General features: G+C 47.8%; 4 protein-coding genes and 1 long non-coding RNA gene across 13 annotated transcripts in view; 2 read left to right on the top strand and 3 right to left on the bottom strand.

Moving 5' to 3' along the window:
- Window positions 1-1,616, bottom strand: part of IER5 (immediate early response 5) — a 2,161-nt gene extending 545 nt beyond the window's left edge. The window contains exon 1 of the mRNA XM_028168026.2: window positions 1-1,616. This exon is cut by the window's left edge and continues 545 nt beyond it. Coding sequence (XP_028023827.2) covers window positions 421-1,401 — 981 coding nt within the window. The 5' untranslated portion in view covers window positions 1,402-1,616 and the 3' untranslated portion in view covers window positions 1-420.
- A 7,996-nt stretch (window positions 1,617-9,612) lies between these two features.
- Window positions 9,613-24,594, top strand: LOC103011004 (uncharacterized). Of its 2 annotated transcripts, XR_451527.2 has the most exons (5): window positions 9,613-9,734; window positions 14,088-14,211; window positions 19,959-20,249; window positions 21,526-22,055; window positions 23,209-24,594. It is a non-coding gene; the product is annotated as an uncharacterized LOC103011004 (long non-coding RNA). The 2 variants fall into 2 exon arrangements; XR_009009723.1 differs by lacking the exon at window positions 19,959-20,249.
- A 279-nt stretch (window positions 24,595-24,873) lies between these two features.
- Window positions 24,874-32,345, bottom strand: LOC103011479 (major histocompatibility complex class I-related gene protein). The gene is given in 7 exon segments (XM_028168041.2): window positions 24,874-27,108; window positions 27,220-28,637; window positions 29,244-29,412; window positions 29,414-29,487; window positions 29,490-29,519; window positions 31,127-31,404; window positions 32,088-32,345. Coding segments are annotated over 6 exon segments (765 nt in total). The 5' UTR covers window positions 32,201-32,345; the 3' UTR covers window positions 24,874-27,108; window positions 27,220-28,536.
- Window positions 32,346-49,736: 17,391 nt separating this feature from the next.
- Window positions 49,737-125,389, top strand: STX6 (syntaxin 6). 6 transcript variants are annotated; one of them, XM_028168016.2, is made up of 9 exons: window positions 49,737-49,973; window positions 65,817-65,986; window positions 67,709-67,803; window positions 76,799-76,861; window positions 80,149-80,274; window positions 81,527-81,633; window positions 85,404-85,498; window positions 106,788-106,997; window positions 125,299-125,389. In XM_028168016.2, exons 1-9 carry the CDS (start codon window positions 49,939-49,941, stop codon window positions 125,364-125,366), a joined length of 969 nt encoding a protein of 322 aa, XP_028023817.1. In that variant the 5' UTR covers window positions 49,737-49,938; the 3' UTR covers window positions 125,367-125,389. The 6 variants fall into 6 exon arrangements, with proteins under 6 accessions (XP_028023817.1, XP_028023818.1, XP_057407557.1 ...); XM_028168017.2 differs by lacking the exon at window positions 125,299-125,389 and adding an exon at window positions 111,947-112,121; XM_057551574.1 differs by lacking the exons at window positions 106,788-106,997; window positions 125,299-125,389 and adding exons at window positions 94,420-94,546; window positions 94,877-95,518 and having other exon boundaries at window positions 49,738-49,973.
- On the bottom strand, window positions 103,472-140,879 carry KIAA1614 (KIAA1614 ortholog). 3 transcript variants are annotated; one of them, XM_057551552.1, is made up of 11 exons: window positions 140,131-140,747; window positions 139,750-140,015; window positions 137,482-138,428; window positions 136,741-136,804; window positions 126,532-126,675; window positions 117,644-119,139; window positions 115,322-115,478; window positions 113,382-113,643; window positions 110,273-110,400; window positions 109,384-109,568; window positions 103,472-104,699 (listed from the first exon to the last, which is right to left on the bottom strand). In XM_057551552.1, exons 3-11 carry the CDS (start codon window positions 138,392-138,394, stop codon window positions 104,506-104,508), a joined length of 3,543 nt encoding a protein of 1,180 aa, XP_057407535.1. In that variant the 5' UTR covers window positions 138,395-138,428; window positions 139,750-140,015; window positions 140,131-140,747; the 3' UTR covers window positions 103,472-104,505. The 3 variants fall into 3 exon arrangements, with proteins under 3 accessions (XP_057407535.1, XP_057407540.1, XP_057407529.1); XM_057551557.1 differs by lacking the exons at window positions 139,750-140,015; window positions 140,131-140,747 and adding an exon at window positions 140,754-140,879; XM_057551546.1 differs by lacking the exon at window positions 139,750-140,015.
- Window positions 140,880-141,876: the final 997 nt, after the last annotated feature.

Below are 141,876 nucleotides of genomic sequence, written 5' to 3'. Positions count from 1 at the left end.
CCCCGCCAGCCAACGGGGAACTCCCCGGCCCCGGCCTTCCCAGCCGCTTCCTTCTCGGCGCTGCCGGCGGCGGAAAGTCCCTGTCTGCCCCCAACCTCCCAAGCCCAGGGGAAGGGGGGATGCACTCCAGAGACACAAAGTAGTCCTAATTCAACGACACAAACTGACACACACAGACACAAAAGTCCACGATCGTGCTCTTCCGATAAGCCTCACACTCCCCAGTCTCAAGAAGAGACCCGAGAGGCTCCGCACAGCCGGCCGCCAAGCCCGAGGGCAGTCGGTGCCGCCCGGCGGCACCCGGTCTCCCCCTCGCGCTCGGCGCCGACGGTCTCTGGGGCGTCCTCGCAGCCGGAGAAGCCCAGCCCTCACGTCGGGACGCCCGCTGCTCAACTTCTTCCCGCTCGGGGATCCAAGGGCTCAGAAGGCCACGATGGCAGTGCTCCAAGAGTTGATGTCTCTCAGCACCGGCTTATCGCAGCAGATCTGCCCGGGCTCCGCGGCTTCCGGACCGCTCTTCTCTCCCTCCGCTTCCTCCCGGCCGCCCCCGGGGCTTTTCCGTAAAAGTCCCGAGAAGCTGGAACCGAAGATGCTAATGAGGTTGGCCACGTTACCGGTCTCCATCTCCTCCTCCTCCTCCGCGGCCGCCCCCGCCGCCGCCCCGCCCGGCTGCTCTTCTGAGTTCCGGCGGGGTTTCTTGAGTGGGGTCGAGCCGGGAGCCGGGCAGTCCGCGGGGCCGCCGCCCACCCCCTCCGCGCCGCGCTTCCTGGGGCAGACGGGGGGCGGCACGGGGGGCTCGGGCCCGGCGGGGCGCGGCGTGCGGCAGCCGTCCACGCGGGGAGATGCGCTCATCTTGTCCTCGTCCCCCGGGGGGCAGCCGCAGGGGCGGCGCGCTGCCCCAGGTCCCTGGGGGAAGACGTCTGAGCCTCCGGCGGGAACCCCGGCTCCTCCGACCGCCGTCTCTCGCAGTCCCTCCACGCGGCGCCAGGCAGCTTCCGCCGCCTCCGCCTCTCCGCCCTGAAGGGTGTCCCCGGCGCCCGTCACCGTGGCCGCAGGCTCCGCGTCACCCTCCCGTGGCACTTCTGGGACGGCAGGGAGCTCCATCTGGGGCTCGGGCTCCGGCCAGGCGGCACAGGCGGCTGGCGGAGGTGGCTCCCCCCAGCCCGCGGGTGGCCCGGCCACCGACTCCCCAGGCTGCTGCGGCAGCGCCGGAGCCCCCGGGTGACCGGTCAGGTAGAGGCCGGGGCACGGGTCGCTCAGGTAGACCTGGCGGGCGCTGCGGAGCACCAACGAGACCAGGAGGTTCTTGTGCAGCTTGATGCCGCCGCGCTGGACCCGCGAGTTGTAGATTTTGCCCAGGGAGATACTGACGATGCGGTGAGCCTCCAGTTTGAACTCCATCCTGCCTCGCCTTCCCAGGGCTGGCGCGGAGGTGAGAGAGTGAGCCCCAACCCACGTTCCGAAGCTGAGATGGGAACGATAGGCGTCAACGAGTCCGCCCCGGCGGTGGACTCTGGATCTCTGAAGACTCCGAATAGAAACGGCTCCGGCGACGCGCTCGGTAGCTCTTCCGCCCTCCCCACCTCAGCTTCGCAGCCAGGTTGGGGTCGGGTCGCTAACTGAGGGCAGGCTGGCCTCCGGGCGCCTTATAAAGGCCTCCCGACAGCCAATAGCGAAGGGCCGCCAACCGTTCCGGGGCCGATCGGCGCGCCCTCGTGCGCCTCGCGCGGCCAATCGGAGACCGAGGAGGGGCGCCAGGGCCATTCGAACGTTGGTCCCGCGGAGCAGGCTCTTAAAGGGGGCGACGCGCGCGACCGCTGACCGGCGGGTCGCGGCCAGTGCTCCGAGCGGCGGGGGACCGGATGGCCACGGTGTTGCTTGTACTTAAACTTGCTGGCCTGTGCGCTACTTGCCGCAACCAAAGCGAACTAAACCATTCGAACTTTCATCCGAGTATGGTGGTGGACTTTGCTCTGCAATAAAGTCCTGATCCTTCTCTGATCAACACTCCTCCCTCCCCCGCCACCGTTTGCAAGGCGTCACACACCCGTAAGCTCCGGGGCAACCCGACAGAAATGGAGATGATGGCAAAACGTGGCACAGGATACCCTTGGATAACAAATAGTGTTACTACAAGATATTTAGCAGATATTAATTTTGGATAAATCCCTTGCCTTCTAGAGTCACATACACTCGTTAGCACCTGTCAATTTTAACACCGAAGAAAGAAAAAGGGAGTTCTAAAAGTTCCAAAGTTTCTGACTGCTTATGAAGGCTTTGTGTCTATGTACAAAGTTTTTGGTTCTCCACTAAAGCTAGCATCTATCACTTTGTTCTCCAGATTCTAGAACCAACACAGTTGTCAGATCAGTTACAATGAAAGGTGGTACACGTTCTCCACAGTGATTTTTCTTCAACAGGACTGACCAGTCCATCCTTGGAAAAATCTAACAAGTTCTAAAAATACAAATAGAGAAGTCCTGTATTCCCATCATGATGTCATAATTTTATTTTGTGTCAAGGTAAAAATATAGGGGAAGAGTGTTCCGGAATTTTCTGGTCAATCAACAACTTAGTCTATTTACTGAGCCTTACAGCACAGGGTTGTCCAAGGTCCTAGACTGGGTTCCTGGAGAGTCAGTTTGAGTTAGTCCAACCTAAGCTCCACCACAAACCTGCCTGATGACTCTGGTAAATAACCTTAGGATGCTTTAATTTATCCAACTCTAAAAAGGAGAAATCACATACACATCTGCTGTATTATGCAGCATCTTCTGATGAATGACAACTCTCAGCAACAATCTGAGTTATAAAACTAAGCACAGTTTTCTTGGAGTCCACGTGGAACACTGGCCTGATCTTGTATCAGGGTTTGGCCAAGTAGTGTATTTAGTTAGGAAAAATATTAGTGAAAGGTGGGCTTGATTATGGCTAATTCATAATCAGGAGGCCCCCAAAGGATGTGATGGCTCAGTAATTATCTATTCCCCCAACTTAATGACGATAACAGACACCAGTTCATGGGACCCAGAATTTCTCCCCTCTAGGAATTTTCAGCTCGAGTAAAGAAGGAGATAAAATAACAGCACAAGTAATTACAAAAGCAAGCCATGTGTTTTGAGTAATAACATGAGAAATTTTTTCTTCTGTTTTCTCTTTCTTTGAGAGCTGGCCGTCACTATAAAACACTAAGAGCTCAGGCTCTGAAGACAAGCTTCCTGAGTTGGAATCCCAGCTCTACTTTTTACTTGCTGTGTGACCTTTGGAAAATTACTTCACTTCTCTGAATTGGAAAATTACTTCACTTGTCTTGGACTTTTTTATCTTAAAATAGAGATGATAATAATAGTGTCTACCTCTTAGAGCTTTTGTGAGGAGAAAACAAGGTAACACATTCAAAGCTCTTAGAACAGCCTGACATATAATAAACTAGCAATGGACGCCAGCTATTAGAACACATCACTCCTCACATGACTTGGGGTGGAAAAAGAGGCTGGGGAAGGCAGGAACATAGATGAGAGAAAGAAGTTGTATTTGAGGTGGGTGTTGAAAAACCCTGAGATGGGCTCCACAAGTTCCAACCAGCAGGAGCAACAGAGTCCATTGTAGGGAACACCTCATTTGGCAGAGATGCCAGGCACCTATAGTAAGTGGAAAAGACTGGGAATAGAAGCTGGGGTTACATGGTAGTGGGTTGTGGATGCCTCAGTGAGGAGATGGGGCTTCCTACAGGGAGCTACTAAAAGTTGTTGAGTAAGAGAACCTCAGAATGCATTCTAGAACGGTCAGTACACTTAATTACCACTTAATTATAAAGGGGACCACTTAATTATAAAGCTCTTGCGGGAGTTTAGGCAAAGAGTAATAAAGGTCTGAATCAGGTGGAGGTAGCAAGAATGAAAAAGCCGAGAGACAAAAGGAACTTTAGTGTAGTGATGATATGGGATGCCTTCACCCACCCAAACAGGTCACTGATAGAGCAAGCCTCGGGGGAAGACTTCCAGACCCACCTGAGCTGGGCATTGCTCCATCCTCCATGGTGGAAGCAGACTCCTTCATCACTGTCTTCATTACTTTCTCCTGTCATGCCCAGGGCCCCTCCCAAACTGTGCTCTCATCAAAGGCAGGAGCCCATCTCATATTTGTAGCCAGGAGATAGTGAAAATATTTAACAACTGTAGGATACAGGCACTGACCATCAGGACAGAGTCCTGGAGGCCTTTACAGTGCTGGGGGTTATGGGCAGTCTCCTACAGGAGGGGCTGCGTGGCCTGGAAGGGGGGCACTCATGAGATTCTGCCAACTGGCATGGAAGCATTTCAAGGTTTTAACACTTGGGATGGCCATACCAGGTGCATACTGAGTGATTATGCACTTGAACTAACGAATCCCTAATAATGATATGGTCTACCAGGCACTGAGCTAATCACATATAGGCATTATGTATCATCCTTATAAAGTTCTGAAAGTCCATGTCATTATCTCCATCTACAGGTGATGAAACTAGGACTCTGAAAGGTTAAGTAATTTACAGCTGTAGGTGGAGAGGGTGGGCTTCAACTCCAAACCTATTTAACTCTAAAGCTCGAAGTTCTGGGGCTAGATTACCTTGTTCCACTTTTTACCTGTTGTGTGACCTTTGGAAAGTTATTTCACATCTAGGTGAAATAAGAAAATTATGGGGCTTCCCTGGTGACGCAGTGGTTAAGAATCTGCCTGCCAACGCAGGGGACACGGGTTTGAGCCCTGGTCCGGGAAGATCCCACATGCCACGGAGCAACTAAGCCTGTGTGCCACAACTACTGAGCCTGCACTCTAGAGCCCGTGAGCCACAACTACTGAGCCCATGTGCTGCAAGTACTGAAGCCCGCATGCCTAGAGCCTGTGCTCCGCAACAAGAGAAGCCACCACAATGAGAAGCCCGCACCCGCAACAGAGTAGCCCCAGCTCGCTGCAAATAGAGAAAGCCTGCGTGCAGCAGCAAAGACTCAACGCAGCCAAAAAAAAAAAAAAAAAAGACAAAATCTGTATTTTAGGGGGAAAAAAAAAAAGAAAATTATGTTTTGTAACACGGGCAAGTTATTTCATCTTTCTGTGCCTCAGTCACCTATTGTGTAAAATGGGAATTATAAGAATACCTACAGTGTTTAGTACAGTTCCTAGTGCCATTAAAGCATTTATTTATCGTGATTGTTATCATTATACCAGTGCCTAGCTCAGTACTAAGCACATAGTAGGTGTGCTGTTAGCATTTGTTGAATTTTGAATGCTTTTTCTACTACACCAAGTAATAGATGGTCAATAGATGTTTGCTGACTTGAAATTGAGCCTGATTGCTCTTATTATCAGGAGTTCCTCTAATCCTGAGAACAAAACAGAACCTTGAGAACTCATCTCTGGAGGACCTAGGCTCTCATGATCAGCAAGCTTCACCTCTGCCTATCGGAAAAAAAAAAGGGAAAGTATAGAACGTACTCTTCTAAGCTTTAGAAAGCAGAGTTAGAATTTGCTGTCATCCATCTTTAGGATTCTCTCAGTTTAAAAAAAGTTGGTAGCACGATGAGACACAGTGGGGGTATCAGAAGGACAGAGGAAGCAACTGCTCTGGAAGAAGTGGCCAGAGGATGTCCATCAAGTCTGTCCTGCCCTTCCACCCCCCATCTTCTCCACCGGGGCACGAGCAGATTAGCGCACTGAGTGCTGGCCACGGCTGTCCCCACTCAGGCACTGTCTAGGCTCTGGCCTGAGGATTCCTTTTAACACAGGGCCTGTCTGCCCACTGCTGTTGACTTTCTCGTTTGCATGACGAATTGAAGACTAAGTATTACTATCAGATGATTACAGAGCTTATATTGCCTTAAATGGAGTCTAGTCTGTGTAAGAACAATGCAAACCCACTATGGATCATGCACACAATAGCTCTGTGAGAAGTAACCATGGGTGAGAAGTGGGTGAGTGAAATAACGTTCTGTCCTACCTTTCAATGTTAGGACATTTGGAAATTCATTTTGGTCAAAGTTGCTTATGTAAGTGAATAATCATTTGCATGGCATCCTGAGTTCTTCAGGAGGAAAACTCCACAGAAATATATTATAAGCACTTTTATGTAAATAATAGTCCTCTTGCTCTTCTGAGAACAGGCAAATCCACCTTTCAACTTTTTCTCTCTCACTCTTCTGGCATATTTTACATCTTTTTTTTTCTCTTGGCGGCTTGACAACTATAGAATTTCTTTATCGTCAAAGAGCATTTGGGGCTTCCCTGGTGGCGCAGTGGTTAAGAATCCACCTACCAGTGCAGGGGACACGGGTTCGAGCCCTGGTCCAGGAAGATCCCACATGCCACATCCCGTGAGCAACTAAGCCCACGAGCCACACCTCCTGAGCCCACGTGCCATAACTACCGAAGCCCATGCGCCTAGAGCCCGTGCTCCACAAGAAGAGAAGCCACCACGATGAGAAGCCCACACAGAAGCCCCTGCTCACCGCAACTAGAGAAAGCCCGCGCGCAGCAACGAAGTCACCCAAAGCAGCCAAAAATTAAAAAAATTAAATTAAATTAAAAAATAATAGCGTTCAACTAGGGGTGGGCACCAAAACCTGCCTGTCTTTTTTTTTCTCCTCCCCGTTTCCCTTCCAAAACTGTTACAGCCCCACCCTCTGTCTTGTCCTAAAGTTTGTATGTTGGTTCAGAGAAACTTAGGATGTTTTTATGATCATCCTTGTCATACCTCATCTCCTTTAATACTCCGAAGAAAAACAAATTCCCTCAATAAGTAGAGCATTCAAACTCATTAAAATGAGCATGGTACCCTCTCAAGCCACAGAATGAAAAAACACCACTACAGAAGACCCTAGACCTGCACTGTTCAATACTGTAGCCCCTAGGCCAATGTGGCTAGTGCAACTGATGAACTGAATTTTACATTTTATTTCATTCAAATCTAAAAACTGAAACAACATAAAATCCTTTTACTGAAACCCAACTTGTGTCATATTTTTGAGGTTTGAATGGTTAGCATCCAAACTGATGCTGTAGTTGTAAAACACATAGCAGATTTCAAAGACTTAGTATCAAAAAGAGAATGTAAAATATCTCATTAATGTTTTTAAGATGGTTACATGTTGAAATGATAACATTTTGAATATGTTGGGTTAAATAAAATTATTAAAATTAATTTAACCCATTTCTTTTTACATATGTGGCTCTAATTATATTTCTATTGGACAACACTGCCCTAGGGATAATAAAGGGATAGGGAGGTGTGGACATATAAATATGTATGAGCATATTGTGAGCAATTAACAAATGTCCTTGATTGGTGAAGAGGGAGAGCAAAGGAAAGACAGAGTGAAAAGGAAGTGAAACATGAAACACTTAGATGGTTGTAGAGGTGAGGAGAAAATCAAAGAAAAATGTAAAAAACAGAGCTAATTAGCCAGAAGAAAGTTCTTTCTAGAACTGAGAAGTAGCCACAAAGTTAGAGAAGCCCAATTCTACGTATCTGAATGTGATAACACATAAATTATCACAATATTATTTTAAAATCCAAAATACAAGCATGAACACAAATTTCAGAGAGGAAAGCCTACTCACTTGGACAGCCTCATTCTCAGGCATTCTTAGGGTGCATTGATTCTTTTCAATTCTGAAGTCCACCTGGAATTGCAGGACCATTTGTTTTCAATGGGCCATTTTCCTGCACAAAAACCTTCAGTGGTTCCCCATGACCTTTATGGCAAAAATCCAACCCTCTGGCCTGGTCTTCAGAGTACTACATACATTGTTAAAAACAAACAGCCTGGAATGGAATGGGGGAACAGAGCCTGGCTTCTTACCAGCTGTGCATGGGCAGATTTGCAGGTGGTCCTTGTCTTGTAAAATTGGGCAGTTGGACTAAATCGGTGGTCCTCAGAAGATGGCTGCATATTAGAATCAACTGGGGAGCCTTAAATATCGAGTCTCCCAGACCTCACCCCAGATGACTCAAAATCAGAATCTCTGGGGTGAGACCCAGGCAGTGGATTTTTTAAAGCTCTGTAGGTGATTACAATGTGCAGCCACGTTTCAGAACCAGTGGCCTAGCTGATTGTTTTAGGATCATTTCAGGTCCAGAATTCTATGATTCAATGAATCTAGGCAAGTCTTTCCAACCTTTCTACTACCCTGAGCAACATAAATGCCCCACCTCTTCCTCAGTTGGATAGGTCTAATCAAAAGTATATGTCTCATCTGCTGCTTCCTCAACAGAATGCACTCTCCCCTCCTGCCCAAACGCTGCACCACCATTTCCTGCAGGAAGCCTTCCATGCCCACTGGTATTTACAATGTGTTCACTTGGGCACACACACTCTCATAACCTAACATTCATTTGTTACTTAAAACCACAATACCACTTGTTATCTTATGATACCCTTATGTTTTTGTTTTGTATTTTATTTACTCACATGTTATTTAACTTTGATGTGGACATATTTATTTCCCAATAACAATGTAAAGTGCTGAGAGATGCTCCATTACACTTTTTTGCATCCTGTTTCCACTACACCCAGAACCCTGAGTATCGCTATGTACATATCAAGGGATCAGTAACTATTTGATAAACCAATTAATGGGTTCCCAAAATTTGAGGCTAACATATTTGAACACAGCCAACTAGAAGGGGGAAAAAAGAGTACTTGACAGATTATTCTAGTGGCAACAACCAAACTATCACCACAAATGCATTTTATCTTACCCTGGCTCATAATTATTCATGACACTAAGCTCTACCATTTCCCTATAAAAGCCATTTTTCACATAAAATAAGGGGTGTTTTTTTTTGATAGACGGTTTGCTTTTGTTGCCATGCTATTTACAAATATGTGATACTATTACTGAGAGAGTAGTTGCTTGCCTACTCTGTTCTAATTAAACATTACTGGTTATGATGTACTGAAAACCCTACTGGCTATCAGCACCTCATTTAGGGGCAAGCGATATCTCTTTCAGCCAATAAGAAAGTCTTGCCTCATCTCCCCACTCCTCTTCTAATTGCTGTAGCTAATGGAACAAATTCTAATTCATCAGTCAAGTCCATTTTAGATCAACACAACTGATCTAAATTTCAACATGAATGCTCATTCAGTTAGAAAACCCCAAATCACTAACCCATCTCATGCTCATTTTGACTAAGCAAATTCTGAGTAAGTATTTATACAGACACCTCCTCCAGTGTAAAAGGAAGTTTCAGATCTGCTGTCTAACCAGGAGCTAGTGTGTGCATTAGCAGATTTATGTTTATAAGGCAGTCTGAGCTCTTTTGAGGGAAAACGATTGTAAAATAGGCAGCACTCTCATATCCATCCCCTGAACCATTATCACTTATAAATTTCTCTGAGTTCAGCTCCTTTCTTACTGAGATAATTCCTTTTGGCATTCCTGGAAAATACCAAAAAGATCATTGTGAAAAACACAAGTGTTCTTTAAAAGTCAAGTAAGTCTAGACATCATTCTTAGGAGAATTGGTCAAGGAAGAAAAAACAGTTACAAAATGTTTTTGTGGCATTGCCCTTTTAAGAAGTGTAACATTTTGGTTCCCAGTCTTTTCGTCCCCTTTCCTAGTAGGCTGATGCAATGCTTAGGAAGTTTCAGAGTCACGTGGGGGACCCTGCCTGAGGTCAGAGTCCTGAGGAGCCCTTTCTCAGTGTGGGTCATTTTCTGTTTGATTTTGAATTCGTCCACGCTGTGATGGAGTAAGTGCGTGTCGCCGTGGGTGTTCTGATTAGTGTGCCTGGGTAGAACTGTTTTCCAGTGTGTCAGTGGGTGCTGGCCGGGGTGGGGGCATCTGCTTAGTCATTTTGGCCGCAGTGGTTTGAATAAATGCTGTGGTCCCACTGGATGGCAGAGCCCCTGATGTCTCTTTTGTTGTGATGGGATTTATGTTTGTTTGGGGGGTTTTTGCTTGTTTGTTTGGGTTTGTTTGTTTGTTTGTTTGTTTTGAGGCTTGTAAATGATTTTAAAACTACTTTTGTTCTTGGGCCAATATTATGTTTATGTGTTTCCAGTTGGCTAGAAGAATTAGTTTTTTTTTTTTAAACATTAGTTTGTGTGCTTTTGCTTGAGGCGGAAAGGAAGCCAGTTATCCCACCCCCACCCCCACCCCGGCCCTACCCGCACCCACCCCTCCCCCGCTTTGGGAGAGTAAAATAGAATGAAGGAAGGGGTATGGCTTTGTTCTTTTTTTTTTTCCTTCCCTGAGATCTAACTAGACTGGATGGGTTTGACAAACAATTAACAATCCTTCCCACTCAGCTGCTGTTACCCAAAATAGCATCTCCTTGGCTGCCAGGGTAGATGGGAGCCTTCAGGGGAGGAAGACACAAAGGTGCCCTCTTTAGGAAGCCTGAATCTCTGTGAGATCTTGAAGGCAGAGGGGGAAGCCCAGGGGATTAAATTAGCAGGCAACCCAGGCTCCACCTGGAAGGGAAATAGATAATAGGCATTAAAGACAGGAAACAGCTTGTGCTCCAAAATAATAATTTTCGAAAGCAACACATGATGGATGCTGGGAAGGTTTTCTCCCCACCGCACACCCCCAGTTCATAATTTTGAAACAAAATCTCCGTTTAAGATGCGACTCAGTGAGTCAAGTCTTCTGGTATTCCTGTAATTCTGCTCCCACCTCGCCCCCGTGTTGGGAAAGACCGTTCCAGCCAGGTTTTTTCTAAACCTGACTCTCAGTTACAGAAATTGCTCAACAGCAGGTCTGGAGAGATCTGATTAGGGCTGGTGTTGCTATTTTTTTCTTTTTTCTTCTCTGCCTTGTCCTCTTTCTTTTTTCTCTTTTCCTTTTTCTGCTCTCTCAGCCTGCCATTTTTACCTCTTCCTCTTGCTTTTTTTCTGAAAGACGGCATCTCACACTCCCACATGTCAATTTGTTCTGCCAGCCAGGGCTCTCTGGGGTCCTGAAATGTCTCCTGTCATGAGAAGGGATGTGGATGGGAAGAGAAAGCACACAATGCACTAAACAAAGGGAACAGACCAGCGACCTGACTTCGAGAAGGTCGGGAGCCTGAAGGTAAAGGAGGGAGGCGGAGAAACAGAAGGACCAAATATGCCCCCAAAGGATTAAAAGATTATACATATCAAATTGGATTCTAGGTTTTGCTGTTTTTAAATTTCCTTGAAAATATACCCAAAGGGAATTAAAGCAGCTATCAAAAACAGAAACCTGTTCCATGAATTAACTCACAATGAGCCTCAGCCGCTAGAAACCATGGGCTTGGTTCCTTTTGCATTGAATACATGCTTCCACTCTAACAATAACATTCTGGCTCATGGTCTGATCATACAACCATGTCCCTCTGGACTGGGACTTCCCTGAGGGCAGCAGACAGGTGTACATCCTTAGTGCCTAGCACAGCACTTGGTCCAAAGGAGACAACAGAATGTTGGAAGTGTTGGGGTGAGTGGATAGATGGATGGATGGATGGGAGAATATATAGTAGAGGAAGACACTTAGAATACTCATAAATTATCTCTTTTTCTCCTGATATTTTAGAAAAGGGAATATACAATTGGCAAACTCTTTTAACAGATAAACAAAATAGAGAAGTGATATGATTCACTTTGATGATCCAACAAGAGTTGTTCCTAATATATCCTCTTCAGCACCTAGCACTGTACATGGCATGCACAGGGTTACACTCAGCACATGTTTGTTGAATTAATGATTTAGAAAGGAGAAAAACAGTTATCCTTCCTTGAGGGAAAGTTTTCCCGGAAAGAGAATGGAGGAGCGGTATATAGCGCCACAAATGTAAAGTGTTTTATGACATTATCTTTCCCAACTTTGACTTTGTGAAACATCTTAAAGAAGAAAAATACCTCATGAAGAGAATGGATATTTTGGAGACCAGAGAAGGGTTTTCAGAGTAAAGAGAGTAATGGGTGTGTGTATGTGCTGTACTATTTCCAAAGGACCCTCCCACAAAGTCGTCTGTGGCTGACTCAAATGTTAGACGTTAGGATCCAGAGATGCTTTCATTCTTTTTGTTTTGGCAAGGACTCTGCATGGTAGAGGGATGTTAATTAGAGAGCAAGGTTGGTGGCAGAATAGCAGTCAGAATACTTGCAGCCCCGAGAGCATGACTTCTGCCCTGACCCAAATTGGGGTTGGAGAAAGGCTGTGTGAATCCATGAAGGACCGCTATGATGCTAAACAAGTACACGATTATGCTGATATATAACCAATATTTGGTAAAACAACAAGGTAACTCAACCTGGGATTTATCACTCATCTAGCTATAGGTCATTCATTTTCAATTCCTCTCCCACTCCCCAAGTCCTGCAAAAAACAACAAAAAGCATAGGAGGGCTGAGATTTACATAGGCCAGGGGCTTTACCAAGCTCTGAACACAGAATATGCCTGGGAGGTTTTAGAACGGGCAGTTAATTGGTTGGCTCCGGAAAGTGTTAACCCTGAGCAAAGCTGTGTTACTACCTCATTAGCACATTAATTCTACTGACTATTCTCTGCAGTCCTGTATCACTTAATATCCTAGGCATTTCTGGAGGTGGTTTTACAATATCAAGTTGTATTGACTAGAATTTCAAACTAAGACTATTGGCTCGAAAGCCCTCGTTTATGAACACTGTAGATTAACAAAAGATAAGGGAGTAAGTATGTGGCTGAAATACTGAGCCTGGTTCTTTCTCTGCTCAGAAAACCTGTGGTTGGCCTGGGCATCGTCATGGTTCCTGGCCTCTCCTGTGAGCACACAGTGAGCGGTGGGCAGCGTTCCAACCCACCAGCTGTGCGGGAAATGGTCTCTGGGACCAGTGAAGGATTTGACGTCCCCGCCCCCATATCCACACACCCACCACCACTCTCCCTATGGAACAGAGTGGGCACACTTAAGATATCACATTCGCCCCAGAGTCTTCTCCAGTCCTTCAAGTTGAAGTTCATTCCCGCATGGATTTTTCATGTCACTTATTTTTGCATGTATTTTCTAGAATTTTCCACATACATGTCTTTCCTTCTACTTGATTATAAAATGGTTCAAGATAGGGACCTTTTTTCAACCTCTGTCTCTCCAGTAGAAACCAGCCTACTGTCTTGTATCTAATAGGCACCCCACAAACATCTGTTGCTTTGAATTTTTGAGAGAGAGCAGGGGATAGTGGAGAGAACACTGGATGAGGAATTAGATTCTCCCGGGGTTCTGCCACTAGCCAGTCAGGTGACCCTGAGCAAGCTGTGGGACTTCACGGTTCACAAGATCCTAATCTGTGAAATGATGAGGTTCATCTAAGGTCCCTTCGAGATCCAACACACTAGAAAAAGAGGAACGAAAAAGACTTTGTGTAGCCCAATTTTATTTGCCACGTTAGTGGCAGTGGAGAAATATTTTAAGGAAAAAGGAGTTGAGATGTTTCCTAAATGTTTCCAGGGTTTATTAAAATCTCTGCAGTTTGGGCTCTAAACCAACAAAACATAGGAGGACAGAAACAGCCATCACAACATTCTAGTTAACTCTTAAAAAAAAACTATTTGATGTCATTTATCCAATGAAGATGCTCTGTCCACTTGTACTGGGCCCCAGACTGGGCCCTGGGAACACCTGGATGAGTTTGGCCCCATCCAGACCCAACATCACAGAATACACTTTCTTTGTTGAAATCTCCTTCCTTGGCTTCTGGGATGTCACCGTGTAGCATTCTGAGCTGATCAAAAAAGTCATTAGGGATAAAGTGAACAGAGGATGTGTTTAATGTATTCTTTTTTTTTTTTTTTTTTTTTTTTATTCTTGGCTGTGTTGGGTCTTCGTTTCTCTGCGAGGGCTTTCTCTAGTTGTGGCAAGTGGGGGCCACTCTTCATCGCGGTGCGCGGGCCTTTCACTGTCGCGGCCTCTCTTGTTGCGGAGCACAGGCTCCAGACACGCAGGCTCAGTAGTTGTGGCTCACCAGCATAGTTGCTCCGCGGCATGTGGGATCTTCCCAGACCAGGGCTCAAACCCGTGTCCCCTGCATTGGCAGGCAGATTCTCAACCACTGCGCCACCAGGGAAGCCCTAATGTATTCTTTTTATTTGTTCATTCAGCAGCTATTTTTTGAACACTACTACGTGCCAGCTACTGTCCTGGGTGCTAGAGATACCTCAGTGAACAACACAGACACGTGCGGTGCCCTAGCACACTTCGGGGGCAGATGCTGCTTCATTAAAGGTTGGTTGATAGCTGGAGCTCTTCCACTCACTCCCATCTTTCTGTACCTTATCCTCTTCTGCAACTAGTAGAAGAAAAAGTAGCTCAAGCCTCTTTCTCTGACACCGTGAGCCTTGGTCCTCAGTGCTCCCCTTGCCCACCCTCCCCTCGCCCTTCATCACAGAATTACCTTTGCCCTCTTGGATCCCACCTTTGTCCTTGCACGTAGTCCTGATCACGATGAATTTCTATTGTATTCTTACCTATCTGTCTCCCCTACAAGGAGGTGAGCTGCATCACACCTAACCACACATGTGGATCAATTCCATGAGGAACTGCCCCTAAGGAACTATGCAGTTAACTGAATTTCAGTCATTAGGTTGACCAGTACAGTCATAACGGAAAGCATTAGTCACACCCCTTAGGTCACTAAGAGCCCCAGAAAACAGGTGATGTACCAGACTCAAGGTACAGCTGTGAACAAGTAGAAAACGGCGGCTGCAAGGGAACCAGCTTGATAACCCGACAATCCGAATGGCTGAAGTATAATCAGTCTTAAGAGGTAGCCCCCCTGCCTCTGCAAAAAGAGGCTTAACATCCAAATCATCTTGAGCTGCTCACCACCAAGTGATGAGCATTTCTGGTCACATAGGTCGATGATGCTTACCTTACCTTAGGTGGGGACACCTTCAAATTGTAAAAGACGGTAGCAGGATCCCGGCACCAAATACCTTACGCTTTTTCTTCTATAGGGTTTTAAAACAGTGGAAACGCTCCCAACACTCCCCAAACAAATTATTTTAATATTACAATATGAAATTACCAAACTCTAATAAGACAGCCTTTTCAGATTATTCCATTGTTAACAGGTCCCCTTAAATATCTTAGTTTACAATCTGATTGCAAATGAAATGGGATTTTTCTAAAAAGGAGTTTGGGGGTAGCTGTGATAACAGGCACAGATCACTTTAACAAGCTAGAACTATCAGACTGTTCTATTATTTGGCCAATCTTTACGCGGAACTCGTCTCATATAAGCCAGATAATTACAAGTATCATAAAAGAAATGAGTTGCTGCATTGTCCTTCAGTTAAAAGAAATATTTTATTTGTAAATAATTAGAGATTCACAGGAAAGTGCAAAGATAGTACAGAGAGGTCCCAGGTACCCTTCACCAAGTTTCTTCCATGGTTACAGTTTACATAATTATGGTACAATATCAAAACCAAGAAACTGACACTGATACAATATGTGCCTATAGTTCTATGCGATTTTTTTTTTAGTCCCCTAATATATATATATAGATATACTTTAAAATTTTATTTTATTTATTTACTTTTTATACAGCAGGTTCTTATTAGTTACCTATTTTATACATATTAGTGTATACATGTCAATCCCAATCTCCCAAGTCATCACACCACCATCCCCACCCCGCCGCTGCTTCCCCCCTTGGTGTCCATACGTTAGTTCTCTACATCTGTGTCTCTATTTCTGCCCTGCAAACCGGTTCATCTGTACCATTTTTCTAGATTCCACATATACACGTTAATATACGGTATTTGTTTTTCTCTTTCTGACTTCACTCTGTATGACAGTCTCTAGGTCCATCCATGTCTCTACAAATGACCCAATTTTGTTCCTTTTTATGGCTGAGTAATATTCCACTGTATATATGTACCACATCTTCTTTAACCATTCGGCTGTCAGTGGGCATTTAGCTTGCTTCCATGACCCGGCTATTGTAAATAGTGCTGCAATGAACATTGGGGTGCATGTGTCTTTTTGAATTATGGTTTTCTCTGGGTATATGCCCAGGAGTGGGATTGCTGGGTCATATGGTAATTCTATTTTTAGTTTTTTAAGGACCCTCCATACTGTTCTCCATAGTGGCTGTATCAATTTACATTCCCACCAACAGTTCCCTTTTCTCCACAACCTCTCCAGCATTTGTTGTTTGTAGATTTTCTGATGATACCCATTCTAACCGGTGTGAGGTGATACCTTATTGTAGTTTTGATTTGCATTTCTCTAATAATTAGTGCTGTTGAGCAGATTTTCATGTGCCTCTTGGCCATCTGTATGTCTTCTTTGGAGAAATGTCTATTTAGGTCTTCTGTCCATTTTTTGATTGGGTTGTTTGTTTTTTTAATATTGAGCTGCATGAGTTCTGTGTCATTTTATCACATGTGTAGATTTGTGTGACCACCACTGCAATCAGGATACAGGTCTACCATCTCTCACATGCTACCCCTTTATAATCACACCCAGACTTTTCTCCGCAACCATCCCTAACCTTGGCAACTACTAATCTGTTTTCCATCTCTCAAAATTTTGTCATTTTGAGAGTGTTATAGAAATGGAATTATGTAGTATGTGACCTTTTGAAATTGGCTTTTTTCAACCAGCATAATGCCCTTGAGATTCATCCAAATTGTTGCATGTGTAAATAGTTTATTCTTTTTTATTGCTGAGTAATATTCCATAGCATGGGTGTACCATTGCTTTATGGAGGGACATTTTGGTTGTTTTCCATTTCTAGCTATTACAAATAAAGCTGCAATGAGCAATGTGTACAGATTTTTATGTAGACATAAATTGTCGTTTCTCTGGAGTAAATTATCAGGAGTATAATTTCTGGATAACTATATACTTAGTTTTTAAAGAAATGGCCAAACTATTTTCCAGAATGCTTTTAGCATTCTGTGTTCCTGCAAACAATGGATCTAGTTTCTCTGCATCCTTGCCAGCATTTGGTGTTGTCATTACTTTTTTTTTTTTTTTCATTACTTTTTATTTTAGCTGTTCTTATAGGTATGTAGTGATATCTGTGGTCTTAATTTGCATTTCCCTAATGACTAGTGACGTTATGTTATAAAGATAAGAAGTTTGTAATTAGTTTTAGATTTTCCTTTGGCAAATCATTTTACTCTCTCCAAGCCTCAATTTTCTCATCTGTAAAATGAGAGAATTTAACTATATAACCCCTAAATGACCTCCCAGTTCAAAAATTCTGTGTATCACTGGATCTACCTTGGGTGAGTTTGTTTGCAAGGTGAGGAGCTTTTTTAATTTTCCCTTTGTGCCTCAGCTATTGCCATCTGCCAACAATTGCCAAAGAATGAATCTTATCCATGGGCTTTACTGACATTTCCATGAAATGTGTGACAGCTCCCTAGGTGTTTCATTTGGCCCTATTCAGCATTTAAGTCACATCATCAAAGCCTGAGCAAAAAGATCCAGCCTTTCACAATTTATAAGGGACTTTATTAGTTTCTAATTCATTGTTAAGTTGTTTTTATTCATTTGTTCCCGAGGTTCACTATGGAACGTAGTTTAGGGTAGATGATACCTTATAATTTCCATCAAGCATCGACTGAGTGCCTACTGTGTGCAGATAGGGTGAGGTACTGGAAAGAGCACAGCTGTATATGGAGAAGGACTTGGGTTTGAATCATGCCTCTGCCATTTATGAACCGTGACCGTGTCAAGAAATAGAACTTATCTGAACTTCAGCGAAATGGGAATGCCTGCTGCTGAAGTTATGAGGAATTAGAGATAATACATGCGAAGTGCCCAGTTCATAGTAAGCACTCCATAAATGGTAGCTATGATTATGCAGGACATGGGGAGTAGTCCCTGGAGAAGACCTAGAGGAAGAGACACCGCACATGACATGCCCTGCGCCATGTGTTTTCCCACACTCACGTCTCCTTCAACTCACACGTCAGCACTGGGAAACAGGTACTTACCTGTTTTTATAAAACGGAGGCTAAGAAGTTAAATAACTTAAGATCACCCTGATACCAAGCGAAGGAGATAGAATTCAAATTGTGTCCCTAAGCGGTGTCCAGTCTAGCCAGACAGATAAGCTGTGCGGAAACAGATAAATTCCAGCACAGAGTAGCCAGTGTCCATTGTGGGGCAGAGCCAAAGAGCACTGAGGGGTTGAGAGAGGGAGTTAATTCTGAGGACTGGACAGCTGGGGAAGGCAAAAGGAAACGAGAGGATTAGAGCTTACTCCGTCTCACTGGACATTTCTGAGTTCCTAGATGTCACCATCACAACTGCCTGTTGGCCCTGGAAGCCCAGCCCAGCTGCTGCGGGGAGGGGGGCAGCCCTGGTTTTTTCCAGTCCTCCCCTTTCTCCCTCCTCCCCTTCATTAATGCAATATTCATATGCAGGCTTTCCTGTCTCCATTAGACTCTAAAGTTTTATCCAACTTGTGTTGTTCAGCATTATCACACAAGGTCACTGTCAGAATTGTATTTCCTCTATTAACATGAAGCCCAGGGTCTATTTTACAGAAATACATTCCAGATTACCTTCCCTAGAATCATTCTGTGTTATGTGAGCTTGACTTGCTTACAAGCACAGGTCTGGGCCATCTCTGCACTTGCTAATTTTCAGAACGTCATTGGGCACTATTGCCTGTGTAGTCTGGCTCGTGGTAGGTATTACAGAAATTCATTTAGTCAATATGCACATGTATTGAGTGCATGCTATGTGCCAGGCACTGGAGTCTCAGGCCTCATGGAACGTACATTCTATGAATGGCTGGTTAACTAATGAAAGACATAAGAATTTAACTTGAATATCACTGTCTGTGGCAGATTATTAGTGAGAAACTGGAGTAAATAAACCCTGTGGCTTTAATGAAAGTATAGTGTCTACAGTGCCACACAGAGAAAAGACTAATTCGTGCGGCAGAGGCCAATCCTTGAAAATGTCATCATTGGGCCTATAAACATGTCATCTTGTAGACCGATCGCAGGTCTATGAAGCTGGGCAATTTACAAATCTTTGAAATTTGATCGCAGTTTCAGTTGCAAAGGCCTAAATTGGGTTAGAGCAGCTTGCCTTTCGTCCTCAACCCTCCTTGATCCTCAGGGATCAATGACTAATAAAGTTTTTTTAAAGTCAGGGGGCAGGCAGCCCAAGTTCTCAGCCTCTGAGGGTTACATCTGGTCTGGCAACTTCCTGTGGTACATCATACAGGGCCCATGTATCTGTAGCTGTTATGTAATACGCAGAGTATATGCGTTGGGGTCTTTTAAGTACATCAAGGGGTTGTATTTCAGTAGATGATGGGACTCCAAATGTTTTACTTTTTATTATTCCAGATTTTCCTGGAATTGTCACCTTTTAGAGTTTGTGTCTTTTCTGGGTGTTCCCAGAATTCTCTATTTAGGCTACTGTCGTGTTGCTTTAAAAAAATAGAGAGCTTTTACTCAGTTCAGCTAACAAATTCACCTTAGAATCCACACTGATTCTTCAAAAAGGGAAAAAAGCAAAGACAGCTTTAGCTTGGGGTTAAATGTCTCATTTTTCCCTTGGTTTCACTTCCTTTTCCATTCTAGTGGCTTCCCATTTCGTTCTGGAGCCTCCTGTTCCCTGAATTTCTTTTCCATTTAAAAAGCTATTTTCTCAGAAAACAAATATCGTATATTAATGCATATATGTGGAATCTAGAAAAATGGTACAGATGAATCGGTTTGCAAGGCAGAAATAAAGACACAGTTGTAGAGAACTAACGTGTGGATACCAAGCGGGGAAAGCAGCGGGGGTGGGGTGATGGTAGTGGGATGAATTGGGAGATTGGGATTGACATATATACACTAATATGTATAAAATAGATAACTAATAAGAACCTGCTGTATAAAAAAATAAAATTAAATTAAAAAAAAAAAGAAAGAAGCTATTTTCTCAGAAGTTGTTTTTCTCCTTAGTTGTTGCCACTCTCTGGCCCCTGTTTTGCTTCTTCGCAGGTCTGGCTGCCGCCACGGCACTTGCCTCAGCCCCGGCCTCGGCTTGCCAGGGCTCCAGGCCAACCCAGCCTTCCAGCTGCCCCTCAGCTGTTCACTCCAACTGTCCAGCTCCAACCGACTCAGAACCTTCTGGTCCCAAACATTCTCTCACACCCAACCCACACCAAGGAACAAATGCAGAAGCTTCTGCTGGGTTCAACTAACACTGAATGGGAGGAAGGGGGAAAGGAGAACAAATACATGATCAATTCTCCTTAGAACAAGCACTTTCCTATACTTCATAGGTCATGGGTAAGAACTGATAGAATTTGTATTTCAAGAACTTTCTCTCTCTCTCTCTTTTTTGGCTGTGCCACGTGGCTTGTGGGATCTTATTTCCCTGACCAGGGATCAAACCCGGGCCTTCTGCAGTGGAAGTACTGAGTCCTAACCACTGGACCGCCAGAGAATTCCTAAGAACTTTCATTAGCTAAATACCCAAGTGATGATAGAAAAGAAAATTCAGATTATGTAACAGCTCTACTGGCCTTAAGAATAAAAAGATATATGTTAAGTATCAGATATTTGGGCCCCCAAAATGGTTGAGAACTCATTTCTCAGTGCCTCTTCTCAAAGCCTTCCAGAAAAAGGTGCCTCATGTAAGAACCTCTGAAATCTGTCCTTGTCCCTAACATGTGTGTCGGGGAGGAGGAGTGTGGTTAGAATGTTTGGGATCCCTAAGCTCACAGACAAGGCAATAACAAGATAAAGTATTAAGTAAAGAATGTTAATGCTGATGAAACCTTTAAAGAATTCAGATGAATCCTTGGAGTGTTCATCCTGGGCCCCTTGAATGTCATACAATCCTGAGTGGGATATTTCCCCTCTATGACTTCAGCTGTAACATGACACTGTTCTTTTGCACCAGTACATGAGGACTAGCTAATTAAAATACTGTACTGGTTCATTCAAGAAGTATTTACTGAGTTCCTACTACATACAAGGCCTTGTGCAAACAGACTGTCTAATATGACATAGAAATTTAAAAATAGATCGCCATAAATAAATTCGATGATAGGATTATGTAAAACCTTTCAGATAATTTTAGCTGTTTGTATCCACACACAGGGCTTCTAATTCTACCATTTTGAATGACTTGACCTGTATTTTTCCATCATTACCCCTCTCTTCCAAACTGATTCATTCATCTTAGTCTACAGCCAATTTCCATCCATTTTCTAAGGGTAGGACCAGAGCTGCCATGTAAAGTTGTGCTCTGTACAAGGACACCCCACCAAGGGGGCAGACAGGGCAGAAATCCACTCTATGTTCTGCTGGCTCAGCTCTGCGACCCGGCCTTAGTCAGTGTTCACCCAGAGGAAGGGAACAATTTTCTAATTTGCACAGATGTCCCTTATGGGTTAGCTGTGGTCCTAACCCACAGAAATAGAATAAATGGGCAGAGTTTAGTGTTGTAATCAAACAAGATTTACAACAAAGGTACATTTAATGGCAGATATGGTGTCTATCTAGCTACATGGTTAAGTCACTCATGTATGTGGCGGTATTTGGTGTTCTTTTCACTCAGCCAAGCCAACTATGGGGAAGCAAGAGAGAAGGAGAAGGACGCCTCAGTGAAAGCTTGGTGAGTTCCTCTGGAGTCACAGTTTGGGTTTCTTCCTCAGCAGGGGGTGCCCACGGTCTAAGTGTTTCCAGAAATCTTACGTCCAGGGGTCTGAACGCATATTTAACCTACTGAAAGACACAAGCATCCCCCCTCTGGCAGAATGTGACCTTCTTAAGAGAATCAAAGACAGCAGGCATCAGAAGCCTCAGGCTCTAGAGGAGAAGCTGTTGGGCAAGTAGATCAATGAGCAACTGCCTTCACCATCAGGGATAAAAGTTGGAGGTCGAGAACACCTTTCCTTGTCCTGCAGAGGTTGGGAGATGAGCCTTATAAATGGAGGAAAACCAAGTGCCCTGGTCCGGGAAGATCCCACATGCCGCGGAGCAACTAAGCCTGATTTAAAGAAAGGATTGCTGTCTCCCAAATTCCCCCAGAACCATAGAAAATTCTGCCAGATTCATTTGACCCAACTCTTCTCATGGAGAGTTAAGGTAAGGTGGACTGATTACTAGTCAATCTCACTATAGGGAGAATTCATTTAATTAGTTTGATTTCCTAAGTGCTAGCTGATTCACTGGAGCAAAAGGAGCTTTTGCTGGATTGAGGGGAGCCTGCAGAGGTTTGGTACAGGTGTGCTATGGGTTTAATTGTGTACACCCCCGATTCAAGTCCTAACCCCAGTACTTAAGAATGTGACCTTATTTGGAAATAGAGTAGTTGCAGATGTAGTTAGTTAAGATGAGGTCCTACTGGAGTAGCAGGGACCCCTAATCCAGTATGACTGGTGTCCTTATAAAAAGGGAAATTGGACACAGAGACACACACACAGGAGAACACCATCTGAAGACTGGAGTTATACAGCCACGAACCAAGGAACTACCAGAAGCTAGGAGAGAAGCCTGGGACAGATACTTCCCTAGAGCCTTCAGAGGGAGCACAGCTCTGCCAACACCTTGATTTTGGACTTCTGGTCTCCAGAACAGTGAGACGAAAACTTTTTGTTGTTCTAGAAGCCACCCAGTTTGCAGTACGTTGTTACAGCAGCCCTAGGACACTAATACAAGGTGGAATGGGGAGCAGATGGTGGGGCATGGCACTTGTGATGGGTTCTATCTTTACAAAAATGGCCACAACAATACCTCCCACCCACATGTTCTTCTCACAATGTGACTTTGACAGTCTTCCCATTGAGTGTTGGGATCTCTATACCCGCCCCTTGAACCTGAACAAGATTTTGTGATTTCTTTGACTACTTAGAGTAGGGCAAAGGTGACATTATGTGACTTCCAAGGCTAAGTCAGGGGAATGCTATGCACTTCTGCCCTGATCTCTTGGGATACTTGCTCTGAGGGAAGCTAGCTGCCATGTAAGCGGTCGCGCTGCCCTGAGGCCATCATGCTGTGAGGAAGCCCAATCTAACCCCACACAAAGAGACCACATGGAGAGCCCCCAAGTCTCCACAGAGAGAGAGATGCCTGACCACCCCCCCACCCCCAGCTCCTCCAGTACTGCACTGTTTTAATTCCAGCCACTATTTGACTTGAAACCCCAAGCCAGAACTGCCTAACCAAGCCCTACCCAAATCCCCAACCCACAGAAACTACGAAAGGTAATAAAGCCATTGTTGTTGTTTTAAACCACCAGGGTTTGAGATTTGTTACACAGCCTGCAGGGTTTGGGATAACCAGAAGATAAAAGGACTTTGGAGAGAGGGAGCCCAGAGTGAAGGGAGATGTAGAGATGTTACAGCGAGATCAAAGGCTAAAAGATGGCAAATGTCCAAAGGAAGAGAGGTGGTGAAGACATTTCAGGAAGGGCAGTGGAGACTTTTCCTCTGAGAAGGGCAGTGCAGTCAAGTGGAAAACACCTGGGCTGGGACACAAGCGACCCTGAACCCCTCCAGCGCTGCTGCCAGCTCTCCCTGGAGAATGTTCCGTGAATGAATAGTGTGTGAAAGAACAGCTAACCCTGGAAAGGGGGAGCTAAAGAGCAAGAATTGTCCCACACCGCCACCCCACCCCGTGCACCAGTTGTGGGACCACCACACAGAGCTCTGCCTGTGATTAGCTGTTCTCACGTAGACTCTGCTGCTAGAAGATGTACTGACCAGCTGAGACAAATATCTGACCCACTTGGCAATCGTGTTTCTCACAGTAAATGAATACATTGGCACTCCAGTTTATGCACCCGTGGGGATGCTTGACCTGCACATGTTAAGGCAAAGACCCCAGACACGGGCAATCAAAATAAGGTGTGGCCTCTCAAAGGGACCCTGCCAGAAAACGATCAACTGGCTTCCCTAGTGAATGACTATTCCTCATGGCCACAACTGTGAGAACAATCTCCTCTTAGGTCAAAAGTAGACAGAAGGGCTTCCCTGGTGGCGCAGTGGTTAAGAATCCGCCTGCCAATGCAGGGGACACGGGTTCGAGCCCTGGTCCGGGAAGATCCCACATGCCGTGGAGCAACTAAGCCTGTGCACCACAACTACTGAGCCCACGTGCCACAACTACTGAAGCCCGCGCGCCTAGAGCCCGTGCTCCACAACAAGAGAATCCACCGCAATGAGAAGCCCGTGCACTGCAACGAAGAGTAGCCGCTGTTCGCGGCAACAAAGACCCAACGCAGCCAAAAATAAATAAATAAATTTATTAAAAAAAAAAAAAAAGTAGACAGAAGAGGAAAAACCAAGTTCGTGTTCCTCAGAAATAAGGAACGGCCCAGAAGAACTTGAAAATAGTGGAAGAGGCAGAGAAGGCCAGCCCTCCGACGGGACAGCTCACCCCTACAACAGAGGAGCCTGGTCCAGGAAAACTTTGCCTGACTTTCACCCCGCTCTTCAAACTGCTTTTCTTCCCTCCCTGTTACACTGCCACTTAAATATACTATATTTTGGTCTGTATGTGCTTAAAAAGAAAATAGACAATAGAGTTAAAAAATATATATGATGAAGAAGAGAGTTGAACAGATTTCTCATCCAGTGTTCTTAATCCAAATATTAAGTAAAGACAATCCAAAGTCAAAACATGATTGTGGTGATAGCACAGTCCTTTGTTTTTAATGTTTAGATTACGTTATCAAATATTTCATAGTTTCCAATTACCAAGCATCTGTAATCAACAAACACGAGTTAATGAAGCAATACACGTAAAATTATTATTTATTTATTTATTTATTAACATCTTTATTGGAGTATAATTGCTTTACAATGGTGTGTTAGTTTCTGCTTTATAACAAAGTGAATCAGTTATACATATGTCCCCATATCTCTTCCCTCTTGCGTCTCCCTCCCTCCCACCCTCCCTATCCCACCCCTCTAGGTGGTCACAAAGCACCAAGCTGACCTCCCTGTGCTATGCGGCTGCTTCCCACTAGCCATCTGTTTTATGTTTGGTAGTGTATACATGTCCATGCCACTCTCTCACTTTGTCACAGCTTACCCTTCCCCCTCCCCATATCCTCAAGTCCATTCTCTAGTAGGTCTGTGTCTTTATTCCCGTCTTGTCCCTAGGTTCTTCATGACCTTTTTTTTTTTTTCCCCTTAGATTCCATATATATGTGTTAGCATACGGTATTTGTTTTTCTCTTTCTGACTTACTTCACTCTGTATGACAGACTCTAGGTCCATCCACCTCACTACAAATAACTCAATTTCAAGTCTAAAATTATTAAGAAATAATGTAATCTTGAGCCCCTTGTAAAATGAAGGTGCAAAATTTTAGGTATTATTGAAAATCATCCCTTGATATTATATTTATATGATAACTCTCTTTATATTATAAAATCCCCAAGGGAGAAACAGAGATGCTGCAATTGCACTACAGAAGGTCTCATCACCACATCCTTGCCCTTGCCTCTGCCTCCTCCTCTTCATCCATGTGGACATTTTTATTAGATGTTAAGTGTAGGGCAAGGCCCTGGGAGCACAAAAAGGCTTTGACCGTTCACGTCTTTGATGAGAGTACCAGGCAGTTGGAGAAGACATTTATATAGATACAGCATCTGAATCACCGTAAGTGTCCATCCAAAAATATTTTAAGTCCTAACTATTCTAATTGTAAGAAGAAACCATTCCAGAAATAAAGCTGCTCTCTGCACAGTGCAACACTGCTTAAAAGATGGTATGGCAATTGCCCATGGCAACCCTAAAAGCAAAATAAACAAACACGATTGTGCTCTTATGCAACTCAGCGGGCGCCAGTAAAGAGACACGGGGTGGGAACTTCAACCATGGAAGGAGGTGGGGACAGCGGAGCAAGGAATTGCCCTAGCACGCTGAGAATGTCTGCACCTGTGGCTGTGATGATTAAAGCCAGAGGGCAAATGCATTGGTCAAGGGAAAGCAAAGGTCAAGTCTGACATACATGTTCAAAGTCAGTTGTCAAAGTTGGGGCCACTGAAGCGAGTATCAGAGCTGACGTGTGCGGTCAGAGTCAGTGAAGTGGGACAGATGAATGTATAACTGATGGTCAACCCAGGGACCAGTGGCTACACACGGCAGGACAAGAGGTAAATGATGGTGAGGATTTTGGGGGGTTGGGAAGAGTAAGGAGGATCAAGGGGATGCTAATTCTCACGGTGGGGCTTTTATTTATTCCCAGGGCAGATGTATGGAGAAAAAGCACATGTATAAAGGGGAGTCGGGCCCATCTACAATAAGCCAGCGGAGGAAGGACAGAAATTAGAACTGGACGCTCTTCTGAGACACACTATCATTTTTACATTAAAAGATAGCAATTGGGTTCAAGTCTCTGTATTTCTCCTAAAGGTGATAATGTCCGATACTTATTTATCTTACTTTCTTACAAAAGACAGAATGAGATCACCTCCACAGATCTGACCAGGTATATTTCCAAGATGCCAAGCTACCAGGCAGAGCTGCCTGGCAAAAGAACAGGGCACTTTTTGCTTTCTCTCGGGCCAGGGAAGGTGTAAAATGATCACACCGGTGCACAGGCCATCGTAGAGACTGGCTGGCTGCTCTCACGGGGTGGTCCAACCTGTGTGTAGGGTCACAGTCCTGGCACCCACCGCTCTTGCCTAGTCAACACTCTCATGAAAGAAGAGAAAGGCCTTTTTTGACGAGGTGATGTGCACTGGTGGAATTCAAGTGGAGGCTAGATGCTCAAGGCAAAGGCATTGGAGAAGACATTTCCGGCCCTGGATTGAAGTTTTCTCCCAGCCCTGAGATTCTCTAATCTACCCGCAAACCACTGTTGACAAATGGAACCTAAGGAAGTGTTATGCCATGAGAGCATTCACATTTAGAGGAAATGTAATGAAGGAGTCCATCAAAAGAGCCTGATAGCTGACAGTCCTCTTGGAGCCAAAGAACAAATAACATTTTGTAGCTCCTATCTGTCTGCCATCAATAATTAATCCTATAATGTCCATGTCTGTTGTGGGTGTGGTCAAGAGCTTTGAGCGCTGGACTTGAGTCCATATGGGACAGAGGAGACCATGGTTCCTAGAGGAAAGACAAATGGAAAATAGCCATCTCCCATCAGTGATCTGGTGTAGGAAGGTAGACAACTCCATTTTGCTCTGAAAGGAAAAGTTTTTAGTCAGATATGTGCATTTTTCCTTATAGCTCAAAAATAAATTATGCAATGTTCAGCAAAGACTGAGAAGCTGGCATTGACATTTTTAACCTACTTGGTCAAGATTCTCTTAGTACTTGACAAACTTTAACTCAAATTCACAAACTCCGCAAGATGAAAAGCAGGAACTCACGGTGCGTATCATTCTTGAGAGAGGTGTGTCACTGTATAAAAAGAAAAAAAAATTTTTTTTTTGCTTCAGCAGCTATCACTTGCTGGATTGGGATTAGTGCTATACTTTCTAAAGAAAACATAATGGCCCATTAACTCTGAGTTAATTTTCTAGTAGAGGGTTGGTTTTACTTTGAACTAGTAACATGCTTTGCATGGTATCCCCTGAATCGAGGTTTAAGTCTGTGGCTATGAAACAAAGCCAAATTCCTGGCCCACACTGGCTTCAAACCCATTATCCAGGACTCATCAATATTATGCTGTGATCAACTTGAGCACCTAGTGAGGCCAGAAGTGGGGAATGACCTTACAAGACTAGACTGTAAGCTCTCTAACAGGGATCATGTCTGTCTTTTGCATTGCTGTATCCCAGCATTTAATACAGTGCTTAGAACATAGTAGGCATTTAACACATGTTTACTGAATGAATGAAGTTTTTTCCCCAAGGTACTAAGAGCCTATATCTCTCCCATTTCTCCTTCCCCTTTTTCTTACCCTGAATTCCATTTTCCAAAGGTATCTCTTCCACGTTTCATGGGTTGAAAGATGAATTTAGAAGAAAAGTGACTTCCATATGATTGAAGCAGAATAATGTTTGTCAAAATGGGAAAACTTAACTGAAGTTTTGAAACAAAGGACAAAATTCCCTCAAAAGTCGATAGTAATTAATAATAACAATATCGCTTGGAAAAAGACAAACCGATGTCACTGTATCTTCTCTGACCCAACTTCTAGGAGGACTGTCCACCTGGACAGGAATTGTGCTACTTTGTCGATGTCAGGCACCACCTGTGAAACAGACCACTCTCCTTACAAGCATCATCCGTGGTGTGTGTTCCCTATATGGTGAGAGAGGTGTTCTAGGTCCTGTGATTGCAAAGTGAGGCCCAACGCATTTCTAAATGGAGCTTAGAGTGGCAGGTGCAGAAAATAAAACTCAATGGAGGGGACTTCCCTTGTGGCGCAGTGGATAAGACTCCACGCTCCCAATGCAGGGGGCCGGGGTTCGATCCCTGGTCAGGGAACTAGATCCCACGTGCATGCCGCAACTAAGAGTTCTCATACCACAGCTGAGGAGACTGCCTGCCGCAACTAAGACCCGGTGCAACCAAATAAATAAATATTAAAAAAAAAAAAAACTCAATGGAGCTGTGGAGAGACAGTCTGTCAACTCCTAGGATCCTTCCACAGGCCTCTCACCTCAGGGCCTCCTTTGCCAGGCTACGACACCAACCCCAGAGAGGGCAATGGTGAGGACAATGAACCCAACAGCTTTCATTGCCAGAAGCATAGTTTCCGATTCTAAAAGCAAGCAAATGAGGGAAAATCCACAAGTGCTCTTCCTCTTCTATGTTAACCTTTGGGAACTTTTGTCCCTGCAATCATCAAGAAGCCCAACACTGTTTTTCGTACTGTCACTTCTTACTTCACAGCTCTGTGGAGAATAGTCTAAAACAGAGGAACAGCAGTTCCCAAAGTATGGTCCGAATGCCCCGAGGGTCCTCAAGACCCAATCAAGGTGTCCATGAGCTCTAAGTCATGATTCCCCCCCCCCTTTTTTTTAAATCTCCATCTCTCACATGGGCACAGTGCAGCTTTCTAGAGGCCACATGATGTGAAATGACATCATCACTCTGATAGCAAATAGAATATGTGCTTGTGTTTTCTAGTGTTTAATTTTTTTTTAATTTTTATTTTGTAATACAGTAAATAGAAACAGATGTAACCTAAATAAACAAAAGCTCTTTGGGTTACTCAATAATTTTTTTAAGAGTATAAAGGAGGCTTGAGACCAAAAAGAGAACCTCTGATTTAACAGACCCGTTCTAAAGCACGCAGTGATCCATGCTTCCCGCTCACCCCCTTTCCTCAGTCTCACTCCCCAGACAGCCACAACCCCATCTTTACCCTGGGAACCCTGAAGAACCACATGGACACCGCCGTGCTCCACATGACAGGAGTAAAGGTCGCTGCTCTGAGGATCCAGCTCAGCTGACACCCATGTCTTATAGGTCCCATCCCCACTGGGAAGGATGTCTCCATAATCCATTTCTTGGACAATTTCTTCCCCATTTTTTCATCCAGATCATGGAAATTTCTGGGGGGTAAAAGCCGTGAGCTCTGCAGTAAAGAGTTGCAATCCCTGGAAATTTTCTTTGTGATTTACTCTGACCAGTGGGGGCTCTAGGAAGAATAAGTTCAAGTTAAACAGAAGTATCTTTTTTTTTTTTATAAATTTATTTATTTTATTTATTTATTTTTTAGCTGTGTTGGGTCTTCGTTTCTGTGCGAGGGCTCTCTCTAGTTGTGGCAAGCTGGGGCCACTCTTCATCGCGGTGCATGGGCCTCTCACTATCGCGGCCTCTCTTGTTGCGGAGCACAGGCTCCAGAGGCGCAGGCTCAGTAATTGTGGCTCACTGGCCCAGTTGCTCTGCGGCACGTGGGATCTTCCCAGACCAGGGCTCGAACCCGTGTCCCCTGCATTAGCAGGCAGATTCCCAACCACTGCGCCACCAGGGAAGCCCCTAAACAGAAGTATCTTATGTACTGAGTACACAATATTAGAACTCAGCAACTGCATTTCCCAATTAATTTTCTTCTTTGCAGGAAACATCTAAAACCAAGAACAACCCAGAACCCTGGTTCGCCAACAACAACAAATTCTTTGTGCTAAAGCCAGTTTGAGTAGTTTTCTGTTACCTGCAACCATTAAAATTAAGATGGTTGGGGCTTATCTGGTGGTGCAGTGGTTAAGAATCCACCTGCCAATACAGGGGACACAGGTTCAAGCCCTGATCCAGGAAGATCCCACATGCCGTGGAGCAACTAAGCCCGTGCACCATAACTACTGAGCCTGTGCTCTAGAGCCCACGAGCCACAACTACTGAGCCCATGTGCCACAACTACTGAAGCCCATGCGCCTAGAGCCCGTGCTCCACAACAAAGAGTAGTCCCTGGTCCCACAACTAGAGAAAGCCCGCCAGCAGCAATGAAGACCCAATGCAGCCAAAATTAAACAAATAAATAAATAAACATACTTTAAAAAATTAAGATGGTTATTCAGCTAGTGAGTGGGACAACTGAAACAAACTCCAGTCACCTGCCTCCAAAACTGATGCACTTGGACAGAGAGTCCATATTCATACCTGTGGCCCAGATGCCTCCCTGAGGGGCCGCCGTAGCTCTGGAAAGCTCCACTATTAAAAATCACTCCTGCGGGAAAAGGCACACTTTGTCTGGGAGTTTCCCACAGCATGATGCAGATGTAATTCGTTTTGAATAATGAAATCGTACATGAAAAGTTCTGTGTTAACTAAAAGTTGACCAATTGAATCATATCTTTGATGTATAAGAGGAGTTTTACTGAAAGGAATATTATCCTAACTCCTTTAGTAAAGCAAAGACCCTCTTTGTCTTCTTGGTAATTTCAGATTTTCACTCATCCTGGTGTTGTGTGAGCCCTTGGTTACTACACAACTTGAAGAATTGCATCCCCTCCCAAAGTATTTCCCAACTTATCATTGACAGGAGATGGAAGGATCTGTCTCACTGGATCCCCCCCAAAAGGAAGTGTCCCTGGAGGTACTCCGCTCTGTCAAGACAAGAATTGCTGAATGTTGTCAAAATGCTGATAAAAAGTAACTAGGGAAAGTTTTCATGGAGAGTTACAGAACACGATAGTAACAAAATGGATTTCAGAATAGGGTCGCTATAACTTAGATGAGAGGAAGTTACGTATAAAACCATGGGTTCTGAGGATATGAGGACAAGGTGTTCTCCCTCCTCTTTACCTGTCCTTTGTAGGGTACCTTTCCCGTACTCCAGAAATCTCTTTAACCAGGCAATACATTCTTCTTCTAGCCAATTCTTTTGATATTGTAGCTCATGCTGACCGGCCTCCCATGCCCACTTGGTGATGTGAACCACATTATCCATAGCCATCCAGGAGACGGTATCTTTATTGAAGATAATGAAATCCTGTCCGTCATATGCATATTGGGGAAACCCCGTGGTGTTTCCATCCTCCAGTAACTCACAGCCAATCATTCTCTGGTAAGTGTGGAAACCCTGGAATACACATGCAGGCAGGAAGGGAGGGGTTGACATGGGGATGCGGAGGTGGGTGCCCAGGTGACGTGACAGGGGGCATGACTGGAAACATCTTCTACCCCAGAATACATCACTGCACAGTCCTGCCACGGCATCACTGAGTCACCAGGAAGTTCCTGTGATGTAAGCCCATTTATCTACAGATATCTGCGGAGTACCTACTGCATACAAAAGCAGTATGATAATTCCCACCTTGGGAGTGATCCTATATTGGGAACAACTAACTGATAAAGTTTTTAGTGCAATGGAGAAGGGAGAGATATGTGGGAGCCAGAAATATCCCCGGGAAAGTTAATATATTTAGTAAGTCATTGCGCATAAGCAAGCACCTCACTAAGCCTGGCCACTAGGAAATGAGACGCGTGCTGGCCAAATTTAGGAGGAGAAAGGAGAAGATACAGGTCAGCAGCCTAAATGCGAATGGGATAGGGATATGGGGGTAAAGGGCTCCTGGGGGAGAAACAGACAATTTGAAAGATGCACAGGACAGAGGGCAGGCACTGAACCCCGTCAACCAGGTCGTCCAAGCTTTGCCAAAAGAATGCAACTCAGCAACTGCTCACATTCACTGTCAGCCCAGGGACCTCTACCGGGTGGGGGGTTAGAGACGGAAAGCATTCATCTCTGCTGCCTTCACCACCTGAGTGATTGCAGTGACGCTGCTGCCGCTTCAATTCCAGCTTGAACATCTGCCGCCAGCCCCGCAGCAGCTGCGCGTACCTCTCCCAGTGATCAGACGCCAGGTTCTCCGCCATCCACGGGGCCTGTGGCTCCTTCTACCGAGAGACACTGTCATACGTGGTGACGGGATGAGAATCCACATACCCAACTGAAATAAATTCAGGGATCCCATAGCCGGGATCTGAGACGCCCAGGTGAAAATATCTCAGAGAGTGAGTCCCTGGGAGAGAGGCAAAGAAGGCAGATATTTAGAGTCACGGCTGATCGAGATCCATAAACTGCTGGATTCCATTTAATCCCCATGTTGGTCCTCCATGTTCAGTTGCACCCATTCTTCCTGGGACCCAGCTGATACTTCCTCTTATGGAATCACAGAACCCCAGGAACTGGGACCTGGAAAGGACTTTAGAGCTTTCACCAAGACTTGGAGCCTGGTTTTTCAGGTTTGGAAACCTTAGGATGAACTTTTACAGGTAACTCAACTTGTAAGTGAAGTAGAGTGTTCTGGTCTGTGGGAGAAGGGCCCAGGACCACTCACTGGGCCCCTGGAGGGGAGAGCTGTCCGAGGGACTCTGAGGGTTTGAAAACCCTGATAACCCAACCCCCATGTTTCACCAACAGAGGCTCCAGGTGGATAAATGAGGGGCCCCATCTCACTGCTGTACTTGCACATGTGTGTACACACACACACACACCAGGCCAGTCTGCTTGACTGACCCACAGTGAGAACCCACATAAGGACTCAGGCCTCCTGAGGAAAATTTTTAAAAAGCATAATGCTTTTCCTATTATACCAACCTAACTCCATCAACAATTTTCCTATTCCTTCTCTTTTTCTTCTGGCCAAACATCACTATAAGATCTGTAATAATCACTAAGCGTCAAAAGTAGGCTAAAATGAAATGTTTGACTTTGCCGCTTCTGCACTGAACTTCTCTCAGCTCAACAAAGAAGCTCCTAGGCTGATAGAGACAGACAGGGCAGTTTTGAGGTAGTGGGATGGGTGTTGTGATGGGGTCAGTGCGGGGCATGGGCCCTCAGGGAAGACTTTCCAGAGAAGGTATGTCTTAGGGGAGACCCTGGGACAGGTAGGAGGTGAGCAGGCAATGAGGCTGGGAAGGGACATAGGAGAGAGGACAGTGGGAGTAGAGTAGAAACCATGTGTGCAGACAGGGGATAGAAGAGCGCGGCCTGCTGTGGGAACCAATGGCCTAGGACGCTGGAGCACAGTGAGCGTCACAGAGGAGAGGAGAGATGACGCCCAAGAGGTAAGCAGAGCCAAGGCTGAGAAGGCCAAGGGCCTCCATGCCCTGCCGAAGAGCTGGAGGGGAGAAGGCATGCAGCATGGTGGCTTTCTTCCCCTGCCCTGCTCGCTGTTGTCTGGAAATGCCCACTTCTGAGCCTTTTATCTTGTTGCTTCCTGCCATCCTGACCCATCTACATCCTCCCCAGTCATCAAAACCCATCTCCAAAGACACTCCCAGGACCAGCACTGACATTTGCCTGGCTGAGTCAAGAGGACAAAGGAGGCCCACATTCCAGAGACCCAAATATTTTAAAGGAATAAATCAAGCTAACAAACTGTTAAATATGTTCTATCCTCCTACCTCGATAAATATTCCTTCATATGACCTCAAAGAAAGGCCACGTTCAAATTTAAAAATCTCAGACTTTGTGGTGGTGCTGAGAAAGTGGGCCTCCGGCCCTTGGTCTGAGAGACCGGTCTCCTTCTCTACCTACCCCAGCTCTACCTAGCCCTGCTAAGGGCTTTGTGCCCACGTGTAGACACCCCTGCTGTCTCATTCAGTCTCCGTACATAAACACTGCCTCTTTGCCACCTCTTGGGCTCGCAGAGGCCTCACCAGCAGCATAGTTCATCCTTAGGAGGATGGACCAAAGGAAGAGGCCTGTGTAAACCCAAGCAGCCCCGAGTCATCTGGGCAACGAACTACAGGTTCCAGATACCTGTGGTGTGGCGCTGACATGGGGCGAGCACCTCCCCTTGGCCTCATGGACCCCTCGCTCTGTGGAGAAGGATGTGGAGAAGGGAGGGCCAGAGCGGGGCCCTCTAAAGTGTGGGGCAGTATCCACGCTTCTCTTTACTGTGTCTAAGAGCTGGACTAGACACCACTTCCCCCAATTTTTTCCAGGTAGCCCATCCCATTGCTGTTGTCCCCTTTGTGAGCTCCCTGAGCACTCGGATCTTCGGACATAAGCTTTGTCACTGTGGAGAGCCTCAGATGGCGGTCAGGTCCCCATTCCCCAGCCTGAATGCCACTTAACAATGTTTACTCCTTCCTCTTCATTTTAAATATATATTTAAGGAAAAAAATCAAATTAAAAGAAAACCAGTTCACGAAATGGTTGGATCAGCTTCTGGGCATGTAAGTCTGTCTGTAATTTTCTTTTTTCTAAAACTGCTTCTGAAAGAATTCATAACGTGCAGACTGTCTTTTAGAACTGATCACCCCAAGGCCAGGGAACTCTTACCTCAATTATGAGGGGAGACAGGATTCCCTGAGACCGAACCAGGCCTGCTGGGTCCCTTCTGACTGATTGCAACAGTTCTGTTAAAGCAATGCAAACCCCCTTTCTCCCTGCTCCTCTAACTGGGGTTGGGGCAGCTTGCAGGGTTCAGAGCAGGCACGCCTGCCCCGTGGGCCCTCCCTGGAGGTTGAATCCTGCATGTCAGCTGCGGTGCTGGGTAAGATGGAGGCTGGTCTCCCCCAGGCCTGGGCAGAGCATAAGGGCCCCAGTGCCCCTCTGCACTGCTTTGACCTTTTATTTCCCACCCCTTTCCCTTCCTGTGTGGGTGGGGAGGCAACACAGTGGAAACCTCTGAGGTTGGACATAAGATCATCATAGAAGTCTTGGTTCTTATGAAGACAAGAGCCAGGGTAAAGCAGAAGCACAAATTCTATCCCCAGAACAACAGCTGCCACATGCTGCCTTCTATTCTCTTTGTCTTTGTTCACCTCCTACCCTCTTCTCAATCCTAAGGTACTTAAGAACTGGGACGGGACTTCCCTGGTGGTCCAGTGGTTAAGAATCCACCTTCCAATGCAGGGGACGCAGGTTCCATCCCTGGTTGGGGAACTAAGATCCCACATGCCGCAGGGCAACTAAGCCCATGTACCGCAACTACTGAGCCCGCACACCACAACTAGAGAGAAGCCCGTGCGCCGCAACAAAAGATCCCGCCCTGCATGCCACAACTAAGACCCGATGCAGCCAAAAATAAATAAATAATAAATTAATAAATAAATACAAAAAAAAAAAAAGCTTAAAAAAAAAAAAAGAACTGGGACTTACTTTCTTCCCTCTGTATTTCCTACAAGGCCTAGCATAGGAAGCCTGGCCCATGGTAGGTGCTTCGTAAATATTTGTCAATTAAATTGTTGGCAAAACACTTTATTTCTCTGCTTCAAAACAATTAAGTATGCTGGAATGAGTATGAACCTATTTCACTTGAACTTATACTTAATTAAAAAAAATTATTTTGGCCTCGCCACATGGCTTGTGGGATCTTAGTTCCCCAACCAGGGATCCAACCTGGGGCCCCAGCAGTGAGAGCACCGAGTCCTAACCACTGGACCACCAGGGAATTCCCAGGAACTTATACTTTAAAAAGTACTTTTCATAAAAGGAGCAGAGCTGAAATCTAATTTACATCCAGCCTGCAGTCTGCAAAAGGTGTAATATGGTTGAATCTGCAACCGATTTTGCAAACGGTTCTATTTCTCCACCTCTAGAAAGGTTTTGCAGATATGCAGCTGTTTTAAGATGGAGGCTAAAGGAAGAGCAAGTCAGGAACATTAGTTCTCACACTTTTTTAGTCTCCATCTGAGTATTCAACAAACATGTGAGTACCGCCTCTGTGCCAGGCACTGTTCCAGGCCCTGAGCACACCACAGACAAAACAGATAAAAATGTCTGCCCTTCTGGAGCCTACATCCTAATGGGAGGAGAGGAGGAAGGCAGACAATATAAAATAAATACATATAACATGTTGTTTAAAAAGTGCAATGGATCTAGAGACTGTCATACAGAGTGAAGTAAGTCAGAAAGAGAAATACAAATATTGTATATTAACGCATATACGTGGAACCTAGAAAAATAGCACAGATGAACCGGTTTGCAGGACAGAAATAGAGACACAGATGTAGAGAACTAACGTATGGACCCCAAGGGGGGAAAGCAGCAGGGGGGTGGGGGTGGTGGTGTGATGAATTGGGAGATTGGGATTGACATGTATACACTAATATGTATAAAATGGATAACTAATAAGAACCTGGTGTATAAAAAAATTAAATAAAATTAAATTTTTTTTAAAAAAGTGCAATGGAGAAAAATTCGCAAAGAGGGCTAAGCAAGATAATTCTAAACATCAATACTTAGGGAAGACTGCTCCGAGAAGGAGACTTCTGAACAAGTACCTGCAGGGAGTGAGGGAACCAGGCAGACATGTGGGGACCACAGTGCAGGCAGGGGTGCCTGTACAGAGGCCCTGAGGAGAGGTCAAGCTGACACATTCCAGCAGCAATAAGGCCTGCGGCTGGAGCTGAGGGGATGAGAGGCAAAGAAATAGCTAGGAATGGCTTCCACAGTTACTGATAGCAAAAAACCTCATAGAAATCAAATTCCAGGCAAAGAATGGGAGAGAGCAAGGAAGAAGGGATTTAAGAAGAGACTGTGTTATTGACGTATAGAACTTCCCTTGGAATCTCGGTTTCCTTTTATGACATCTGGGGTCTACATGCCTAGTAGATGCCAACAAACAAACAACAACAAAAAAAAAGTATTACCAACTTGGGGCATTACTGCTCAATGGGAGGATTTATTCTAAATGAGTATCACTGACATTATCTCCATACATAATATTTACAATTCATGTAATTTCGCTTTCTTATAAAAATGTAACTTCATAAAGATTTGCATTATCCAGAGTTTATAAGAGGTAAATAGAGAGGCACGTGGTCTGTTGCCAATACTGTCCAAGGACAGTGTAACGCCCTTTTCTCCAACCTCAATCTCAGCCTTATTCTTGGTTTTGGAGCAGTTTCTCTCCACTAGCCAGCGCTGACTTCAAAGGCTGCTCTGCCCCAAAAGGCTGGCCTCCATCTGCCAGTCATCTGCCCGTCCAGCCTCATGCAGCCATGGCATGGCTCTGCTCCAGAACATCACAGCCCTCTCCCCTTCGTTTGCCATGGATACAATTACCCACCTGGTGCGTCCACAGGTATGAGTCACACTTGCTTCTCAGTTGGGCTTCCAAAATGCTACCTCAGCTGTGATGGGAAGTTGGTTGACAGATGTTGAGTCACAGAAAAAATAGGGGAAAGTCCGTGGTACCCTTTCTCTCATGTCGCATTAGACCTTGTCATAAGTTATATCCTATGAATATGTTGCCTGGATGATTAGATTTCTACAAGAACTGTGAAGGTTGAATCATTTGAAAAGAGCTGTACTTGACTATTTTTGATCTACCAAAATGGCAGTTTCATATGATTCAATCTAACCTTCTGATCCTTTCTTCTTGCTGCAATAATTATGAAATTAGGTTTCTCTCTCCCTTTCCATGACCATCAATCCACTTATTGAACTGAAATCTACAATTTTGAATTTGGTCTTCTGTCCAGGCCAATCAAGTTGCTTCTCAAAGAGCATTTGCTGCTCTGTCCCAATAGCCTGTGATAGACATTGCTGAAAGTCCTGAACAACACAACCTAACAGCAATTAGACCAAATGCAGTGGTGACTTTACATCCTATATTATGTTCCCTTTAACCTGTAGATTAACTAGTTGGACCGTTTTGACAAAAGGCTGTGAAAATCACTAGATTATAAAATAATTGATAAAGTGTTTTCAGGTATTCCTCCATGGGGGCAAACACATGGCAGCAAGCAGTAAGTGCCACAAAAGAGGTACCAATGGGGTGTTGCAGCAGCTAGGAGAGAGATCCTGCTCTCACACAAAGGGATCCACAAGAAGGAGGTAGAAAACGTGCTATGAAGTTAGGCCTTCCGCGAGCCATGGAGGGCAGCAAAATCTGAATCATAACCCTCAGAACCGCACTTACTTCTTGAGCACGTGCCGCCATGTGCTAGTTACCATGCTAAGACTCTGATAAGCGTGAGTTACATTTATTCCTCACTGCAACCTTTTGAGTCTTAAAGGTCTTAAAATTCCCATTTCACAGGTAGAAAATGGGTGCAGAGAGTTGAAGAAAATTGCCCAAGATCATCCTTAGAATCCATAAGTGGAGGACCCAGGAATTACACTCTGACCTCTCAGGCTAGAAGCCCCTTTGCCTTAGACTGCCCAGCTGATCCGAAGCAGAGGCACTTCCCCATCCCAGGCTCTGTTTCAGGCTCCTCGCCCAGATCACCATTGCTCTCTCCCGCCCCCTTGTGTCAAGGATGACTCACTGTCCTGGATTTCCCAGTCCCTGGGGACCCGGGCTCCAGACCTTCCTACAATTGGCTGTGGGTCCCAATTGGATATCCAGTTCAACAAAGTCCCAATTATTTGTTGGCCCTCCCAAGTAGCCCGATGCCTTAATACAGTCAAAATGATTATGATTCCTGGGAACTACTCTCTGGAATTTCAGGCATCGTGGGAATGAGGGGGAGAAGTGGAGGGCGATATTTTTAGTTAAGAGGGCCTTTGGACACTTCTCAAACTATGCAGTGATGTAGGTAGTTCTATACGCATCAAGAACTGCCAGTCCATCTCCTAGCAACTCCTCTCACTACAGGAAGTCATCGAGGGCCCGGAAGTGCTGAATGCAACAGTTTGACTCTTTAGCTACTCTTTTGAGACTACCCTTTGGAGGTTACCAATGTCTCTTCTAAGTTTTATCCTTTTCTGAACTTCCAGTAGGCACAGTCCTAGCTGCTAGGGATACAGCAATGAACACATCAAATCCCAGCCCTCTGAGCTCCTTTCTAGAAGGAAGAGCGGCAGTAGGTGAAGATATAATACAGGATCAGCTGCTGATAAGAGTTGTGAAGAGAAATAAAGCAGGGAAAGGAAATACACACACACACACACACACAAATAATAATAAAGAAAAAGGGAAAAAAAGATAATGGAAAGAAAAAAAGTTTAAAAAGAGAAAAACAAATTTAAAAAAGAAAAAGGAAAAAAAGCAAGGAAAGGAGGTAGAGTGTGAAGAGGGCTGACCTTTTAGGTAGAGGGACCAGGAAAGGCCTTCTGAGCAGGTGGCATCTGAGCAGAGATGTGAATGAAGTGAGGAAGTGAGTCATAGGAGAAGAACCTTTCAGATGGAACAACAAGCCGGAGTCCTCAAGGAAGTTGCCTGTTCCATGTATTTGAGGAATAGCAAGGAGATCACTGTGGGCCATGTAGAACTTTGGAGAATGAAAGAATGTGCCCCGGTGGGGTTTTTTTCCCCCAGTATTCTCTGTATACAATGATGACCATATGTTCTCCTATTTCCCAGAAGAATTACATTTTTATGAATTTTATTCTTTTTAAATGATTCATTGAAGTTGTAACAAAATGTGATTTGGTACTTATACTCTTGAAGGGTTTTCCATAATAAATATAAATTTGGCTGTCAGAAAGAATGTCCTTTGTCATCTGTCTCAATTTGGGTTTCATAAAGCAAGTGTTTAAAGAGCCACTTGCTTGATCTTTAACCTAGGCCCCTTCCTTCAGGTCCTTGGCAATCCTCTGGAGTAACAGGATGACTGAGGTCAATGCGTTTTAGTGAGAATAGACAAATATTGCAACTAGTCAGAAGAAAATCTACAAATTAGTTGAATTTCTCAGATTTAGATAGATTCAATGTCAACCAAGAAGAAGAAGGCCTTAAGGGAGTAAAACAGTATCTTGGAGAAATTTCTACTGCATGTGCCTTGGCAACAGCTCCATGGAAACAGATTGAAGTCTAATAATGTCTATAGCAAATGCCCATATTTTCTCATGTTAACTCTTTGAACTCAAGGTCATTTCTAAGCAGATAATTTGCAAATCTGTCTTTTAACACTAGCCCAGTTGACAGTTCAGGGGACTTATCCATCATTACTCCTTGTCTGTGAAGGACTTCATCATTCATGAAGCAGATTGATATAGCAGATTGAAATATCCATAGAGTTATGAGTAATATCAAGAGACTGACCTTGGCTTTTTCAGGATGAAACACACAAGCCACATATGCCTCTGCAAGAGCGATCCCATGCATGCCCCCGCCCTGATTACACCCACCTGCGTCACCAGCTCACAGTCTCCCACAGGCTGAAATGAAGAACAGGAGGAGCTGTAAAGCATGAAACATCTTTCTTTTTCATACAAATTCTGCAACTAGAATAAACCACAGTTGTGAATTTAGTCATTATTGCTGACCAAGTTCTCTATGACACACGGTCAGATCACTTCAATATCTTAGGGACATCACCTTGGAACCTAAATTCCAGGAGGCATTTATTAAGTGCCTATTGGTCACTAGGAAGTACGAGGAAAATAAAGAAGAGAAAAATGAGAAGATCTCTCTCCCTGCCTTTAAGGAGAGCCTTGAAGGAAAGATTTTGGTAAACAGAAAGTTATAAAACTGTGAGCAGGAGCTATGGAAGTACAAAGGAAAGCACAGTCTACTGCAGGCCAGGGAGTCAATGAAATCAACACACTGGAAGTGATGCTGGAGTGATCTTGTCATTGAGCTGTGACCCCCATACACTCTGGTATCTCCTCCCTGCGTTTCCATGTCCAGAAGCTCCTACTCAGGGCTAGCATTAGGCCCAAATATCAAGTAGACCAAGACCTTTTTCATAACCCCATTTCCCTTCCCTGTCAGCACCCCTCAATGCTCAGAACACTCAGTCAGGATCCTGGCAGGTAACAAACTTCATCCCAGATGAGTCACATGAAGAAACTTTAATGAAGGGACTTCACGCAGGGGTATGAGCAAAGTTACAGGAACAGATGAGGGATGATAGGGCACCCATAAGCTAGCAACATAGGAAGCCATTACTACCCTTAGGGCTGTAGAGATTGGAGGAGCAAATAGTGCTCCTGAGGCCTAATGGGAGCTAGAACCATGAAGAAAGGGCTGTTCAGAGAAAACTATATTGCAGAGGGACACAGCTACCACCAGAGACATTAAACAATGAGGGGAAAGAGGAAGAAGGAAATACCCCAACCTCTCTTTCCTCTGTGACTGCTCTCCTTTCAGCATCTCCCATTGGGTGAACCAGAACAGAAATCAGCCTGCAAGAGAGACTGGGTGATGCCATCTGTAGCAGTCAGCCTCCCAGGGCACAAGACAGGCCAGAGAAGGATGGAGTGGAAGGAGTCAAAAGGAGAATAGCCAGCACAAAGCGACCTTCCCTGCCCTTTATATATGACTGGTTCTATTTCTCATTCCACCTATTATCGAAGTGCCAAGCGTCCACATCCAGAGGCGCGGTGATATTGCGGGAAAGCCCTGGACTGTAGGCTAGAAGACCCACGTGTACTTCAGACTCTGCTCGTTATGTGAGCTGAGTCCACCTCTCTAGGCCTGGGTCTCCTCATCTGGAAATGAGGATATTTTCTTAGCCTGCCACAAGGGTCAGTTAGACCATCACGTGAAAGATTATGTTTAGGGGATATTGTGGTCATATTATTGGAGAGTTCTTTGAGGATTAAATACAGGTAATATATAGGCTTTTTACATTCTAGAAATATCACTCCTTTCCTCTTTTTATCCTCTGTCTCTTACCCTCACCCTCAATCTTTCCCATTTCTGACTTGAATGGTAGGACTTTTTCTGGATTAAGTTTCTATAGAAGCAGAACCTTTGTCTGTCTTGTTCATGGTCATGTCCCCAAAAGTGCTGTCACACCAACAGCACTTTGGTCATCAACCAACATTTGTATAATTAACACACAGATGACTTGAAAGAGCCCCTTCCTATCATGCTCATGAATCACTGCCTATGGTGGTGGCCCAGACTGAGATGGAGACATTGCCCGGCAACCACCTGGGAGTGCTGGCCCCTAGCTGGGAAAGCAGTTGCTTAGGGCAGAGAAGCCTGGTGCTTCCAGCCCACAGGTCTTTTTGTGTATTGGGGGCAACAGAAAGCAACTGCTTCCCTAGTAACATAGGTTCCCTAAACAATGAAAAACTCCTTCTACTCAGTTGATATCTCTTACACCTAGTAAACAAGTCCAGAACCATGGTTTTATCTTTCTGGGATCTTGTGTTACATGTTGGGCTTGTGGTGAAGAGGAAAAACAAGTAAACCTGAACAATGGATCTGCTCTACTGTTCAATGGCCCTGAAACTCTGACCACATCCTCATGAGACCCACCAAGCTAGCAGAGAGGAAAAACAAAAGTAAAAGAAAAGACATGAGCAGAAAAGAAAGGGAGCAAATGCTCAGAAGGGAAGTAGGAAGTGAGGAAGTTACCCAGAGGGTCTTTGCAGAATGGCTTCCAACCCCTCAGAAGGCAGGTGACATCAAAATCCTACACACATGAACTGGAAAACTGTACAGCTAGTCCAACCCTCTGACAAGTCCTGGGTTTAATAAACACAATTTCCTGCCCCTGCCTTCTTAATCATTTCACCAGAAGTTTTAGGAAGACAAGCTCTTTCCCTGAGGCTGCCTCGGCTGAGGAGTTCAGAGCGAAGAGAACTTGGGGTACTCACGAGCGTCACTGTGCATCACTGCTAATGCAATGATGAGGGGCAACAGGAGCACCATTGGCCCCTCTAAAATCCTTCTCTTTCCGATTCTTTTAACCAAAACACCGACAGGTCCCTGCTGATCTTTCAAGAACCTGTACTCTACCGGCTCTTGAGTGATTCAGCAACTGAGTGACACTCAGGGTCCTCTTCCAGTAAAAACAGGGGAAATAGTTAGTGTCATCAGTTGCTAGGTAGAATAGAGAGAGAGAGAGAAAACAAAAGCACTGCCTGCCTTCCGCAGTGGCCTTTAACCCTTTGTTGGTCTCAGACACTGCTTGCTCTTTTTGCTGTTCCTGTCTTGACCCCGTTCCCAACTTTCGAATATTTATGGAACACAATTATGGGAAAGACACAGGGAACACAAAGATTAATCATATCTGGTCCCCCAGGAGGCTCAAAAGAAAAAGAAGTCTTTGCTTATTCCCTGGAGCTTAGATTTCTCCCAAGGTCCATGAGAAAGATTCACACAAAGTTCCCAGGACTTGCTCTGGCTTCCTATAATGCTTCAGTCCTTATGTCTGATATAATATGTATCATGTAGACTGTCCTGACATTTTTAGCTTAGGCCTATCTTCCCTGCTGCTCTAGCACCCAGCCCAATAGCTCAAAAAATGCTCGTTGAATAAAGGAGAGGTAGAAAAAAGCCTAATAGAAGATTCTGAGGGGCAGCTGGCCTGGCTTGGCTGATTAGCAAACCTCAGCACCAAGCCACAAGAGCATGATGAGTTGGGAAACAGAAGCTAAAGCTTGTTCAGGGAGTTGGAGGACAGGCCCAGACAAGAAAGAGGAAATAGAGGTGAGTGGGAGAGATGAGTGGAGGCAAGGCCACTAGGCAGGCTGGCTTGAGCTCCGGCTCAGGGACCCGGGATCGCATCCCGGCTACTGGACCTTGCGCAGAATCCCAAATTGTACTGAGGCTCAGTTTCCTCAACTTTAAAAGCAAATCCTGGCATATATTTCACAAGTCTTGTCGTAGAATTAGATGAGGCTCTGTTTACAATGTACCAGATAGGTAGGAGAACATACTGGTTTCCTTCTGCAGCAGGCTGAATAATGCCCCCTTCCTCACCCCAAAGATATCCACATCCTAATCTCCAGAACGTGTGAATATCGTACCTTACGTGGCAAAAGGGACTTAGCAGATAAGATTAAATTAAAAATCGTGAGATGGGGAGATTATCCAGGCTTATCTGGTGGGTCCAATCACAAGGATCTTATAAGAGGGAGGCAAACAGTCTCTAGAACTGGAAACAGAAGGAAAAGATTCTCCCCTAGAGCCTCCAGAAGGAATGCAACCCTGCCATCACGTTATTTATTTATTTATTTATTTTAACACCTTTATTGGAGTATAATTGCTTTACAATGGTGTGTTAGTTTCTGCTTTATAACAAATTGAATCAGCTATACGTATACATATATCCCCATATCCCCTCCCTCTTGCGTCTCCCTCCCACCCTGCCTATCCCACCTCTCTAGGTGGTCACAAAGCACCGAGCTGATCTCCCTGTGCTATCCTGCCATCACATTAATTTTAGCCCATGAGACCCACTTTTGGACTTCTGACCCCCAGAATTATAAGAGAATAAATTTATGTTGTTTTAGGGCACTTAGTGTGTACTAATTTGTTACAGCAGCAACAGGAAACTATACGTCTTCCATTTCCCAAAAGAAGATAATAATGAAATTAATATTTGACACCTTGTCAGCATCTCCTAGCACCTTCTCTTCTCAGATATTTGTATTTCTTTCTTCCTTTCTTTCCTCCTTCACTTCTTTGTTCTTCCCTTAACTCTTCACTTAACAAATGTAGGGCACCCTTGTGCCACTCCCAGAGCCCCCAATAGTCCCAGAGATCTCTCACTAGCACTGGAGTTCCATGGCAGTGTATTTATTTGCTCCTTTGAATTTCTGTTCGTATCTTGTTCCAAAACTGCATACTGTACTGCAGTCTGAGGCATTTACATTTAAAAGTGGGCATGATGACCACACTTTTTAAAGTCATTTTATCTTTTTTTTATTTTTAATTTTATTTATTTATGGCAGTGTTGGGTCTTCGTTTCTGTGCGAGAGCTTTCTCTAGTTGCGGCGAGCGGGGGCCCCTCTTCATCGCGGTGCGCGGGCCTCTCACTATCGCGGCCTCTCTTGTTGCGGAGCACAGGCTCCCGACGCGAAGGCTCAGTAATTGTGGCTCACGGGCCCAGTTGCTCCGTGGCATGTGCGATCTTCCCAGACCCGGGCTTGAACCCGTGTCCCCTGCATTGGCAGGCAGATTCTCAACCACTGCGCCACCAGGGAAGCCCTAAAGTCATTTTATCTTAAGTGCAAATTAGCAAAAACCATCCAGAAGGGAATTCCCTGGCAGTCCAGTGGTTAGGACTCAGCCCTTTTACTCCTGAGGGCCCCGGTTCAATCCCTGGTTGGGGAAGTATGATCTCACAAGCTGGGCTGCATGGCCAGAAATAAATAAATAAAATAATAATAATAATAAATAAAAAACAAACAAACAAAATCCAGAAAACTTCAAAATACACCAAAAAATCAGAGTACTAAGACAAAAATCACTCCTCAGAGAAAGCCACTGTTAACATTTTAGTATATGTCTTTTCAGTGCTTTTGCTATGACTATATATGCATGTATACAAACACACTTTGGGGGGTTCATTTTACCAAAACAGGGTTTCACATCCTAACATTATTTGGTAATTTATTTTTCACGTAACAATTTCCCAATACCAACATGCATGTTTTATGGCATAGCTTTAATAGTCCTTAAGTTTTTAAATAAATAGATTTAATAACAGTCAAGATCTTAAAGGACAAGTGAAGATGGCCTGCCTAAGCTGGGAAGCACTGAAGTGGGGAGCGTCCTGTGCCCTCTCCTTGGGAACTAGCTCTACGTCTGAGCAACTGTCTATCCTTGAATCTCAAGTTTTATTTTTCAGAGTGGCTTGTGTTTATCTTGTTTACTACGGATCCCTCTAATTATGTCTTTGGCTTTTTAATACCTGCTTTATTATATATATCTTAAGGCCCTTCTGAAGAATCTGACCCACCTACAAATGGGACAAGTCATCCTCAAAAACCAAAAGACAAATTATTAAGTTAGCAAAAGGGTCTTATTTGTTAAATATATTGTTTTCAATATACTGTAATTTTTTTTTTATCATGTTCAGTAAGTAGTTTCCTCCGGGCTCTTTTAAAAAATTCAATATGTGTGTGTGTGTGTGCATGTGTGCACATGCATGTCTGTGAAATCTGATTTGAGCCACTTTCTGTGCTTAGGTAAAATCCATTCACCAGTTTTGGGGCAAGGCTAGCCCTTATACAAATCAGCAGGAGAGTACTGCAACAAAGAACATGGGTTTAGGAGTCAGACAAACTTATTTTCAAATGGGGCTCTCACTTCCTACCTGTGAGACCTTGGGCAAATTATTAACCTCTCTAAGCCTCAGATTTCTTTTGTGGAAAATTGGGGTAATAAGCAGAGCTGTTGTGAGGATTCAATGAAATCAGCAGTGGTGGAACCAAGAGGTGACTTTTCACTTCTTGGGACTTTAGAGCACCACTATCATGCACATATAATCATGGTCCCAAATAAGCCCCAAATTTAAGAAAATACAGTGGATCTGCCATGCAACCTCAGTTCAAGCCTCCTAGCCCTGTTGTCCAAACCAGTTACATTCTAAAACCTGCCCCATGTAGAAATTTTGGAGCCACTTTTGAAGAGTATGCATGTAGATTACTTAGCATAGTGTATGTTACTTAGCACAGTGTATATTACTTAGCACAAACTTACATAGTAAGTAAATGTTAGCAATTGCTATTAGTATTATTGTTATTCACTAGTTTACCAAGAGAAATTGTGATTTTTCCTCCCCTGTGCACTAACAAATTCATAGAGGAGGGTAAAGGTCATACCTGCCCTTCTATGATGGTTCAAATTCACTGTTATGTCAAGAAGTTCACTGAATTCCAATAGTGTATTTTAACTTTTAGTACTCACTAATATCCATTCATTCATACACTTCTAACTTGAGTTAATCTAAAAAGGATTTAAAATTGCTAACCTTTGATGTACTTTTGCATATGTAGTCACTTGGCTTTCTCACTTATCTTTCTTCAATTTTTCTTTTCTTTTTTACTTTTTATATTTTTGATTATCCAAGTAAATAGTCCATTGTAGAAAATTGCCAAACTTTAAGTACATTTTCGTTTTCCTATGTATAAAAAATTTCTATGCATAAAACTGTTTCTATATATAAAAGTGAACAGAATTGAAATCATATCATATATACAGTATTGTCTTGCTACTTTCAATACATGTCATTACACACTTTTAAACATTTTTAGTGCCCATCAGATGAACGTTCCATAAATTTTTAGTCACTTCCTTGTGTTGGATATATAGATTGGCTAAAATTGGTTTATTTTAATCCAGTGTGTAGATAAGGGTGGAAGTGATGGTAACAACTAAGGAGAAGAAAGAAAACATGACCAGTATGTGGATATTTCCTGTGGCTGGTGCTGGAAAATGCAGACAGCCATAGCCAAGTCAATGGATGCCAACAAGAGCAAGTGTCTTCTGGAGTGTTCCAGAACAAGAACATGTATCTCAGGGCTTTTAAAAGATTGGGATAATAATTCACCATGTCTCCAGATTTTGCCTTTAAAGTATTTCTCAAATGTATCCCTCCTTTCCGTCCTCCAGTGAGCTTATTTCAGGACACCCTCATCCCTACTCTGGATGATGACCTCCTAGCTGATCTTTCAGCCATTGCTGCACCTGTGTCAAATGCCAGTATTATCCTGTCAATTCCCTCAGCTGCCATGATCTATAGCAGAGTGTCCACAGTTCTTGACAGCACAATCAAGGGCCCCCCAATAAACTGGCCCTGCCCCTTTCCAGCCTTAGTTCCTGCGGCCACAGTCTCATTCCTTCCATTCCGGCAATGCCCCCTGCCGTGGCTCCGCCCCCCCCCCGCCCCCCCCACCGCCTCCAGGCTGGGTTGTTTCTATGACAACCCATCAACCCATGCCCTTCTTTCATTGTGTAACTGGCCTGGCTCTCCCACCAGTCTGAGAGTTCCTTGAAGTCAAGGACCAAGCCTGTACATCTCTGTGTCCTCAGTGCCTAGCACATAGTAAGAATACAACACGTGCCAGCACTGTCCTAAGCACTTCTTAGACACTGATTCATTTAATCCTGATGACACTCTCTATGAGGAAGGTGTTATTATAGTATCCATTTCATAGTTGAGGACAATGAGAGACTAAGCAGCTTGCCCAAGACACAACAGTCAGGAAGTAGCAGAATTAGGATTTGAACTCAGGTAATCTGGCTGCAACTATGGCTCTTAATCACGATTCTCATCTTCTCGATTTCTGTGTTTATTGAATGAATGAAAGATGATCCCTTTTCAGTTCCCCATCTCAATATGTTCAGAACCAAAACAGTTCTCTTCTAACAGCTTCTTTTTTCCCCCATACCTGACCTCCACTGCTCCTCCAGGGTCTCAGAGAAGACTGGAGTCTTTGGCTTTCACCTCTCCCCTCCTTAACCCTATTCAATCTTTCGTCATGTCTAGGTGTTTTGTTTTTCCTTGGGAACATCAATCAGATTCTCCCTTTCCTCTCTATTTACAATTGCTGTCATCCTAGTCTGGTCTTCACCCCTTCAGACTAGATGACCACAGCAGCCTCTGGACTGGTTTCCCTGACTTCACTGCCTCACTCCGCTGGGGCTTTGGGGTTTCCATGCATTTTTATTTAACCTTCACAACAATCCATGAGCTAAATATTATTATCCATGTTTTATATATGAGGAACTGAATAATAGAACTCAGGTTCAAACAGGGTTTGTCTGGCTTTGAGGACTCTCTCATCTCCAAAAAGACTGGTGACTTTAAGCAAGTCACTTAACATTCCAAGAGCCTCAGACTTCTCACTGGTAAAATGGGGATAACAACAGTAATTACCTCATTGTGAGAGCAACTGAGATAACACTTAGCACAGTGCTTGACATACAGGAAGTGCTCAATGATAATCAGCAATTAAAGTTCACAAACCCCACAGCATATCTAGCGTATGAGTTTGATAACTGTTCTGGCCAAAATGCTTTCTGGAATCGCTTTTGAACCATTTAGTCTGGAAGAAGTTGCTATACCTGGCCCTTTCTTTGTCCCTCAAAAGTTCTCTCTCTTGGGAAGCACCGTATGCTGTATGAAAAGAACGCACAGCAAAAGAAAACACACCCCAGTCTGGAAGACGGTGCACAGATTCTCTGGCTCTGCCCTGTCCAGGTTGTGTGAGCACAGGAAATCTTGAAACCTCTCTGAAATTCTCCCATCTACTAAATGGGAATAGTAATACCGCCCCCCCCCCAAAAAATATTGAGATAATGCACATACAGCCTTCAGCGCATTGCTGGATATAGTAAGACCTACATAAAGGAGTTGTTCAATATTATCATAGTCAGATAATGTATACGAGCACGCTTTATTGTAAGTCGAGAACGAGATGGATTTCTAAATCAACATGTTATCAAAAATCAAGTATCAAAAGTAGAGGAAAGGTGAAAGGATCGCGCAAAGCAGGTACTACGCGTATCTAGGAAACCCGACGGCCTTTCCCGCAAGGGAACAAGCAGCTCCTCCCCCCGAATCCTGAGGGGCGAGGCGAGAGAAGGCCCGCCCTCCCCCACCACCCCCAGAGCCGCGTCTCCAGGGTCTTGTGACAAGGTGCCCAGGCCCCAATGACAAGGGGCGGGGCCAGGTCTGGTCACGTGAGCATGGGTGCGGAAGTGGGGCGGCAGACGGCGTTCATGACTGGCGGAGGCTGAGCAACCCGGGGGCGGAGCCAGGCGGCCGGACGCGCTGGGAGGAGCCGGGGGAGGGGGCGGCCGCGGGGCGGGGCACCAGAGTCAGGGATTCGGTCTGCCGTGCCGACGAAGTGCTGGACCCGCGGCGGGCCAGTGCACCCCGGCCTGCGCGCGCAGAGGCTCCGGGTCCCCCAGGCCGAGGCGCCGGCGGCCGCGCGAGGCGGGTGGGTTGGGCAGAGGGAGGTTCGCTGGGCGCGCTGTGCGCGGAGCAGGCGTGAGGCGGCCGGGGGCCGGGACGCCATGTCCATGGAGGACCCCTTCTTTGTGGTGAAAGGGTGAGTGTCGCCGAGGGCTCCACTGGAGGAGGAGGTGGCCGTGCTGCCTGCCCGCACCTCCCCGCTCTCCTCGCTGTAGGGGGATGGGAGACAAGCAGAGGCTGGCGGGGGGACAGTGGGGACGGCTTAGCCTTGAGGGCCGTGATCAAGCGTCCAGAGACATCCCCTCCCCGTCCTACCTGGACTTTGAAACCCGTGCCCCCAATTAAGCCCCTGGGGAGGGGGTCCCCTTTGGCCTGTGCGCTGCCCTACAACTTATTTGGAGGGGTGGAGGGGTTCAGCAGCTCCGCAGGTGGGAAGGGAGACAGGCGTCCCAGACCAAACTGCAGCTGTAGTGGAGCACGGGGCCCTGCTTCGAAGGGGGAAAAAGAGCATCTGGGCAGGAAAAGGGAAATGGCCCTCCTGAGCTTTGTAGTTGGCGAGGACGGGGGTGAGCTCCCATTGTCCATTGAGTTCGGAGCGCTGGCCCGCAGACTGGTGAGACCACAACCTACCCAGAGGCGTCTGAGCACGTTTGCAGGCTGGGAGGCGGGGGCGCGAGGCTCCGGAAGACAACTCAATTCAGTGGGGGAGTTTTTACTGAGTAATGGGAGGAGAGGAAAACAGCCGTTCAAACTCAGTGATGATGTTGGAAGGAAAACAAAATGAAATCAGCCAAACCAAACTTTCCTTAGCTTTCTGTTAGCACCGGGATTTTCCCACAGTGCTAAAGGAAATGAGTGCTTTCTTTTTAACTCCCTGATTTCATCCAGGCTATTTGACAGGTTTCCCCCATTTCTTCTTCTGCCTTTCAGACTAGAACAGCCTTAACTTATTTTTCCCTGTGAGCTGTCGTGACTCCATCTTTGATTGCTCAGTCGTTTGGAGATAGAAACTTTATTTGCACTGTTACGTAGGCTTTATAGCCATTAAACAAATTCAGGAAAGATCGATTCTGTTGTTGTTATAACTTGTCAGCTTTTGTTTTAAATGTCAAACAAACATTAAAATTCTGAGAACTGCAAAGTTCCGGAAAGATCAGTGCTGATAACCATAAAGTGTCCCTTTGCTTTCAACTAGTTGCTGCTAGCTTCCTATTTTTGTAAGGGTAAAAGCTGACCAGTTGCTTGAGTGTGTGTATGTGTTTTAAGGGTTCCTCTCAGAAAATTTAAGTGGTACTTTAGGTGAAATACTTTATTATCAATGATACAGTAAGATATATATATTTTTTAACATTTCCCTAAAAAGATTTTCCTTCACCTGACTTTAATTTAGATGGGAGAATGCTGAGTTTAGATTATTAGTAATATGTGGCTCTCTACCTGGAAAATGTGTTGCTTATTAGAAGGATTGATTTTTAGGGGTTGATTTTTAAATGTGAAAGCTGTGTGTTTTTTCTCTTGAATGAATGTCCTTAATGCTTAGGTTGCAAAGGTTATCTCTGGCAGTGGAGGCCACAGATAATCAGAATTTCGGGTTTGATTTTTAATGGAATTTGTGGAAATGCTAAATTGCTCTGCCATCTTGACTTTTTTTTCCTGCTAGTATCCAGTACAGTTTGCCAAGGCTTGCTCACTGATTAGATATCACTGCTTTATTGGAACATTGGCCTGGAGTGTTGGTTGACTTTTACATGGTTTTAGCTCATGTCGGTAAGATGTCAAAACCTTCTGCTAAGGAAAAGTAAAATTAGCTATACGAGTGTCTCCAGATTATGCGACGGAATATATGGGGAGCCATTCGTGTAGTTCTGTTTATTAAAAGTTTTGAAAGTGCACTGCACAATGTGGAAAAATTAAAGACGCCTAAATTGTGGCCCTTAGCCTAGGAGCTGATAGTCTAATCTGAGAAACAGCTCACTCCAGAATTAAGTAGAAATGACAGGTGGATATGATTAAGTGCCGAAGTGAATCCTACAGATGATTAACTCCCCCAGTAGTTCAGAGAAAGGCATCTCATTAGGAACAGTTATGACTGGAACAGCTTTGGAGGTAGTAGTAGGTCTTGAATTAAGTTTCGAAGACGGGGAGCATTTAGATAATTCAGGTCTGTGTCTCTTCTGGACTCATCAAGAAGAGTCTCTTATTGGTCTTCCTGCTTCCAGTCTCTTTCCTCTTGCATCTGCCTTGGTTCTGTTGGATGAGTGCTCTCCAGAATGCAGGGTGAGCCACACATTCCATTTTACATTTCCTAGTAGACACAGTAAAAAGTAAAAAACAGGTGAAGTTAATTTTAATGTCATTGTTAACCTAGTATAGTGAAAATGTTTCAACGTGTGATTAAAGATTATTAAAGAAGATTTGACCCTTTTTGTACTGTCTTCAAAATCTGGTGTGTATTTTTTACTTACAGCACATCTCAATTTGGATGCTAAATTTTCATCAGGAACACTTGATCTGTATTTAGAGTTCATTAAACTTACAGTTGAAAAAGTATTCAATAGATTCACATACCCAAATTGTTCCAAATATACTTTAAAAATTTTCGGTAACTGAATTGCGTATCAGTTTTTAAATTTAAAATTAAAATTTAGTCCCACAGTCACACTAGCACGGTTCACATGTGGCATCCATATTGGGCAGCACAGGTGGAGCTTTTCTAGAACCCAAGCAGGAGTTCCCCACTTAACATCACTGAGTGGCTGCCTGTTGCCTACAGAATAAAAGCTCAACACTTCCTGACCTCCGTGACGTGGCCTTCCTCAACCCTGCGCTCACTCTGCCTGCCCTTAGCACAGAGCTCCAGCTTCACCAGACTCAGTACAGTGACAGTGACCGCAGGACTGGATGCTCTTACCCCACATGCGTCCACTCTGCCTGATGCACCCACTCAGCTTTCAGGATTCAGTGTCAGCATCTCCACTGCCTACAGGAAGTGCTTCCCCTGGCACCTGTAACACATTATTGCACTCTTCCTCTGGCTGTCTTTCATTATTTGACTGTGAGCTCTGAAGGTTGGAACTGTTTGTTTTTCCTGTATTTCCAGCCCAGCACCTTGAATATGTAGCATAAATGTTGAATAAATTCTCTTTGGTGGTTGTGGTTAAGGAGCGGTGGTTCGTGGGTGGGAACACTCCCAGCAAAGGCAGGCATTGTGTGTTTAGAAATCATCAAGGAGCGCATCCCAGGTGCAGTAGGAAGTTTATCTGGAGAAGTAATAATAATAATAGCTAACATTTAAGGGATGCAGCTTCTATGTCAGGCGTCGCATGCTAAGTAAGCACTTTATAAGAATTTTCACTTTATAAGAACAGTTCTGTGGTGTGGGTATTAGCCCCATTTTATACATGAGGAGCTGAGGGAGCACAGAGGGGTTGAGTTACTTCCCCAGGGTCACACAGCTAATAGGTAGTGGACCCAGGGTTCAAAATTCAGCTGCCTAGTTCTACTCATACTGTTAACACTTCTACAGGTACATCCACAGGTACAGGTAGAAGAGGGTCGAGAAGAGTCTCTCTCTAAGAGGCCACTGGAGATTTTTTAAGCAGGGAAATGACATGAAATGAGGGTTTCGGGAATATTGATTTGGTAGTAGTGTTGGTTGCATCAGTGTGTAGAAAGATTAAAAAGGAGACCAGGGCTTCCCTGTTGGCGCAGTGGTTAAGAATCAGCCTGCCAATGGAGGGGACACAGGTTCAAGCCCTGGTCCGGGAAGATCCCACATGCCTCAGAGCAGCTAAGCCCATTCGCCACAACTGCTGAGCCTGCGTTCTAGAGCGTGCGAGCCACAACCACTGAAGCCCGTGGGCTTAGAGCCTGGGCTCCACAGCAAGAGAAGCCACTGCAATGAAGACCCAATGCAGCCAAAAATAAATTAAATAAATAAAAAATAAAAATAAAAAGGAGACCAGTTCGAAAGCTGTTTTAATTTACATATGCAATGATTAGTGCCTGAGTGTTCAAAGATCGTTTTGTGAGGTTTTGACACTCTCGATGTCTTCTTGTTCAGAGCAGAATCCCAGAACACGGGAGAAAACTACCACAATTGGGCAGATGTGGCCCTACCTGGCACAGACATTCACAGTGGTATTTTCACTACCAGAACCCCTAGCTCTACTGAATCAACTCAGGCCTGCCCCTAAGTTGTAGTTTGTCTAGTTAACCCTCTCCTGTGTGTTCTCACTGGGTGAGTTTGATTATTCCCATTGTGTCAAGTGGTCCCTGTGTATCTGTGCACATCCTGCACCCCAGTCACTCTGACCTAACTCTCTCCCGTTTGTTTTTCTGTGTTTTCTACTAATTGTTCGACATCCCCCATGCTATGGGGTAGATATCTTCCCCTTTTTTTCTTTTCCTTCCCCCTCCTTAAAAATGCCTTCCTCTTCTTAGCCCTCTTTACTCCTGACTCCGCACAGTCCTTCAGTCCCATGTCCACCTGGTCACCGGGGCCTATCAGTGCATCCCCTGGATATCTCTGGAATCTTCTCTTCCTCTCTGGTTTTGGTTCCTCCACCCTAGTTCATGTCCTTGTCCTCTCCCACCTGAACTCTTGTAAGCAGCTTCTTCAGCAAGCTTCATTTGCACCGCTGCCAGACGTGACCTCGGAGACGCGATCAGGTCACAGCTCTATTCGGAATCCTTCATTCTGAAATACCGAGTGTCTGTTTTCTGTGTGCCAGGGGCTAAGGGTACTGCAGTGAACAAATGACATCCCTGTCCTTATGAAGCTTATATTCGAGACAGACAGTAAACAAATGAACGAATATATGGTATGTCAGGTGGTGATAAATTCTGTAAGAAGAACAAAGCTGGGTGTAAAGGGAAAGGAAATGCATGTTCTGGGTGTAATTTTTCTTTTTATGTGACTTCCGGAGGCAGTGAGGTTTGGTGAAAGAACTGAGCTTTGTTAATCAAGCTGACCCAAGGTTGGGATCTCACTTCTGTCAATTACTTGGTGTAACTTTTGGCACATTAGTTATCCTCTCTGAACCTGTTTCTTTATGTACAAAATTGGCTTAACAATGCCTGCTTTATCGGTTATGAGGATTAAATGAGTTAATGCATGTAAATTGCCTCAGCACAGTTTGGAGCATATATCAAGTGCTCAGTAAACATTCTCTTTTAAATGTCTATATGTCTCCATCCAAACAGGCTGCCCTTTCTGAGAGGAAAGACCATGTCTTACTGGTTTTGTGTGTGTGTGTGTGTGTGTGTGTGTGTGTGCACGCGCGCGTGTGCGTGTGCCCGCGCTTTTTTTTTGGAGTAACATTTAAAGTGATATATGCTCATTTTAGAAAACTTAGGAAATAAAAATATAAAAAAAGGATTAAAAATTCATTGAAATGCCACCATCCAGAAATAATTAGTTAAAATTTTGGTGTTTTTTTAATCTGTTTCTATTAATAGTTTTATGTAATACTATCCATCAGTTTTTGATCTCTCTTTTTTTTTTGATATATAATAAATATATCAGTCACTGTCCTGGGAACATGACAGGGATTGTCTTTTTAATTCTTATGAAGTAGGTACTAGTACTATTATTATTATCATCTTACAAATGAAGAAAATGAAACTTAGTAAAAAAAAAAACAAAAAACAAAACTTCCAAGTTCATAAGCCTGTAATTGGAAAGGCCAGGATTTATATAAATGGGTATTGTTGTTATTAATCATTAAGAAATTGGGATTCGTCTTATAATCTTTTCATCTGTATTTTTTTATATCCTTAAAATGCCTTTGATGGGGAGGCTTTTTAATGGCTGTACTGTATTTTGTTATATAAATGTGATATAACTTATTACCCAGGACAAGGTTTATTTTTTATTTTTTTAATTTATTTATGGCTGTGTTGGGTCTTCGTTTCTGTGCGAGGGCTTTCTCTAGTTGCGGCAAGCGGGGGCCACTCTTCATCGCGGTGCGTGGACCTCTCACTATCGCGGCCTCTTGTTGCGGAGCACAGGCTCCAGACGCGCAGGCTCAGTGGTTGTGGCCCACGGGCCCAGTTGCTCCGTGGCATGTGGGATCTTCCCAGACCAGGGCTCGAACCCGTGTCCCCTGCATTGGCAGGCAGATCTCAACCACTGCACCACCAGGGAAGCCCTAGGACAAGGTTTATGATGTACCTAAGTTTTTCACTGTTACAGTTAATATAGTTGCCAGCCTGCTTGTCACAGGTCTTCATTGCTGCTCCTGATTATTTCCATAGCCTGTAGTCCTGTAGAAGATTTGCTAATTCAGAGGGGGTGCATATTTTCAAAGCTTCTGATGCATGTTGCCAAATTGCCCTCTAGGATACACCCCTAACTCCACTCGACTCGCTACCCCACCCCCAAAAGTTTGATGGGCCCATTTCCCTTGACCCCTTGCCTGTACTGAGAGTCTCCTTTTAAGAAATCTTGACTAATTTCCTTGGTGAAACATACCATATTTGAATCATGTTGTTTTCATCATTATGTTCAGTAAGGTGTTACATAGTATTTGTTTGATGAGTGAGCCCATTTTGAGTTTTGGGTTCTGTAGTTTTTTTCCCTCTCTTGTTTGCAACTTCTAATCAGAATAAGCCACTAAGAAATTGAGCGGTGGAATATGAGAGTATTTTGGTACCAAGTGAGCCTCTCCTATAGGTAAAAGGCACGAATGTTGTGGTTCTTTAATATTTTGCTGATTTGGAGGCGTTGTGTGCCCGAACAAGGACAGTTTTATTTCCAGATTCTTGGCTGTGGATCTGTGTTGAAATAAAGGCATAAGTAAGCAGTTGAGCAAGATAGTGTATGTTACATTGTATTATTCTCTAACCATCTCTGGTCTGTGTGTACAGCCTTTTAAACACTAGATTATGAGCTCCTTGAAGGCAAGCATTGTGCATTTCAGTCACACTGTTGAAAAAACTGTTTATTGGTAGTCACTGTGAAAAAATTATCCTTATTTACAGAGTAATTTTATCCAGTAGAATTGAATGTAAGTCAGGTCTCATTTTCTACTTTTTAAAAATCAACCAGATGTTTCTTTCTTTTTTTTTTTGGCTGTGCTGTGTGGCTCGTGGGATCTTAGTTCCCTGACCAGGAATCGAACCCGGGTTGTCAGCAGTGAGAGCAGGAAGTCCTGACCACTGTACCACCAGGGAATTCCCCAATCAGATGTTTCACTATAAAAACCACTTTGCAGGCATTTGTTATATTGAATTAGGCATTTATTGAATGCCTAATACTCTATTTGGCTCCTGAAATTATAGTCTGGTTTGGAGAACACTATGCAGGTATGTGAAACAGTGTAGGTGAAAGACAATATGCGTTGCGTCTAAGAGTTTGGAATAGAGCTGAGATATTGTGGAGACTGAAAAAACTTGGAAAGACCCCCAGGGGGAATGTTGGTCAGTGACACTTTAGTGAAGCAAGTAGGGCCTCAATCTGGGCCTTGAAGGAAATGTCTGCTTTTCATTTGCAGAGGTGTAAGGACTCTTCCAGCTGGGGAAGCAGTGAGTGAAAGTCTAGAGCCGGGAATGAGGAAAGGGAGGATGGGAAGAAGACCTGCCAAGTGAAACAGATTTTGTTTCAGTGAGAAGTCAGGTTGGAGATTAAAGTCAGCCAGTTTTGGGGTGGAGGAGGCGTGGAATACCCAGCTGAGGAGTTTAAAGTTAATGTTTCCTATTGTAAATTCTTAATCAGGAAGTGGTTTTAACTAGCAGTTACTATGCACTTGCCTATGGTCAAACAACTTCTGAGGGCTCAAACCCGGGTCTTCTGATTCCACAAAGAAAATAGATTTGTCTGGAGCCTTTGCAAAGATGGGATTGAATAGGTCTTGGTACTGGAAGGCCCCTCATGCTCTGGGTCAGCAGAACTAGAGGCCAGAAGACAAGAAGTCTGAGCCCCCGTTCTCTTACTTGTTTAATGAGTGCAGACTAGTTATCGTGAAAGTTCCTTCTAGATCTAAAATCCAGTGATGCAGCTTAAGCAGAGGTTGTGCAAGGTGAGAAGTAAGAGGAAGAGTCAAAGATGATGTTTGTCTAGACAAGTTTCAAATCTTGGAAAATAGTGTCACTGTTGACTAAAATGAGGAAGTTAGAGAAGGAAGCTTTTTTTTTTTCTGTTTCATTTTGTTGTATGAATATTTACTGTTTTGTAGGGAGGATATGATTGGTTTGGTTTTAGGCAAAAGGAATGATCCTGTAGGCAGCTAAAAATATAGGAATTAGTCCTGGGTGAGAGGTGAGGGTTGGAAATGCAGTGGGGAGTCATCAGCTTCAAGGGATCTTTTGAACCTGCTAGTGTTGATGAGCACCTAGAAGCTATAAAAATAGTGCTGAGAAATACTGGGACCAGGTGGAGGAAGAGGAAAGAGAAAATTAGTAGAAACCAGAAGAGCACAATGTCACAAAAACAAGGAAGTGAGAGTTTCAGGAAAATAGGCTGTAGTGTCAAGTACGCTGGAAATGAGGACGAGTTCAAGTCACCCATGACTTTGACCTGCAGTGTCATTGGTGGCAGTAGTGCTATTCCGGGGGCATTGTGGAAGCAGCAGCAGGTTGAGGTCAAAATTGTATGTAACTATAGGAAACTAAGTAAAGACTCTTTTTTTCCCCTCCAGGAGAATTATTGCGAAAGATATTATCACAGTGAAGTTGAATTTGGAAATGGCAGTAAGGTCAAGTGCAGGGTATGTGTATTTTTCCCCTTAAACACAAATGACGTGAGTGTGGAAGTCAAGCAGTAAAAAGAGCTTCTCACCTAGCCCAAGGGATTGGTGGTAGAACAGGTTGGTGGGATATGGGGTAGAAGGGTGATAGAGTTGCAGAGGCTTGCCCAGCCTAGGTTTTTCAGGTTTCATTAGTAGAGTGGAAACCATCTGCCTTCACTAGCCTCTCAGGGGTGTTGATGAAACAGGGACCCCACTGTAAAGAGACATGCAGGATGGGTGCTGCCCCAGATACAGGTGTTGTGGCTTATTGTGTTTTTCCAAAGGTGGCCGCCCCAATATATATCCTCTCCCATTTGCTTTTCTTAACTTGTGAAGCTGGCATTCTTCTATCAAGCTGGGGTCCTCATTCCTTTTCTTTGAACCCAGGCAGACCTTTGTAACTGCCTCGACTGACAGAATGAGGCAGAAATGACACTGCTTGACTCCTGAAGCCTTCGTCACAAAGGACAACCAACCAATTCAGCTTCCACCTGCATCTTTCTGACTTGGGACACAAGTCCAGCTCTACTGAAGCCACTCTGCTGGAGCACTCATGTGGAGAGACTACGCAGACACACAGATACCACCGAGAAGCACCTGCTTCTGCAGCCCCAGCCCGGCAGTCTTTCAGCTGAGGCCCCAGACATGGTGGAGCAGGGACAAGCCATCTCTTCTGCATTCGGCACGAATTCCTGTCCCACAGACTCCCCATAAGAAATGGTCGTTTGATGCCATTAAGTTTTGGGGTAACTGTTATACAACCACAGTAACTGGAACAGATGCCAGTTCAGAGCCTATCAGCATGGTCAAAGAAGGAAGGAGAAATCAAAAGGCTGATGGAGGTTGCAGCTATGGTTATCCTGCAATTCGTTGGCCCAACTGAATGACAGATTCCGGGAAACAAAAGCTCCCTAATGGCTAAAATACTTCTTCCTCCCATCTTACCAACAAATTTAGTGAGATCCAGATAAGAAATTATTTTATGGACATCTGGATGTATTGCCTGAAGCCCTAAGGTTGGTTGGGATGGTGAGCCTTTTACCATGGTGGAACAGACTGGAATGTTATATGGGAGGGGCTCAACTAGCAGTGACCAGGGGTTAGTGCTGGGCTGGCTTCAAAAACAAACTGGGGGACTTCCGTGTTTCCAATGCAGGGGATGCGGGTTCGATTCCTGGTCGGGGAACTAAGATCCCACATGCCACATGGCGTGGCAAAAAAGAAAAAAAAACAAAACTGGATTGGTTAGTCCTGCCAGTGTCAACTCTATATTTATAAGGAATGGAAGAATCTGGTTTTGAAAGCTTAGATGAAAGCTTTATTTTTGCCTGAAAGATACGTTCTTCAAAGATGTGGACTGTGTTTTCATTTCTGACAGTTGCTTACTGGGGAAGCAGCTCTGTGTTACAGGTGGTCCCTTGGGCACTGGCATGGCTTGCAGTGAAGGATCTTCATTCTGGTGGTCGTAAGGAGTTCATATCCATGAGGATATGATGGGTCCCATCATTTTGATGGGCTGTTTGGTGGACAGCAAGGGAAAGAGGCTCATCTGTAGTATTTCCAACGCTGTGACTCATGAAACGTGTAAGACAAAACTGACTTTGGACGCATCTGCAACAGATACAGGAGCAGAACATCTGCTTGACTGTTGTAGGAGATAGCCATCCCTCTCCTTCAGTGGACTGAAAGATTTCTCTGGGCCAGGAGCTAAACCTGTAATTCCTAGGAAAGCAATTAGCAAGTTTTTGGTGAAATGGTGTCAGACATGATACCCAAAGCTGTCTGTGAGCAGATTATTATTTACCAAGAAGATTGCTAAACTGAAGGGCTCCAAAAATTCAAGGTATTCATGGCCCCTCATAGAAAGTTGTGGGTGTCAGGCTTTAATCATTCCCATTACGCACTTGGAAGAAAAACCTGAAAAGAGCTGCACCTAACTCTACAGGAAACAGAGGCAATGTCTTGTGATTTTGACCTTTCTGGAGAGCACAGATGAAAGTGGATCACTGTTGACTAAGGAGTCGGCAGCTGCAGCGCTGCCCACAGGGTGCAGCATGCTCACATGGGCTCACTGTGTGGTGAGCAGACGATGCTGGGCATGCCTGTGTGGGAAGTGCCTCACTAGCCAATTCATGCAGAACCAACTCCCTTACCTTTCCTGAGAAAGTAGGTGAAGAAAATCCGACCAGCTCTTCTCCGTTGAAACCCTCACAAATATCAAACAGCTGTCGTGGTTATATACTCCTCTGTCCTGTTCATCCATTTACTTGGAATGACAGGTGATTCTAAATATTTAGCCCCAGATATTTACAAGTAGTTCTGAATTGAGCAGGTTTTCTCACTAGGTAGGGTCTTGTACATTATTACATGTGTCTTGTATTTCTTGAAACTATTCGGAAATTCTAAGTTCTTTGGGATATCCTGGTTACCATTAATATTTGGCTTAAAAATAGGTTTTGTTTGTGACACACGTTTTCTCTCCATTCATGCCTTCTTTTTTCAGGGTAATACTATGCTGAATTAATACTGGAAGAAGAAAAATTGGGAGATGTTTTAAACTTTGAGGGACCCCGTTAGTTGCTTTTAAGATAGGATTCCTTGACACACTGCATGTTCTGGTTTTTCAAGATCTGAACCATTGCTAACAGTTCCACCTTTGTGATCCCTTAACACGTGTCTTAGAAATGTACACTAAGACTACTTTGACTTTCTTATGTCTCTGCTACTACAGGAAAACTAAAAATGAAACCTCTTTTAAAAATAAGAGATTGAGAGTGGAATAAGCCAGGTCACTGGCCAGGCCTGTTGCGTTTTGAATGTCATCCTGGGATTGCTTTGCAGCATTTTTCTAATTCCTGCCATTTCTTTCATTTCTTCTTTAGGACATGCACAAGTTCTTGCATGCTTAAGGACTCGATTTCACTCTGTGCTGCTAGAATTTAATCTACCCACCTGCCCCTCCTCCCCCTCAAATCTGAAAGTGTGGCCCTTGGATCCCAAGGGGGTCTCAAGATCCTTTCATAGAAGAGCCCCTCAGCTTAAACTGCTTTTCATGATACTACTCAGGTGTTATTTGCTTTTTTTCATCATGTTGACAATAACACTGATGGTGCAAACTGCTGGTGCCTTAGCCTAAATCAAGGCAGTGGCACCAAACTGTACTAGTAGTCATTGTATTCCTCCCCCACAATGAAAAAGAAAAATGAGAATCATATTCCTTCAAGAATGTTCTTCATGAAACAGTAAAATAAAAAAAAAAAAAAAAAAAATTGATCAAATCTTGAGTCCCAAGAACACCTTTCCTCATTTTTCTAAAAGTTATAATTTACGTACAGTAAAATTGACCCTTTTTAGTGTATACTTCTGTGAAATTTGACAAATGCATATAGTCAGTAATGACCACCTCCACAAATAAGTTGCAGGACAGATCCATCACCCCTAAAAGTTTCTGTGTCCCCCTTCCCCCATGCCCAGCATCTGGCAACTACTGATCTATTTTCTGTCCCTATAGTTGTGCCTTCTCCAGAATGTTACAGAAATGGAATCATACAATGTGTGGCCTTCTGAGTCTAACTTCTCACATTTTGCATAATGCATTTGAGATTTGTCCATATTGTTGCATGTATTTGTGGTTTGTTTCTTTTTATTGCTGAGTAGTATTCCATTGTTCAGATGTACCACAGTTTGTCCATTCCTTAGTTGAAGGACATTCGGGTTGTTTTCAATTTTTGGCTGTTACGACTAAAGCTACTATAAGAATTTGCAGGTTGTTGTATGAACCTGTGTGTTTTTGTATCACCTTGAAGTGGGCTTGTTGGGTCATAATGTTAAGTGTATGTTTTGTATGTTTTTTTTGTTTTTGTTTTTTATAAATTTATTTATTTTATTTTTGGCTGCGTTGGGTCTTCGTTGCTGTGCACGGGCCTTCTCTAGTTGCTGCGGGCGGGGGCTACTCTTTGTTGCGGTGCATGGGCTCCGTATTGCGGTGGCTTCTCTTGTTGTGGAGCACAGGCTCTAGGTGCGCGGGCTTCCGTAGTTGTGGCTCACGGGCTCTAGAGCGCAGGCTCAGTAGTTGTGGCGCACAGGCTTAGTTGCTCCGTGGCATGTGGGGTCTTCCCGGACCAGGGCTCGAACCTGTGTCCCCTGCACTGGCAGGAGGATTCTTAACCACTGCGCCACCAGGGAAGTCCCTGTATGTTTAATTTTAAGAAACAGCCACACTGTTTTCCAAAGTAGCTGTACAGTTTTGCATTTCCACCAGTAATGAATGAGAGTTCCAGTTACTCCACCACCTGGTCAGCACTTGGCATTGTCGTTGTGTGAAGCCATTCTAAGTTTGTAGTGGTATCTCATTGTGGATTTACTTTGCGTTTTTCTGATGACTAATGATATTAGGCATCTTTTCATGTGCTTAGTTGTCATTTGTATGTCATCTCTGGTGAAGTGACTGTTCAGATCTTCTGTCCGTTTTTAAATTGAGTTTTCTTAAGTTTTGAGTTTTTTTTTTAAATATATTGTAGATACAAGTCATTAATCAGACATGTAATGCACAAATGTTTTCTCCCAGCCTTAGTACACATTTTAATACTCTGTGTCACAAAATGAGAGAGTGCATGAAACTCTTTTGCTGTATTGTGAGCTAAGATGGTGACTCCAGGGAAAGCACTTCTGTGATCCAGCTGTGAGCTGAAATAGCTCGTTTTTTCCTCCACAGAATCTCATTTTTTTCTTCAAAGAATGACTCGCAAACTGGTTATTGAGACTTGCATATGTTCACAAGTCTCAAAATTATCTTAAAAAAACTTGACATTTTCTCAAAAATGAATGAGGTGAACTTGTCACTTCTCGGAAAACAACTGACAGTATTTTTGTGGATGATGAAATTAGAGCCTTTTTTTAAAAAACAGAATTTTGGAAAGCTCGTATCAACTGTTATCATCTTACAGATTCCCAGTAGTTAAGTTTTTCTGATGGAATTGGTGGTGATATTATTATATGATTTTGGATATTGTATAATGAAATGGGTCAGCGTTTGGAAGATCTTTGATGCTCAGTAAACTAATACTTTACAAATGACCAGTACGTCATGCTGTAAAATCATATGTGGGTAAAACATCCATTCACAATACAGGATGGAGCAGTGGGTTGTAATGTATGAGAATACACAACGTCTTTGGTACAGTTTCAGCTTCCAAGTTGCAGCTAACCTTTAAGAAACTGCCACTTGTCGAGTTTTCGTATTGTGTCAAGAAAGAATATCCACAATTATCTGAAAAGACTGTTAAAATACTCCTCCCTTTTCCAACTACCTATCTGTATGAGGCTGGATTTCCACCATATACTTCAACCAAAACGCATGTCAACAGACTGAATGTAGAAGCAGATGTGAGAATCCACCTGTCTCCTGTTAAACCAGATATTAAAGAGATTTGCAAAAACGTGAATCAGTGCCACTGTTCTTACTAAATATTGTTGTTTTTGAAATTTTTGGCAAAAACATTAACATATCGTAATTTCATCATTATGTTTGATTAATTGGTAAATATTTTTAAATATCAGTTTGAATTTCTAGTACAGTAAGTGGCAATAGCTAAAGAGTCCACATCAATCTGAGTTCTTTGGAGTCTTCAATAATTTTGAAAAGTGCAAAAGAGCCCTGAGACCAAAAAAGTTTATGGATCACTGCTTAAGAGTTTAATTCCGGCATCCTAGTTGTCTGCTCGTTTGGAGAATGTGGTATGCCCTAGCCTGGGGCTTCTAGTTCTCAAAAAGGAATTCAAATTTCCTTTACAGAACTGATAATTTTCATATTCTTTAGAATGAGATCATTTTAGATACCTTTTAAACTCTGTCTTCTGTTGTCATAGAGGAAATTCAACACTTACAGATAAACCAAGTACTTCATATTATGGCAAAATGTATACCTCTTTCTTTACCAAATCAGCCAGAAACCTCAATAAAGAGTAAAAATAGCAGATTGACATCTCACTTACCTAGTCCTTCCTCTTTTTGTCTCAAATAGAGTTTCTCTTTAGCACTAAAAGCATACGACTGATGTGAGAGGAAAAATGAGGGGACTTGCCTAACCCATGAACTGGTTATGAACATAACCTTGGTAGATTCATTGTTGGCCGTGTAGCTCGGTGATTTATTCAGACGGGCCCAATGGCTGTATTCTCTATTTAACATTCAGCTTTTTAGCTCTCGTCAGTATTCATAGTCCAAGATATTGTAAGGCACCTTTCTTCATTTTGTTAGTGCTGTCTCCTGTGGTACTTGAAATGTCAGAGGGAATAGGATGCGTGCAATTTCTGTTTTAAAGCCATAGATAACGAACGCACTGATTGAACACCCAGAAGAATTGGTTAAGAAATCATAGAAGTTTCAAAACAGATCTCTTAGTTTAGGAGCATGAAGATTATAATCTTTGTACACAAGAGACCATGATTATAAAATGAGTCCTTTTTGGCTTTTATGTGTGGTAGTGTTAGATTATAATATTTAAATGGTGGCTATTGGCCCAATGGCAGGGGCAGGGGAGGAGTTTTTAAGACCCTGTGACTGTATCTAATCTAAAAGCAAAATAGGCCATAGCTCTTAATGGCCTAGTCTCACTCCCTAAACATGAAGCACAGTAATCTGCTGTACAGAGTTGCTTAATCCAGGAAAGTAGATACATTTAAAGCTAATGATATTTAGGAATCTTCTAATGAGATGTTGGATTTTAAAATGTCTCATTAAAATACTTGCCTTCTAAAAGACTAGCTGTGTAAGAGTAACCCTTCCTTCTACCCTTTTTTAACCCCCTTCCACACAAACCTCCCCAAGAAAAGGAAAGTTGTTTTAGAACCTTTTCTTCTGGATATAAATTACTTCACTCCAACTGGCAACATGTGTGAATGTTAACGGCCCTTTAGTTAATTTATATTATAGCTTCTTAGACTACTTTTAAGTACAGTCCGTTAGAAAAATTAAATTTTGTCCTTCACAAACAAACTTGGTAATTATAGCTGCTTAAGTAGTGGCTGTTTTATTTTGAAATCAGCTGAGAACATAATACTCAGACTATTATTTTAAAGTTTTGAACTTTGCTATTTGTCCATGAAGAGCCTTCTGTAACGACTTAAAAACACTTTGGGGAATGGTGGTTGCTGAGGATGGTGTCTGATCGTAAAGGTTCACCTAAGTCTTGTAAGTTGTTCGTGGAACATACTGTCTCATATCTCTCCTTTCCCTTCACCTGAATACAGAGAGGTACAGAAAGCAGTCAACACTGCACAGGGATTGTTTCAGAGATGGACAGAGCTCCTCCAGGACCCATCCACAGCCACGAGGGAAGAAATCGACTGGACCACCAACGAGCTGAGAAACAACCTCCGGAGCATAGAGTGGGATCTAGAGGACCTTGACGAAACCATCAATATCCTTTTCTGCAGTGTCTGTGCCACGTGAGGCAAGCAGACAAATGGACAAGTTTCATCCAGATGTCTCAAGTACATAGATTAGATATTGCCTTTTATCGTTGATTGATGTTGCCCTTATTCATACCATGACACACTTAAAATCATTGACCAGTAATCTAAGGTGGAGTAGTCAAATCCTGCAACATGAAGGTGGCATAGTGCAGTGATTTGGAGCTTGGACCCTGGAGTCAGACTGGGTGTTCAAGTCCTGGCTCTGCCAGTTACTAACTGTAACTTTGGGCACATTGCTCTTCAGTAGAACGTTAGGATAGCAGTTGTACCTAGCTCATAGGGTTGTTGAAAGTTTATGAGGTAAAGAGCTTAGAATGGTGTCTGACATACAGTGAACTTCTATGAAAGTGTTAGCCATCATTATTTCAGAGAGGTGTATACAGACTAGTGTTATACATTGGTAATTGGAAATCAAAAGAAGATCCTTCTCTAGACTTTTTCCTGTTCAATGCCAGTGTCCCTTAGAGAGGCATCTTGTACCATGAAACTGCATTTACTAAAGCAGATCTATTATGCTAAGTCATGCTATCGATGTTAAATAAGTCCACTAATCTGACTGATGAACCAGAGAATGGTAAAAGCTGGATTATATGGCCTTTCTTTTAACTGGAAAAATCCCATTTAATCAGAACTTTAGATAGAAGATATGCCATTTGCATGTTTTGAGTTCTGTTTTGTTTTTTTATAAGTGTGGTAAAACATAAAGGAAACTAGCTTTTGTCAGGATCACTCTGCAGTCAGCACACAGGTTCACATGCAGTTGATGTGTGGAGTGTATAATTTCTATTAATCACAGTGACCCCAGGGCATCTTTTAAATTATTAAAAGACAAATGTGTTCTCTAAAACTAGTGGAACAAAATGTGTGAGGGAGTGGGATCAAAAGCACAGTTGCAGGGAGATATGTCTTCCCTCAAGGTAGGAGGGAAGAGAAAAAGATTAGGGGAGATAGAGAAATTGTGAGATAAAGAGAACAAAAGTTTTAATAGATATCCGTCATGCAGCAACAGTTATTGAGTGTGCTATGTGCTGGACATTTCGTTAGTTACTGAGATTGGATTGATAAGCAAAACTGTACCAACCCTTGTAGAATTTACCGTGGGAGTATAGAGGGACTTGGGGGCGGGAGAAACAGACATTAGTCAAATATTGGCACAAGTGTATACTTGCAGATGTTAAGATAAGTGCAGAGAGCCATGTGAGTGACACGGGACAGCAGAACCAAGCTGGGGGTGAGGAGAGCAGGAAAGCTTCACAGAAGAAGCCTCGATCTCTAGGTTAAGAAGCAGAGTTTGCTTCTTGACAGAAGTGGAATGAGTTGGAATGGCAAATGAAAACAGCTTGCTGTTTCCCAGGACAAAAGCTGTCCTGGGAAAGGTGATCTGGAGTCAAAAAAGTGCTGGCAGGCATCTGGAAGAGCCCAGCTCAGCTGTGGTCAGACACCCATGGGTTTGCAGTGAACCTAGGCAGGTCATCTCTGCCTCGGGGCACAAGGATCCTCATCTAGCTGTGGGCAGAGAAAGTTTGAGAATGATTAGTGTCAAGTTGACTATGTGTTCAGAAACGCTGGGCCAGATTTTATTGCTGTGAGAGATTCTGTGGTTTCACATGATGTTGGTTGTTAGGTTTTCAATGATGAAATTGCTTTACCTTGACTTTTTGACCCACGCATAGTCGAAGCAAATCCTAGGAAATTCAACCTCGATGCAACCGAATTGAGTATAAGAAAAGCTTTCATCACAAGTACTCGGCAAGTCGTCAGGGTAAGGGATGTGATCTTACTGTGTTATTTGTGCAAGAAATAGTCAGACTTCTCCGAACTCTTTCCTTTAATTTAAACTAATAGGTCAACTCTGAAACCCCCTTTTTTTTTTTTTTTTTAAATTATTATTTATTTATTTATTTGGCTATGTTGGGTCTTCCTTTCCGCGCGAGGGCCTCCTCCAGTTATGGCAAGTGGGGGCCACTCTTCATCGCAGTGCGCAGGCCTCTCACTATCGTGGCCTCTCCTGCTGCGGGGCACAGGCTCCAGACGCGCACGCTCAGCAGCTGTGGCTCACGGGCCCAGCCGCTCCGCGGCATGCGGGATCTTCCCAGACCAGGACTCGAACCCGTGTCCCCTGCATTGGCAGGCAGACTCTCAACCACTGCGCCACCAGGGAAGCCCTGAAACCCCTTTTTAATATGAATTAAATGCCAGTTTTCTACATACTTCTCTGATTGAAAAGAAATCTGTTTTTAGTATCGGTCAGGCTTTTTTCTCAGAGCAAAAATGAGAGCGTAGACTGCTGGCTTTGGGAAGGTTACTGTAATCTTCCTGTCCATACCTCTCATTCCTCCAAACCAGTTATCTTTTTTCCTCTTTATTTCTTAGTATACTGTATTTCTAGACAAAAAGAGGAACTGCTATTGTAGAAACCATTTGCTTTCCTGATTGATTGGTAATCACTTTGCATTGTGAAGGGTACTCTTACTGGGTTTGGATGGCGGCCTCTTCCACCATCTGAATTGCTTCTGGAACTCTTGCAACCCATTTACTGACATTTCCATATACAACTGCTTGACAGCCTTTCGGGAGTTATCCAGAGCAAGCAAGCATCTATCAGTGTGTAAAAAATCAATCCAAGGGAACAAATCTTTAGTCTCAAATTACTTAGATAATAACCTATTGTTAAAAAAGCCTAAGAGAAAATAGCATTTAAGTGAAATCTTGTATCGTTAAGATATGTTTGTATTTTGAAACTATATGGCTAAGCCAGTTGATTAGCATAACTAGATGTAGGAGAACCACCTGTCTTTAACATATGTACTAGAAAGCAGCTTCCTTGAATAAAAAGACTTGGGATCATACCAGTGCTAACATATGGCTTTTTAAGAGTCATCTTAGGCGGGAACCTTGGTGTGTGCTTGCCAAAGACTCCATGTCATGTGATTTCCTTTTGAAATTATTTCAGATGGTAGGTTATCACTGCACTTTAAATATTCTTGTTCCTATACTCATTAGTTGCCTTTCTGTATCCATGTACCTAAATTGTTTAGAAATAAACCCACATTGTAATGGGGGCAGTAACCTTTTTAGACCTAGGTGCCCCATCTATACAATGAACATTTGGATTAGACACTCCTAGTCTCTAGCCAGTTCAGAGGCTATTCTGATAAGGAAGCCCTGTTGTTAGGTGATGTATTTTTTTGGTAAGGTAAATAATTTCCCAATTACTTATTTTATGAATGTAGTGTGTGCTTTTTTAATTATTTGTGATAGATTTTTCTGAAAATGACTTCTGTAGATGTTAGTATTTAAATGGTGCCTTGCAGTGAAGCGTATGTTCTTGACTTTAATCATTATATTTGTTTTTCTGCAAGGTAGTACTTGTAAATTCTGCAAATTGAAATTCAGAGGTCAACATAGTGAGTTAAGTGAGTTGGTATAATTGGAAGTATAATCCAAAGTTCGTTTTATAATAATTGAAAAGCTTTTTAAAGTACGTTCTTTGAAAGAAGTATTCTAAATCAAGTCCATACTTCATAATGTTGCAGTCCTTTTATAGTTGAGATCTAAACTGTACTCAACTGTGTGACCCAACTGAATGTTTTAGAGTTTTTAATCATTCTTCTAATTTATTAGTTCTTTTTGGAAGCTGTTACTATTCGTCGGTGATGGGTTAATAGTACCTAACTGAGTTTTTGCTCATCTGAGTTTACTAAATTCTAATTGAGGTTTTGTGGAAGAGAAGTGGTAATTGATGCTAACTTGATTTAAAAAAAAAACAAAAAAGGCATTGTGTTGATTCAATATTATTGCATTCAGCTGAACAGTATTTGTATCCAGAACTCTCTGGGTTCCACTTGGAGGACATTGATAGTGTGGGATCAGAGAGTTAGCAGTTTTGGGAAATGAAACACAAGACCAAGCTCAGATTAGGAATTTGTACATCACAAGTTTATGTAAGCTCCTCTGTTACCATTATCAGTGGTTTTTCATTTAGTTGCTTAAAGGAATACCTTTTGATCCACAGTGTATGCCAATTGTGCTTTCTCCTTCTTTGGGCATTATACATTTTTTGTTGCTGTTCTACCTGAAGAACTAAAATCTTGTGTTTGTTCTCAATTAACGTCCACTGTTTTTGCTTTTTAATAAGTCATTTTTGTTTATCTTCTCAATGTCCACTGTTTTTGTTTTTTAATAAGTCATTTTTGTCTAAAAAGTCTTGTATATGTTTTTCCAAATGTCTTTTAAGTTTGCGCAGTTTTTATTAAGTTTTGCTGGCAGTTTTTACTAAAGAAAGCAAAACATTCTTGTTTTTGTTTATATAACCTTGGTATTTTTGAGGTCATTTTTACGTTTGTGGAGTCGCCTGTACATCAGAGTTTTCACTTGTGAGGTGTTCGTGTTATGGAAATTTATTGCAGAAGTGATGTTGGGTTAATTTAGTAGTGAAAGGTTTTGCAGTGAACGGCAGAACAGAGAGAGAGGTGAGGAGACCTGAGTTCTAGGCTCAGCTGAGGCCTTAATAAATTTTCAGAGTGGCAAGTCATTTAGCCTCTCTGGAATCTCAGTTTTATTTATCAATTAAATGATCCTCACTAACATTCTCCAACTTTGTTTAAACTTTCAAACGCAGTCAGAACTATAGCACCGCCTCCCCAAAATCCAGCCTCTTCAAACCCAAGAATTGTCTGTAGTCAGTTATAAGTCAAGATAGAAATGGCTTTGGATAATCAAAAAGGGTGAGTCATACTCTGTGGTTACAAATGACACTGGGATGTGAGTCCTCTGAGTGGGAAGCACTGGGATTTATAGTGTGCCGTTCACTCAGCTTGGAAGATGGCATAAAATGGGAACAGGAGCATAAGCAGCCGGGACTGTTGTTGTTCTTTTGGCAGGTGAACCGTTTTTTATCGGTACTAACTGCTGACTTGACTGCTTGTTCTAAACTTCTTGTATTAGAAATAAGATGCAGAAATTCCCTGGCGGTCCAGTGGTTAGGACTCCACGCTGTCACTGCCAAGGGCCCGGGTTCGATCCCTGGTCGGGGAACTACCCACAAGCTGCGCAGCATGGCCAAAACAACAACAAATAACTGTTTTTTGTTTTTTGTTTTTTTTAAAAAGATGAGTAATTATGTTTTTGGCATGACAGGTTGTTAAAAAATGCTCAAAACTGGTTAGTGACATAGTTTAAAATTCCATATCCTAATAAGAAGGTAATCTGTGGTATGGTATCTGGCAACTTTTACACTGCATAAAAGAAGTGCCATCCTGAAAGTGAAAGCCGTAGCTCTTTACCATCTGCCGTGGCCCCAGACAGGATGCGCACCACACAGCTGTTGAGTTCACTGACCATCGGAGCTAACATAACACCCACACACACATACTTTATTAAACAGAACATTTTAAAACTGGAACTTTAAACCGTGTATTTCATTAAAGTAATGCGTGCTCATTTTAGAGGAAATTGGAAAAATTTTACGAGAGGAAAAAATAGAAGAAGAAACCTAAACTCAAAATAAGAAACATAAACACAAAACTTTGTTGTGTTTTTTACATAGTTGTGATCATCCTGTTATGCAGTCATAAGCATTTTTTATTTTAATTTTTAAAATTAAAAGTAATTCATACTATTTTTAAAATGCAGATAGGGCTTCCCTGGTGGCGCAGTGGTTGAGAGTCTGCCTGCCAATGCAGGGGACACGGGTTCGAGCCCTGGTCTGGGAAGATCCCACATGCCACGGAGCAGCTGGGCCCGTGAGCCACAATTGCTGAGCCTGCGCGTCTGGAGCCTGTGCCCCGCGACGGGAGGGGCCGCGATAGAGAAAGGCCCGCGCACCGCGATGAAGAGCGGTCCCCGCACCGCGATGAAGAGTGGCCCCCCGCTTGCCGCAACTGGAGAAAGCCCTCGCACGAACCGAAGACCCAACACAGCCAAAAATAAATAAATAAATAAATAAATAAATAAATAAGAAAATCCTTAAAAAAAAAAAATGCAGATAATTTTGATTAAGAAAGGTGAAATGCTCCTCCATTCTGTAATTCCACTCCCTAAAAAAAAAAAAATCACAATTTTAAGTATTTTTTCTAGCCATTTTATAGACATTGAAGTACATTTTTAAAAGAAATGACATTAGTCTGTAATTTTTTTCTATGAAAAAATATTGTGGACATAGTCTTATATCAATACAGATATATCTAGACCAGTGCTGTCCAATAGAAATACTAAAATGCAAGCTATCTTTAATTTTCTAGTAGTCATATTTTAAAAGTAAAAAGAAACAGGTGAACTTAATGTATTTTTTAACTTAGTATATCCAGAAGATTATTATTTAAACATATAATCAATATAAAAGTAATAGAGATTTTTTTTGTTAAATTTTTAAAACTTTTTTTTTACTAAAACTTCTAAGTCTGGCATATATTTTACGCTTAAGGATATCTCAATTCAGAAGTGAACTTTTCATTGGGGATACTTCATCTGCATTTAGAGTTTATAGTACAGTTGAAAAGGTTGATTTGCATACCCAGTATTTTCCAGACATGTGAAAGTTTTCCAGTAATTGAATTTAAATCTAAATTAATTAAAATGAAATAAAATTAAAAATTTAATTCCTCAGTTGCACTGACTCCATTTCATGATCTCAATAAGTAACCATAATTGGCTAATAGCTATTGGATAGAGTAGATTTAGATTATCCTTTTTAATGGTTGCATACTTTATCAATCCCCACAATGACCCTATAAAATATTATACAGAAGAAACAGGCACTTAGAAAAATTGAGTAATTTGCGCAAATTTGCATAGTTACTAAAAAGCATAACTAAGCTTGAACCCAGGTCTTTGACATGAAAGACTATGCTCTTAACCTCTTCTCTCACCTGGTTCTATTATGATCTGTTTGATCATTTACCCTATTGGTAGATATTAGGTGGTGGTTAATTTTTGGCAATTGCAAACCATACTTCAGGAACCATCTTTGTGAGCATATCCTGAATATTTAAGTACTAAAAAGTTCAATGAAAATGCACATTTAAAACATGGGTTAATATTTTCAAAGTATCCTGCAAAGAGACCTTATCAATGATATTTCTAAAAGCAGAGTGCAGATTCCGTGTTCCTTAATACCTATATCAGCACTAAGTAGTGTTCATCTTTTTCATCTTTCCCAATCTAACTGGGAAAAATCTCTCTTAACTTGCACTTCTTTGATTATTAATGGGTTAGTGCATCTTCTCATGTTTGATCATTTGTGTTTTTCTATGAATTGTCTGTTCACCGAACTCTCTTCCTAAGTGTAATGTCTAGTACATGATATTACATTGTGTATAGGTTTACTATAAGTTACTATTCTCTTGTTTGGATATGATGCTTATTTCTACTTTTCTTTCATATTGTAAATAACACTGCAGTGTACATCTTTGCATATCTGTTTCAGTATATATTTTCTATCATTTCCTTAAAATAAATGCTATTAGAATTACTGGGTCAAGGCAGTGGATATTTGTTACAAATATCAAAGCTCTTAATACAAAATGCCAAATTTATCTTCAAAGGGTTGGTCCAGTTTACCTTTCAGCCATTGTTCAAGAGCAGTAGTTTTTTTTTAACATTTTTATTAAGTTATAATAGTACAGAAAAGTGCATGCACCCCAATTATACAGCTTGAAGAGTTTATAAACTGATCACAACCATGGAAGCAGACCCAGAAGCATTCCAGAGCATTCCCAGCACCCCCCAGAAGCCCCCTTGTGTGCTTTTACAGTCATTACTGCCCCCCTCACTGTCCTACCTTCTAATAGCAGAAACACATTCTACAGATAGTGTTCAGAGTTCAACTGGAACTTCAAAGTCACTTTTTCCATACATGTGTGCTGATATTTTTATTATGCAAGTAATGTTCATTATTTTTAAAAAGGCTACTGTAAAATGTATTAAATGCATTTTAAAAAAGCATATATTATCCCACCAGTGAACAATTCAGATATTTGCTTTGTGTAGTTATTAATATATATTAAATAAATGGGATTGTACTATTCATATTGTTTGATTGAATATCAGAATGTCATCTTAAACTCCAATTAAATTGATAATTAGAAAAGGAATCCTGCAGTCCAGGAGATAATAGCATAATGGTCTCCTTTGAAGGTTTCTAGAATTTTTGGGGATCAGAGCTTCTCAAACAGCTTCTCACCTGGGAGGCTTGTTAAACTGTTCCTTAGAGTCTGACTTAGTAGGGCTGGGTGGGGTCCAGGAACCTGCATTTTTAACAGCACCTGCAGGTGACTGACTCAGGTAAATCTCAAACATTTAAGAAACATGGCTTATATCACTAAGTTTCCCTTGTTTTAAACGTACCAATACCTCCATTTTTATGGTGAATACTTTTTTTACTAAGCAGATTTTTCTCAGTTTCTGTGGGTGGCATTCTTATATATATATATATTTTTTTTTTTTTTTTCTTTTGAGGTTTGTGAACAGATAAAATAGGTAAAGAATCCTAGAATTTATGGGTCAACTGGATCCCAGGTAGAGCACCCTCAGAAATCCAGTGGGTGAATGACACCCTACTTGCCCAGTGTCATTTCCAAGGGCTCACGTACCCTCTTGTTGAAGGCCCCCCAACATCAGGGCACTTGTTCCTAGAGGCACCCTTTCCCATCGTGCGTAGCACTTTAATGTGTGGCGGTAAAATGATCTCTTTACTTCTGCTTTGCTTAATTGCCAGCATTTTCCCCACAGAATAACCAAAGTGATCTTTTAAAACATGAACCAGAATACTCCATGGCCCTGCTCAAAATATTTTAGGGGCTTTTCATTGCCTTAGAGCAGGGGCCTGCAGTCTATGGCCTATGAGATCTAAGAATGGTTTTACATTTTTTAAAGGGTGGTTAAAAAAAAAAAAAGGTGACAGAGGCTGAATATTTAATATCTACTCCTCTACAGAAAAAGTTTGCCAACCGCTGCCTCAGAATAAAATCTAAGCAGCCTGAAGGCCCTGTGTGTTTTGGCCAGCCTTGTGTTACATCCTCCCTCCGACACCCAGCACACAGTGGTTCCTTCAGACAATCGGGCCTTCCTTCTCAGAAGCTGAAGCATTGAGCCTTTCCTGCCTCCAGGCTTTTGTGCTTGCTGTTTCCTCTGCCTGGAATTCTCCGCCCTTGCTCTTTCTGTGGTGGGCTCGTTCTTGGCCCTCAGGTCTCGACCAAGTGTCACCCCCATCTTTCTAAAGTGGCGTTCACCCACTGGATTTCAGCCCCGTTGACTCCCTCCCTTCCCAAAATGCTGGTCACCCTGTTGAAGTGTGTGTGTGACTGCTGTTTGCCTCTTGTCCACCATGATGTGAGCTCCGTCAGGCAAGGACACCGTGTATCGTCACCGCTGTGCTCGGGCACACACTGGGCATCAGTCGGTATTTGCTGAGCGAGGGATCAGGCAGTTTGAAGGTTGCAGCAAGGTGGTCGTCATTCAGACTTCTCATAGTAGGAATCAGGAAAGCTGTGGCACTGTCTCATCTACCATTCACTTGTCGTGGGTCTTGGAAGAAGTTTTTTAGAACCTAATACTTCAACATTTGCACTCTAAAATAGCCTACTTGCCAACAGGAAATTATAAAGTATTTTGGCATCCTTTTTTTTTTTTTCAAGAAAAATTGTATTATAATAATCATGTACTCAGCTGAAATCATTTTAAAGTATATTGGGTTGTAGTTAAATATGATGCAGATGGCTCATATTTAATAAAGTGTTTTTTTTTTATTTTATTTTTAAAATTTTTGGCTGCGTTGGGTCTTCGTTGCTGCGCGCGGGCTTTCTCTAGTTGCAGTGAGCGGGGACTACTCTTCGTTGTGGTTCGCGGGCTTCTCATTGTGGTGGCTCCTCTTGTTGTGGAGCATGGGCTCTAGGTGCACGGCTTCAGTAGTTGCGGCACACGGGCTCAGTAGTTGTGGCTCACGGGCTCTAGAGCACAGGCTCAGTAGTTGTGGCACTCGGGCTTAGTTGCTCCGCAGCATGTGGGATCTTCCTCGACCAGGGCTTGAACCTGTGTCCCCTGTATTGGCAGGTGGATTCTTAACCACTGCACCACCAGGGAATCCCCAAGTGTTTTGTTTTAGACTAATTCATTTTTCTTTCCATACAAAATTATTTTTGATACCACTCTGGAAAATACTGGTGTTAGAAATAGTCTATACTTCACATGAACGCAACTCAAATAAAATAAGTGACCAGTTTATCACTATTTGAAAATATTCTCTGGTGTGTAATGGTAAATATACTTTATCATAAAGCACGTGGTTTTTTTTACATGTATTATACTTAAAGATGCTAGCCCCTGAACACAGCTTTTGTGTGTATACCTCAGGGTTGCCATTTACTGGCTATGTGACCTTGAGAAAGTATCTTAGTCTTTCTAGATCTTAGTCTCCTCAATTGTAAAATGAAGGTAATACCAGCTTCACAGGGGCATTGTGGAAAGTCAGTGATCATATGTGTACATGTTTAACAGTGTTTCCGGCCTATGGTAGGTACCCAGGAAATACTTTCTCTTTCCTCATGTTTAAATTTAGTATCCAGGTTACTTCTTTTTAAGGGCATGTCCTTCTCTTTATTTCCTTTATTTTTGAGACTGAAAATAGAAGTCAAAGAATGCTGTATTTTTGTTTAAAAATTAATAATAAATTATGCATATTTTGCTAGTGTGCAAAATACTAACCATGATTTTGTTTAAGGATGTTCATTTGTTTTCTGGTCTTCTACTTATCTCATTAGGACATGAAGGATCAGATGTCAACCTCATCTGTGCAGGCATTAGCTGAAAGGAAAAATAGACAGGTGAGTAAACATCAGAATATACAGTATCAATCAAAGAAAATTCAGAGATATTTGGAATTTAAAAATTCTGACTTTGTGTATCATGTATTCAAGCAGAAGACCTTGTGTGCTGAGCCCGTAGTGATGCTGGCAGGCAGCCTCGCCTCCGCTCCCCTCCCTCACACCCTCTGGTTCCCTCCTCTGGGCTCCCGTTGCACCCCCTGCGTACCTTAGAGCCTTTGCCACAGGCCATTTATTCTGCACCTGTTGCACATATTCCATGTGCCAGGCGCTCTGTTAAGAGCTGTAATTGCTTACTTTCTCTGCTGGACCTCAAGCTCCTTTGTGAATTAGGAGGGATGGTGTCATGGTCTTTTTTCTTTCTTTTTTTTTTTTTCTTTTTATTTCTAGCTGCTATTACATTGCCTATGCATAGAACTCACATTTATACTCACATAAATACTAGACATTTAATGATTGAAATTTTATGTAAAGCATTTGAGGAAACTTAAATGTGTGTTAATTTAATGTGTGTTAAATCTTTCACCATTTTAAGTATCTTTTGGTTTTTTGATGTGAGGTCCAGTTTTTTTTTTTTTAATAAATTTATTTATTTTATTTATTTTTGGCTGTGTTGGGTCTTCGTTTCTGTGCAAGGGCTTTCTCCAGTTGCGGCGAGTGGGGGCCACTCTTCATCGCGGTGCGCAGGCCTCTCACTGTCGTGGCCTCTCTTGTTGCGGAGCACAGGCTCCAGACGTGCAGGCTCAGTAATTGTGGCTCACGGGCCTAGCCGCTCTGCGACATGTGGGATCTTCCCGGACCGGGGCACGAACCTGTGTCCCCTGCATTGGCAGGCGGATTCCTTACCACTGCGCCACCAGGGAAGCCCTGAGATCCAGTTTTTATAAGTTATGACAAATAAATTATGAAACCTAATTTCAGAAACCAAAGCCCAGATATTGACACATCAAAAATAAAAGCGACAAGAGACCCAGTCCTTGAATTTAGTAGACTGTTAACTCAAGAAATCAGCTCGGCATTTTTAAGTAACTAGGAATCAGTAGTTTATGATGTAAATGCTCACTTTATACCTGTAGGTGTTTCTTGACCCACTTAATTTTGAAAACAAGTATTATAAAAGCTTGAAAAGGGGACAGTACTCTCTAAATATCACCTAACTTAATCCTGTTTCCTTTCCCTGCATCTCGTTTTCCAAGTCATTGTTTTTTTCTTCCCACTTACCCTCCTTGCTCTTCTCAGTGCAGCTAGGAAAGCCATTAGCTAGTCACCCCGTCTGGCACTAACTCTTAGCAGAAGCTAGTGACGGCCGCAGGCTGGCCAAGTTTTGGAGTCCCCTTTTCGTTTCTGCTTCAGCTTACAGAAGTTGAGTGACAGTACCTGAAGTATCACTAGTTTTGACAGTGAATAGTAACACCTATCCTCTATTACTTCTACTTGAATTTTTATTCTCTAGATAGTATATTTGAACTAACATAAATAAAATGTGTGTTTATACGTAGCCTTTCCAGGTATGGCTGGGAATTTTGTTTTTGGCGGTGAGTAGAATGTCTCCGAGTCACAGGGTTTCAAGGAAAAGCGGGGCCAGGGTTCTCTAAGCACTCACACAGGCGCAGTCCGCCTCGATGCTTCATCTAGCACCAGGTGCTCCTTGCTTAGCCAGGACCTCCTGCTCTGGCACCTGCACACAGGCTGGTCCTTGGTGCTCCCGGCCCTCTGTCTTCTTTCCCACTAACTAGACTCCTGGAGGTCAGACTGAGGAAATCTAAACTGCTTCACAGTAAAGCACAGATGACTCTTAGCAGCATGACATATGTCCGTCCACCCAAGAGTAGACCATAGGTAAGCTAGAAAAAATAGCCCTGACTGTAACCCTGGGAGCTCCAGTTCTCTGCCTATAGCCTAAGGATGCACTGTAGCCTTTCTCTGACCTTGAAAAAATTATCACTAGGCCCCAGTGTCCTCCATAGAGTCCTTCGAGTCTTCGCATCAGAACGAGCAGGACCTTTTAAATCTTGACAGCCCTGCAACCAGTTTGGAGCAGAGCCATCCCCAAAAAGCCTTGGGTCTGCCTTATACCGGAGACAGTTACCATCCAGACTCTTGACTGAGGCCCTGGGCTGCTGGAAGCTCTCAGGCCTCCTGATTTTCTTCTCATAACTGCCTCAGAACTTAAGATGCATCCTGAGCTTCCCTGAACTTAGCCTCACGTGTGGCCATTTGACTGAATTCACATCTGAAAGTCAGGTGAGGCTAATGTCAACACTGAGGGGCTATTGGAGGGCTTTTCAGACAGAACCAAGTAGTCAGGTAGGCTTTTAACAGTTCCAGAGCTAAAAAGTACCTGGTAAGAAGATCTGACAGCTCTACAAGGAAGAAGAATCCTATTTGCCAGATTCTTCTGATTCTTTGTGCAGGGCTGGTTTGAGCAGTACTTTGGCCATGTCAGAAAGGCTTGTGGGCATTCCAGGCAGGGCCACCTCACATTGCTGGCTGGCCTCTTCAAGGAAGGAAGACATTCGCAAACTTATCCTTTTCTGGCTACAAACTTCCTCAAATTCATACTGAGAAACCTGACCCTGGCGTCTGGGGGCCCAGGTCAAGAACTGACTTCAGGGCCAATGCTTGCCTGGGTCATCAGGGTCACGCACCCACTGTGGCCATGCTGCCTGGTGAAGCAACCCCCAGTTCTGTTTGTGAAACCTGTAGCCTTTTAGTTCACCTGAAGGGCACTGGGATTTATCTGTGGGTTACATTGAATACACATTGATGGTTCTTGTGCCTTCTGTGTGTGAGGGGCTGTGACTTAGCTTCTTGTCATTTTAGGGAACTCTCTCCTCCCCCTTCCAAAAAACCAAAACTTCCCTGGGTCATACTTAAATAGAAATGACTCCAGCTGTCTGGAATCAGTTAGACTAGAACCTGCAACAGGTCTCTGGTGAACTTCCAAGGGTGCTAGGAAGAGCTGGCCCACAGAGACCAAGTGCCTTTAGATCCACAAAGCAGTACACAGATGGGCGTTTGTTGATTTCAAGTTGACATTTATTGGCATTTTAATGGGACAGAGCCCATTTGTGAGTCCCGTTGGGACAGCTTGGAAATAGAGAGTACCCTTCCTGGCATTCCTTAAATTGTATCCCACAGGCACTACCCTACACCACTACATAAAAGGCTGACCCCAGGGAGGCCAGCTTATGAGCACTGGGAGAACTCTTTATATCATGGTGATGGGGTATTTGTGCAGAGGTAGTAATGGTTTGTTTCTTCTGCCCCCTGCCCGACTCTCGCAGGCCCTGCTAGGAGACAGTGGCGGACAGAACTGGAGCACTGGAACGATGGATAAATATGGGCGCCTTGACCGGGAGCTCCAGTTGGCCAACTCCCATTTCATCGAGGAGCAACAGGCGCAGCAGCAGGTACCGGAGAACCACCAGCCGAGGACAGGGAGGTGGGAGGCCAGGTGCCTCCCTCCCCGCTCCTCTGCACCCGCCCCGCCCCGGGGGCTTTGTTGCTAATGACGGGCAGGATGGACCAGAGCTCGCCCTGCAGCTGCCTGAGTCTACCTGTGTGATGACTGCGTATAGAAAGGCTGTTTAAAACGTCCTTCAGAGCATGACAGTTTCCAGAGAACCAATCTTGATTCGATTTCTTAGGACAAGCAGACCAGACACCCGAACCTGACAGAGGAGGCCATTGATTTAAAAACACAGCAGCCTCTTCCCCAGCCTCCACTTCTGTGCTCGGCTTTGTGTTCATTTCAACAAAGGCACTTCGAGAAAAATTGAGTCCTTGTTTTTTCATTGAAATTTTTGGTTCCGTTATATATAAAAATGATTGCTTTGGTGGAGGTTAAGGGGTAGAAGGAAGGTGAGGTTGTTTACACTTGTATTGTTGCTTTTGATATGTAGTTGTATTAATAAAAGGAAGCTAATAATAAAGTATCTGGGGATTTGAGGATTATCTGTCCATCAAAACTACTGATTCTTAAATACTGTGTTTTATGTATTCATGTAGGTTATGTGTTCTTTTGTTCTTTTTCTATTAGCATGTCTGCCTAACCACTTGTCTACTTACATTGCTATTAACCAAGCACACTTTTTTTTTTTTAATAAAAAGTGAGGCGACTACAACACAATTAAAAGTAACTATGGCTCTGAAGTTGTCTGCTTGCTGCCACAGAGCCTCCTCTAGTTGTCCTTGAGGAGGGAGCAAAGGACTCTGTGTGCGTAGTTTTCCCACGTCTAGAGATCTGCCAGACTTCCTCTTGTAGTTAAGCTGTGGCCGGCTGTTGTGGATTGAGACCTTGACCCTGGCAGCGGGCTTCCTCTTCCCAAGCATCCGCATGTGTCTGTGGTCACTGCACAGGTGCTTTGGGCCATTGTCTGTCCCTTGTTGGACTTCAGCCAACCAGGGTAAATCTCTCTGGGTGGTTTCAAGCCCCGCTGACTGTTCACAAGTTGGATCCGCAGGGGAGATCAGTAGCTTTACAACCCAGCCCTTTGAGCAGCGTGTTCTCCGAGGCAACGGTCTGGTCCTTTGATTTCTGGGCTTTGCTTCTGAATGTGAATTGTCCCGAGCTGGCAAAGAAGCTAGCAGCTGCTAGAGTGCTGGGCTTGGAACCAGGTAAGATGGATTTTAATTGCTTATTTCCCATTTCTCTGGCACCAGCTGATCGTGGAACAGCAGGATGAGCAGTTGGAGCTGGTCTCTGGCAGCATCGGGGTGCTGAAGAACATGTCCCAGCGCATCGGAGGGGAGCTGGAGGAGCAGGCAGTGTGAGTACCGAGATGCCCCTCTCGCTGCAGAGAAATGGCGGGAAAAGCCCTCTTACAGGACCCGTAAAGAGCCTGACAGTTACACGGCTAGTAAAACCAAAAGCTATTTTGTCTATACCCGCACCTTTATTCTGTTTTACAGAATGGCCTCTCCAAAAGAAGCGAATCTGTCAGATACAATTTTCAACAGGGTTTAGGCAAAGTTATTAATATTTTTAAACACCTGCAAAAACAGGAACAAATTCCTCCAAACAGGTATTTGAAGTATTGTTATGAATGGGAATGTGAAACTGATATAGCTGTGTAAGCTCTGTGGAGATTTTTGTCCCAAAGAGGATAGGACGTGGGCTAACTTAACATCCCGTGCCTCTCCCACTACATTCAACAGGACTTTCTGCTCTGTATCTTAAATTTTAATTTTATGGGGAAAAAAGTATCAGTTTAATTCCAACCGATAAAAAACTCTTCCCCCCACAAAAAGAAAAAGAAGAAAACGCAAGAAAATATAACTGGATTTGTTTTTCCTTCAGAACAATCTCTTTGTGCACTCCTGAAGTATGACACCAAAAACAGCATTCTTAAACGCTACCATGTAATACCTTTACCATTTCACAAATATTTTTTCTGAAAAAAAATAATCGTTCCACTAGGATATTTCAGGAACTCCCCTACCTCGATTTTGTGTTCAACGTTATGGATTCATTCGTTACAGATTCAAACTGGGCATCTTGTTCTACTGGATGGCCCCTGGGTGTCCGCAGAGGAGCCAAGAGAATAGGCAGTGTCCCTGCCATCAGAGTTGACTGGTCACTGGGTGGAAGAGACGTTGCACAAACGGTGCACGCCATTGAGTGATGACAAGTGGGGGGCTGGGCTGCCGCGGTCGGGGATGCGTGGGGCCTTGAGGGCCCTAGTGGCCTACACTGCAGACCTGACTCAGTCTAAGGTCCCTGAGAAGAGAAGAGAGGTCCAACTGGGACCAGAAGGATGAGTAGAAGGTAGCCAGGTGGGGTAAGACTGGGTGGGAGGAGCGGGGGGAGAGGGGAGGGCCTACCGGAAGGAAGAAAGAGCCCTGTGACGATTTCAGGGTGAAAAAGTGCACGGAGCAGAGAGGCTTCGTGTGTCTAGAGCATGGGGATTGAGAGGGAGGTTGCAGAAGTCAAGTCAGGGAGGCAGAGAACAGATCAGGGAAGGCCCTAGAAGCCATGTTAAGGAGTTCGGACTTTTTGTTCAAAGGGCAGTGGGGAACACAGCCCCCAGCGAAGGTTGTGTTAGTAATGCCGTGGTCAGGTTTATGTTTTGGGGGAAGCCCATCGTTCCGTGGTTTAGATGATGAACCACGGTGGAAAAGACTGGAAGCAGGGAGACCAGGTCGGAAGCTGGCAGAACAAGAATCTAGGCATGCAGTTTAATTTGTCTAAAATGCATTCTTACCCCCAAATGTATTGTGGGGATGGGAAAGGACTAATTACTTGAGCAGTTTCCCTGGTTGGGTAGAGGTAGAGCCTGGCAGACTTCCAGTTACAGATGGTGAACTGAACACAACCTCTTATCTCTGCCCCTTCTCTAAAGTCCACTAGAACAGGAACAGAGGGAATTTTTTTTTAACGGCATAAAATCTATGGGGACATAGAGCTTGGAATAAGAAGCAATGCCCTTAACATTTTAGATCCTGCAAAATAGATGAATGGCTACTGACTCAACAGACCTGAGAAAGCCAAATCCTCGGCCAGCAGAGGGGAGAGCCAAGGAGCAGTGTGACTCATGCCCCAAACCCCCGAGCTGGGAGAGGAGCGTTTCCTCACTTATGATAGTGTAAACCCTGAATGTTGACCTTATCAAACTGTGACCCAATTATATTGGAAGGAAGGAAGGGGGAAGAGAAGTGGGAAGGATGCTGATGTGGGGAATGGAATGGGAGGAGGGCTAAGCCCTAGCTTTTCATTGTGCGGAGTCAGCAGGATCGGGATACTGAGGTGCCGGCGTGTAGCTTCAAAAACTGGAGAAAGCACCGAGATAATAGTGTGAGGGGCTGAAAGCGGTGGCCCTCGGGGATGCTGAGACAACTGTGTTTTTTTTATAAGAGGCCTTGTAGGTCTGTTTAGCTCTACAAACCGTGTATGTGTATAACTCTAATAAAAATACTAAGTAAATTAAAAGGAAAAAACATGGGTCTTGGACTTAGACCTGTGCTGTCCAGTACGAATAGCCACCAGCCATCAAGTACATGAAATGTGGCCAGTCTGAACTGAGAAGGGCCCTGAGTGTAAATGCATACCAGATTCTGAAGACTTAGTATGAATAAAATGTAAAATTGCATGGCGAAATGATAATTTTTAGGTATATTGGGCTAAATAGATTAAAATTAATCCCCCCCCCTTTTTTAATGTGGCTACTAAAAAATATTAAGTGGCATATGTGACTCACATTGTATTTCTTTTGGACAGCGCTGAGTTGGTTAGAGCTGGGCTAGAGACTTGGTTAGTGGGTGGTTAGTGGGTGTACTTGGGCCGGAGGTTGGATGACTTACCCGTTTTTGTCTTCAGTAAGAAAAGTCCTTCCCAGCACACACAGGTAGCTCAGCATGTGGCCCTGCCTGGATAGGTCTGCCAGCTGCAGGGCCCAGATGCTACCAGGATCTAAAATGAGCTAAAAATGTTGTAATTTGAAAATTCAGGTAAGGGACAAAGGCTTGTTTATTTAGTTGTCAACATGGAGTTTATTTAATGATTGACTTAATGAGGAGTTGGTTGCCGAATCCTGCAGGGCTGTCAGGTGCCTCGTGTGGGCACAGACCCAGACCAGTAGTTCTAGCTGCCCTTGATGCTGCCAGAGGAATAAAGCCTTGTTAATAAGCCCTCCGGTACTAATTGGTGTGTCACATTCTAGCCTCAGAACAATCATATATTAATCTTAAGCTGAAAAGTCTGGAATGCTTAGTAATTTATGAAATAAACACCGTTGGTATAAGTATTTTGGTGTCTTCTTTCCCACCTGCACCTTGGACAGCGAGCAAGTGTGAGCCTTAGGGAGCTGGTTCTCTGTGGGTGTAGAGGGGCCGCGCACACCGTCAGGAACTCAGTCCTGAGGCCGCCAGCTTTATGATAAAGCACAGGGTGCCTGAAAGGAGGTGATTATTTGATCAAAGTGTATTTCTTAACTCACATCGCTGTAAAGTGCTTTGGGTATTACAGGAATCCTGGCAGGGAAGCTGCGCAGATAGGACTGCCCCATTTTACAGATAAGCAAACAGGGTCCCTTGTCCAAGGTAGCAAGTGGCAAAGCCTGGTTGTCTGACTTCACACAGCCTTCTTTCTGCTACACTGCACTGCTGCTGAGTTTATATTATTGTATGGTCAGGTCCACACTGGCCTTGTCTGCAATTCTGAATTCTAGAAAGCTCTAAAAAATTCAAAATTAAAAAAAATTTTTCAGCAAGCTCATGTTACAGAAAAACCTAACCTGAACTGACCGCAGCTATGACTCCTCATGGTTTTCTTTGCAGAAATATTAACTTGTGTGTTTGATTATGGGGACTGTCCCAGACCCTGCTGGGGGCTTGGCTAATACACAGTGTAGGTAACTTACTACTTTTTTAAATTTCCAAAATTCTGAAATCAAAAACATATCTTGTCCTAAGGATGAAAGGCTGGGGGCTTGACCCCAACGTTGCCTGTTTGATGTTTGCTAAAACTAAGGCCCGGCTCCACGGCCAGTGTATCTGGAGACTGTGCTGACCAGCTGCCTCCTGCGTCTGCTTGTCTTTCTAGTATGTTGGATGATTTCTCTCACGAGTTGGAGAGCACTCAGTCTCGGCTGGACAATGTGATGAAGAAACTTGCAAAAGTATCTCACATGACCAGTGGTATGTATGCGCTTTTAAGCTCGAGAATTCTTACTAAATTCTAGACACACAGTCTAGGGGGTCTCTCACAGGTGTGCGCATTCAGATCCCTTTCCTCTGGCACATTTTTGTCATGCTTTGGGGTCAGAGAGTAGAAGACTAGCGCGCGCGCGGGCTTTGTCTTCTGCTTGTGGCCTTCACCTGGGAAGAGTCTTTGTGTTCCGCACCGTGCAAGGCTGATGGTGTCCGATGACGTTCCTTCTGGTGGAGTAACTTTCTTTATAATTACAAAATCCTTCTTTTTCTTTTTTTCCTCTTTCCGTGCCAAAATAGGGAATTCATTTTAAAACAGTAATTAAGAGCCAGTTACTGTTTCTCCCGGACTGACTTTTCACTGAAAGAAAAACCTCTACCATTTCAGAATAAGATGGCCTTGCAGATCTCATTTAAACTGTTTTTAGTTAAATTTGTAGTAAACTATTCCAGCAAATTTGCACCAGGCTGGGGATAAAGAAGCAACATTTTTCAAATTAGTTACTATGTAGGAAGATGTTTTCCAGTGACTATTTTTTTGTTACTACAACCCATCTTCCCTATTATATGAGAAATAATACCTTTTTAAGTCAAAAGAAAATCTTGTATCTTTTTTTCTCTTTATTTGTGGGAGTCTCGGGGTGAAGGGAGGAACTGAGACATTCTTCAAGGTCATGTAAGTGTTCTTGAACCAGAGCACCCCCTCCCACATCAGAACATGCCCTGTTTCTTGACACCTTGTTTTTCTGTTGGTTTCCTCTTGTCACATACATGTTACAGAGTCTAATAGTCTAATCTTGCCTTTTGAGGCAAGATTTAAATACATGTGTATTTGCTTTTCAGCAGTTTAACTCATAGTCAAGTTACATAACACCTCTCTTGGGCTCAGTTTCTTATATATAAAAAAAAAACAGGTTGATGCCTACCTCTCAAGGTCATTGTGAGGATTAAATGAAATAATAATTAGTGTACAAGTGTTTAATGGTGTCTCTCATGTATTAGTACATAGTAAATGTTTGTTTGAAAAAAAAAGAAAGGATAAGATAGGTGGAAGATGGCCCTGGGGGCAAAGGACCTGTTACATTCAAGACAAAGGGAAGCTCCTAGCTTCCTGGTTTCCTTCATTCTCTCCAGGGGCAAATATCTTCATGCTTCTGGAAGGCTCTTCATTGCCTGCGGCAGGCACCAGCTTAGTTCGTCTTCCACACACCTACAGGGAGGTTTGCAAAGTCCTCTTCCTGCTTCCCTCTGTTCTCTCCTCTTCCACCCCACCCCTCTTTAAAAAAAAAAAAAAAAAAAAGCATTTTACTGAAGTATTATATAACCAATTTCAACCAGATCTCTCACTAGTTTATGTATTAGTCGCAAAGTCTAGTAGCTACTTCAGCACCAGTTTTGTTTGGAGAAGAGCAGCGGAACAAAGATGCACTGTGTCCTTGTCCCCAGCATTCTGGGTATGAATAATTTAGAAAAATACTTGCATTGTGATAAGTGTTTCAGTGTGTGTAAATAGCACTAGGCCTGCTTATGCCTTCTCCTACTTTCTCCCAGAAGAAAAGTTTGGGGAGCAAAGTAAGAACTTCAGTTATGTTTGTCTAAGAAAGAGAGCCAGGAAACAGAGCGTTTAGCCTGAAAGGCCCTTGGGTTTGGACAGCTTGCCTGTGGGGTTCCTTTTAATCTCTATTTGCTCCCCAGAGAGATTGCTCGGGGCCTCCTACTTGGCTGTGTTGGCTCCAATTTGACGACGAGGCAATTTGTGTTTGTCTCTGTTTTCCTCCATAACTTTTAGGAAAGTTCACTGCTTTTCAACCAAGCCTGTGCATAAAGAAAGAGTGTCAAGACGCGCTGAAGTTTGATTAGGCAGTAACTGAACGCCCTCGCTCCACAGCCCTGCAGAGGCGAGACCTCCGCCTGCGGGCCCCCCGCCCCTCCCGCAGTGCTGGCTGCTTCCTGGGCAGAAATCACCCAAGACGCCATGCTTACTTTTTTGAATGACCCCAAGAGAGACTAATCTTGTCATTCTCCTACCCTCAAAAAGTATATTTTGTGTGGATACCAAGGTTTTCTTCCCCTCACTTTCCCAAATTCTGTTGTTCATCTTTTCTCTTTAGGGGAAGAGACTATATTGGGAGGGGGAAAAACCTGTGGAGTCCCCTTTGTTCCCCCTGACTTTTTGAGGCAGGTCCTGAGCTTGCAAAAAGCTGGTTAGGTCTATTCACTTGGGGTCACAAAAGCCCTTGTGGTTAGTACCCGCTCCTTTTGGGGGGAAGTGTGCTAGGGTAACAGCTCCGTGGGGTTGCCCAGTTCGTGCTTCCTAGAAGCAACTTAACACTTCAGAGGAAAGTGCATTTAAAAGAGCATACCTGGGTTATGCTAGCTTGTGTGATGGCTGTCCTCCTTGATGAAAACCCCTATTTAGTGCAGCTGCAGAAGAGAAAGTGAGTGGAGAGGGGAGGCGGTTTGGGTAGAGGCTGACGGGAAGCTGGTTCAGTATTGGAAATCCAGGTCTGAGATGGCAGGGTGCCTTGTCAGGAAGCATTTACCTTGACTGTATCATCCTAGAATATAGACTAATCAGTTTAATGAGAGGGCTTTTAAATTGTTGTAAACATTTTAAAATAGATGAAAGAATGCTAGGGACTTGAGTTTTCTGGACCATTGAAGTGGTAGTTAAACAGATTAATACTATTATCTGGAGTAGGCCAGCCCTGCTTCCCCACGCCTTTTGGACTAGTCTTGTTTCAGAAAAGGAACAGATGGACTTGAGGTCTTGACCCTAATCCCCAGTTACTAAGTGAGTTGCTAGCATGTGTGATGGAGAGCAGGATGAGCCACTAGGAAGGTACCTGCTTTACTTACTATTGTTTCGTAGCAGTTCTATTGGCCGGTTCTAAGACTTTGCTCTCCATGACATTTAAGTATAACTTAAGTACATGTTTTGTGGACTTGGCATTGCTTTGTGGAAAGTTCTGCAGTGTATTTTCTTAGATTCAGACCTTTTTATAATGTGATTCTCAATAGCTCTGGTGTGCTAAAATCTGCAGGCTTTCAAATAAACTTTTGGTGAATCAGTATATGTACCTTTGCATTTCTACTTAAATGGAACTCTTACTTCCAGCAGCTGAGCTGCATTGTCACCGGCTTTATCTCAGCCTGACCCTTTGTGCAAAACAGCAGGGCTCCTCTGTGGAGAGACGGCTTGCTCTTCCTACATCTGCCCAAGTGAAGGGTGCATCCTGACGACAGACAGCATCCTGTGCCCCGAGCGTGGGCCCACAGAGTGTGCAAGGGTATTCGTGTTGTGTAGTTTTCCCAGCAGCCCTGAGAGTTAGGGGGACGCAGTCAGGATTGTGGGCGGGAGCCTGTGTGGGCCCTTCTGTCCCTCAGGGCCTCCTTGCTCTCCGCCATTTAGATGGATTCTGGCTACATTGTTTACTGCACCTGTTCTAAATTGTGTGTAGGGCAGAAAGCTTCAGAAAAGACATTCCACTTTCATTTACAGATAAGCTGTGTCAGTTACTTTTTAACACAGTTACTGGTTAAGTGATCTTTCTTGCCCAGGGGTGGTGTGAAGTTCATCACCCCGTGATCACTGCAGCTTGCTTTTTCAGCTCACTGTTTCCTGAAGTGACCAGCAGTAGCTTTCATCTCCTTTCTATCCTTCCATTGTGCTCATTAAGAAAAGAACATGATTACTGTTTCGTTAAATGATTTGATTTTGGTGGGAGATTAAAGCAGACGAGCTTTGATCTGTAATACCAATGCCAACACCTTTTCCAGGGATGTGGTAGCAGAAAACTGTGATCCATGGATTTTAATTAGAGACTTGAGACACAAAGCAGGTACTTGTTACCAGGCTGGCTTTCAGCGGACGAGCAGGGTTGTGAATGCATGTGCAGTGCAGGCCGGGAAGAGCGGCGGTAAGAGTCCCAGGTGCCCGGGCCGGTTCAGGGCCTCTGCCCGTTCTGCCTGCATGCAGGTGTTGCCTGAAGTTTCCTGTAACTGTATCTTGGGGGCTGTCGAGCCCCGGGAGAGCTGATCCTCGTGTCCTGCCTTCCAGATCGGCGCCAGTGGTGTGCTATCGCTGTCCTCTTCGTGGTCCTCCTGGTCGTGCTGATCCTCTTCCTAGTGCTGTGACAGCGGGGCCCCCAGGTCGCTTCCCCCTGCACGGGAGCCCGAGGGGAGAGGGAGAAGCAGTGCGCAGTGTGCCCGCTCCTCGCGTCCCTCTCCTGGAAACACAGCCCGCGCTGACTTTTCTCTCTGTGACCTCGCCATGGAGACGGGTCCTTCAGCCCCGCTTGGGGGAGGAGCTGGCGGGAAGAGGAAGTCGACGACTGCACACTCCCGGTGCCCCCTGGCCCTGATCCGAGGACAGCGGGCCCTGCTTTGCCCCCCTGGACCTCGCTCCCCCTGGAGGGCCTTCGAGGAATCCAGAAAAATTCGCAGACTCGGCTCGTGTTGGCTGTTGCTCATTCCATCCGTCTTGGCAGCTCTTTCCCCCCCCCCCCCCCCCCCCGCTCACACCCTTCCCCCACCAGACAGCACGTGCTGGCCCATCCAGAGGCATCCATCGGGGATGCGGGCTCCTGGGTAGGTTTCACATCCTGTCGCGGCAGCGTCCCTTTGCCCCTGAAAGCTGGCGGTTAGTGGGGACAGAGGGCTCAGAAGTACTTTGTGACAGAAGATGCAGTGATTGGTTTTTCAGGGATAAGTGCTAGGGTGAAGGTGCTTCTCCGAGCACAGTTCTTTGTGGTAGGAATAACCAATGGAGAAGAATGAAAAGCACTGGGCTTTGGGGGTGCTGGCAACTTGTGGCTTGAATTGAAGGGAGGACAGGGCAGCAGGACACAGCTGCAGAGGGCGGGTGAGGTCGCCAGGGTCAGGCCCTTGCTGGATTCATGCCGCTATCCTACAGCCTCCTGCCTAGAGGTGCAAGTTGCATTTCTAGAGTGACCCTTAGATGAGCAGCTCATGTGAGTGAACTGAGATCCCGAGGTGGTGTCGTTGGCAGTTATTTTATTCCTGCAGCACTCTGCCTTGGGGGCTGGGGGGGGGGCAGCACGTTGATTACATTTACTCAGAAACTATAATGTCAAAAAGACTAGTTCTGGACCAGATTTTTCTTACCCTGTGAGTGACTGCAAGGATGGGTAGGTGAACTTGGTTCCTTTTTCCCTGAGATGACAATTCAATTTTATCATCCATTCAAATAACTGAGCCAATCCAAATTTAAATGACAGACGCTTCAATTGGGTTTTAGTAGCTGAAACTGCTGAGACACTATACACTTCACGCTTCTGATGACTTTTAAAATGCCTCCTGTGTACACATGTATATAGGATATTTTTATAACCTCCCTGATGAAAACCTAATATTGAAGTAGCAGCTGAACGCAGAGCCAGCACTTGGCAGTGGAAGCTGCAGGTCTCTCCTATCTTTTTCGCACTTGGGAAGCACAGCAACATCTGGGTAGAGTTCTAGCTTTGACTTCCATCTCCTCATCTCTTGGGGCCCATTCCTCAGCACGCTTTTTTTTCTTGTTTTGTTTGTATCTTGTTTTTTTGTGTGTGTTGGGCTTTTGTTTTCCGTGTGTGTGTGTGTGTGTGTGTGTGTGTGTGTGTGGTTTGTAATGATGTACTTGCCTAGCTAACCTTTGAATTGCACTTTTTAATAAATATTTGTAACAATTTTTTAAAGAAGGGTATTATGTTTAGGATCATGGTTGGTAAGGAAATCTACCTGTTGATGAAAGCTAAAAGCAGGTTTATAAAACTAAAAGGGTGATTGACATCCACGTTTACACTCAACTCTATATGATATATGTTATTTCTTTTCAAATTAGGAAAAAAAGTGATTATTACAAAGGGCTTCAGGTGTAGGGTACTAGATTATTTGTTTTACAGAGTTTTGAGACTTTGTTAAGATAGTCTTCTACAAACTGAGGACAGGGCTGGTCCTTAGATTTGCATTAAAATATACACGTCTTTTTAAACATCCACGTGGACCTTGTCTCAGTACTGTAATCCCCACTTTCCACGTGACACGAAGCAGCTGGCTTCTTGATGAATTACAGGATTGCCCTGTTTAAACGCCATGCCATTATCTGGGTGTTACCAGATTTACTGTGCCCCTCGAAACTGACGTGTGTCAGCAGGGCCTGTTAGGAACACACTGGCCATTAGTGAGTAAGATTCTCCCCAGGCTTCAGGGACCAAGTTTTGTGACGCCGAGGCTTAATTAGTAAATGTGTGGGGATATTTAGAGTCAGCAGGCTCGCTGATTTAAGGTGTTTGCTAAACAGTGGCTGTTGTAGACCAGACTGGGCTGAAGCTGAAGAGCAATCTGTTGAGAAAGAAAAGTTGCTTAAAATCCCGTCACTACGGCATTCTCCCTGTAGGGCCACTGCTCTTTGTGGCCTCTGGTTCTCCGATAGGCCGCCTCTTCACGTGTTTGTCGGAGCCGCTTGGCCCGATCCTGGGACCCACCCTGTTGTACCAGGACTGAGCAGTCACTACAGACCAGTGTTCACTTGAAGACCACGCCCACCGCCCAGTCAGACTCCAGACTGGCAGAGAGAGCATGCCAGGGGCTTAGGTTTCCTCATCAGTGATCCTCATGCTTTGGGTTCCTTGCAAGTGGCCCCCTGACCCTGAGTGTGGACTGGGGGGGGGGCAGAGTGGATGCCCGCGACACCCCTACAAGGCTTAGAGGTACTTCCTGTAGCCGTGGGGCTTTTTCCCTCCTTCAGCCTCTGTACCTCGTGCTGTACTCGTCATTGCTTAAAAACTGGCAGAATATGATGGATGACAGAAAGAGCTCGATTTCTGTTTATTGGAAGAGCATCTCCCATCCACTGGTTTGGTGAGGTGGGGTGTAGAATGGGGGAATGAACCATGGAGAGCGTTTGCCAGAGTGGGACTCCAGCTGGAAAACCGAAATACCTTTAGTTTTTAGTCCTGATTTTTGATCTTGTCTTTGTGAGAACTGTGAAAAATCACAATGCGCTCTGTGTGCCGCTACTGTGTGGCAATTGGAAGTCACAGCATGCATGTTACATGAGGATCTTCACGCCAGAGCTGGGGGAGAAACTTGGTAACTTGCCCATTATTCTCTGCTTTTAGCCAGAGTTAAACAGACTGATGGGTCTGGTAGCCAACAACTTGGCAACTTCCACTCCTTCTCACCTCGTGAGATTAAGGGCTGCGAAGAAAAATGTAGTCTTAACTCCAGCAGAAATCTGTCTCTGCTAAGTGTTTTACCTTCTGTAAGTGAAGGTGGCAGAGCCAAGATTTTTCTTTTGGTAATTTCCCTGTCAAGTGAGACCATTACCACCTTTCTAGAGAATTCATAGCATTTGAAGATCTAAAACCAACTGATAAATACGAGTTGCTTTCCCATTCTGGAATTTGGACCATTTGGCGTTACCTGTACACAGGACAAATTTGTAAACAAAACAAAATTCGGACTGTCTGGAAAGCTAAAGTTCTAAAATACGGAACGCACTACCGCCAGTCCTCCCTCTTCGTCTAACTCTCGTTGGCATTTCTTCCACTCCCAGGTTTTTTAAGATTTTTTTTTTTTTTTTTGAAGACTGTTCTTTGTCCATCAAGAGCAGAGAGAAGGTGAAGCCAAAGGGTCCTCAGCCCCGCAGTCAGGTGGTGCTGTCCCCGACCACAGGGCACGAGGACAGGGCCCCGAGGGGCCATCAGGTGCAGCGGCCTCTTCCTCCAGGGCCCCTGCTCCTGCTCGAGGGGCAACTTAGCCCCTGGGCTGCCCTGGCAGGAGGAGGTAAAGACTCTGTCCTGCCCAGCTGCCCGTACCCAGCTCCCAGCTTTCACAGAATATGCTTGTGCTGAAAACAAGGAGCTCCTGTCTTGCAAGGCCCGTGTCCGTCTGTTGCCTATAAAACATGGGTGCCGTCCCACCATGTCTGCCCGATAACGTTCACAGGGAGGCTGCTGTCTGCTGTCGAGTCCAGAACCCCAGGAGAGTTCTTAGTAGAGAGGACAGCCCTTCAGAGCCTAGGACGGCACTGCTGTGAACCTGGAGACTGAAGCCGGGTACCGGGTCCCCCAGGCTGGGGCCGAAGCTCCAAGCTAGCAGACTTCTGGGGTGTTAGCATCCCTGACGGTAGCCTCAGAAGGACTTATGGTCACTTAGCTCAGTAGTCCTCTTGCTTCAGAGTTGAAACGCTTTCAGCTCCCGCAGCAGACGTGGGAGTCACTGGGTGGGGTGCAGTCCAGACTTGGCACCGGGGAGCCTGCACCCCGTCTGGACCAAGCTGACCTCAGTGACGTGACGTAGGCTGGTAGTGGCTTGTCACGCTCCCCCCTCAGCCCAGCCACTTGATGTCTTTTGCTTTTGGACAACCACTGGCGCTCTGGTCACGTTGCTGCAATCTCCGTGCGTTGAAAGTTCTTTGTTATATGCTATTATAGTCTCTTTACTAGGACAGATGCTTGGGGAGGTGAGGAAAAAAGAACTTGGTTTCCCTCTGACATAAGCTAATGTGTTGGCGTTGTCTTCCTTCTGATATGACCTTTGTCCAGAAGTGCCCGTCCCCGAGGCCGTGCAGATGGGAGCTGTGCTTAGACAGGGATTGTCCAATCACCTGCCCTACTGCTGGGGTTTCACATGAACATTTCATGGTCCTGGTTTGCCAGCTGCAGCCAGACACTTTGTGAGAAAGTATATTTTACCATTTTTTTTTAAAAAGGTTATGAGTTATCAAACCCGGAAGCCACTTGATTATCCAGGGGTGTTAGAAACAAGACCACCTGGCTTTGCTGTCCGCTCACCAGAGCTCTTGGGCCTGCTCCCTGGCGGCAGCCCAGCACTCCACTCCAGCCCGGCTTTCCGTCAGCCCCGGGGTGGGACCAAGTTCAGGGCGGTTCTTTCCTGCTCTGCAGAAAGTAGGTTCTGGCTGAGACCCTGCTACTGGATGGGAATTGTGACGCCACAGTTAGTCGGTTCCGGGAGAGACAGCCGTCCTAATCCTCAGGAAGATAGTGCGTCTGTGCCCTGCGTCTGTGCGAGGTGAGGAGAGGCCAGGCAAGGTGTCCCACTAATAAGTTATTGGAACTGCCTTAAGTGCCATGCTATGACGTCCTGGCTGACCCAGGGCAGGAGAACGCTCAGGGTTGGGGGGTGGCCTGGAAACCGGAAAGGGCCAAAGAAAGCAAGCTGTAAATGATGATGGATTTGGTTTTTGTAAGTGGAAATAAGCTTTCACTGGCTCATTTGTAATAAAAAATTAATGTAATTAAAAACAGAGTGTAATACGTGGCAGTGCTCAGCAGGACTAAACCACTGTTTTTTTCTTTCAAGGATAAATAACCTTACGGCATTTTATTTTTAATTAACTAGAAGGTACAAACAAAAGAAGTGAGATCAAGGATTAGAAATGCAAACGCCGTGGAGATTTCCAGATGGTGCTTTCTCCCCGCACCCCCCAACACGAGAACAGTGCCAGAGCCCTGGTGCCAACAGTTTACAGCCCCGCTGTGGGTAGATCTCGCTTCCTGTACGCAGTGGGTCTCCAAGTGTGGTGTGGGACCAGCGGCGGCAGCATCCCCTGGTAACTTGCTAGAAATGCAGATTCACGGGCCCCGCCCCAGACTCACAGACTGGGGTGGGGTGAGTGGGCTGTTTAACAAGCCCTCCAGGGGATTCTGATGCACAGTCAAGTGTGAGAACCAATGCTCCTGCATCATGGAATTTAGGCTGCAGTAAACCACCCCTGTAAAATAAAACAGCTTCATGGCCTTCATTGTAAGCCTGACATCAAACAAAATTTGATGACACTATAAACTTGAAAACTTTAAAAAAAAAAAAAACTTGTGTTTAAAAAAGCCTCAACTAGCCATCCTTAAAAGTGATATTTTTACACCTGAAGTTTATCGATAATGTTTCTTACTTCTACTCTTGAAATCATGTTATAACTGTATAAAGACTACTGTTCAGTATTAAAGAGAAATGGAGAGACCATGAACTTTGTCTTGGTTTTTGATTTGGTTGGTTTTTATTTTTAGTTCTTTTCATACCAAAACACAGCTCCCTCCCCTCCTTCCATCCCCACTAGTAAACACGGACACGTGCATATGTCTGGGGTGGGAAAAGTTTGTGCCTGGTGGAAGATGTGAATTCTAAATTGTTTTCTCTGGCTGAGCACGTTATATGAATTCTTAAACCCCCAAGCAGCCATACTATCCCTTTACAACATCATACGACACAGTTTCAGTTGGAATGAGGCACCTGGGGGGGGGGGGGCAGAGAGACTAGAACACAAAGGAACTGAGTTCCGTATTTCCCTCTCGCGGAAGTGTTAACCAGCAAGGATAGTGCCCATCCCAGTCGGTAGCTCTGTGGGACAAGGCGACCAGGCTACGTGAGCTCCTTAGGGGCAGGGATCGTCATCATTCCTTTTGCCATCATCATCCTCGCCCAGACTGAGCACCTTCTGTGTGCCAGGCACTGTTCTAAGTACTTGCTGTTAACACATATAGCGCCAGAAATGGCTGTGTGAACCAGAGAGGTTTCTTCATCTAGTATTATCTCAAACCTGCACATGGGGAAATTGGGGAACAGGTAGTTTCTCAAGGTCCATCCACTGGACCACATACTGTGCCCCCGCTGCCTCACACAGAAATTGGCCCAGCAGTGCTTCCCGAGTCCTCAGCCTGACGTCCCCCTGACCTAATAGCCAGAAGGGGCAGAGGCGAATCAACATACCAACCAGCCTCGACAGAGGAGTGAGTGCTTATTTTGAGAGTTACGGTGAATATTTCAGGAGGAGGAAATGGTTCCGTGTATCTCCTGATAAAAGCCGATCGCCTCCCTGTACCCCAGGGGGCAACGTGGACCACGTGGCGAGGACAAGGGGAGAAGCGCATCCCCATGGCTGAGCAAGAGTGCTGTTCCCAAGGTCCCACTGGCTGCAAGTCTTACACAGAACTCCTGTTGGAAGTGTTAAAAGACGAGGCCGAGGCCCAAGGCAAAAACGGAACTCACAGGACGGGAAGACCCATCCGTGCCACCACAATGTTTTCACTGTCCAAGAGGACACGTTTCAAGTCACTGCGCCCCCATCCTTGGAACACTGGGGTGTCAGTTGTCTGGGAACAGGGCCCCCACTCCAGGGTGCCGACAGCCAGAACGCAACGGCGGCTCCTGTCTGGCGCAGGCAGAGCCTGAGCACAAACGTCCCCGCCAGTACCTCTCAGGGAGGGAGTGATGGGCTCCAGAAGCCGCCTTGGACTTGGACCATGTACTCGCAAGGCCAGCCTCCCTGACCTCTGCACTGCCGCTTCCTCCCTCCCGTCCTCCGTCCTCCCGTAGGGACACAGTTAAATACTTCGTCTCCATTCACAAAAGCTCAGGGGATTGGCCAGCCTTTGGGAAGGGGTCATCAACTCTTCCAGGAGCAAATTTCTCAATCTTTGTATCTCATTAGTAGCTAATAAAGCTAATACTTCTGGCCAATATTTGATGAGAATCTGATGTACCAGCAGGTCTTTGACCAAGGCCTTAGGGACATGTTGAGGGAGTAAAACACTGTTTTTTGTTTATTCTCACAACCCCATGAGGGAAACACTTGTGTTTTTTGGTTTTTGTTTGTTTTTATAAGTGTATTTATTTATTTATTTATGGCTGCCTTGGGTCTTCGTTGCTGTGCGCGGGTTTTCTCTAGTTGTGGCGAGCGGGGGCTTCTCATTGCAGTGGCGTCTTGTTGCAGAGCATGGGCTCTAGGCGCAGGGGCTTCAGTAGTTGTGGCATGTGGGCTCAGTAGTTGTGGCTCACGGGCTCTAGAACGCAGACTCAGTAGTTGTGGCACACGGGCTTAGTCGCTCCGTGGCATGTGGGATCTTCCCAGACCAGGGCTCGAACCCGTGTCCCGTGCATTGGCAGGTGGATTCTTAACCAGTGCGCCAGCAGAGAAGTCCCAAGGGAAATACTGTTGAGGCCCATTTTATACCTGAAAACTAAGGCACGGAGCAATTCAGGAATTTGCCCAAGGTTACAATCAGTAAGTGGTAGAGTCAGAATGGGAACCCAGGTCTGACTGGACCATTATGCAGCCTCCCTGAAAAGTCACCATCCAGGTTTCCGGGGTGGCAAGCAGATGTTTCTTTCAGCAAGCCACTGTTCTAACCAGAGAAACGGCAGAGTACAGCTGAGGAGAGGAAGAGGGATCAAATAACCTGCAGTACAAGTTAGCAGCAGATGAAAGCATTGAACTAGAAGTGCCGAAGGTAACGATGGACACCAGCCACCTTGGACTACACCATAACTCGAACCCTATAAGCCTACTGTAGAGTTCAAGAAATCTGGTCAAGGACCTCAATCAAGCAGTTCAGCCTTTCTGATGAAATGTTCTGGAGCTTTTGTTTATTTGGCTGGAAATGTGCAAAAAATAAGTGAGGCAAACATTATATAAACTCAGAAAAGCCTGGAGACAGTCTGGGGAGCACAGGATGAGAAAGCTGTGGCATCTGAAGGCTGCTGCGAGCTCCCGTGGCTGCCAGCATTCCTTGTTCCTGAGATAACACCGAGCTGGAGGGAGGCTAGTGAGCCTGGGGCTGGCTCTCCTGGGAAGCCCTTCTGCTCACCAGGTGCAGTGGGGCCTCCTGCCTGGGGCTCCCATTGTAGCCCTTGGCACACGGGTTTGTCTCTTTGCACAGCTGTAGCTGCCTCCACCCTGGGTATATGGGCATCGCAAGGGCAGGGCAGGCCTCTCCCCGGTGCCCGGCATCTGGCCAGACCCATAAGGGCAGCTTCACACTGTGAGTTGGGGCCTGAGTCCAGATTGCAGAAGGACAAGACAAAGGCGGGCCCAGCAGGCAGCCCAGCATCCACAGGAGAGCCCGGATACCCTCCAAGCCTGGCAGGACAGCTGTTAAGCCCTGGCGCCGTGGGCAGAGTGTCAGAGCCAATCCCAGCAGCCCCTTCCTCGGGGCCCAGCACTCCGACCTGGCCAAACCCGCAGCCTAGGAGAGCTGGGCAGAGCTGCCTGCCAAGGAAGGCTGTTGCCATTTCTAAGCAGGTGCTCTGGCTCCACAGGAAAAGGAAAACTTCAGAGAGGATGATGGGGAGGGAGGGAAGGAAGGGGACCAGGTGAGAGCCCAGCCTTTTCAATAGCTCTGGAGGCAGCCTGGGGACTTGGGGTGGGAAACAGGTTGGGCAGATTAGCCAGGGAAGTCCAGTTGTTGCCAGGTAAGTTTGGTGGAGGACAAACAAGCAGCTCTATGGGAAAAGAACCACAAGGAAGAGCCCTTGGTCCCAGATTCTACGGGAGCTAAGGGAAGGGAGTCACAGCGTGCGGGTGTTGAAACTGAGCAGGACCCTGTGGGGCTCCTGGGCGCAGAAGCCTTTCTGTCCCCCATTTCTTGTTTGTAGGGAACAGACTCCAGCCTCCATGACCTTCCCCGAGTTCCAAAGGGCGGATTCGAACAGTTGCTAATCAGAGAGGGGAGGGGATGCAGAGACAAGGGAGGAGGAGCAGCCAAGAAACAGCAGTGCAGCCTCGGGGCAGGTCCTGGTTCCGCCTCAAGGGATACAGTAACAGTGTCTTTGAGCTCTTCTACGGAACTAAAACCCCTAACAAATGGAAGATGTTAGCATTCTTCATTCCAGAGAAGACCCCCTGAGGCCAGATTAAAGGAACCAGGAGATTACCGGAGACCAGATTAGAGGAGTGCAGGCCCTGCACACACCCTAATCTTATCAGCAACCCCACCCTTGAACCACTGCTATAAAACTCCTCACCAAATCCTCCCGGATTAGGACACACAGTTTTCAAGGCACGAGCCTGCTGTGTCCCCCTTTGCCTGGCAAAGCAATAAAGCTGTTCTTTTCTACTTCACTCAAAACTCTGTCTCCGAGATTCCATTTGGCACTGGTGCACAAGTTTTCAGCATCAGTGTCAAGGAATGCTTCCCAGGGCAGGCACCTCTGACATTTTTGAAGGCTGTCTGGGGTCGGTGGGTGGACAAGGGGAAGATCGCTCCAACAAAGGCGCACAAATAAGCTAAATGAATGGGTGGATGAATGAGTGCGTGGAGCTGGGGTGTGGTGGAACCAAGAAACCAACAACTGAAGCTCAAACCAATAAATGCTCACGTGAGACTCCTGCTGCCAGAGGCCAGCCTGGAGGACCAGGAAGTCCCATCCAGTCACTGCATTCCACCCCCAGGGCACAGGCCTCCTCTAGATGACAGGGATGTAGGAGCAAGGAGGCCTCTTCCCCCCAGGGGCCAGGTGCATTCACACCAGCCTCCAGGCCAGTTCAGCAGCTTCCAAGTTGGGCAGCGCTGGGCCCTGAGGGAAGAATGGAGGGGCCAGCCTCCCAGCCTCAGCCCCAGGGCCTGTTCTATGCCACCCTCAGAGCATGGCCAGAACACACTTCAGATTACAACTCAGGACACACACATCTGAAAGAAGCGTTTCCCACACAAAACCTACCCTTGCCTTGTGCGAGGAGGCCCTGTTATTTTTTAATGTTGGTCTTTTTTTTTTTTTGGTCTTTCTTTAAAAGATAGATTTTGTGACCCACTAGTGGTTGTGCCTGCAGTTACGGAAACACTGTTCTGTAAAATGATTTGCCCGCCCTACTCCTCTCCCCCCGCGGGGAGGTGGGAGCGTCAGCTCCATTTCCCTGAAGGAAAACCCAAGCCAAGGCCCCCACGCCGTCATGGTGAAGGTCACTGCGGAGCCGGGCCTCGCGAGCTGCTCGCGGGCGTTCGGGCCGGTGCGGGGGATGCTCGTGGGCCTCCGACGGAGGTGAGCCCCACAGGGTCCCAGGAAGGTGCACGGACGCAGGCGGGGAGTTGCAGAGGGCTGGGTTCAAATCCTCCCTCCGCTAATTACTTGCTGTGTGACCTTGGATCACATCTTGGATAAGTAATTTAACCCCGGAGTTTCGGACTCCTAGTTTATAACACGGAGATAAGTAGTCCCTCCGTCGCAGCGTCGCCGTAAGCATTCAGGATTGTGACCATTATGTCCCCAGCAGAGCTCTGGAATACAGGCAGAGCAGGGTGGGAGACGGCGCAGCGCCTGCGCGTCCCGGAATTCCCAAGTTCACCTTAATTTCCAAAATTCGAGCGGTACCTGCTGTTCCTCCACGCGACAGCCCTAGGGCACTGCGCGCACCGGGTCCCCATTCCTGCGCCCCATCACTCGTGCCCGCCCCTGCGTCGCCTCGCTGCCCCTCCCGCCAGCTCCAGCTCGTCCCCCCCGCCGCGCTCGGCACGCCGCCACCACCGCCTTCTTTGAGCCGGGCGCGCGCTCCGTGCAACTCTCCAGGCTGCCCTCTCCCCCCGCCCCCGCCCCCAACGGTGCGTTTCTCGAGGCTAAAGTGAGGGTCGTCTTCCTCCCGGCCCCGGGCGCCGAGCCAAGCGTCCTGGGTGTGCGGGGTGAGGGGCGTGTAAAACCCCCAAGAACCCAGCCCCGTCAAACTCCAGGCTCCAACCCTCCTGCGGCTGTGAGCGCGCCTGCGCCCGGCTGGACGTCCCCAAGGGGGCAGCGCCCGGGCGCATCCCTGGCCCCGCCGAGGCGAGCAGCCGGAGGCGCGGAGACGCGGGCGGGCGCGGACCGAGGCAGGCGGCCTGGAGCGCAGACCGGCCCCAGCCTCCTGCCGGCGCGGCGGGGGCCTGCGGGTCAGCGGAGGGGCGGGGAAGGTGCGGCCGGCGCAGAGCCCCACCCGACCGACCCGACTTGCCCGCGACACCCGAGGAACAAAGTAGCCTCGCGGGGAGGGCGCGGTGGGCGCCGGGTAGTAGCCCGCACAGTCGCCCCCTGGTCGCTGTCCCGCGACACCCCTCGGTCCCCACGCCGGGGGCACCCGGCCACACCCTGCCGAGGAGACGCGCTCTCGCCTCCCACCTGCCCCTCCGCCAACGAGAAGAGGCGCCCCTGAAAAAAAAAACGAAAAACCAATCAGCGTCGGGGCGCCCTGGCCTCCCAGGCCTGCCTGGCGAGCACCGGGCCCGCGGTTTCGGCTGGACGCTTCGCAACTTGCCATCCCACCCCACGCCGCTCCCGTCATCCTAAGGATTTGACGTCACGCCTGAGGTTAAAGGTGGTGCCACTTTCTGTACCGTGTTGTCGCAGTGTCAGGTGCCTACCTGTGCGAGGCGAGGTCTGGACACATAGCGCACCATTACACTGCCACCGTGTCTGAGCGTCCTTTCCCTTACCTTCCTGTGAGTTCCTCCTCCTTTTACAAAGCCCTGCATGGACGCACTTCCTCCCCCTGCCTAAGCCTGCCTCCCCCCCGCCCCGCCCCCGTCTCCCGCCCCGCCCCTCTCCACTAACCACTGATCCCTCTCAGGCTCTGCCCCCGGGGCTAACCAGGTGCTTCCTCTCACTGCACCACCAGGCCAGGTGGGAATGTTTGATCTCCCCCTAGCCTCTGGCCTGGTAAGGTAGAGCCCATCTTTCTCATCTCTCTGAGCTCCTGCCTGGCGCCTAGTTAACACGAGGTTCTAAGTAAGAGCGTTCTGATGGTCCTGCGGGAGGCGCGGATGACGCAGGGCTGGACATAGCTTTCTAGGTCAGTAGTTCCCCAGGCAGAGCAGATGGGGAAGGTCACACAGGAGGCTGGAGAACCCAAAGCCCCCTCCCACCCGCACAAGTCGGGGCCCAGCATCTTACCCCAGGAAGGAGGGCCTTCTGCCTCCGTGGAATTAGAGCAAGGCAGGTCTACTTCACACACAGCTCAGAGTGCCTCCCTCCCTCCCTCCACCTCCCATCCAGCCTTTTCTGGCATGGGGGGAGCGAGCTGCAGTAGGAAGAGTGGTCGCTGAGTCAGAGTGCCGGGTCTGGATGGCCTCTCATTGCTGCTAAACTTGGCTCTCCATCTGTGTAAATGAAGATAATAAATGGGACATCCCAGGCAGGACTATTTTAAGGACAAAATAAGATATGTCAAGAGCCTGACCCCCCCACCTGGGATGTAACAGATGCAGCTGCTCAGTACCCCTTAGAGACCTTTCCCTGCCCAGTCCCAGCCCTAGCACCCCGCCCCCGCTTCCATTTCTTCTCAGCTGAGGCACGGTATCGGTATCGTTATCCTCACCAGAGAAAACAGAGGTGACTTTTGCCCCAGAAGCATTTTTCAACATGAAATTTCCCCGAAGTTTTATGACCACAAGGCCACAGGCTGGGGTAGGGGAGACACTAGGGTTTCCCCACTGCTGTAGTTTCTGCTGTGGGGCTATTTCTATGCTTTGGGGGCCCCAGGCTGGTCTCTGAGGTGTCCCAGCACCCTCTTCACATCCTCAAGGCCCAAGCACTTGTTCCATTGGTCCCTCTGCTCACCTGCTAGAGCCTCCCCAACCCCCCTTCATCACGCCCCCAGGCCAGCCCAGCCTCCCCATCCTGCAGTGCTGGGGGGCTCTGGGAGCCATGCTTTCCCCCTACCCTCCAGGGACAGTAAAGAGGGGTTTTAACTGGCTCCTGCTGATAAGGCCCTAGGAGGGGAGAACACTCACTGCACACACACTCCACAGGACTGCCTGACCCCTTCCCCCATCCTCTTTCTCTCAGGCCACATGTCTCCCTCGGAGACCTTGCCTGCTGAGAGCTGCAGCAACACTCACTTTAACCTGATTCTGTTGTGTTTTTACCACAGCCTGCACCCAGCCAGTTGTAAAGCAGCCCTGGGCTGCCCACTCCAAGCCTCCCCCATCCCCATTGCTCCTATCCGAGGCCCCTTAGCTCCATTCTGTCTCCTGCTCCTAAATGCACGTTGCCCAAGGCTCCTCTACCAGCCAAAGGATGATCTCTGGAGGCTTCTGCCTCAACCCTGGCGTCACCCCAACCCCAGGGGCCTCCCCAGCCCTCCCCCTCTGGCATGCCAACACTGCCCACTGCTGTGCTTGTGTCCTCCCTCCCCCTCCCCTCCCCCTCCTCCACCCCAGGCCCCTGCCGGGCTAGTGAAGGTCAAGTGAGCATCCAGCCCAGAATTTAGCAACTCAGAGTAGGATAAGTTTCAGCGTTGTTCTTTAATAATTTAAGACTGACACACAGCCATCTACTCCCAGAGAGTCCCAACCCTTTGGGCAGTGGACGTGCCCAGGCAGGACAGCCCATCCCCCTGCTCGAGCCCTGCCATCTCCCTGCCAGCGGCCCACCTACAGCTGCCCTCAGGGAGTCTGGGCAGAGAGCTTGTGGCTGGGGACAGCTTGGCACCAGCTGCAGCCCGTGTCCAAGGTCACAGGAGAAGGAAGACAGAGGTCCTCATGGCCAGGCTGTGGTGGGGGGCAGGGCTGGTCTGGCCAGTCCCACTGGCCACAGCTGCACTTCCCTGAAATTGGTCTTGGTTTCATTTTGTTCCTTCAACCTTATATCACAAAGATTTCCCAGAACTTCCTAATATTCTGACTACCAGATAACATCTCCCAGATGTTCTCCCACCAGACCACATGTGCTAATTTTGGGTCTGGAATACATGGTCAATGGCTGTAAGGCTGTTACTCCAGGACACTTTGTCCATTTCTGGAAAAAAAGCAAAGGTGTCGAATGGGAGCTGGGAGAAATGAGACTGAAAAAGGCGGCTCAAGGCCAATATGGCCAAGTACTTTCTTTGGCTCTGGAGTGGGAGGGGCTGGGGGAGCCCTTGACAGTGTGGGATGGGACCTGGGGGTAAGGCGATGCTCAGGGACCAACCGAAGGACCCACTGAATCTCTCTCCTCCCCCTGCCAACAAAGGTGCAGGAAGATGTTGACAACACCTCAGGCCTGGTCAGGGCGGAAGACCCATATCTTTTCCCCGGTTCTGCATAAATTAACATCCTTAAACAAAATACACAAACAGGCTCCTTCCCTCTGCTAAAGTGGTCAGTCACAGAAGCCCTGCCAAGGCCCAAGGGGTTACGTGCTACCATGTTCATTTTCAGTAGACAAAGCAGCTTTATGTAGTGCATTCCCAGCCACCCCCTGGGGTGGTTCAGAGTTTCCAAGGGGGTGAGGGTGAGGGCAAAGGCACCTCTGGGTCACCGTGGGACAGGCCTCTGCCTCAGCACACGGATCGACAAGCTCTCCGCGTGGGCCAGGAGCTCTCTGATGTGAGCCAAGCCCAGCCCTGCAACCTTGGCCCCGTTCACCTCGAGGATCTCATCCCCCACTCCCAGCAGCCCCGAGTACAGCTTGGCCGTGCTCTCATCAGCCATCTCCTGCACGTAGAACCCTGCAAAGGAAAACAGGAGAACTAACACAGGAAATCCAAATCAAAGACATGCAGCTCTGTGGAATGCTCAGGTGGATGCTGTTTGGGGTGGAGGGGAGGCAGGTGCTCATACAGGGCACTACACACACACACACACACACACACACACACACACACACACACACTCTCTCTCTCTCTCTCTCTCTCTCTCTCTCTCTCTCTCTCTCTCTCCCTCATTATTCCACTTCACAACCGCAACTGGCTTTATAAATAGATACAGTGTGCCCACCTCCATGGTATAACTTCATTTCTCTGTCTCCTCTTTTAAAATCCTCCTAATACAAATAATGCTTTAAGCTGTTATTATTCATGTACACCCCAGTGTGAATGAGCTAATCTTATCTTTTTCTGGGATAAGCTTTGATTGTAAAATAGGGAGGAAAATGTTGAAAAATTGAGACAAAGACCTACTACATGCCTGGCACCCTGCTAGGTGGGATTCACAAATAAGACCCAGCTGCTGCCCTCAAGTAGCTGGATGGTGGATGGTACCACTGGAGTAGCGAACGTGGCTGAGGTCAAATCCAAACCTGGTTTGCTTCACAGGATTGTCTGGGACTAGCCCTGGCCTCAGTCTTCCTCGGATACTGTTCCTTACTTAGGATTCAGAGGCGTCTGCGCAAAAGCCCAAGAAACATAGAAATTCTGGCCCTGTGTTTAAAGTCATCGTGGCTCACTTTTCCCTTCTTCACACATACTCTCTCCCCTCAGTGACCCCAAGAGGCCCCACCTGGCTGGGACCATTCCCTGGGTCTCTAAGGTAGGGTGAGCCTGGGAAGAACCTGCTTCTCCTTTCCTGGGGTTCAATTCGAGGAACTCAGTGGAGCAGGCTCTGGAAGGCTCTGGAAGCCTCGGGCTGGCTGGGCTGGGCTCCCTCGCTACACAGTGCAGGACGGTCCAGCTGAGGGAGCCCCTCTTGCCTCAACTTCTGCTGAAAACCTTTCAAACTCTCCGTCAGCTGCTTCCACCTGACAGTAAGGGAGCACAGGCTCTTCCAGGGAAAGCTGGGTGCCCTCCATCCGGACGCACCGAGTGAGCGTGGGTGTGCAGAGCTCAGCCCCTTCCGCGGGAGGACTGCAGGGTGGGGACCCTATGCCGCGACAGCCCCTGCAGGACTCACGGGGTCAGGTTAGCGTTGCCTTAAGCACCCTCGCTGCTCCCCAGCCTGGACTTGGCTGGCTGATTAGAAACATTAAGCAGCTGTCCACCCCTGACTCCCTGCTTCCTCTTCCTAAAATCAGCTTCCTTAGAAGGGACCCGAAAGAGCATCTCGTCTGGTCCCCCAGTCTCCGGCTGGAAGCCTTTTAAGATGTCTTGGACGAGTGGAAGGTCATCTTCTTGTCTGCCCAGCCCCGCAGGAGCTTCTGGCCCCATCAGAAGTCAAGCTTTTCAGAGCCCACCCTCTGAAATTCGGGTTTGAAAGTGCATTGAAACCTCCTCTAAGGCACCTGATGGTTTGCAGCTCTGGCTGTAGCAAATCGGATCTGTTGACATACTCCTTCTCCCTGGTCTGACCTGTGGAACTGCCTCTCAGTGCATCTTGGCAGAGCTGAGCCTTTCCTGCAAGGCCGGCTCCCTCCTGACAAGGTCTGTCTGCCATCTTGGCTGCACAGGGCTTTTCTCTCAGCCCTTGCCCTATCCTTTCCCTCATCTTTCTGGGTTCTTTAACAGCTTGTCTGCCCTGTCTGCGTGTTGGTGGCATGGGGAGAGGCAGGTAAGGAGGGCAGGGGTGGAGCCGGCAGAAACGGCTGCTGTACCGCAGAACATGCCAGTGGGGAGTGATGAGAAAACCCAAAAGAATGCAGCTGGAGGACCAGACACTGCTGTCATGCCTGGGGTAGGTTTCACAACTGAAAGTCACGACACAAATATGACAGAGAGACTGCTATCGTAGGCATTCACTGTCTGCTGGAAACGGCCTTTGTTAAGGATGTATGATCTCTGTGTTGTATTCAATTAGAAGCAGAAGGCGAAGCCTGCTGTTCTCACATGCCTGTACAGAATCAGATGTGATAGCCGGCAAGTAACACCAGCATCTTGATGTTTTAGTGAGGAATGCAAACCAGCCCCAGCTCACGGCCCCTCTGAGGCCCGGGAGAAGTGACCCTTGGCTGCTGGAGCACGGCCTGTGGCAAGGAGGCACCAGCGCCAGCCATGTTCCGTGTGTGAGGGGAGCCCTGCGTGACATCCAGCAGCCAACTGCAGCAGCAGGAGCAGGACACCAGCTGGGCAGGACAGGGAAGAGCTTGCACCAACCAGGTGAGGGGCATCCTGGGGAGCGGGCCAGGGCAGAGCCCAAGAAGCTCTTGGTCATTCGAGACCCCTGCCCATCAGCAGTCCATGACAGGGGATGGGGGAGGGGGTCCCGCTGCCTGTAAAGGGGCCTAAAGGGACTTTTGGGGAGGATGGGGGGCATAGCAGAATGGCCAGTTGGGTATGATCTCACATTGACAGATGACGCAGATCATGTCTGCCCCCGTCTGGAGTTCTACTCCCCCAATACACATTCTTTTTCTGAAGAGGGAAGGGAAGAAATGGGCCAGGCACTTTCCCATGTACCTCACTGAAGGCTCCTTATGACTCTTCCAGGTAGGGTTTCATTAGCTTCATTTTACAAATTAGAGACCTGAGGCTCAGAGTGGGTAAGTAACCTGCTCAAGGTCACACAGCCAGCAGAGGCGCTGGAGTACAAACCACACTCTGTCGTCTAACTATGCCTGCATGCTGCCTCTCTGGGAGAGCCTGTCTCCCTCACCGAAGGAGACAGGAAGCTGGAGGAACGGGCAGAGTGGCTAACAGCCCGTGGAGCACTTTGCAATGGTCAACATATGCTCACAATGGCCATCTCCCTGTGAGGACAGACAGGCACCCTCCTGAGGGCCACAGTGGGGAGAAACTCGTCCTCCCTTCCTCTCACACTCATGTAAAATCCATCAGCAAATAGTCAAAACTACCTTCAAGTCAACCAGACCCCGGCCACTTCTCACCACCTCCACAGCCACCCCAGTCTAAGCCGCCACCGCCATGTCTTTCCTGGACTGTTGAAATAGCCCTAAAAGTGGTCTTCCTGGTTCCACTGTCACCCCACTAGGGTCTATTCTCAACACAGCAGCCAGTGAGCCTGTTAAAGTGTTCAATCAGAGCACGTCAGTCCCTGCTCCAAGCCCCTGGTGGCTGCGGTCTCACTGGCAAGAAAGCCCCTCCTGCCCTCAGCTCAGTCTCTCTCCCCCATTTCTGGGCTCAGCTGTCTCCCCACCTTTCCGCCCTCAGCTCAGTCTCTCCCCTTCACCCCTCTCTGTCCAGCTTGACCTCCTTGCAGTTCCTCCCACAGGCCACGCTCATTCCCAGCCCTCAGGGCCTCGCACTGGCTGTTCCCTCTGCCTGGAACACACTTCCCCAGACACCACATGGCCCACCCTCACTTCACTCCAGTGTCTGTCTGCTCAGGGGTCTCTTCTCAGAAAAGCTGCCCCACCGGTACTCCCACACTCACTGCCCTTGGGCCTTATCCTGCTTTATTTGTGTTTGTTTCTTAGTACTCTTCGCCATGTGACATACATATAACACATTATATGTATATATAAAATATATAAATAAATATAAATAAATAAATAAACATATATATATATTTGTAGATACAGTCTAGCTTCCTCATGAGAACGCGTCCTCCTGAGGATGAGGATTTTCTCTGTTCCATTTACTGCTCTATCCCCAGTATCTACAACACCCAGTAGGTGCTCAACGTATATTGTTGAAAAATGAATGATGGAACATACGCAAGAACTCGCTGTGGTCTGCAACTCTGGCAGCAGGCAGATTTCAGCCAGCTAAATAATCTTGACCTAGGAGATCGAAGCAGAGGACTAAACCCTCCGCGGCACAGCCCAGCCAGGGCAGCTTTGAGCGTGTCTTTCTGTATCTGTCTCTCCCTTTCTTCCTCCTCTCTCTCCTCTCCTTCCCACTCCTGCACGTCTGTCTTCCTTCCTTACTCATCTCATCTGAGAAATGTATGGTCCCTTGCCCTGTGATGGATTCTGACCCACAGACCTTGGGTAAAGGCCTGGGGAAGTCATTTTGCCCTGCAAGATTCATGCGGCAAGGCTGAGAGCTGGCCGGAGTGCAGAAGGATGTTCACAGCCCCTCCCTGATCCTGCCAGCACTGAATCAAGACCCAGCAGGCCGCCCAGCCAGGGGCCTGGAGCCAGGATACATGCGAACAGGCCCGGCAGGAGCCAGCCCTGAGGGAGGGGCCTGGATGCACAGACAGGCAGGCACGGTCCACGTGCCCAGACATACTCCACAGCTAGAGGAGGGCAACCAGTTAAACACACCAGCCACGTCAAAGGGCTCCAGAGAACCAGCCAGCACAGACAGCCTCCCTCAGGCTCTCCAGTGAAAAGATGGCTCTGAGATTCTGATTTCAAGATGGACAGAGGGACAGTGGAGCAAGCCTGCCATCTCTACCCCCTTGAGGGGAGAATTCCAGTCCTTTCTCTGAGAGGCTCTCTGAGTCCAGAGCTCATTGTTCAGCCAAAGACAGGAAGCGGAAACAACCGCAGCCAGAAGGCACTGCAGTGGTTTGCCAAGGCCCCAGGGCTGTGGAGCCAGAAAAGGGAGGCGGGGGGTCGGGGGGGGGGGGTCCTACCTGAGTCCCGGCGTCCATTCCCAGAGGCCACACAGAAGCCGAAAGTGCCCTCCGGGGAGCGCTGTAGCTGCAGCTGGCTCGTGCCATCCGGGAACACCTCCACCATGCGGCCCACGGCACGAGCCAGGCCCGGGGCACTCACGTCCTCCACGCTGAGGGAGCGCCGGGGCGGCGCCTTGGCTGGCCTGTGAGGGGCCGCAGGCGAGTGAGGGCAAAGAGGGTCAGCACTGGGGCCCAGCCCCGCCCTGGCTGAAAGACGGCGGAGGCCACGAGCCAGGGCTGCGCCTGGCGAGTTCCCACAGCCGTCTGAGGCTCCGCAGAGCCCGCTGCAGACCCAGAAGCCCCTCCCCCAAGAGCAGTGGTTGTTAACCTTTTTAGGTGCAGAGATCTGAGAATCCGGCAAAAGCTTTAATTTTACATAAAACTTCCAGGAGTTAATGGACCCCCTGAAGTTCCTCCATGGAGCCCCGGGTAAGAGCAGCTAGCCTAGCAGGTCTCATCAGAGAGGGTGGATTTCTCTAGACAGGGTCACAGGGCGAGGGCCTCTTTGGGGGCCCTGTCTCTGGGTCTTCAGTCAGATCTTTAGCTGGGCTAAGGAAGCTCCCTGAACATTCTGATTTCAAAATGTCATTAGATAGTAGAGGGACGGAGGAATCAAACCTTCCAACTCTACAGAAACCCCAACCCCTGTCCAGTTGCACAGGACAAGGGCACCGAGGAGTGGCCTCCAAGACCCCTGAGGCAACTGAGGCACAGGTAGCCAGCCTCACTATCTCTTTTAAAGCGACCCCCCTCCTCGGGCCATGCTGCTAAGGCAGGAAGGAGTTAAGCATCTAGCTCCACTGTCCATGCCCTGGGTTTACACTCCAAACCACTTGCCCACTCTTACCTGTCAGCTGCATTGTGATCCCCTGGCTCCCCTACCAGGTAGAGGTTGGACCGGTCCACCTTGCCACTCAGCAGAGAATGGAGGTTCTGAAAAGAGGCAGCTTTCCGACGTTGGCGAGAGGGTGACACCTAGTGGGAAAGGCCCAATATTGCAGGTGAAAAGCCACCTGGCAAGGGGTTGACAGAGAGGGGACCCCAACCATGAACCTGAGGGCCTGCTAAGAAAGTAATGGCACAAGTTTTTGTCATTACTTCAAAGTGCTTAACAGGAATAACCATAACTTACTTAAGGAGATGGGCCTATGTAGGCATTTTGAAGCTTCAAAGTAAAAAAAATTGGGGGCTGAAATAACAACTGAATAGGGTAATGCTAATTATCTCACTTATTAAGAAAATCTAATTTCTTCCTTGATTATGAAAAAAGGGTGAAATCAAATTAATCACAGAATAATAAACACAATTGTAGAGTTAAAATCTTAAATAGTTTGTGATTCTTTAGTATCCCTTTTATGATCGCTGATGTTAAAAATGTTATCAAGTATGCACCTTAAAACACTGTGCATTAAAAAGATGGACAAGACGGAAGTCCCTCAAGGAGTTCGCACCATGATGGGGGTGAGGTGAGCATGGACAGGTCAAAAGCCCTAAATGCATGTTGTAAGTGTGAGGCTAGAAGCACGGACAACGCTGTGCAGGGAAGCAGAGACAGACTCAGCTCAGGAGGCTCCAGGGCACTGGAGGAGCTGACGCCTGGGCGGGGCCTGAAGCATGAGCTCTCCAGGTGAAGACGGAGGTGGGGTGTTCCAGGCAGAAGAAATAGCAGATGCAGACAGAGGGAGATGGGAGAAAGCATGGATGTTCTGGAACATACTCATGGTCTAGGTGGCTGGCCTGCAGAGGTGATGGGAGAAAGGCTGGAGCCGAGGGGCCACCCCGGCAGGACCTTATATGACCTGCTGAGGAGCCACTGAGTGATGTTAATCAGAAGAGTTACAAGGTCAGATCTCTGTTCTAGAAACTGACCCAGTGAAGAGGCTATTCCAAGGGTGGGGGTGGGAGGCAGGGAGAGGCCGACTTCTAAACAAATACCGCACACATTATTCATCACATTGGAAATCCGTGCTCTCAGGAAGATGTATTATCAAGAAGCTTAAGAGGGGGCCCTGACCTTGCCTCAGGGTTCCGGAGGGCCTTCTGGGAGAAGTCAACTCAGAACGGAAAGACAAGCAGGCGTTCCCCAGGGAAACGGGGGTGGGGGTGGGGGGAGAAGGGAGGAGCCTTCCAGATGCAGGTGCAAAGGTCAAAGAGCCATAGCCACTAGAGGACGTGGGAGCAGCCCACGTGGCGAAGGTGCCCACTGCCCACTCAGGAGGGCAAAAGGAAAACCAAGCCAGGGCAGCAGCCATCCACCCTCTCTCCACACACACTTGTCAACACAACAGTCTAATAGGAAGGTGTTCACCCTGAGATATGTCATGAATATACCAGGGTGAGATGGAGTCTTCTTTCATGTTCTCTTTTCAGTTCTTGAACAATCCTTTCTGCTGCGCAGTCCTCTTGGCACTTGCTCCCACTCTTTCTTGGCCAGCTTACTTCCTAACTTTGCCCACTTGGCTTACATTGCCCATAACCCCTCTCCTACACTAACGGGCTTTCATTTCCCTTGGGTTTACAGAGATTGAAGCTTTGACGGCCATACATCCTGGCACCACGGCTCAGACACACTGGGGACAAATCTAACTTCATGAGAAAAGCAGCAAATTTCTGGAGAACAATGCCACTCTAGGCTTTTGTCCCCAGCTTGACATGGCTTTGCTTTTGTTTCTTTGTCTTCCATTCATTCATCCAGCAAATATTTATTCTGTACAGAGTGCAAGACAACCAATGGAATTTTCATTCAGCCTGTGTTCTCTTCCCTACTTCAGCCTGAAGAATGAAAGGCTCCAATGCCCCAAACTGCAATCGCCTGCTTCATTCTGCCCAGGGGAGGGAGCAGGGAAGAGAAGAATAGACATAATACCTGGAAACACCTGGAATAGAACAGCACTTTCAGAGACATAGCTGAGAGTTAGGTGCTACTGTTGGTTTGCTGTTGGTTTATCCTCTAGCATGTGGGAGGGGGAACTTCAGCAGGTTGCCCTGCATTCACTCACTCACTCACTCATTCATTCACTGTGTATTGAGTATGTCTACCATACTAATCATCATACTAAATATTTGGAATATAAAGATCAAGTAGTGTCTCCACAGGGAATCACATTCCACTGAGGGGACACAGACAAAAGTTAAAATACTATGTGACAAGTTCCGTGAAGGAGGGAAGCACAGGATGAGAAGGGAAGACAGAGCAGAGGTGCCCAGCTCAGCCCAAGGAGGGACTGGAAGCGGCTTCCTGGAGAAGGCAGTGCCTTCAGTGTTGATGGATGAGCAGACATTAGCAGGTAGAGAAGAGCATTTCCGGGGAAGGTTCAAAGTCAGACTGTGTGGCCTGATTACAGAACAGCAAAGTCAAGGATAAATGGGGTCAAGTGTTAGAAGAGTGATGAGATGAACGCAGTCAGATCACAGAAACCCTTTGGCAATGTCGAGTGACCTGAACTTTATCCTGGGGGTGATAAGGGACCAGTGGCAGGTGTTCAATGAGGGGATGGCAAGGCCAGATTTGCACACCAGAAGGACCACTCTGAAAAACCACATGGAGAAAGACAGGGCAGGGATGCTCGTCAGGAGGCCGTTGAGGTGATCCAGGTGTGAAGTGATCTGTGCTAGGCTAACAGAGTGGCTGTGGCCACGGAAAAGGTTCCAGAACGATCAGGCAGTCGACACCAGGACTGGGCAGAGGTGGCAGAGTGAGGGCGGGGGTCTAGGATGAGCCCAGGCTGGGGCCGCGGGGTGGAAGGACAGAAGCTTGGGCGCTGCCCACCCCCACTGCGTCCAGGGAATCCACGTCTCGCGGATGGACTGTGGGGATGCCAGTAGCTTCCCTTTCTCCACCTGGGACTCCTTGGGCAGCACCCTCAGCACTTCTTTCCTCCTTCCACCTTTCATTCCAATGGTGGCTACACCCCCGCTGGCCTCACACACCCCTCGGCTGGGCCCTTGGGACTCACCGGATGCAGGGATTGTAACGATGGGGCTCTCTTCATTTTGGGGGCGCTGGTGTGTGAAGCCGGGCTGGGCGCCGGGGGCTGCAGCTGCTCCACACTGTAGCTGCGGGACTTGCCCAGCTTGGGCCTTGTGCCCTGACTTGTCAGGGCCAAGAAGAACTTTTTCAGCCCCAGGGTGGAGGAGGTGCTGCCGCTGCTTTTCTTGTTCTTGTCAGAAGGCGCAGCTGAGGGCAGGCTGGGTCCCACACTGACCCCTGGCAATGCTCTGAAACGCAAAGGTGGACATGAGGTGGGTGGGAGAGGGCTGGAGGAGGCAAGGGCCCATCCTGTGTGCCCCAGGTGGGCCCGCACCACTGCCGCACGGACGAAGTGACAGGCAGGCTGCAGAAAGAAAGGCCGCGCGGACTTCTGCAGGATACTCTGCTTGGGTAGCCTTTAGGGAGCAGCTCAGACAAGACCCTTGGTGTCACACTCAACTATGGGTTCACTCAATCGTCCATCCATCCAATATTTCTTCAGAACCTCTTCTAGGCCTCTTCTTGGCAGATAACTGGGGTATGTGATAAACATGACAGGCAAGACCCTTACTCTCGGGAGCTTACAAACAACAGACTAGTAAACAAAGGAGAAAACCCACCAGCAACCGATGAGCAGGGTGAAGCGGAGAGTGACACGGTGGCCGGGGAAGGCCTCTCTGAGAAGATGACATTTAAACCGAGGGCTGAATGGCAGGAAGGAGCCAGTCCTGTCGAGCCCGGAGGTGAGAATTCCAGGGCAAGGGAACAGCTGGAATCACAGCTCTGGGCAGGAAGAGGCTCAGTGTGTGGCGGGTTCAAGGACATAATGGGGTCAGGGCCACAGGACTCCAACATAATGAGCAAGGGGGGAAAGAGGGGCCAGATGGGGTCAGACAGGTGGGCCGAGGCCGGATTACACTGAGTGCTATAAGCCAAGGTAAGGGGTTTGAATTCTATTCCAAGTGAGAGGGAAAACCATTGGGGGGTTTCAGCAGGAGAAATGACACCATTTAATTAAGGTTTTAAAAAGATTCCTCGGACTGTTGTATGGAGAAGGAACTGCAGGGGCGAGAGGGAAGGCAGAGAGCAGGGAGGGACTATTAGATTTGCACAGAAAGAAGGAATGCACTGAGACCCGGAGAAATGCCGTCCAGGTGGCTGCAGGAGCCGGAGAGGACTTGCCAGTGGATGAGGGTGGGAGAGAAGGGGGAGGGGGCAGCCAAGATGACGCCCTGAGTCGGGGCGTGAGCTCTGTGTGGATGGCGGTGTGCTGTGTGTTTGCCGGGAGGAGGACCCGGGGAAGCAGCTTTTGTGAGAGTGATCGAGACTTCCACTAGGCCTTTCAGGCATCCTAGTGGAGATGCCGGGGGAGCTGGATACACGAATCTGGAGTTCTGGGGAGCACACGGGGCTGGAGATCTGGCTTCAGTGGCATGTGAAGCCTCGGGCTACATGTCACCAGGAATGGTACGTAGTGGAGAAGAGAAGGCCCGGCCACAGGACCAGCTCACCAAGGCTCTGAGGCCCCAGAGCAAGGACTCAGACCCTCAGTGCTGGAGGAGAGCATGGAAACATGAGTGCCGGGCTGTTTCCCAGCCCAGAGTCAGTAGCAAGTCCTCTCAGACGGAGAGCCCATCCTGGGAGCACCTCGAGGGCTGGGACTGTCCGCGCAGCTGTGCCTAGCACAGTGCCTGGAGCTTCAGGCCATTCAGTGAAAGCTCAGTGAGCGAATAACCACGTACACTAGACTGAACAGGGCTGGCAAAGGAGTGCTGGGCTGCCACGCTTGCACCTAGTCTAGGAGTCCCCCGAGGACTGGGGAGTAGTCAGCTTATCACGCTACCACTCCAGGGGGTCTCTTCCCCCCCCACCCCAGTGCCCTAATCCCCCACCTCCTGCGTCAGGGCTCTTGCTCCTGTCACTCACCGGGACGACACATGCCCTACAGAACTCGGCTCTGTCCTCTGCAGGCCGCCCTCTGGTTCCTGGCTGGACGCTGGCTCCTCTGAGGCCGGGGAGAAGGTGATGCCCATGGAGCTGATGGTGCCAACAGCTGCTGAGGCGAGACAGCCCTGGAGTCCTCCTGCAATAGCCACAGCATCCCTCCGGTGTCACTGATCCATCCCCACGGGTCATGGGCGGCGGGGGGCGGCGGGGGGGATGTTCCCAACCCAACGACAGAGGCAGGAGAGCCAGAGGAAGATGGAGAGAAGTGGGAGCCCCACGAGAGCAGTGGAGGCAGTGGTGAGACACACGCGAGGCAGGGAGGGGTCTTATTACCTGCTGAACCCCATCACCCCCAGCACAGCACCTCGTGCACAGTAGATGAGAACTAAACCTCTGTGAAATGAAGGGCTGCTTGTGATAAGCCATGTCCCTCCTATATCAAGAGACAGTTGGGGTGGGGGGTGGATTTTGTATTCCTGGGACAAAAACCACACTCTTGCTGGCTGTGACATCTAACAGCTAGACGATAGCCACCGTTTTTGGAGCACGTGTGAAGTTCTAGACAATGAGTTAAATGCCCTACAGAGATGATTTCATGGGTTCCTAGGAGATGGGTTCTATCATTCTCCTCAGGTTACAGAGGAGGAGCCCAGGACCTCCCGGCTAAGGAGAGGAGGAGCCTCACCCGGCCCTCTGCTCCAGGTCTCCAGCAGGTGGAGGCCAGGCTGCCCAGAAAGGTCAGCAGCTCTCAGAATAAACGTCCCGGGGCTTCCCTGGTGGCGCAGTGGTTGAGAATCTGCCTGCCGATGCAGGGGACACGGGTTCGAGCCCTGGTCTGGGAAGGTCCCACATGCCGCGGAGCAACTAGGCCCGTGAGCCACAATTGCTGAGCCTGCGCGTCTGGAGCCTGTGCTCCGCAACGAGAGAGGCTGCGACAGTGAGAGGCCCGCGCACCGCGATGAAGAGTGGCCCCCGCTCGCCACAACTAGAGAAAGCCCTCGCACAGAAACGAAGACCCAACACAGCCATAAATAAAATTAATTAATTAATTTAAAAAAAAGAAATTATTAAAAAAAAAAAAGAATAAACGCCCCATAGGAAGCGGGTAGGGGGCAGCCAGCAGCCAGCCTAGAGCCCGCCCGAGGGAAGAAAACTGCACCTAAGCACAGGGCAGGCGGGAGCTCAGGGTGGGGCCTGCTTCCTCAAGGTTCGTGTGAGCAAGGAAGGGAGAGTGTTTGCTCCCCGCACGCAGTGGAGCGTGTGGCCCGCACACCCGGGGCGGGGCAGGGGGGCGCTCGGCATCCACATCCTCAATGAGGTCAGTAAGGCCTGTCACCTCTCTGCCCTCTTCTCCTCCACTCTGTTTCCAAGCCCTGGTTTCCTCCCGAGCCATCACACCCCCAGGGCTGCCAGAGCCCGCGGGCACAGGAAGGCAAGGCTGTGCACGTTGGGCCTGTTATCTCTGCCTAAGAGTGAGCGGCTGAGTTGCTCACCTCAGATCACAACATCGGGGATCAGAGCCCAGGGGCCGCCAATGCTCAGGATTTGCCCGTGATATGAGGACCCCTTCCAAGGGCAGAGTTGATACCTTCTATCCTTCAGCAGCCTTTCCTGCTGAAACCTTACAGCCTGCCCAGCAGGCTCGGGGGTCTAGAAGGGCTCGGGCACCAGAGAACGACCCCAGCACTGTTTGTAGGAGCTCTGCCCACTGGGCACCCGGACAGCACGTCTGCTTCGCCACATGGAGGAGGTCTCGAGGGCTGGATTCCTGCTGAATTACTTCACTTATGCATCCCCCACAGGGCCTAGGAGGGCGCCTGGCCTGTAACAGGTGCTCAATCAGTACTGAATGAATGAGTGAATGAATGAAAGGACGACGTTCAAGCAGAAGGACCTTAGCCGTGTGATTATTTGGCGTTTGCTGCTCTTAGTAAATCCTGGAGCTGCTGCTTCTTCCTGCTCTGTTGGTAGCAAAATTCTCTTAAAGCCCAGGCCTCTGGCAGCCACAGAGCTTGGAGCTCCTGCACACACTCCAGGGTTCCCACTACCACCGCCCCCAGGGGGAGCTGGCTAATCCGCCTCCAGGCTGATGTGGAATCCTGTACCAGCCCACGGACCCCGCCAGCTTCCCCAACATTCGCTGTGGCTCTGGGGGCTCCTCGGGGCTGCTATAGGAACGGTGCATGGGTATGTCATCTATTAAGATGAACAGTAAGTGACAACTCGGAGTGCCTGGTGGGCCACAGACCCAGCCTGTGGCCTCCGGTCTAGGACCACCCTAGCCCCAGGGGAATCCCTTACCATCTCTGTGGTCCTCCGGCGGTGCTGCAGGCTTCTGGCTGTAGGCGCCCTTCTCCCCACTGCCCGCGAAGATGGCTCCTCCCCAGGGCTCCTGCAGCCCCTGGGGCGTGCCGTTGTTGCAGTGACCGGTGGACAGGGTGACACAGGGGCTGCGGGGCTGGGGCTGCGGCCGGGTGAGCTCACAGGCCCTGGGAACTACTCTTCTGGAAGAAGGCACGGGGGCGTCCATAGGCTCTCCCTGGTCACCCGGCCTGCGAAGTCCAGCCAGGGCTGCCTTCCTGTGAGGCACAGGGGAGGTGGTTTTCTTTGAAGAGGGAGGGGTCGGCACCCAGCTTTGGGGGGAGAGGGAAGCGGTTGGCTGCTGGGCCTGGTGGGGGGCAGAGGGCTCTGCGTGGCTCTGATTCGGGGAGTCAGTTCCCAGAGACTCTTGGCTCTCTACAACCTGGGCTTGTCTGCCTGGCGCCGAGGAGCCCACCTTCATGGAAGAAGCGATGGCATAGGCTGTCCGGGAATCCACAGGCTGAGCCCAGTGATTTTCCGGCCCTGGTCCAGGCTGGGACCCCAGGGAAGCCCTGTTAGAGTCCTGGACAAGAAGCTTAGAGAAAGCATCTTCTCTAGGGAGCAGAGTCCCCTCAGGCGTCTGTCCCGTGCCTTCTGTCACCTCACCCAACACCTCCACTAGCTCCAGCCCAGGCAGGTAGGGCGGGGCCTGAGGGCTCCGGAGCGGCCCCATCTCAACCTTTTGGAACCACCTGTGGCCTCCCCGAGGCCTGGAGGCCCGCAGACGGGGGCTGCTGCCGCGGACCCTACTGGGCTGGGAGGTCCCGGCCTCCTCACTGTCGGTCCTGCAGCTGTCGGAGGTGTCCGTGCTGTCCAGGGCCGAGTCTACCTCCTCTGGGCGCGCCTGGCCCCCGATGTGCGTCTCCCGGATCCACTCGGTGTGGAGTCCGGGCTCGGCAGGGAAGAGCCGGAGGGGGCCGCCCAGGCCCCGAGGGCTGCGGGGCTGCGCCAACACCCCCTCCATCCCGCAGGCGGCTTCGCACTCCCGGAGGACCCTCGGGTCGGGGGCGATGCAGTGGCCGCAGGCTCGGCACCTCCTCTCCCTGCCCTGAGCGGGCGGCGGCGCGGGGAGGCCCCGGGGCTCCAGCCCGCCCAGCAGCGGGTGGAGAGCCCCCGCGCCCGCGTCCTGGCGCCGGCAGCCGCCGTGGACGTAGTCGGCGAGGTCGGGCTTGGAGCGCAGGGGGCCCTGGTCCGCCGGCTGCAGCGCGGTGCTCAGCACCTGGCGCTGACGCTGCTGCAGCCGCTCGAGGTAGCGGGACTCGGCGTCGCGGGCTGATTCATCCTCAAAGCGGACGTGGGACGGGGAGGCGGCCCGCTTCGGCCACTGCCCGCTGCTGGACTCCCCGCTGGAGGAGTCACTCGTGTTCCCGTTCTGGAGGTTGTCTCTGCAGGCAAGGGTCATCCTCGGGTCCGAGGCTGGGCTTTTCCACCCATCTCTGATGGGGAGGCAGGAGGAGACAGGTCACCGGCAGAAAGAGGGGAGGAAGGTACAGACTCCCCGCTGAGCACCCACCAGCCCCGCCCTCCACCCTGGGGTACAGTCTCCCACAGTGCTCTGTGGAACTACAACCCAAAGTTGCCCCCAATCAGGTTCCTCCAGAGTCGGGCAGCAAAGCAGAGCAGCTTACAGGTGCATCCTGATTCTGAACCTAGCGCTAAACAAGATGAATACAACCTTCTTTACTTTCGGCTTTCCCTCTGTTGCCTGGCTCAGCCTGAGTTAAGATGAAACACTATTAAACTCAGGATTGTACAGAAGGATGATACCGAAGTCCTCGCGCGCGCGCGCGCGCGTGTGTGTGTGTGTGTGTGTGTGTGTGTGTGTGTGTGTGTGTGTATGTTTAGGAGAAGAAGCGAGCCTGGCCATCATGGGCATCTGGTGAATTGTGATGAATTGTGGCAATACTGTATTTTTTATAAAGGTTTAATGGGAAGAGCATATTTTAAGTCTCCATGGAGACTGTGTAGGACCTGCAGTCAGTGTTTCTAAACATTTCTGCTCTCAAAAGTATCTACTCAGGGTTCCTAATCACCTTGCTTGGACAAAATTTAGACAGAGTGACACTGGTGTTTCTTCTTGGTCTCTCCACCTTGTCTGCTCCAACACCCCCTCCTGTACCTGCCCCTCCCCAGGCCCTCACATACACGCTTGCCCCGAAAAGCTGTGATGACAATTACTGTGCTAGGAAGAGTCCTCACAGTCTGTCATCAACCTTTGCTCTGGGAGACAGTGTGGCTGGTGGTCAAGTCCTGCTCAGCTCAAGAAAATACCTGCACAAGTCTCACACTGGGCCTCTTAGAGCCAGGTAACCTGAATTTCAGACCCCTGTGCAAATGGACCCAGGCCTACAGGTCATTTCCTATCAGAGGCCACCTAAGTAAAGACAATGCTCCTCCCTTCCTTTCCCAGCAGCACCTCCCCACCAATCTACTGCTGAGTGGCTGGGATTCACATTATTTCTGACATTTATCACTTCTTTGTCACTCACATTGGACCACTGCAGTGGCCTCTTATTCATTGGTCCTCCTGGAGCAAAGCTTCATCACACCATCTCTCAAGGGGGACACAGGATCAAGTTCACAGTCTTTGGGGGTAAAAATACAGGCCCTCCACATTCCTCTCTGCCTTCCTCTCCAGCTCTGTCCCCCACCACCCACTTGTAAGGCCTCCACCCCATCTACCTCATGCAACCCTCCTGCCACTGTCTCCTGGAATCTTTCTTCTTAACCTGCCTGCATTTGATTCCTAGGTATTAAATCTTACCTGTGTACAGATACCATGTGTGATGGTTCATTTTATGTGTCAGCTTGGCTGGGCCATGGTCAAACATTATTATACTCGATCAAACATTATTCTTGATGTTTTTGTGAAGATTTTTTTTGGATAAGATTAATATTTAAACTGGTGGACTTCAAATAAAGCTGATCACCCTCCGTGGTTTGATGGGCCTCATCCAATCAGTTGAAGGTCTTAATAGAACAAAGACTGATCTCCCCTGAGCAAGAAGGAATTCTGCCAGCTGACTGCCTTTGGATTTGAGCTGCAACTCTTGCCTGGGTCTCAAGCCTGACAGCCTACCCTACAGACTTTGGACTTAACAAGCTTCCATGATACCATGAGCCAATTTTTTTAAAATAAATTTTTCTCTCCATGTATAAACACACATCGTGTTGATTCTTTCTCTGGAGAACCCTGACTAATACATCTTGATGATGTCTCCTCCTCTGAATACCCATGCCATTCATTTGTCATCAGAGACTCAGAAGATGTCAGGGCTGGAAGGGACTGCCATGACCACGTGACCCCCTCCTCGTTTCTACAAAGGAGAGGCCACACAGGACCAGTTCCTGGGCTGACCAGCACCTGAACAGCTGGGAAAGGCAAGTTGCAGGAATCTTTTCTCCCTCACGGAGCCGCGAAAATAGAACTAGACATTGACCATGCTAATGGTCAAGTGCTGTCTGGAGACAGGGGCCTGGATTTTAGAGACCTGCTACTTCTTTCCAATTACCGAGAAGAGTACCCCTGTAGACGGCTATCTATGCCGACATACTTTATGTGTTATGTTACTGCTTTCAGTCCTCAAAGCGCCTACAAAGGCTTCCCTAACTATACCCTATTCCTAGCACATTTTGTTCAAGCCTGTCTTGACACTCCAACTTCTTATAAATGAAATGTATGTGAGTGACTGGTTGATTTACTAATCCTTCCTCTAACTGGATGCTTCAGTGATCCTGGAGGAAGGATGCCAATGCTCTCAAAAAGGCCGCCTTAACGTGAGTTCCTTCCTCACCAAATTCACAGCTGCAACAGAAAGACAGATGTGGTACGCAATTAAAAGGAAAAGTGTTCAGACAATAGCAGGAAGAAAACATCCACGTTTAACAATTACTGTTAAAACATGCCAACCAGTGGGGAGAGCAGCCACTGAACTGGTTGACTTCTCTAACTATACATGGCATTGACTGGACTGGACAGTGTGTTCTTCCAGGCTGTGCTTGCTGTATGGATAAATGGTCTTGCCTGTCTGACTCAGGTGAACATGTGTCTGCCTGAGCTCTGAGGGTGTCACTGGCCGTTCCTAATCATCCCCTCCCTGGCTGCCTCGATAGCCAAGCCACTGACTAGTCTCATAGCCCTGATGGGTTGGAGTGCTCTGGACTGCAGATGGCGTGGAGTATGATGTATAGAGGCTACCCTTGGGGGTCATGGGATAGACTGAGAGGTCAGAGTTAAGTTGTCCAAGACTGATTCCCTGCAAAGCTCCGTGGCAACCAGCTAGGGCTGAGAGCTTAAGGCACTCACTCACCTGTGCCATGTCAGATCACTACAACCTCAAATCTTGGACCCCAGGCCTCTGGTCACACCAGGAGAGGGGCTGGTGCTCACCCAACCGTGAATGCTGAGCCGGCAGAATAAAGCTAGAGCCAAGGTCCTGCTGTGTCATACTGCATTGTACCCTAGGCCCCGATTCACACCAAGGAGCGGGGTGAGTACTTCTTAAGTCAGGCAGCTGAAAAGTGCCACAGTGCAAGCTCTGGGGGTCTTCCTGGAGCCTGACACTAGGTGTTCACTAGGTGTTTACCCTGCCCTGGGATGCAGTGGGCGGTGGGGGCTGCATGCATGCCACCACTCCTGACTCCAGCATTTCCCAATAGGTGCTCCTCCAGGAGAATTTTTTTTTTAAAGAACTACTGCTAAGCAAGTGGGTCTGCCTGCTTTGAGATCTGAGCAGATGCTATGCTTGAAAGGGCGGCTCTAAGGAATACTGAGGCGTTGTCAGTCATCCTGTTTTCTGGACCCCATATGCACACAAGGCCATCTTATCATTAGGCACAACAGCTGCAGTATGTGAGGACCACGATTCTTTCAGGGCCCACGAAAATGTGTTTGTTAGGTTCTTTTAATGTCAAAAGAGGATAAATAAATGCACTTTTAAATCAAAGAAAACATTCTCAGATGTAATATTAATATATTCACCTTTAAGCCAGCATGGTCATAAAATATAATTTTTCACTTTGTTTATGGAGGAAGGAGCCCACGAAGGCGAGAGTGCCTAGGGCTCCCAAAAGTCATACCGTGGGCTTGCATTTGGAGAGGGATTTGTGGCTGAGATGTAAAGCTCCTGAGTAGGCTCACGCCTGGTGAGGAGGGTACAGTGTCTCTCTGCTTGTCTCAGCACGGCTGGGGAAGTCCCTCTGATCCCCCTGCTTGTGACAATTCTCTTTAAGTGACTGTGAAGCACTGCAGCGCCCTTGCCACCTAGGACCCCGTCTGCACCTGCACCTCTTGAACCTGTCAGGATCTCAGAAGGGGCTGTGAGATAATCACCCCGGTGGGCTCACTGTCCGTGTGGGGCTCCTGGGTCGGCTCTCCAGAGCATTTTTGCCCAGTAAAGGCAGGCTCTAGCCTTCACCTCACCCCCCAGAAACAAGAGGAGCCCCACTGAGCAGAGGCTCTGCCCCTGCGGCACAGGCAGGGCGCCCTGATCAGCCAGGCCCGGCCGGTGGAGGAAAGGCCCACTGGGAGATTCAGTACACGGGCTTAGACACAACAACCCCCTCCAAGCCCCAGAGGGCGATGCCCTGCTCTGCTGACAGGATGTGGGCTCTACTTTCTGAGGAGGGAAAAATAAAGCTCAGCTCTGGAGGCGGTACATTCCTAATCTAATAAGGAAGTCCAGGTCCTGCCAGCCACATCAGCAACCGTAACTTTTACATTCAGGATGGAGAAGCGAGCCATCCTGGAATTCATGCCAAAGGTACAAACAATATTTTTGTTCTAAAAGAAGAAATGGAGAGATGCGGGAGAGCTTGATCACATAAGGTACCTTCAGCTCAGTTACTGAATCCCAGAGGCCTCCAGCAGTAGTGCTGGGACCAGTGCATAAAGGTACGGTGAAGATTCTGGAGACAAGTACAGAGCGAATAAGGCACTAGAGCAGCAAGCAAACATCATACCTGCCAAGCTTCTCAAGATTAGGCACAGCAGATGCTTCAACCATCCCTCTCGGAGAGGATTCTGTCTGCTCAGACTCTGGAGTTGAACGGCCTCCTTGGGAAGGTCCCTTTCTACGACAGTGCTATCCTAACCACACAAGCTCCATGCAGTCCTACATGGTCACCATCTGACACAGGACAACAGCACTTACGGTGTCACCTTCCCAGGCCCTGCCTCTTGCTCACGTGTTCTGCCCTCCTGGGATTAGGAACACCAACATAGGTGTTCCCGTCCCCCAGATGGCAAGAGGTTGTGCTTCCAAGAGCTGCTCAATTTCTACATTGACTTGCTCCCAGAAAATGCAGCTGCTGCTTACTACCTCTTCACCTCCTGGAAAAGCCAGTCTGTTCAGGATTGCCCCAGCTACCTCCAGCTAGACCCGAGACAAAGAAGACCTTCTGGAGACTGCTCTGCCTGCCCCACTCTTCCATCATTTTTCATCAGGCTGCTCTTTGGAAGGAGTGATGCCTCTGGGCTCGGCGGGTGCACGAGGGGCTCCTGCATCTAATGAGGCCCCAGGCCTGTGTGGCACCTCCAAGTTAGCTCAGCACGGCCCTCCAGGGCGATCTGACAAGAGTACCCTTCAGAAGCATTTGCAGCAAGCCATCTGGTGTTGATTTTTCAGCTATATCCTCTGAGGATTCACCAGTGCTGCCAAGTCAAAGTAATTCTTTTCTGGACACGGCAGCTGCTAAAGTGGGTCACCTTGCATTTCAGTAGCATTTCTACTGCTGGAGAAGAGCCTGGTGAAAGGGAACCTACTTTAAGCTTAGTGACTGGGGTTGTCGTGAGATGCGGACGTGATTTGGGGAAGAGGAAGTGTCCAAAGTACATGTACACCATCCAGTCTGTTTTGCAGATAGTCTTGCCTGTTTTGAGGCTCCTCAACTCCACCTAAGTACCTAAAGAAAGTGGAATAGGAGGTTTCCGTGGAAGTCTAAGGCTCTGGGCCTCATATACATGCAGAGTAGAACAGTTAGGATGCTTCAAAGGAGCCACTCCCATTCCTAAGTGTCCTCCAGCCAGAGGGGGACAAGGTACAAAATGTGGAGATAAAGAGTAGCCTGTTTGGTACCTCTTGCCAGGATTTACGGTCTCCTGAGCCCCTCTCCCAGGGGTCACAGTGACACTGAACACAGAGGCAGGCTGCAGCCTTCTGCCCTGCCGGAGTCATCTCAAAGGTGCCGGGAAGGTCCTCAGCCTGTAATGAGAGGGCTCAGCATCCCCTCAAAGAGCACGTGATCCAGTTCCGCTGAGAATCCCCTCTCCCTCTAGTGCCCACTGTGCCATGGTCCTGCTGGGGCCTGGGCCACTTGGGCACGAGCTGGCAGCCTCATCGCAGGCCAGCTGCACCAGCAAATGCCACGTGTAAGTGATTGCTTGGGGTGCACCGTACACGGAACAGGCACAATGACGGGGATGGGGTGTCATGCACGGAGTAGCCACATATGTGGAATGCTGGTCTGAACGTCCTTGAACTTGTACTTTTCCCATCTCTTCATCCCTGATGAGCTCAGCGTCCCTCATAGCTCCAGCATCGTGAAATCAGGGTAACGCCCAAATCCACAGTTCTGACTTCTCTCCTCCTCTACAGCTCCTGTATCCAACTGCCTGATAAGCATCTCCAGTGGGTGTTCTGTGGGCAACCCCTCCAAAGCCTGATCCTGCACCTAGGCTTCAGCTCTCGGCTAAGGCCCCACCGAACCTCCAGACACCAAGTCAGAACCCTGGGCTGCATCCTGGATGCCTCCCCTTCTCATGCTCCCCTCCTCCAGTTGATTAAATGATTAACAGTCAGAGGTAACACTCGTATCGTACTCACTATACGCTGGGTGCTGTTCTAAACACTTTACATATATTAACTCATATAACCCTCACAACAACCCTGTTAAGATAGGCACTCGTATGATTCCCATTTTGCAGATGAGGAAACTGAGGCACACAGACTTCCCTAAGAGCACACAGCTAGTAAGTGGCAGAGCCAGAATTCAGTGGTCTGGTCCCAGAGTCTTAACCGCTTCCCTGCTGCCTCATTAAGCCTGCTTGCTCTGTCTCCTGGCAATCCCTCGTCCCCACACCCTGCGCCCCTGCCCCCATCACTGCTCACCAGGACCACGGTGCAGCCTCCTCACTGCCCCTCAGCCCCCCAGATCCAACCCGTCCCTGCAGTCAGAACAGCTTTCCTGAAACGCAAATGTGATGGTGCGACCCACCTGCCTCAAATCCTCTGGTGGCTCCTAGCTATTACGGGAGGCATCCAAACTGCTCAGCAGGCCTGGAGGCCTCCGTGATTCTGAGCTTTCCAGCCTTCACGCCATGCACCCGCCAGCATGTCCTCAGGCTCCAGCCTGGCCATACTCCTGAGCATGTGCTTCTGCTCAGTTCTTGCCCCGGGATGCTCACCCCCGCCTCCCTCATCTGCCCACTGAATATCTACGTCTCCTTCAAGCCCCAACTTACAAGCCACCTCCTCCAGAGCCTCCCCTGTCCTTTCCAGCGGAGTTACAGTAGGTTTCCTGCCTTGCACACGCATCTTTCCTCTCCTACACCACCGCCCACAGAACCGTATTGATCCGTTTGCCCGTCTTTTTCCCTGGAGACTGTGACCTCTGTCCTCCAGGGAGCTCGGATTATGTTCCATAACATAACACGAGCAGGCCCTCAATGAAGGTGTGCTGACTGACTGAAAGAATGAAAGCAATGCCTGACACAGGAAAAACTCACACACAGACAGGAGGGAGGAGTGAGCAGCGGCCTGCAGTGGCTGGATCCCATCTCTTCTTCCGCCACAGCCCTCCCAGGCCAGGCTGAGCCGGGCCCCACTCACCGGCTGCCCTGGGCAAGGGTGGGCACAATATCGTGGCTGGCACGGACGGGCCGGGTCCTGGCCTTCATGCGGGCTCGCTGAAGCAGATGCTTGGCTTCCTCATGCCTGGGGCTCAGCACGGGCTCCGGCTTGAGACTAAAGGTCCTGCAGGGTGGCACATGCGCCAGAGCGGGCGGGGGAGGGATTAGAAGAAAATAACACGGATTAGGAGGGCTTTAACAGTGTCGAGTGTGGCTATGCCAGAAACAGCCCTGCGTGTGCAGCCTTCCTTGTCCAGCTCCCACACGGAGGGCACCTAGCCTGGGGCCTGGGGCCTGGCCCTGAGCGACTCTGGATGGGACCAGGGAGCTGGCCCACCTTGGACATCTGCTCAGAGACCGGAGGCAGAGAGCCCAGGAGGATCTAGAAAAGGGTAGGGGAGTCTCCAGATTATTCTATTGTTCCTTCCCTGGGCAGACAGCGGGAGTTATCTGGGAGGAGGGGGAGAAAAGGGCCTGGGGTTGTCGGGCTGGGCTCGTGCCCAGCCAGCCAGATGGTCTTCACACGTGTCCCCTCCCTCTCTCCTTCTGTCTCTCTCTGCACCCACACGTACCCACTGGAGCTCCCACCGCACCATCCTGAGCTCCCACCGCAGACACAAGGAACCAGCACTCTGCCCGTCACCGTGCTGCTCCTCTGAGGGAATGACATTTTCATAAGGTCTCAGTCCCAATCCCGACCCGGCAGGCATCAGTCCCGGGCTGAGAGATGTTACGCTGGACCAACATCAGGTCAGCCGTGGCTCGGGTTCATAATAATAAAGGTCCTCTAGCAGTCCTCTCCGCCTCCCACGTGTGCTGCCTCCTCCCCAGCCAGTCCAGAGCTGCAGAAAATGATAGCAGCTCTTTTTCGAAGCCACCTCCCAGACAATGACATGCAGCCAGAGCCGGCCTCCCCCTGACCGGAACCCCCCTCCCCAGCCAGGCTGGCTGGGGACAGGTGCGCTCTCCACTTGACAGATGATGAGGGCTCCAGAGCACAGAGGAGCACTTGGTGCGGCGTCGCTCAAGGTCGGACATCAAGTGAAGCAGAGCAGGCGTCAGCCAGCCCCAGCGCCTCCACGTCCTCCGTCCCCTCCCCGCCCCCGGCCCCAGAGCAGGCGGAGGCCGAGTGACGTCCGCAGCCCCGGGGCTGCTCCTGTCCTCAGTGCACACACGTCGGGCTGTCCTCACTAGGGAGGGTCCGCAGAAAGAGGACCTGGGCAGGTAGAGGCTCAGCCCGGCCTGCATCTCAGGCTGCAGCCCGCCAGATCCCGTGCCTTACCCACCCCGTCTGTCACCTGGAGAAAGGGGCCTTGTCTTGACACGGGGAAGGTACCAAGTAGTTTCCTAGGTGACAGATGACAGAGATGTGAGCGGGAAATGGCACAACCCTGAGGCCTCCTTGGGACAAACTTAGACAAGCTCTGGGCAGTCTATGATTTTTTTTTTCCTTCTTTTTTCTTTTTTTTTTCCTCATTATTTGCACCTAATCCTGCAATTGGGGCCAAGATAAAAAATAAGAACTGCCAGAACAAAGGCACCATCTGTGCCTATGAACCCTGGCAGGGCCCAGGCACAGTTCGGGAAGCAGGAGGGCTTACGGCAGAGAATGAAAGTGAGTCTCCAGGCCTGCTGCCCTGTGAGGAGAGGCCTCCCTTTGCACAGCTTCCCGGGCAGGCAGGGCCTCCAACGCACTGCCGAGAGCAGCTGTGCCCCCCGAGGCTCCAGCTCCGCCAGCGGAGATAATGAGGTTGCCAGCCCGGGGAGAGACGCATCTGCAGCGGCAGGCCTCTGGCTGCCAGCCCGCGCGCTCGGAGCCTTCCGGTGACAGCTGTGGTTCCCGGGCCGTCGGAGGGCATTTGTCACAAGACCTCGTGGGCAGGCAGGAGGGCTCCGGGCAGCTGGCCAGATGCTGCCAAGATCGCCCTTCCCCCCAGGTTTTCAGACCATTTTCCAGCTTTGCTGTTTCCTTTCTGCTCCCTCTACTTGGAGCTGTTAATTTTTTTTTTTTTTTTTTTTCATCAGCTGCCCTGCTTTGGTTCCTGGCAGACAAAGCTGGTTTCTGCACTGATGAGAAAAGCAGGGTTTTTTAGGTGCCTGGAGGCATCCGCGCAGTAACAAACTGAGCAAGGAGGAGAGCAGCCAGGGTTAGCAGGGCAGGCAACTCTTGGTCACGGTGCACCCTGGAGAGGGCGGGCCCTGACAGCCCCGTGGCAGGAAGGGGGTCTTTCTCCCAAGCGGCAGGGGGCAGACAGGTGCAGTGCTGTGAGCCTGTCCCAGTCTAACTGCCCACCCCCCATCACGGCATTGTCTTGGTCCACCCAAGGGGCAACAGCCCTGCCCGACAGACAGGTTCTGACTCCTCTGAGGAGAAGGGAGACTCTCCACTCTAATCTGACCACAGCCCTGGAGCCAACCCCTTCCCATCACAGACTATAACCCACCGCCCCGTTCTCCTGGAAGGATTCGGGTGGTCCCTGTGTGGCTTGGCAAAGACAACTCCATCTGAGCACAGAGGGCTTTTGTCACGGCCATGAAAGCTCGCACATCGAGGGCTCATGAGCTCAGCGGGTGAGGCACAGGGAGGAAGTGGCTGAGTGCTTCCCCCAGGCCTGTTTCCCCATCTGTAGACAGCGGGAGTTACACGGGGGACAGAACTCACATTGCTACCCTGTAAGCCAGGGCCTTTGGCCAGGTAGCCTGCCATACCACAAGGTGGGGTGGGGGACCCTGACGTCCTCTGCTGGGGGGTTCACAGATGTTTGGCCCTCAAGAAGCAGCAACACCTAAAAGAGCTACTGGCTGGGGACAACGGGACTTCCACGTGAGTATTCTGGCCCTCCCATCTGCCCCTCCAACCACCAGCACCCTAAGCTGCTTCCCAGGACAAAGGGAAGCATGCAGCCCCCTCTCGCTCTGGTCTCTCCACCTAAGCCCGTTTCCTAGCAGAGAGACAGGCTTAGCTCTGACTGCAGCTCCCCTCCCACCCAGGCACAGCCAGGTCAGGCTCTCCAGTCAGGACAACCACCACTGTCTCCCAGTCAGAGAGGTCAGGGGGACAGAGTGGCCTCCTTCTGCAGCCATCATAATCCTAGATTAAAATAATAAGCTCCAGCAAGTCCAGCTTTAACTCTTTCATCCCAGGAATATGAATTAGGGAAACAATTTGGAATGTAAAGAGATCTGACATTTCCCAGGTTCCAGGATGCTGCAAGTAGAGGGAAAATATAGTATACAGAACACATATAAGCCTTTCTCCCCGGCATTTGTGCCATTTTTGTATATTAGAAAGCTTTTTGATGACCAAGGATAGAGCGCTCCTGCTGTCACACTGTGTGCGGTTCCCCGAGTGAGGGGAATAGGAAAGGTGGACCCGGAACCGATTCTGGAACACGTGCTCCACGAAGGCAGGGGCCTGTCTGGGCTCATTACCACACACACCTTCTTCCCAGGGCTGCGAGACACGGACAGGACAGAGCCTAGAGTGGTGGTTAGAAGCGTGGCTCTGGGGCAGCCTGCCCAGGTTCTAATTCTGGGCTGCCACTTACCAGCTGTGTCACCCTGGCCGGTCACTTAGGGGTTAAGGCTCAGCCTCCTCCTCTCCTAAATAGGGGCTCAGTTGTTAAGTGAGACTGATCGCCTTATAAGAGCTGAGCACAGAGCCAAGCACTTGGTGAGATTCCATCGATATTAGCATTTATTATTATTGCTTTTACTATTTGCACCATTATTTTGTTGAGTGACTCTCACCCCCTTACTGAGCAAAGGATGGAATCCCTGACATGAACTAAAATCACCTGCCGAAGAGATCACCTTTTCATCTGCCAGGAAGGCATGTTTAGAAGTGACAGACTATCTTAAAGCTAGAGAGGGCTTGGTGGGTTTTGTTCTAGACCTTCAGAGCCCTTGACAGGGCTCCACAGAAAAGGCAATTTCCATAGACTGGGGAATGGAAGGAGGCTGTTTGGTAGCGGAGGGACACTGCTGCCCAGACAATAAATAGGCGCTTCTCTCAACAGAGAAGGGAGAGCTGTTTAAGAATGGCATATACCTGGACAAAACTCTAATTCGAAAAGATACATGCACCCCTATGTTCACAGCAGCGCTATTCACAACAGCCAAGACATGGAAACAAGCTAAATGTCCATCGACAGATGAATGGATAAAGAAGATGTGGGACATATATACAATGGAATACTACTCAGCCATAAAAAAGAATGAAATAATGCCATTTGCAGCAACATGGATGCAACTAGAGATTATCATACTAAGTGAAGTAAGTCAGAAAGACAAATACCATATGATATCACTTATATGTGGAATCTAAAATATGACACAAATGAACTTATCTACGAAACAGAAACAGACTTACAGACATAGAGAACAGACTTGTGGTTGCCAAGGGGGAAGGGGGGTGGGGGAGGGAAGGATTGGGAGTTTGGGATTAGCAGATGCAAACTATTGCTATTATATACAGAATGGATAAACAACAAGATCCGACTATATAGCACAGGGAACTATATTCAATATCCTGTGATAAACCATAATGGAAAAGAATATGAAAAGAATATATATAACTGAATCACTTTGCTGTACAGCAGAAATTAACACAACATTGTATATCAATTATACTTCAATAAAATAATTTTTTAAAAAAAAGAATGGCTGCTGTGGGATACGCCTCATTGAACACCTTTGAAAAGATCTGGGTGGAGGTGTGCAGAGCTTCCCTAGGACGTCGACTCCTTACAGAGAGAGCAAAAAGGCTCTGTCCTTGCCTTCCTGAAGAAGGAGGACAAAAAAATCCTTGCTGGCTGTCGCTCTGCTAGCACTGCATGTGTGGAGGCAGGTGACCAAGACACCCCCATCTAGGGGGACAGTGGCCTGCCCCACTCTGGAGGCCACGGAGGAGGGCTTCCTCTTCTTGAATTTCAGCCCAACTCCTCAAAGATGAATGGTCTTGAGCAAATTAACTTTCTTGAGCCTCTTTATTCACAAAGATTGGTACCATAATGAGATTTTCCTGTGTGGGGTGTACGTGAGTGTGACAATGACATGCATGACGATTGCAGGCAGCACTAGCTGTGAGGTAGGGCTTGACGTGTTAGCATCCTTCCTTCTCCACCAGGACTTAGAACCCTAGATACTTCAGGAGCACGGTACGTAGTTGAAAACACTGGTGAGTGGTTAAATGAAAATTTTTTCTTTTTAGTTGTAGTCTTGGCAGGTTTGGGAGTGGCGAGGGGTTCCCTCTAGTTTTCCTTTGTGTCTGTATATCTGAGTTGGTGGGCAGGATGGGGAGTGGCGGGGGTTATGCAGGACGGACAGGGGCTTGGCTAGTCTTCGTTACACCCTTGCCAGGGGGAGTCCTCAGTTACATCTGCAGCCCTGCAAATCCTGGGGAGATGCAGGAGAGTTTCTTCTCCCAAGCTCACCCCCAGGGCTCCTCATGACCCCCTGAGACTAGGACCAGAAGATCCAGAACCCAACCAGGGAGCCAGAATGATCTCCAGACCCCCTCACCAGGCTACCCGTGTACCAGGCCACAGCACACAGCAACGTCCCAGCACTGCCAGAAGACGGGGTCGTCCTACCAGGGAGGGAGTGGATGTGGCAAAAGGGAGACAGCGAATGTCCCTCCATTTCCTACTGCCTTACCTAAAACCTAAATTCCAAGGCTCTCCATAAGTGGCCTCAGCCCACATTCCCACCCTGTGTCCTGATAGCATCTTCCACGCAACCCACCTCACACCTCTCCCACGCATTTCTGCAAGCCTTACCCATCTGGAATATCCTCTCCTGGTTCCATCCAGATCCTATCAAGCCCACAGGGGCGTCCAGCCCTTGGTGAGCCCTCACTTACATCCATGCATGCATGCTTCCACCGAACATTTTCTGAGTGCCTGTTCCGTGCTGATACTTGGCAGGTGCCGGGTCCCAGAGATAAGAACAGCATGGTCTTTGGCCCTAAGGAGCTCCAGAAGGAGATCCACCAGCAACAGCTATGGCCAAAGTTGGTGTAAGCAGAGTGGGCAGTGAGGGCAAAATGGGAATTCCTTCTGAAATTACACACAGTAGTAGGGCCACAGGAGAGTCTTCCAAAATGCTAGGTAATAAATTAAGTTTTAAAAGCCCAAGATTTTCTCACAGCTGTGGGCCTGACCACTTGAGCCACAGGCCAGGCCTCTGAAATTCTTGAGGGTTCCCTGTCTGCCCCTTCTTTAAACTGGAGTCTACAAACAACTTTGGAGCAGGGAGTTCTGACCACTAGCCATCTCAACAGGGGCCTGAAAATTGGGACCCACCAAAGTCTGAGCTGCTGCCGGCTGGCACCCTGTCCCTTCTTTTCTTGTGGCGAGGTGTATACACAGAGACTGGGCTCCCCGTTATGAGCCTCAGTTTCTGTATCTGTTGATAGAAATGGGCACGACTCCACCACGGGGGTGGGGGGAAATCAACAACCTAGGAAATCCTCTGAGCTTCCTTCATCATTACAGCACAAATGAAACAACCCCAGAGACCCTCTCCATTTATCCCACAGAGAAACAGTAGTTAAAGCCCCTGCAGACACACTTCAGGATCTGGGCCCCCCAAGATCACACACATGGAAGGCCCTGATTTGAAGCAGAGTGGGCCTGGGTCACATAGCACTGCCTCTCCAATGAGACTGCCACGGAAGGCCCTGGGCCTCAGGGTGCGTGCAGCAGCCCAAGGCTGAGTGCCTTTTTGTAAAAAGCTGACTCCCTTTCGGTGCGGGGCCTGGGGTGAGCTTTGCACTGACTGCTGCTGCTACTCTGGTTTCACGTACTTTTTGCACGAGCGGGGCAATCTGTAATCCTGATATGCCCTCTCAGAGCCTCAAGACAGGGGAGAGGCCGAGTGGATCCTGGCCATTTTACAGAGAGCAGGGACAGGACACCATGGGCTGCTAAGAACGGATGAGGGCAGAGCCGGCCCTGAGCAGAGGATCCTTCACTTCCCCCCCACACCCCATCTCTAATAAGTCCAGTGCCCAGACACGGCCATGAGCAAGGTCACTGACAGCACTGACCTCGCTGGCCACCTTTGAAGTGCTTACGTCTCACCTCATCCTCTCCCCACCCCCAGTCAAAAGCCCATTTCCTGAATCATGTCAACAGTGACTTAGGAGAGAAACAAGCTTATCCCGTGGAGCCTGCCATCTACCCTTCTTTGTCTATACTTGAGAATACCAGGCTGGGGGAGGCTGAGGATCCCCGGATCCCTAACCCAAGGTGTGGCCTGTGGGGACAGCTTGTGGCAGTGCTGCTTCATGGTTAGAGCACAGCCCTTGGCACCGAGCAGCTTTGACTGCGAACCCTGACTGCAATACTTAACAGCTGTATGACTGGGCAAGTCACTTAGCCTCCCCGCAGAGGGGTCTCTGTCAGTGAAACAGGAACAATCGATAGGGTTCGTTATCAGGATAAAGTGAGGATGTGGTACAGCACAAGGTCTGGGAATTGAGTGTCAGCACGGGCCTCTGGAGGGAAGTACCACCAGGTTGTTCCGGTCCTCTGGGACCGAGTCTCCTCTTGCCCCTCAGTAGAGGGGACAACCATTTGGTCCTGGGGCATTTCTGGTGTTCCCTCAGCATCGCGGGGGTCTCGCCTCCATGGTCGACTCTCCCTGTGACCACTGCAATGAGCTGGGCCAGCCCCCCAGTCAGACAGTGACTACTGTCTTGGTCTCTGCTCTCACCATCATTTCAGGGCTTCTTGTCTTATCACCATGCAGAGCAGTAGCAACTGAGGACATAATTAAATACGTGTTGGGTTAACTTGGTCACGGGGGTTATTTGGTTGCAACACTGAACTACACTGATGCTAAATTTGACTGAGTGTGAAACTGGACCTTTTATGCCTCAAACACTGAGAAGATCTGAGGGGCTCACTGTCCGAGCACATCCTGACTGATGTCCTGGCCCCTTCAGGACGGCCATCATGATGGTGACCACAGTCTCAGAGTCTACACTGCCCAGTGTCCTCAGCCCCTCAGTACACAAAGCCCCAGGACCCTGGTCCCGTGTGGCCAGGGGTAAAGAGCTGAGGGAAGTGTGCCTTATTTCAAAGGTCTCTCGGGAAGTTCAGCTATACAGAAGGAGCGTCAATAAATCCATCCTGCTTAGGGGAGAGATGGAGCCTGCAGTGACTTAGGGACCACTTTAGTATCTGACCAGGAGACTCAAGAATAGAGCCAAATGAGGAGCCCTGTCCCAGGAGGGTTCTACACATGGCTGACCTTTCTGCCATCCTTGAACTAGGGGAGATGGGACAAAGGTCAGCCATGTGTAGAGCCCTCCTGGGACAGGGCTCCTCATTTGGCTCCAGAGGTATGCTCTCTGGCCCTTCAGCCTGGGTATCTACTCAGCAGGGGCCTGAGTATAGATCACCAATAAAGGTCCATGGGGCACTGTGAATGAATGACCTTCCAAACAAGCCAGAAGACAGTTTTTCCCATGCCAACTCTATGCCCGGGTATATGCTGGGCACCAACCTCATTCCACACACACATTCTCTCCCTTCATACATAGACATGTGAGATCATCATACAATACACATATGCACACACCTACACATCCTACGCCGACACCCACATACCTTATCCAAACCCTAACCTGCTGCAGATGGTCTGGAAGGTGAAACAATAGTCCAGAAATCCCTACCCTGAGGATTCTACACAAACGCCATCTCCTCGCAGGACTGGGGGAAAGTCCCTCCCAACCCCATGGTTGAGGTTCTTTTCCTTTAAGATGCATGTTTTTATTATTTATTATCCAACATGCGAGTCAGGAGCTTTGGCTTCTCCTTTCAATAGTGACCTCTGGACAAATCCCCCGTGGCCATCTTGCAGCTGAGACTTCCTTCCCCTCCCCAGGTAAGAAAGGGTGGGAGTGGCGGGGGAGGAGCAGCTGCAGAAGAAGAGGCCCCACCTCCTCTGGGCACAAGGTCTGTGGGCCCAGGCTGCCTCCTTTACGGCTCCCCAGGGAAGGACGAGGGGACAGGGCGGGGGCCAGGGTGCGCTGAGGACCACAGTCACACCCCTACATATCGCGGCCGGGCTAGGAGGGGATATGAGCAGAGGCTGACCGCGGCGGCCGTGGAGGCGGGCAGAGACCCCTGGCGGGAGGGGGGCAGCCACGACTCCGAATTATAAATAACGAGGGCGGAAGGAGCCAGAGAGCCCCCCCTCTGCCAGGCCCTCAGCCGACGCCACTGAGAAGGCCAGTGGCCAGGCAGAGGCTGAACCCCCTGAACCTGGGCAGCCCTTGCTTTGTGAAAGCAGGACTGGGGGGCCCTGTCCACGTGTTCTGAAGGGGACGGAGGTCAATAAGTGGAATTTATCAGGCAGGGAGGGGCCTGATAATGGAGAAGTGACACTGCTGACCTCTGCCCTCAGCAGAAACCACGAGACCCTCAGGAGGGGGACGTCACTGCACGGCTGAGGAAATGGGGCCGCTCCCAGCTCCGGGACCTCCCTGAGCTTCACGTGCCAGGTGCGCAGCAAAGACTGCGGAGGAGGCCGAGGCCTGGGCGGCCACCAGCTCAGGCCCACAGATGGCTCCTCACCCCGCCCGGGGGGTAGTCTTCTCACCTGCCTGGTCGGGACACTGCCCCATCCCAGGCCCAGCTTCCCAGAGACATTCGTGGAGGGGCTAGAGCAAAGTCAGGGAGGCTGCGGGCAGGGAAGGCCTTTACACAACCCAACACACCCCTTGATTGGGAAAGGAACTGGTGGAGTAAAAGCCTTGCATTCGGATATTTTCCCTAAGGATTCTCGCATCCATTATCTTGTGTTCAGCCTCACAACAGTCCTGAGAAGTATCAATACATCACACAAGTATTATCTGGCCCACTTTAAAGATAAAGAGACAGAGGCTGGGGCAGGGAAATGAGTCCCAAGTCGCAGAGCAGGTCGTTTGCAAAGTCCTCTTCACTGTGCTCCGTGCCCCATGGTTTTGCGCAAGTAGCAGGGGCACAGCCTGGGCCTCGGGGGTGACTGGTGCCTTCTAAGAGGTCTCCGGGAGGAGCCACGGCCATCTGTGCTGCAGGGTCTGCCTGCCCTCTCGCTCTCTCGAGGTCTCCTGCTCTCCTGACGCTGCGTAAATGAAGGTACCGGGACAACTGCCGGAGGGAGGGAGAGACAGGAAACGTGCGCTCTGGGCTCTTACCTGCTCTGGTCGGCGTCCTGCAGGGAGATGCCCGAGTCCCAGTCCACGTCCCCTGCCGGGCGCGCTAGGACCCAGAACAGAAGCAGAGGTCAGGGCAGAGCCGGAAACTGGGCTCTCAGCTGCCACTTGAGGAGCAGGGAGGAGAAAGTTTCCTCCAGAAGCCATTTGCTCCCCAGATTACTCGGACCCCCGAGGCGGAGGCATAGCCTGTCATGGTGACTGCTGGTGGGCACGGTCATGCATGAGCTGAGGGGCGCACCGGGGTCCCCTCAGGCGCTGGGTGAGGGAAGGAGGAAGGGACAAAGCTGCCTCTGAGGGCTGAGCGCTGAGCTCAGACTGACAGGACACTAACCCTGTTTGTGGAGAAGGGCTCCTACCAAGAGGACAGGGAGGTCCACTGTGGGGGGAGGATGCGTCATCTGAGGGAGGTGCAAAAAGCTACTCTAGAGAGCGCTACAAGCCGCAGGGAAGAAACTGTGGTAGCCTCCACCCCAAGGATAGAGGATGGCCTCCCATCGGTCTGGGGGATCTGGGGGGACTTTAGCAGATGGGGCTGGCTGTGAGGTGGTAAAGAATCTCTGTCAAAGCCAAGACTAAGCGGATATCCTGATGAATTTGGCGACAGCCGGCCGTGCTCTCCCCCTTTCCCGCCCCACCCTTCCGCGGTAACCCCCGTCCCCCTTTCCTTCTCCTGGACTCCCTCCTGTGCCTCCACCACCACACCCACAGAGTGGGCCTTACCTGGCACAGCTCTGTCCCGGGATGAAGTCCAGGCTGGGCTTCCCACCTTCGAGGGGCCTTGCCCCCCAACACTTAGCATCTCCTGCAGCAGAAGGCGGTTCCTCTCCACGCGGTCAGACAGGGACAAGGTGCTGCCCCCGGTGCCCAGGGCCCCCAGGTCTCCAGCTCTCCAGAGCTCCCCCAGCAGGGCTGGCCTGGGGACGAAGTCCTCCTCAGACGTCAGAGACAAGCTGTCCAGGTCTTCCTGTGAGACGAGACCATCCTGCAGGGGGTATGACCTTCCTTTCCTCAGGCTGGTCCTGTGGGTGGTTTTGTTACAAGGACCAGAGCCTTCAGGCTGGCTTGGAGTGACTCTGTGCATGGGGCTCTCTTGCAAAGAGCTGGGCCCTGGCGGCAGAGCCCTGTCGTGGTCAGGCAGTGTCCGTACCGCTTCTGGAGGCCACGGGCTCCTCCTGTTCCAGCTCTGGAGCCCAGAGGCAGGCGACCCGGGAGGCCCGGGGGCCCCGTTCCTGGCGGACTCCTCCTCAGTGATGCTGCTGTCCAGCAGCCCGTCATTTGGGTTCTGAGCATGATGGACCACCACGGCATCAGGTAGGGAAGACCCCTCTGATGAAGCCCTGGTTCCACCCACCTTGACTCGTCGGCATTTGGATTTCTTGAGGGATGGCCGCTCGTGAGAAGTGAGGCAGGGGCTTGCCCCCTGTTTGCCTGCTGTCATCTTCTCCTTCAAGGCCCTCACCTTGGACTCCAGCACGGACGGGCCTTGGAGCTGTATCCCCTGTGCCCCAGGAGGCTGGGGGGCCATCAGGCTGGGTGTTCTGTCTTCTCGAGGACAGGGCCAGTGTCTTGGGAGGTGTCCATTCTCCGGCTGTGGCTCAGGGCCACTTCCCTCCACAGCTGAGGTCACCTCCATGGAGCTGGCTGTTCTGCTCCCTATTTTGGGTCCTCTGGAGGAGAAAACAGACAGAGCTCCTTAGACCCAGCACCTGGCTAGCTCCAACAACCTCCTGGGTCCCCAAAGTGCCCTGGATAGAGCCCTGTCCAGAGAAAAATAACTTGGGGTCAGAGCAGGGGATGCCCCCTAGACAATGTGAAAGCACCTCGAAGAGTACAAATCATTGGATGGTACACATAAGTTATTACTGAGCTTTTTCTTCCAAGTCTAAGTAGTGTTCTCGTTTCTCTACCCGCATTTTACACCTGGGGCACAGTGGAGAGTCAAACAACAACCAATCTTCTGCCCAATGTGGGCCAGAGTGAAAATGGGGGCCAGATTTCCCAGTCCCTGGCCTCTTACTTTCCTGATAGGTGTCAGGCCTCAGAGGAGGGTGGCAACATCTGCTAAGGGCCAACAAGCTCTTCCCTTTCCAAGGGGAGCCAATGCAGAGGATGGACTTCAGGAAGATACCACCCAGGATCTGACCCTCTGGCGGAAGGGGCCCCCTGTGCTCAAACCACAGGAGCGCAGCATGGGGCTGTGCCCACAGGGCGGCCAGGATCAGGCACCAGTGCCTATCAGCATCTGCTCTGTGCCAGGCAGGCCTGCAAGCACTTTCAAACACGCTCTCGCAAATAATCCTCACGCAGTTCTGCCAGGACAGGATTATTATCCTCATTTTTACAGACAGAGAAACTGAGGCACAGAGAGATTAGGTGACATGGGAACTAAGGGAGGCCCAGTTGGGAATGCAAAGCTTCTCCTCCCAAGGCCAGGGCTCTTCCAAAGCAGTCAGTGACCGTGTACCCCCCCACCTACTCCTATGAGAATATTGGTCTAGACAGGTTAAGTGACTTGCCCAAATTACACGGCCCCTTGGTGGCACGGTTGATGTCAATGTCTTCAGAGGGAACAAAAGTGAGCGTGAGATTTTACTCACCAAGTTGTTCTGTGCACACATACATGCCACAATGTCTTAATATTTATCCTGCTCTCTGAGAACATGCTCCTTCTCCATCATACATCTAGATATGTCCCACTTGAAGTAAACTGCATGTATTTACATGAATACATGCGTCCATATTGACACAAATTACAAACAAGGAGTTATTCACCTCATATATTGACCAACGATTCACCACGAATTCTCTTAAATGCCAAGTCCCTCTATAGTCACTACAATTCAATTTTTACGTTTCAGGAATACACATATTTCACCAAGCAAAATACACACACAGTGTGTATGTTACCTCAGTTTTAAGCCTGTGAAGTTTAAGGCCTGTCTTTGGGAGAAAGAGATCATTTACTACACCAGTTAATCTAGAAGTTACCAGCTTTGTCTTGGCGGCCCAGCCACCCGTTCCTCTCTTCTAAGGTTCAATCCAGAAAGCAGGGGATGTGAAGGTAATGGGAGCAATTTCAGTCACATTACAAGAACTTTCTTTCGGGTAAACTCGAACAGCATTCCAGAGATCATCCATCTCCGGAGACCTGGAAGGATGCGACCTTCCCCTGGGGAACAGTGGGTATCGACTTGTGCGGCTCGGCACCGCCGAAGTCTACGGCCCAGGTGCTGTACTTCTCTAAGCCGCAGACGCTGAAATGAAGACGGACGTGAAGGACGGGCCTCCCCTGCGACCCTCCCTTCCCGCTCCCCGCTGGCGGTCCCGCCACTCCCGGCCCGCCCGTCGCCTCGCCTCCTCCGTACTCACTGAAGGCTGCCGCCAGCAGCTCGGGCCGCCGCCTCCATCCCTTCCATCCCCGGAGAAGCCGGGGCCTCCTCTCCCCCCCCTCTCCCTCCTGGGCCCGCTTCGGGGACCGGGGGCGCGCGGGCTCGGCGGGGGCTCCGAGAGTGCGGCCCGCAGGCCTCGGCCCTCGGGGCGCTCCCGGCTCGGCTCCCGGCTCTGCGGGCCGCCCCGGGGCTCCGAGTGGGGTCGGGCCGGAGCAGCCGACCCGCGGGCCGCGGCCTCCCTCCGGGTCCGGGGAGGGGACGCGGGGTCGGGCGGGGAGGAAGCGGCATGGGCTGCTAGCTCATGGTTCGGCCACGAAGGGGAGAGAGGCCAAGCCCGGCGCCTTCCCGGCCGGGACGGGAAGAGGGAGCGGGAGAGCAGAAAGGAGGGGCGGCGGAAGGGGCTAGAGGAGCGGCCCTCGCCCCCACCCCGCCCCGCCGCCCTCCGCGCTCTCCGCGGCCCCGGTCCCGGCCGCCCGCGCCCTGCGGAGCTGCCCCTCCCGGCGGCGGCGAGCGATGCCCTCCAGACGTCTAAGCGGCGAGCACGCCCGCGAGTTTGGGGACTCGGACGGGGCGGGGGCTGCCTTCCGGGCCGCCGGACCTAACCTCTCGCGGCCCGGCTCGCCCAGTCCGCCCGGCGAGCGCCCGCAGCCGAGGCTTCTGGGAGAGCGCGGCCGTGGGACGCGGCTCCACGCGAGCCAAAGCTGCGGAAACACCACTTGCTCCCAGAGCTTCGCGGGAAGGAGTGTAACCCTACACCCGGGGCGTGGGGAGGAGGCTCGGCTGTGGGCTGTCTGGGTGGAAGCTGAGGAATGCCCTTTGTTTAGACAACTTTTCCGGAGGAGTCGCCCTCTCCAAGGGGCCGTCTCCTTGGAGGTCAAGGTCATTTGTTTCCGCTTTCCAGCGGCGCGAGGGGACCCGTAGTGGACGCGAGTTCCCTCATCCTGTCCTGCTAAGGGGAGAGCCAGGTGCCTGCATTGGCAGTCGCCTTGAATGGGGACCGATTCTCGGGGGTTCTGGGCACTCCTGAAGACACCTTGTCACTTTTTCCAGACCTGGGATGAAGTAGCTGCAAAGGATTTTACCAGCAGCTGTGGCCCCAACCAACGGGGCTTGCTTCCTCTTTCCGCCCAGAGGGAGGGGACAGATCCCCAACTATTTCCAAACCTATTTTTCCACAACAAAGGGGAAACAGTAAGAGAATTAGGACCCAGGAGGTTCCGGAAATCTCTACAAGGGAAAAGTGCTGATCGTTTCCTTCTGCCAACAAGCTTCACTCTCAAGCGCGGTTGCTCTCTATTTGCACTGAGGCACTACAGTCACCATCTAGATGACAGACCTAGCAACAGTAAGGACCACGCAGTGGGCTAACTACTGCGCAGAGCCAGGAAGGGTGGCAGGGAAGGATGGTAAGGAGGCCTGCCCTTGAGTGAGTAGGAGTTACCCTGCAGAAGAGGGGGAACGGGGCATCTGGGCAGGGCAAAATCATCCAGGTCTGAGAGCAGCTGTTTGGGGAGCTGTGGGTGGACTAACCTTGGGCTAATTTAGGAACCTGGGAGATTATCTAGGGCAAAGCCCCTGTGTTACAGAACAGGCCCAAGGTCACACAGCTCTGGGACGGGTGGTCTCCAGAGTCGTGGGTAGTGCTCTTGCAGTTAACCCCTCCCTGCCTCCATATTCCCAGAGCAAGCGGTTCCTCCAACAGGGCACTTACCATTCTGTGCTTGTT

The sequence above is a fragment of the Balaenoptera acutorostrata genome, chromosome 1, assembly GCF_949987535.1.
Source record: "Balaenoptera acutorostrata chromosome 1, mBalAcu1.1, whole genome shotgun sequence".
Classification (NCBI taxonomy): Eukaryota; Metazoa; Chordata; class Mammalia; order Artiodactyla; family Balaenopteridae; genus Balaenoptera; species Balaenoptera acutorostrata.
This window is presented reverse-complemented; position numbering and strand designations above follow the sequence as displayed.

Excerpts from the sequence above, each read along its gene's own strand:
- STX6 (XM_028168016.2), top strand. The coding sequence starts at position 49,939 with ATGTCCATGGAGGACCCCTTCTTTGTGGTGAAAGG. Across the intron at positions 67,804-76,798 it reads GTACTCGGCAAGTCGTCAGG|GACATGAAGGATCAGATGTC; the intron begins GTAAGGGATGTG and ends TTATCTCATTAG. Across the intron at positions 85,499-106,787 it reads AGTATCTCACATGACCAGTG|TGAGGAATGCAAACCAGCCC; the intron begins GTATGTATGCGC and ends TTGATGTTTTAG.
- KIAA1614 (XM_057551546.1), bottom strand. The coding sequence starts at position 140,438 with ATGCCGCTTCCTCCCCGCCCGACCCCGCGTCCCCTCCCCGGACCCGGA. Across the intron at positions 136,805-137,481 it reads CCGGGACAGAGCTGTGCCAG|CGCGCCCGGCAGGGGACGTG; the intron begins GTAAGGCCCACT and ends TCTGGGTCCTAG. Across the intron at positions 115,479-117,643 it reads GCCGGAGGACCACAGAGATG|GAGGACTCCAGGGCTGTCTC; the intron begins GTAAGGGATTCC and ends TGGCTATTGCAG.